The sequence below is a fragment of the Ostrea edulis genome, chromosome 3 (assembly GCF_947568905.1).
Source record: "Ostrea edulis chromosome 3, xbOstEdul1.1, whole genome shotgun sequence".
Lineage (NCBI taxonomy): Eukaryota > Metazoa > Mollusca > Bivalvia > Ostreida > Ostreidae > Ostrea > Ostrea edulis.
Genome location: NC_079166.1, coordinates 35,557,934 through 35,701,613, shown reverse-complemented (window position 1 = coordinate 35,701,613; position 143,680 = coordinate 35,557,934). Strand labels below are relative to the sequence as shown.

At 34.8% G+C, this 143,680-nt stretch overlaps 4 protein-coding genes and 1 long non-coding RNA gene across 7 annotated transcripts; 1 reads left to right on the top strand and 4 right to left on the bottom strand.

Moving 5' to 3' along the window:
* Positions 1 to 10,122: 10,122 nt before the first annotated feature.
* LOC130053540 (toll-like receptor 4) lies at positions 10,123 to 11,423 on the bottom strand (the record flags this gene model as incomplete). The annotated part of the gene is made up of 1 exon (XM_056160879.1): positions 10,123 to 11,423. A coding segment is annotated over one exon (1,158 nt), but the record flags the coding sequence as incomplete, so codon positions are not given.
* Positions 11,424 to 26,497: 15,074 nt separating this feature from the next.
* On the bottom strand, positions 26,498 to 28,765 carry LOC130053393 (uncharacterized). Its single transcript, XM_056160547.1, has 3 exons — positions 27,965 to 28,765; positions 27,498 to 27,679; positions 26,498 to 27,199 (listed from the first exon to the last, which is right to left on the bottom strand). The coding sequence occupies exons 1-3, from the start codon at positions 28,055 to 28,057 to the stop codon at positions 27,070 to 27,072; spliced, it is 405 nt and encodes a 134-aa protein (XP_056016522.1). The 5' UTR covers positions 28,058 to 28,765; the 3' UTR covers positions 26,498 to 27,069.
* Positions 28,766 to 36,467: 7,702 nt separating this feature from the next.
* LOC130053392 (uncharacterized) lies at positions 36,468 to 40,662 on the bottom strand. The gene is made up of 2 exons (XM_056160546.1): positions 39,813 to 40,662; positions 36,468 to 38,822 (listed from the first exon to the last, which is right to left on the bottom strand). The coding sequence occupies exon 2, from the start codon at positions 38,355 to 38,357 to the stop codon at positions 36,915 to 36,917; it is 1,443 nt and encodes a 480-aa protein (XP_056016521.1). The 5' UTR covers positions 38,358 to 38,822; positions 39,813 to 40,662; the 3' UTR covers positions 36,468 to 36,914.
* Positions 40,663 to 71,007: 30,345 nt separating this feature from the next.
* On the bottom strand, positions 71,008 to 138,850 carry LOC125675751 (uncharacterized). 3 transcript variants are annotated; one of them, XM_048913540.2, is made up of 15 exons: positions 138,807 to 138,850; positions 134,982 to 135,005; positions 134,251 to 134,274; positions 132,126 to 132,149; positions 125,907 to 126,119; positions 125,582 to 125,728; positions 125,468 to 125,497; positions 105,453 to 105,683; positions 95,874 to 96,035; positions 90,408 to 90,569; positions 86,657 to 86,845; positions 86,362 to 86,553; positions 86,064 to 86,261; positions 75,081 to 75,299; positions 71,008 to 73,422 (listed from the first exon to the last, which is right to left on the bottom strand). In XM_048913540.2, exons 1-15 carry the CDS (start codon positions 138,844 to 138,846, stop codon positions 73,232 to 73,234), a joined length of 2,046 nt encoding a protein of 681 aa, XP_048769497.1. In that variant the 5' UTR covers positions 138,847 to 138,850; the 3' UTR covers positions 71,008 to 73,231. The 3 variants fall into 3 exon arrangements, with proteins under 3 accessions (XP_048769497.1, XP_048769498.1, XP_048769499.1); XM_048913542.1 differs by lacking the exons at positions 71,008 to 73,422; positions 75,081 to 75,299 and adding an exon at positions 81,218 to 81,765; XM_048913541.2 differs by lacking the exons at positions 132,126 to 132,149; positions 138,807 to 138,850 and having other exon boundaries at positions 134,982 to 135,133.
* On the top strand, positions 112,106 to 116,481 carry LOC125675756 (uncharacterized). The gene is made up of 3 exons (XR_007370629.2): positions 112,106 to 112,242; positions 113,371 to 113,435; positions 113,885 to 116,481. It is a non-coding gene; the product is annotated as an uncharacterized LOC125675756 (long non-coding RNA).
* Positions 138,851 to 143,680: the final 4,830 nt, after the last annotated feature.

Below are 143,680 nucleotides of genomic sequence, written 5' to 3'. Positions count from 1 at the left end.
TCATATCATGTAGTTGCGAAACTCAATCCGGGTGTTCTTAAAATTCCACAATTCAGTATGGTCCATTACACTTTAAATATTACATCAGTGTCGATATCATGATTCATAATTATTAAGGTGATTCACTACACCCTGAAATAGTTTCTCAAATCAGTACGAATTGATTTAATCATAAAAGATATGATAAAATAAAATGTGTAGATATGATAAGGCAGAAAATATGCAAATTTGGATAAAAACATGTTTTTCAAAAAACATATTTCAACACATATGAACAAAAGGCTCTGGCGGATTTGAACTCGAGATGTGTGGTTCACCAGCCCAATGCTTTAACCACTGAGCTACCATGATAGGTTTTTACAAATCGATCGATGCAAATAATTCCACAAAACATTTAAATCGCCATCTTGTGACGTAGTGTCATGAAGAGTTTAAGCTTTAGTGTAGAGAGCTACCTTAAGGTATTCAATGCATAATGACCATATCTCATATCTAATAAATGAATAGTGGAATATTTGTAATCATGGTATCATTTTAAAGGGTTCATCAAATAAAAATAATCTACGATAGGAATTTTCAAAATGTTGTTTACTGCTTGATTTATTTCACCTAGAATTTAACATTGAAGTATATGGGAAAAGCATGTTTTATTACAATATTTTAAAAGCAAATTATATTTTCATACTTATCTCTTGGTAGAAAGTTACATACACTTTCTTTTTATGAAAATATGAAATAAAATAAATCATTGACCAAACATATTTTTTGAAACTTAGATTTTTCTTATTTTTACAAAGAGCATACACCTCTTCCAAAAAGTCTTAAGTGCAAAAAGGTCAGCCTCTAATCATTTATCAGTCATGTGAATTTCATATGCTTCACTTTCATCATTATTTAACAATAAACTTTTATGTTGATCTAAATCCTTCAAAATTGTCCATTATCCTTTCATTATACACGGAATACCTTAAGACAAGTGAAAATTATATCAAACACTTCAAATATAAGCGAGATTTGTGGGGACAAAGAGACGAAAAGTAAAAAAGTATTTTATCAAGAAACCGGAAGTAGTCGTTTTGACTACCGACGGGGTCAATATTCTTTTGACATTTTGAAAGAGACTTAATAAACTAGTATAAGTTTCAATTTAAAAGAAAAAGTTTGAAATTTACGATTATTTCAATCACTTCCGGTGACGACAGGAAGTAACGGTCGACATGCTCAACACCCTATTGCATGCTTACAAACAGAGATTGATCATCCCTGAATATTTGATGAACCTATCTTTTACCCTTTCCAAGAAAAATACTGGACAAAATCTCGTTTGAGAAACAGAAAATCGGCCAAATTTTCCTACCGGAAGTGAATTTTGGAAAAACAAAAATAACCACAGCAAAGTCATTTCATAAGAAATATTCCTGAAAATTTCAAGAAAATCTATCCAGCCATCTCTGAGAAATCACTCGAAGAAATCGGAAAATCGTCATTTTTTTCAAATACTTCCGGTATAGAGGGATTGACCTTCTACCGGTATAGTAGAATATGATTTATTTCCAAATTACGGCCCTCTCGGGCATACAGCATACATAATTGTTAACATTTCAATGTGCAAGGTTTATTTTAAAAAAATGATGATAAGAAGAAAAGAACAAAACAAGAGCAAACTAGTTCTAATTGTAACGGGGACCGTTACCCATGTTCCCCAAACCTCCCCGAATTAAAAAGTGATGTCCTTGTGAATCTATAGCAAAAAATCATTTTATTTTTGCCTTTAATTACACGTAGTACGTTCAATATAGTCATTTCAGTACCAAGAAATGAAAGAAAACGTTGCACGTGCATACACGCGCACGCATGTAGGATTCCGATTTTTTTATGTCGTTCAACAGGCATTTGTATCATATACCCACATTATGAATTTCATAACGTTTCCACCAAATAAAAGGAAGTTATAGCGATTTTAAAATCGTCCAATCATAATTCAGCACACGTGCACGCACGTGCTGAGCAGTAATTCTAACCACAGCAATTTGTAAGGATTACCAAGACACATCAAAACCCCTAATATCAATAGCATAATATTTTGATGAAAAACAAAAACGTTATCGTCCTTTAAAAATTGAACATTTGAAAAACGATGCACGTGCATGTGCGTGTCTGCTGGCATGTTTTGATACAATAATATATAAATACACATATTGTCTACGTATGATGTGAATATCATCTCATTCGCTACATAAATAAGACAGTTACAAACGTTTTAGTATTATACAATCAAAATAAAGCGTACGTGCATGCGCGTGCAAATTGTAATTTTGACCATGCAAATCAGTTAAGGGTCTCAATATCTACCTATGATATGAATATCAAGCCATTTCGATGAACAACAAAAAGTTAGACTGATTCGAAAGTTAGTGTACAAATTTTGTAATAGACGTGCACGCGCATGCGTGCGCGTGCGGACAAAAATAACTAATATTTCTCATATCTACAAATGATATACTATCATCCTATTAAGGTTTCATATCGATCCCTTTAATATTCTGATTTTCCATTATTGTACCAAAATTGCAGTGCACGTGCACGCCCGTTCATGCTCTAGCAGACAAAATGACTATCACTATGCACATCTAAAAACGCTATACTATCATCCTGGAAAGTGTCATATCGATCCTTTTTGTAGTTTCTGAGAACACTAAGGGACAAAAAAATACCTGAGAAAATGAATAATAATAATAACTAGATGCGATCTCCAATTTTAGATGTGATGAGATAAGAATTTGACTGAGATTTTCGTTCATAAATAATTATACAAATATATTGTCTTGACGTACAATTTAGCTTCGGTAATGTTTTACAAATATTGATCATTTAAGTGTTATAGATTAAAGACTCTTTGCCTCTCTCGGCCACTAAGTAAAGGGGTCAGCCTTTTTTCGAGAAAAAAGTTAATAATGTTATTTACTGCGATACAAATTCGAGACTGATCAGGTGAGTCATGTCGCCCGGAGGCCTATTCCTTTTTTTTTTATATCATTCTAGATATACCTCGCAAAACTGAACAAATTTCGTTCTACATGTCCTATTAAAATTTTCTTGAGAAAAAAGTTATTGATTGCGACATTTATCAGACTGTTAAGGCGAGTCATAAGACCCGTGGGCCTTTTTCTTGATATCGTTTGAAAAATCTTGCAAAACTGAGCAACTTTTGTTCTACATGTCTTATCAAAAGTTTTTCGAGAAAAAAGTTATTGATTGTGACACTAATCAAACTGTTCAGGCGAGCCATGAGGCCCGTTGGCCTTTTTCATGATGTTGTTCGAAAGATCTTGCAAAACTGAACAACTTTTATCCTAGATGTCTCATTAAAAGTTTCTTGACAAAAATGTTATAGCTTGCAACAATAACCCAACTGTTCAGGTGAGCCATGAGACCCGCAGGCCTATTTATTAACATCGTTAGTTAACGCTTGCGAAACTAAAGAACATTTGTTCTACATGTCTTATCAAAAGTTTCTCGAAAAAAAAGTTATTGATTGTGACACTAATCAAACTGTTCAGGCAAGCTATGAGGCCCGTTCGCCTTTTTCATGATATTGTTGGAAAGATCTTGCAAAACTGAACAACTTCTGTTCTAGATGTCTTATTAAAAGTTTCTTGACCAAAATGTTATAGATTGCAACAATAACCCAACTGTTCAGGTGAGCCATGAGACCTGCAGGCCTATTTATTAACATCGTTAGTTAACGCTTGCGAAACTGAACAACTTTTGTCTTGTAAAAAGTTTCTCGAGAAAAAAGTTATTAATGTTATTAATTGTGGTACAAATTCGACTGTTCAGGCAAGCCATGACGCCCTGAGGCCTATTTTTTATATCATTAGATAGATCTTGCAAAACTGAACAACTTTTATTCTACATGTCTTATCAAAAGTTTCGTGAGAAAAAAGTTAATCATTGTAACAGAAATTCAATGGTTCAGGCGAGCCATGAGGCTTATGGGCCCATTTTCATATGACACGAAAGATCTCAATAAATTGTACAACTTTTGTTATATATGTCTAAGCAAAATATTTACGAGTAAAAAGTTATGATTTAAAACGTGGAAAAAAATGGGACACCTTTTTAAACTCCATTTTCGACCCCTACCGAGCTTCCATACTAGGCACTTCCGGAAATTTTTAAAACCCATGTGCACAACTACAACATCTCGTCTAACATCACTGAAAATTTCAGCACTCTAGCTTTTATCGTTTTTGAGATTTTGGACGGACAAAATGGTCATCTGAAAATCGATAAAAGGGGGATAACTTCCAACTGGAAGTGAATTTTCAAAAATCCAAACAATGATATAAACTTCAGATGGCAATGCATCAACCCTAAAAATTTGAAGTAAATCGATCAAGCCATCTCTGAGAAATCCTCTGCACAAAATCGGTAAGGAAAAAAAAAAAGAATAAAAATAATAATAGCTAGATGCGATCTCGTTGCGAGCAACGAGTGGGTCTTCCGTCCAATTTTAGATGTGATGAGATAAGAATTTGACTGAGATTTTCGTTCATAAATAATGATACAAATATTTTGTCTAGACGTACAATTTAGCTTCGGTAATGTTTGCTTTGGGTTGGGAACGGAATGCTTTGGGCTGGGAACGGAACGCTGAACAGTTTGATGTGGGAACGGAACGGCACTTATCAGGAACGGAATGATTCAAATAATATAGGAGTACGCTTCAGGGTCTTTAAAAAGTCGTTGATGTATTTGAATATCGATTTAAAAACCACAGCAAGAGATTTTTTCTTCTCATGTAGAAGCTTTTGAATAAACTGCTTCGTGTGAATATAAAATCAAGTCAGCTAACAAGGAGCACACTTCCTACCCATGAGAATTCCAACAGACTGGTCGAAGACATGATCACGAAAAACTACGAAGATATTACCAATGAGGAACTCCAGCATATTCTTAATTTCAATTTCAGAGTACTTGTGCGCGGAATCAGAGTGGTGTTTAACAAAGTAATGTTTTGGATGACTGATCACAAAATATGCTTATTTCCGTTTTCCAAGTATTAATTTTTAGTAATGTTTTGGATGTCTGATCACTAGATAATTATACGGATAACTCCGTTTACCTGATCATGATATAGGGCTCACAGCGGATTTGACCGATCGACAGGGGATGCTTACTCCACCTAGGTTATCTGATTAAAATCAGCTCCTCGATCCGCTCCTTTATTTATTTTGATTTGTCGCTCCTCGAGTAGCGACAAATCAAAATAAATAAAGGAGCGGATCGAGGAGCTGATTTTAATCAGACTGTCCACCTAGGCACATTATTCCACCTCTGGTATATCCAGGGGTCCGTGTTTGCCCAACTCTTTGTTTTGTATTGCTTGTAGGAGTTATGAAAATTGATCACTGTTCGTTATCCTCACAATTCATATGAATATTTCTTTTTCCATTTCTATTGACGATATATGGTCATGTAAAGTGTTCAAAAGTCTTGTTTTGATCTTGTTAGTTTGAGAAAAGGTTTGCGATTTAAAAAGTACTTAAAAGTTTTTTTAGAATCCACATTACTTCTGGCATATGTTGTGATACAATACGTTTGAAGTTCTTCTTTACATATGTTACTATTTTCGAGAGGAGCAAAGATAGGGACTTGATAGAACATTTACTGGATCCAACTATGAATCTTTGTAGGTTTTGTGAAGTATAAGTAATTCATATTCATCCATTCCATTGACTCAGATATTGAATGTGTCTAAAACTGAAGAATGATTTTGAAGAATGTCATATTTTAAAATTTTGAAAGGGCAGTTGGAGTATAAATACAATTAGTGAATGCAATGCGTATTGAATTACTATCTCTGTATATCAGGGGCAAATTGCATGAAGGTTAGTTAACTTTAACTGACAGTTAACTCCAAGTTAATGCTATATAAATGTTCAATGTACTGTCAAGTTAACTGTCGGTTAAAGTTAGTAAACCTTCGTGCAACTGGGTCCTGTAGTTATAATGAATTCTTATAACGTTAGCTTTTTCCCTATGTATTCTTGTAACTTAGGACCACACTCTTAACTAATTTTGTCGATTTTATGATTGATAATTGTGTCATCGCTTTTCCCCAAACTTTCCACATGGAAAATAAAAGGATTTGGTGGTTAAATGGATATAAAGTTTGTATCAAAATTATGATAGACAAGAAAAACCAAAACAAAAATTTGTCTTGTCAAAATGTGACATATTATGAAATGCCCTACATATCAACGTGCTAGAACATTAAAAAGGAAACAATTCAAAACTCTGCCTGCTTCAGACACTTCTGTCATTAGTCCACTACCGGTTTGAAAAATCGAAGGGAAGTATAGGTTTCTTCTCCATCTATCTTTCTATCTGTCAGTCAGTCTGTTCCATTGGTTAATTTCCAGACTTCTTTCTGTTATTCTTGAGAGGTTTCATTTGAAACTTGCAGGGTAATGTCAGAGTGGCAAACTACAGATCAAGGTTGAATTTCATAACGTTTGATCGACAGGCGTGAGATTATATTTTGTATTGTTACATTTTTATATTCACCGTGATCTGGATCGTGTAAAAGTAGGACATCTGAATAGAGAAAAACAACGAAACTCGATCGCTGATTGTGCAAATAATCATGTCATTAATTTAACATTTGAAGCTCATTAATCGCAACTCTCGATTGTTGCAAGTTCCTAATGCACGTGACCCAGACAACAGTAGTTTAGGAAATGCATGGGTTTTCGATATTTGATTGGGTTGTCTTTAAATGAAACCGCTTTTTGAGAAATATCGTGTCTGAAAGATGTTCATCAACGCAACAATGCAAGTGGACGGCAGCCGTTTACGTCTCAACATCAGTGATATATTCTCGAAGAGACGTAAATCAAACAAGCGAAGAGACACAAAACAAACAAGCGAAGAGATGTAAAGCAAACAAGCGAAGAGACGTAAATCAAACAAGCGAAGAGACGTAAAACAAACAAGCGAAGAAACATAAAACAAACAAGCGAAGAGACACAAAACAAACAAGCGAAGAGATGTAAAGCAAACAAGCGAAGAGACGTATAACAAACAAGCAAAGAGATGTAAAACAAACAAGCGAAGAGACGTAAAACAAACAAGCGAAGAGACGTAAAACAAACAAGCGAAGAGACGTAAAACAAACAAGCAAAGAGACGTAAAACAAACAAGCAAAGAGACGTAAATCAAACAAGCGAAGGGATGTAAATTAAACAAGCGAAGACACGTAAATTAAACAAGCGAAGATACGTAAATCAAACAAGCGAAGAGATGTAAAACAAACAAGCGAAGAGACGTAAATCAAACAGGCAAAGAGACGTATAACAAACAAGCGAAGAGATGTAAAGCAAACAAGCGAAGAGACGGACAGTGTATAACAAACAAGCGAAGAGACGTAAAACAAACAAGCGAAGAGACGTAAAACAAACAAGCGAAGAGATGTAAAGCAAACAAGCGAAGAGACGGACAGTGTATAACAAACAAGCGAAGAGACGTAAAACAAACAAGCGAAGAGACGTAAAACAAACAAGTGAAGAGACGTAAAACAAACAAGCGAAGAGATGTAAAACAAACAAGCGAAGAGACGTAAATCAAACAAGCAAAGAGACACAAAACAAACAAGCGAAGAGACGTAAATCAAACAAGTGAAGAGACATAAAACAAACAAGCGAAGAGATGTAAAACAAACAAGCGAAGAGATGTAAATTAAACAAGCGAAGACACGTAAATTAAACAAGTGAAGAGACGTAAAACAAACAAGCAAAGAGACGTAAAACAAACAAGCGAAGAGACGTAAAACAAACAAGCGAAGAGACGTAAAACAAACAAGCGAAGAGACGTAAAACAAACAAGCGAAGAGACGTAAGTCAAACAAGCAAAGAGACGTAAAACAAACAAGCGAAGAGACATAAAACAAACAAGCAAAGAAACGTAAAACAAACAAGCAAAAGTATATAAGATGTGAAAATGACATATGCTATTCTGACGTAAAACAAACACATAAAAAACAAATTAATTAGAGTTTTCCTCCCTTCTGGAAGGCTGAATATCACAGTTTCTAAATGGAATATGGACCGCATACAATTTTTAGAAACTCTAATCAAACAGAAATCGTAACACTCATCATGTTTGTAATGCATTTCTGTCATATTTTTATTTTACATTCTACCACGATTTTTGCAAAGATCAAAGGAATGCCGCGGTCATTATTATACGATATACCTTCATACATATTATAAACTTATTATGAGAAAATTTATACACATCTCTCTTGCACTTCGAGTTTTGCTAATGCAACCATAAAGTCGATGATTGATAATTCCATTCAAATTGTAAAACAAATTCAGTATAACCCAATCGTCTGCATTCCGAGTGCGATACAGATGTAAACATGGCGATGCACAGACAAGTTTTTGTGGAACTGTATTCAAAGCAATTGATATGATCCGTTAACACCAAACAAAATACTTTGAACTACTTTTTCAAAATAGATTTAGGTTACCCATACCATTTCACCCTTTTCATCAGCAAAAAAGTAGGCTGTTTCGGAAACTGCCATGACGTCACAATGACCTCATTAGTAGCTATATAGAATAACGATCAGCTGTGTATTTCTGAGCCGTAGTAGAATAGAAATAAAGTTCATGTTTTCGTGTATGTTGCAGGATAACTCCATTGGTCTCGAAATAATTTTTGAAATATAAAAGCCTCAGCTTTTATATTTCAAAACAACATTTCTGGACCTCGGAGGCTATCCTGCAATAAACGCAATCTTCATTTCTTCAATACCAATCTGCATTATTGTTATGTTTAATTAAAAAATTCTTACATTTTTCAAATACAAAACGGGATATTTGCAAACGTTTTATACATGCACAAACAGCTCATAAAAAGATGATAATTTGAATTTGATATATATATGTTCTTAAATCATTAATCTCCTCTTGTCAGAATTTGTATAAGTTTCTCCCAGAAATCATCATATCCACAAGATTCTTCAGGATATTCAAGATAGCAGTTTTTCTTCACCAGATCCATAATTTTACTCGGATACCCACCGTTGTAAACTTCCGGTAGGAGAATCAGTATGACAAAATCCAGACGTCCACGGTCTTTGATCCCCTCCACTTTGGCCATATTCAATTCATAGTCACGCCACTTTGAATTTAAATACCTTTTAGAAACGATGCAAATTGCTCTTCTACTTTCATGAAGACCATTCATAATGCAGTCCGATTTTGATGTCCCAGGAAGATAATCTCTGTCTCTCACTAAAAGACGAATACTTGAGTTGGACTCCAGACGTGGCATCACTTCTTTTAAAACAAATGTCCGTTCGGTGCTTGCGTACGAAAGAAATGCGTCATAATCATATGTAATACTAGTGGAGGTATGGCTGTTCAAACGGTCTCGGAATCGAAGTTTCTGTTTTGATTTGTGAACAAGGTAGCGAATTTTCCATTTGTTTTTCACCAGCAGAACTCCAATAATTGAACTTGAAAAAACTGCCGAAAAGACAGAGACCACTATGTACCAAATCATGAAAGATCTGCAATCCCTCTCCATAGAGGACACAGACACATCTAAATTTTTAAATGAAAATTTTAATTTGTTTTCATAGCAAATGTAATTCCTGATATTTATGAAGTGATCTTTATTATTTTGCACCCACATCAAGAAGTCTTTATTTTCACAGGAGCATTCCAAATGGTTTCCAGATAAGTCAACACTTAGATTAGTTGTTTGGAATGTTGTCTTCATTTGGTTGCGAGAACCTTCTTCAATGGTTCGTAATCTATTTTCAGCTAAGTCTAAAAGTATCAATTTATTGAAATGATACATATTGACCGTCCATTTTGATATTTGATTATTACTTATGTTTAAATACATTAGTTTAGGAGCATTTCGAAAAATATTTGAAGGTAATGATGAAATCTTGCAGAAGGATAAATCCAAGTTTTCCAAACTAATTAGAGATTGAAATGTTTGTCCTTCAATATCCTTTTCGAGTGCTTTTCCAATTTCGTTAAAGGACAGATTTAACTTTCTCATTTTCTGTCCATCTCTGAGTATAGGTGGATTAAAATGTGCACAGAAATTGTTGGACATGTCCATTTCTATGAGAGTATTGTTTGGTGCATGAACTGGGCCTTTCCATGAAAAAATAAAATTGTTTTGGAAATAAAGATATTTCAAACTTGGGCCATGAATTGAAAATTCGGGAATGTCTAAGTACATCTTACTGTCACGAGCATGGATTTCTTCAAGTTGCCCAGGTAGTTAATCGTCCAATTCAACGTTTCAAATTTTATGAAGTTTTTCTCATCAAACCCAGGTGACTGGTATTTGGGACATGTGAATACCTTGTCATCCCTTGATTCAGATTTTTCTTTACATGTGTCAAATACCGAATATGGAAATAATGGTGAATGTTTCAGATAGCTGATGTTATAAACTTTAAGATTTCTTAGATATGACATTTCTAAAAGATAATTACCAATGGTCATTTTATTTTCAGCTACTGATAATTTCTGTAGCGTCTTAGGAAAATTGCGAAGCACACCTTCTTCAAAAATTTCCAACCGATTACTAGCCACAGATATTTCTGTAATATTTGTATCTTTAAGGTGAATAAGATGATGACATTTGATCTCTGATCCAACCCCCATCATACAGTTGATTCCATTTAACTGTAAAGTTTTTATCTGCGTTTTGTTTAAATCAATCGTGATGTTCGGCAAAGACGCAAAACCGAGTTGACGATTATAAGATATGTTTAAATACTGTAAATTAGGCAATACACTAAATGAACCTTCATCAATATCCCGGATACTGCAATTGGAAATATCTAACACCTTTAGATATGGAAGATTCTCAAACGTGTCGTATCGTACATATACAAGGTTACAAAATCCCGACATTCCTGATAAGTCCAATACTTTCAAATGCTGTAGAGCTGTAAATCTTTCTCCGAAAGTTACATTTTTGGGTCCATCAATTCTGAGAATCGAAAGAGAGCGAAGTTCTGCAAAAACATGCTCAGGTATTACATTTATCTTCATATCTTTATCATTCCATTTCATGTTTAATGTCTCCAAGGATGTTAAATGTTCAAACATTCCTTCATAATAGCTATCTATTTTTATAAAGTTCCCTTCTAGATTTAAGAAACGAAGTTCGGTTAGATTCCTGAATGGATATCCAGATAAATTTTGTATGTCATTCCAAGATATATCTAGATATGTGAAACGTTTTGGCAATCCATTTGATTGAATACTTTGAATTTGATTCTGACTAAGGTCTATCCAAATCACGTTTGTTTCGAATTTTGGAATTTCTTCTAAACGTCTTTTTCTCAATTCACTTCTATACCTTCTTCCAGTCGATTACACGCACATGTTGCATTATTGAAATGACATGGCTCCATATCACTAATTCCATCATATATCCGAGCTAATCCCAAACTAAGAAATATCAATGCTCGATACATAACTCCGTACTTCGTGGTTGTCTTCATTCTAATAAACATGGCCAAACGATAAGGAAGTTTTGAGTAAGAGTTTGTTTAAGTGGTTTAGTACTTGTAACACGATCTCTGTGTATAATTTCATCTCAACGTTTCTACTTTAAGCTGTAGTATTAATATTGTGTTGTAGTTACAGCAGTATCTGAATGTATGTATGCTGTAGTATTTTGTGTGCTGGGGGGTCTGTTACATTGTTAGAACATATCATTTCTCTGTATATTATTCACTGCTGAATGATACTGTTTTGTAACAGTCCCCGTTACATTAAGTTATAGTTAATATATCGTTTGGGGGTATATCTTATGCTATCTTATACATTATTGTTAATCATAATATCATCTTTCGGATCTGTTTATATTTTTGTCAATTCATAAAAAATCTTAAGGGAGATCTACATTGTATATAAAGAAAAAAAAAACCCACCCATTCATAAGTAGGATATACAGACATTTACGTAGAGTAAAGTATTGTTTTCAAATACTTTAAAGCTTTGGATTTGCAAAAGTTTAATTTGAGAAACTGTCGATGCATAACATAAATGTCTAAAACGCTAGGGGAAGGGGAATTCATGCAGAAAGTCTGACACAATTACGGACGAGGAGAAAGGTAAATTGTGGGAGAATGAGCTGTTAGATGTGACGAATCTCAGGAGTATGATGAACTCTATGCTTGTTTGGTGCTATATATTTTGGTCTCAATATATAATGATAATAATAATCTCATTATGATAATAATAATCTGAATATTTTGACATTCAATAAAAGACAGTTAAAGACAGCACAAGGAGTAAATCCTAAAATGTGGGCAAATTTGAAATGTCCAGAGCGCTATATACGATTTATGCCGAAGACAGGAAGTCCGCTGCTGTCTGCCAGCTGGATGACCCAGTTTGTCTACTAACTAATATACTTCAGCAATGTTAATCATTTTGCATTCTAAGGTTTCAAGCCTGTTCCAAGGATGTCAACATCAGTCTATTTTCCTTATTCATAAAATACTTACAGGCTATCTAAATATTACCCACTCAGAATAGATCGCCATGTTTTCGCTAGAGTATAAATCTTTTGACGATCCTACTGAGTAGAGAGTCCAATAAATGTATCTGCCACCTAAATTTCAAAACATGTAATTGAAATCTCAAAATGTTACAGATCAATTCATGGTGAAAAAGTAAAAACTTAGAATGCATACACACTCAAATATGATTTAGCATCTATGATTCACATCATTCATCAGGCATTGTATTTGTAAACATATATTGACATTTTTGTCTCATTTTAGCCTTTAATTGGAATGTTATGTGCATTTCAGTGCCAAAAAAAAAAAAAAAAAAAAAAAACCTGACAGAAAAGCAATGTACGTGTATATACGCACGTTTGTTTATCTCATACACCGGAAATCTGTAACACATATCTACAGTATAAATGCCAAAATGTTTACATCATATATAAGAAAGTATTATATTTTAAAAATTGTACAATCAGAATTTAGCACACGTATATGCCAATAATGTTGACATAGCAAATCGTAAAGCGTGCCAAGAAGCATATATAACACAAATTCCAAAAACTTTTGATGAAAAACAAAAACATCATGATCCTTCAAAGATTGGAAGTTCGAACGATTAAGCTCATTCTTGCGCCTGCGCGTTAGCATATTTCATTACATTCGTCTATAGATTTTGATATTATCTACCTAAGCTGTGAATATTAGTAATACAGTTACGGATGTTTTTGTATTACCCAATCAAAATCAAACACATGTGCATGAGCATACAGATTGGTATTTTGACTATGCCAATCGGTTAAGGGTTTCATTGTTTACCTCCGATATAAATATCAAAGGCTTTCATTGAAAAATAAAAAAAATAACAAAGTTAATATACAAAAACTTCAATTCACGTGCATACACACTTCGATAGTATGACGCATAACCTCTTTGATTATTATATGACAAGCATTAGCATCAGCTACTTACAATGCGAATTTCATGTTTGCATCATAAATACACGCAAGAAAGTTAGGGTGATTCTAAAATTGTCCAATCAGGATGCAGCACAGTTGCATGAACGTGTTGACCAGTATTTACTATAGTACATAGTCAGGAGTACCAAAATACACCTAAAGACTTCAACTTCAGTAAACTTCAAAGAAAACAAAAACATAACGATCCTTCAAAACTTGAACCTTTAAAGGACGATACACGTGCATGGGCATGCGTACATCTCAACTCATCCTAGTAGAAGAATGTGTTCATCAAGATTTGAGAACACATTTGGAAGATAAGAATGTGAGAACTCCTAAGGAAGCCGCATTTATTTAAGATACTAGTACTCTCTCTCTCTCTCTCTCTCTCTCTCTCTCTCTCTCTCTCTCTCTCTCTCTCTCTCTCTTCTATGGAGATTTATTTGTCTTAATCCCTTTATTCGTAAGAGACTTACGGATATTTTTGCGTTATCCGATAAAAATGAAGCACATGTACATGTGTTTGCAGATTTGTAATGTTGATCATACCAACCGGATAAGGGTCTCAAATCATACCTAGGATAGAAATCTTAAAGGATTACACTGAAAAAAGTTACGAAGTAAGTGTACTCAAAATCCAATACACGTTCATGCATTTTTAGAGAAAATGATATTTTTTTTACACATCTTAAATTAATATACGTGTACTATCATTCTAAAAATGCTTAATCTTGATTCATTTCGTTTTTTCTGGGAACCCTCCCGGACAAAAACGTACTGGAGATACATGTAAATACTAATAACTATAATTTCTAATTGTAACGGGTACTGTTACGGATGTTTCCCAATTATTCCCATGTAAGAAGTGGTGTCATTGTACGTCTGCACTATCAGTGCCCCTTGGTTGTCGTAAGAGGCGACTGAATCCTTCGGATGAGATCGCAAAACCGAGGTCCCGTCTAACAGCAGCACTGACCATAGGTGCCGGACAAATACCCAAATCTGCCATATGAATTTGAAAAACATTTCATTGAAATCTCAAAATTTTGTAGATCAATACCTGATGAAACAAGTTAAATATCACAATGCACACGCATTCTCTCGCATGCACATTTGACTTAACATTTATAGTTCATACCATTCATCAGGCATTCATATTGTAAACTCGGCCGATTCGATACACATGATCAGTTTTTAAATCGAGGCAGGCCACTAACAAACAAGTTGATGTTACAGGGGTTTCAACAGTCTCTGTGATCCGTAAAACAAGAATTGGATACACAGTAACATTAAATATAAATTATTTCGCAGATACTTAATAAATTTCTTTGAAAAATAAGAAACAATTCTATATGTATCTAGTATATCCATGGGTCCGTGTTTGCTCAACTCTCTATTTTGTATTCCTTGTATGAATTATAAGATTGATCACTGTTCGTTATCAACCAGAAACAGTCAAAGATTTTGGGATCTCCGCTCCGCTAACCCACAAAATGCGCAACCCACAGTGAAAATCACTGGCACCTCCACAGGACGAGTGCACTGGGTTAAAAAAACACACCATCGAATCCTGCCTCACAGCACGGGCGTAATCAACCACAGCCAACGCAGATACTACGACATGTTGAGGAACAGTGGGTAACTCCACTCCGGCGATCTCCCCACAACTCTGGGTTTCACTACCCAGGTCTGACTTTGAGCGATCCTACTCTAGTCTAGGTTTCATGATCCTCTTCTTATGGGTGAGCCAACAAGGCAACACGGTCTTCTCTTGGCAAGAGCAGAACAAACCTAGGACGGTCTAATCCTAGTTCATCGGACACAGTTCCCATTTTGTCCCTCACAGGAAAAGAAAACCTCCAACTGACTCTCTCTAGCTGACCCTCTATCTCACGTCTTAGCCTGTTGAGAGTTACCAGGTCAGCACTGCCAGACAGTCTGCCAAACAACTGGTCTGCAAGCGTCAACAAAAAACCAATGAACTCCCCTGGACTCCTGGGATCCCCTGCATTTCTCTCCAGATATGATATTACATGGGAGTTGCCCTTGTAAATAATTATTTTCAAGTGATGACCGCACACCCCTGAGTTCCCCGAGGACGATAACCCCATGTTGGTATCTGACTACTTTGTACCAACTGTCTGTGTCTCTTTCCCAGCTAGCTCCCCATCAGAATCCGTAAGACTGTTCAGTTTCATCGATATCATTTCAATGCCAGTCGCCTGTGGATGCCTGACTTCGTCCATCTCATCATTGAATATCTCATATTCCCCCTCCATCACGGAAATCTAAAAAAAAAAACCCATGGTTTGACCTGCAAGCAAAATTAACATAACCATACGAATCGTCCAAGATTTCTCGGGAACATTAATATTTTTAGGGTTACATCCCATCGTAGCTCAGTTAAGGCTATCCGAGAAAAATCACAGTGCTGTTATAAATGTACACTTCGCACCATATGACGTCACAATGAAAAAGTACGTCACAGCATACATGATCTGATAGTTGTATCGCGGGGAAAGTGTCATAATATTTTGTCGTTATTTACTACTGTTATCAAGTGATAAGCTGTATACGTGAAAATATATATTGTCAAATGAATATAAAAAAAATATACAGGGTGTCCCAAAACATACGTTACACTTTTAATCATTTATAACTTTATCAAACCAAAAGCAATTACAAAGATATTTTGTCAACATCTAGCGTATTAATATAAATTCTATTTGACAAAATTTCGGGAAATTTTGTTAAATAGTCAGTTAATTATGACGTCATAATGACGTCATCACATTTTCAAGATGGAACCTTCATGTGAACAGCTGGCAGAAATTGTCAAACTATGAGTGTAAATCTGCTACTTTAGTCATTAGAACCATGGGAAAACAACATACTGGAATGAAAGTGCTCAACAGAATGCTAATTTACAGACTTGTGAGGAAGTTTGAAGTTAAAGGCACCACAAATGACACAATACGCAATTCTGGTATTGGGATACCAAGGAGTGCCCGTACCAAAGAGAAGATTGATGCCATTGATAGTGTTATTACTGAAACTCCACAAAAATCAGTTAGACGGGTATTGCATGAACTGAATGACACCGTTAGCAAATCTAGTTGATCGCAGCTATAGCGGTAACGTCCGCTATCTAGGATGGAAGTTGAATGCACTCCACCCATTTTGTAAAGCTATTTACTAACGTCAGATTATATTTATTACCATTCTTTGTGTGAGGTAATGACCCAAGGAAATCAAGATGAACCTTTTCCATTGGATTGTCGCCCTGATAGCTTTTGAATCCAGCATGATTGGGCAAGGGATCGTTTTTGTTACGGCAACATACATCACAAGTGAGAACATGCTTTTTTATGCCCGCAACCATCCGCCACCAGTAAAAAAATCATTTGAGCATCTCCTAACTGCGTTGAATACCTTGGTATCCTGAGGATGGAATACCATGGCATAAGTACAAAATCTCACCTCTTTTAGAGCTAGGAATCAGGGGTCGCAGATGACCTTCCACTTCTGCCTAACGCCATATCACCCTCTTGCTATCCAATACAAAAGAATCCCGCTTGAGAACATAAGGCTTCTCTTCAGGACTACCAATTATCAAAGTATGCTCATTAGACAAAACTTTTGACTCAAGACCATTTCTTAGGTATGTCACTGCCTTATCAGACTGCTGTTGTCTAATCATGTCCTCTGCAATATTGCAAGGTAATGCAAATCCTTCTCCATCTTGGTTAAAACTATTCCCCTGTTCTTGCAAGCCTGACACAGTGATTTGGTATACATACTTTGTCCCTTCAGCCATTTCACACCAATAGATGTGTTATCTCGTCCTTTGTAGACCAACTACAAAAAGACCTGAATCGTAAGTACCCTGACTACTGTATTCTAATGTACCCGATTCCAACAATTTCTGAATTCTTCGACCCAGAGGTTCTGCCTTCCGAAAATCAGGACTTCACAAGGATTTTTTATTATCAAACAGTTGATTACATCATCAATCTCAGTATTGAAATAATGCCAGCGTTCATGAGACTATCTACAACCTTCACATGACAAATCCTTTAGCTGGAGTTTTGCTGAATAGCTTTGTGATTCATCAGCAATGTCTCTTGACAGCGTATCAGCATTAACATGCTTCTTTCCAGCACGATGATCCATCTGCATATAAGGTCTTCAAGCCAACGTGCAATTTAAGTTTATGACTCTCGCAAATTTTACAAGGGCATTGCACAAACCAAAGCTCATCCCTGTAAACTTGATAAGACCATATTTGATTTTGAACACGGTTTTATTTCTTCGTCAGGGTGGACTTAAATTTGCCAATATGCTGCATTTGCATCTAACTTTCAGAACCATTTGTTCCTTGTCAGAGTGTCCATACATTCCTCAATTAATAGCAATGGGTAACTATCCTTGATTTGACTTTATTTAATGCGCGATAGTCCACGGTTTCAGCGTTTTGTCTAAGTGACCTTCCTCCTCTCCTTGAAAAACTGCGGGAGTTCGTCGCATCCGCTGTTTTATAGGACGAGCATCACCTGTATCAATTCGGTATTCAATTTATAAGAAATTACCCAAATCAAATATTTCAGAAAATTCAGTGACAAACTCAACAGCCTCCTTGCGGATTTCAGGTGGAACATTTTGCTCTAAATTTCTCAAAAGAGGTCTCAAATGCTTGTAACTTTTACTTTCTGTTGTTACACGTCGCAGTGAAGACTCGCTTCTTTTAACTTCGTGAGGTGCCATAGCTTACCCTACAACATTTCCTGTTTTAGTCATATGTCTTCGGTCAGTCATATTCATGACACATAGCTTACCTACTTTTCCTGCGACATTGTATGTTTTAGAAGCTATTATGCCAGGGGAAAACATAGGCTGGTTCAACAATCAAATTTGGCATGTCAGTATCTAAGTTGCACATTATCACTTCGGCTTTATGCGGGAGGATTTGCATACGACGAGCAGACACAACAATGACTGTGGAAGGACATGCTGCACTAATCATCTCAATCACTTCTCATATCCCCTTAATTTGAAGAGTACCTCTGTTGCAGGAAATACGTACATCATGAGCCCCTAAGGAAAACAATCCCTAATAACATTTCATCCTGCGATGGACCTACGCAGATATGATGTACAAGATCACAACCCCAGATATTGATTTCAACCAACTGAGCGTTCATACCAGTTTCCTCATCAGCTATCTGATATTTGACTTGCTCACAACACGTGGTTTCGGTATCATAGAGTCAAAAACTTTTTTGCGAAACTATGGTGATATCCGCAGCAGTATCTACGGTAGCATGTAAGGTGAAGATAACGAACAGTGATCAATCTCATAACTCCTATAAGCAATACAAAATAGATAGTTGGGTAAACCCAGAGCCCTGGACACACCAGAGGTGGGATCAGGTGCCTAGGAGGAGTAAGCATCCCCTGTTGACCGGTCACACCCGCCGCGATCCCTATATCCTTATCAGGTAAACGGAGTTATCCGCAGTCAAAATCAGTGTACCAAGAACGGCTTAACAATCGGTATGAAACACGTCAGACAGCATTTGACCCAATGCGAGGTTGTATTGACGATCGAGATTGTTATAACGACCATGGAATTTGCGAAATGCTGACTTCAATAGAGACCGTTGAAACCCCTGTACCATCAACGTGTTTGTTAGTAGCTTACCTTGATTTAAAAACTGACTATACCCAGAACAAGCTCTTGCATATCGAATCAGTTGAGATATATAAACACCATATGCAGGTGGTAATGGAACATTGCTACATAAATATGGGAAGTTGACGATGGAGAAGCTGAAATCATCCCGTTTGTCATACAGTTGAGTTGTCAGTTTGCCGTTAATGTCTACTTTCAATAAAATATCTAAGTATGAAGCAGAAGTGGAGGACTCTGTGGTGTCCTTTATTTCACATGTTTCAGCAAACCGCCCCAGATCCTTCACCCTTAACACTGTTTAAACCGGAGGAATCATTGGAAATGTACTTAGTTTAGCACAGTTAGAAGGGTCATCAATAAAAGTAGCTTGATTTATCGGCTTTGCTGTCGGAACCGACTCTTGGGACTTAGCGTGACCATTTGTACATGGTCGATGAGAACCAGTGCGAACATGAGGCATTTTTGGACAATTTCGGTGTATGTGCCCCGTTTGCTTACAATATTTCGGGATAGAATCCCCATGTGACCTTTGATATTAGCTCGAGCTACCTGCTTATTCTTCATTTCCCCTATACTTTGAGTCCTTAGACCTGTCAGTTTGTTGCCCACTACCTCCATAATGTGAGGTAGGAGATCCTCATCTTAACTGCCTGATATCTTCTGAAGCTGACCTATCATTTGCAAATGATTTAACTACCCTTTGACGGCAAGCAATATAATGCTTGCTTAGCTGGAATGTCTTGATAATTTTATTGCCTCCTCTAATGTACTCGAAGGGCGGTCAATTAATTACTGACCTACTTCACTATCTCTACATTCTAATGCAAACCTCATGATTAATTGTTCCTGAAATATTTCTGGTGAGGTCCCTCCCCTGATGGCGTTCTGGACTGTGTCCATCACTCCCCCCCCCCCCGTGTTCTATAGGTTCCTCAGGTCTCTGGGTAATAGAATTAAATTCTTATTCGGAGTATGACCTCGTGGAAAGGTAGACTTGTTCCCCTGCGACGCAATATATGAAAGTATTTCAGGGCTGCCCCTTCCAGAGTCAAACCAAGGGCAACCAATCAGGTATCCATCGGGCTTGCCAAAAATCATGTGCTAACTGTCCACAACCCAGGGGATTCCCTGGCTACTGAAAATATGTGACTGGATGGGAGCAATATTGGCATTGGGTGCCTGACTTAACTCATTTTTATGAGTCAGATCCCTTAGCTGTGTAGTCGTATTTGTTTGGAGATTCCCTATATCAGTTTTTGAAGAGTCAACTGCGTGAGTCATTGCACCCTTCAAAGTGCTTACCTGTCCTGAAATCCCATTTCGGAGATCCCCTAAATCTGCACCTAACTCATCTACTATACCCTGTAGATTGCCAATTGCCTCCTCAAGTACCCTTTGTATCTTCTCAAGACCAGTCATTTTACACAAATCCTCATTTCTGCGCGACCTACCCCCATCCAGAGTGAACGACTGCTCGTATTGGGTGACATTATCCGGGGCACCCTCTCCATTGGAGAACTGAACAGCTTAATGTCAAAACGTACCCTACCAGTAGGAGAAACTCCCTCTCTGCCCTTATCCTTCAAGGTATTCCACAAGCCATCCCAACCATTTCCCTCTGAAAGGACATACAAGTACAGGCACGTTTCAGGACCCCCTACCAAAACCTGCTGCTTGCATATCATGAGACATTTTCTGGAATTCTCTGCCTTTTAAACTCAGACAATGTACTTATTAATCTAATTTTAAAGTGGACCTCAAAACGCATTTATTTAGATTAGCTTTTAATTTGTGATTATTTCTATATACTTAGTGCTCTTACATACAGCTCTTACAGTGCTGTTAACAAAAAGAAAAACCACCTGCTGTTTATTTCTTTAATATTAATCCTATGTCCTTTTTATGTATTTAATTATTCCTAAGGGTTGTTTTAAATTGTTTCATATGTTATTAGAGTAATCATATCATATCGCTATATATTAATAATAATATTTATGCATTTCAAATCTGACACTATGAATATTTTATTCACATGTAAGTGCACATCGATTTTATATTATCTTTTCTTTCACATTGGTAAAGCGCTTTAGAGAACTAATGTTGACAGGGCGCTATATAAATCTTTTAATTACAATTACAATTTTCACAAATTAACATGGACTTTGCATGAAAAAACAACGATGGATAACTATGATTTATTTCCGCATTCTTTTACGCAACACCACAAGGAAAATCAATTTTGATTATTATTATCACCCTCATTATTATCATTGAATGGCACCCACTACGCTGTCGCAGAAATTTCACACAAACCTTGATGCTCACAAGCTTCCTACTCCCAGCGTCAGTTACTGGTTTCCCCCGAAGAAAAGTGATGATATTACACTAGTAATTTACCAGTATTTATTGAAGCCTGCAAATGAAACGATTATCATGCAATGCGAAGTTTACCATTGCTACTTTTTGTCCGAAGTGGCATATCTATATAATCTTTCTCAGTTGATAAAGATATTTAAAAGCTACATTGAGAAACTTTACATGTGGGCAGAGGGCGGAGATCGGTGTTGATAGGGGAGGGATATCAATTTCGAAATATTTCTTTTTATTTTATCAAAATTGACTTTATAATGTGAAAAATGCAACGGATAACGACACAGAAGTTCATTAAGAATGATCAATGAGTGGCTGAAATTATTTGGTTTGTATTGATGTTACAAGGGTGTCAACAGTCTCGCTTAAAGTCAACATTTCGCAGATTCTATGGTCGTTACAATGATCTACGTGCATTTTGCGCATATAAACTATCGTTGGGTCAAATGCTGTTTGACATGTTTCATGCCCATTTTTAGTCCGTTCTTGGCACATTAATTTTGACTACGGATTACTCCGTTTACCTGATCAAGACATATAACTCTTGGCGGGTGTGACCTGTCGACAGGGAATACGATCTCCTCCTAGGCACCTCATGATACCTCTGGTGTGTCAAGGGGTCCGCGTTTGTCCAACTCTTTATTTTGTATTCCTTGTGGGATTTATGAGATTGATCACTGTTCGTTATCTTCATTTTTCATTGGATTGTAATGTGAAAATATATTTTGTATATAGGGAATATGACGATTTGTGAATGTGTTTTGAAAATCTTGTTATTCGCCTGGTCATGAACCACAAATCCCATGGAATAAAATTCAGTAAACGGAAAAATTAGTAGTGTTTACTGCACTCTGAACTTTCGCGTCATACCAGAATTGCCAAGGGCAAGTTTGAATGATTACAATAAACTTTGAAAAGGAAATTATACTTGTTAAAAGCTGGAGAATGTCCTAGAGATGTTCTCAAAAACCAGTATGAAAACACAAATGAATGCGTTGAAGTATTAGAAAACGAATCTACTTTTCTTGTTAATGGTAATGATTCAGTATTATCAATTAATATAGTCATGTATAATATCATGTAAGATGCATATTCCTTCCCATGATGTGACGAACAATATTGTTTTATTGAATACATACATATTCTAAAATAGATGTCTTTATGAAATATCGATCACTACTCCGAATTACAACAAAGTGGAGCTGTAATATTTGTTAAAGGTCACTAGGTCAAATATTTTGGTGTCACCGGAAATACCCTGCCACATGCAATGCAAATACCAAATATGAGAGGTCTACCACTGATAGTGTAAAAGGTATGATCAAGGTTTGAATTTTTGGAAAATATCCAAAACCTAAATCAAGGCCACAAACTCAATGAAATTGTATCGTTGGAAAGGTCTTCTCACAAGAAATGTACATGATAAATATAAAAACAGCACCTCTTACAATTTGAAAGGTAAGATTTTTTTATTTGAATTTTCTTTACGTAGGTCAAAGATCAATGTTAAGGTCACCAAATCAAGGATTGTGGTGTTAATGAAAAGGTATTGCCACAAGAAATATACATACCAAATATGAAAGGTTTACCTTTTATGGTGTAAAAGATTTCACCAAGGGTACAGTTTTTTTTAGCCACAGACAGACAAACGGACAGGTAAGAAGACTAGATGCCACATAATCTTCGATTCTAGGGCATAGAATACACAAACTCTGTTGAAAAGGATGTATCTGTGCGACATTTTTGGAATTAGGTGAGTGCACTAACTACAAACCCAAGAACTATATACATGCAGCTCCATACTGAATATTGAATGATTCTAACGTGCAGTTGTCAAGAAATGTTTCAAACGAACGGACGAACAGAAGAACTCACGAACCTCAAAACTGTTTGCTCTTAACTTTGGACTTAAAACCATTAAACATTAAGTACATATACATATTGACCAAACATATATTGCAACCCAATAACAGTCATGCTACATTTTGTTGTCAGGAAATATAATAGATGAAGTTACGCTTTTCATATTTTTTAAACATCATTTGGTTTTTCTCCTTTTGAATACTACAAAAATACATTCAAATATAATTCAAACTCAGTCTTATAGCTATTGTTACTTTAATGGCACTGCGGTTGTTTCAATCATCAACTAAAGTCATATGGATTACGTGGATGGTAGTTGTGCACTTTGCCTCCATTTAGAATTTGACTCCCTGTCTCAATTGGTCCCCACTCAAATTCTCCTTGATTTCTTTAGAACTATTTTTATAGGATCTAGAAAATCAAGGTGAATTATTTAAGATATACATATTGTAATCTTACATCGTACCTCAACCTAATTCGCATATGTACAAATATACGTAACACTACTGAACTGTGCATTGTTTTTTTATTTTATTACAAACATGGTACACTGTAAATACTCATATATGTACTTTACTTACTTCACAATATACATACGTGTACATATGTACGACAATTGACAATGCTTCCTTTTACATTGCTACAAATACTCGATATTTTAATTGTATACTCATAACTGTTTTACACAGACTATAGTACTATATTCTTAAATACTATACACGGTACTTACAAAATTAACAATATGCAAATCTGAACCAATTTTACACAACAAAGTCAACAATAAACTGTAGGTGAAAAGGTTTGGAAGTTTGGAAGTCTTATAGATGAATTGAAATGAAAGTAATATCAGTTATGAAGTAACAAGTAATGTTGAGAACTGCCAGTTACGTGACGTCTGTTACCCGTGCCTGCTACGCACAAACTGGCCAAAGCAAACACCGCAGACCAGTTCGAATATAGGTAACTAAATATGGGTGAAAGGTGGGGATTATAAGACTCTCTGACGGGTAGCCATGAAATATAAGGTAATTCCATCCGCGGGTTGCAACCAAGCAGTGAAACCGGATACTTATTGCTGTTATGCAACCCCGAGGGTGGAATTACCTTAATATTTAAGGGCTTCACATAACAGAGTATTTCTCTATCATTTTTCTAATTATTTTTCGTTTCTTGTGCCCAGAGACGCCATATTGAGAATTTTCAAAATGATTAAATCTTCGTTATACATTGCAAATGACACCAGAATCGGATTCTATGACTATAGGTTTGGCAACTAGGTTGCTGACAGAAAATTAACCGATTAATGATTGAGTGAATAGTATTTAATTTATTCCTCTTTGAATAAAAGCTACGATATTTTTAAACGTGCTTTCATGCCTGCACACACACGGAAGAGTACTTGTAATTGTGCTGATTTTTATCACATATTCTTAACACTTTCTCTACCGGCAGATTTTAGAGGTATTTAAAGACTAAATGACAATATTTTTACATCGATTTAAATCTGCATGTATCACGATTTGAGGTAGACATATGACATATAATTTTGTTAGGAATTGGACAGGGAACAATTTCTTATAAAGTTTGTCAAGGTATCCCATGACCCCAAAGAGGTCCACGGGGTCAAAGGTCAGATAAGTGCACATTTTTGCAATATTTTTTCTCTGAAATATATATATTACGACCCCTCTTACTAGATTAGAGTCAAAAATAGGAAATTCTAAATGTATGAGATGATGTGCCTTTTAAAATACTACAAAAACATCATAATCAAAGTAATCAATTTTATTGACAAACAAATATTTTTGGTTGCTAAGAAACAACACTTGTATTACAATTTTGACCATAATTTGCCTTTCTGCATCCATTCGACACAATTTAAACATAATTACATTGCATGATGATTAGTAAATGTCACATTATTTTAAACATATAATCTTGAAATAGATCTTCATCATTTTAAAAGATTTGTTTAACAAAAAATATGATGAAAAGAATTAAGGTCAAAGGTCTTAAAATGGAAATTGCGTATTTTATATACAAATCCATCATTTTATAATAATATGACGTTTTGCCATTATGTTCCACTAAATAGAATACATATTGCAACATTAAAACAAAGATCTTTATTGTTAATCTAAAATAAATATTTTTTTTTGTATTTAAATATATTTGGTTGGTATGCAACAACACCTTGTCAAATGTTATCAAAAAGTATTCCCGTTTTTCCTCTCCAAGTTCAACATATACGAATGTTCAAGTACTTACTTTCAATCACTGGATTTAAATGTACTTGCATCATATTTAACAAAAATGTTCTTATATCCAACCTCTTGAAACCTATTTCTAGACATAATTCTTGATACTGGGTTGTTCCGATAGGGGCTTGCGTTGACCAATATATGTCTATCGACTGGAACTTCACAGCAGACATGTATAACATAATGCACAAAAATCTGGGGGGGGGGGTATTTCTTAATACTTAGCCCTAAATACTAATGTATTGTCAGAGCTTTTGAATAGCCAATTGGCTCTGTAAATGTTTTATATAATCAAAGCCCTCTGAAAATCACTAGTATACATTTTAAAATTACTTATGTAATTTTATCTGTGGTAATATTAGTACATATTTAATAGATGTGTTAGATGTGCAACCAGATTAATTTTGGTAAAGGTGATCTTTTTATTATGCACTTTATTACTCGTTTTAACCCTTTGTCTACCGGCACATTTTAAAGGTTTTTAAAGACTAAATGACAATATTTTTACATCGAATAAAATCTGCATGTATCACGATTTGGGATAAGCATATGACATATAATTGTGTTAGGAATTGGACAGGGAATAATTTCTTATAAAGTTTGTCAAGGTATCCCATGACCTCAAAGAGGTCTACGGGGTCAAAGGTCATATAAGTGCACATTTTAGCAATCGTTTTCTCTGAAATATATATATTACGACCCCTCTCACTGGATTAGAGTCAAAAATAGGAAATTCTAAATGTATGAGCTGATGTGCCTTTGAAAATACTACAAAAGCATCTCAATCAAATAAATCAATTTTATTGACAAACAAATATTTTTGGTTGCTAAGTAACAACACTCAGAGTACAATTTTGACCATAATTTGCCTTTCTACATACATTCGACACAATTTAAACATAATTGCATTGAATGATGATTAGTAAATGTCACATTATTTTAAAAATATAATCTTTAAATAAATCTTAATCATTTTAAAAGGTTTTTAACAAAAAATATGATGAAAAGAATTAAGGTCAAAGATCATAAAATGGAAACTTTGTACTTTATAGACACTGTACATATCCATCATTTTTTTTTATAATATGACGTTTTGCCATTATGTTCCACTAAATAGAATAAATATTGCAATATTAAAACAAAGATCTTTATTGTTAATCTAAAATAATTAAATTTTTTGCATTCAAATATATTTGGTTGCTAAGCAACAACACCTTATCAAATGTTATCAAAAAGTACTACCCGTTTTTCCTCTGCAAGTTCAACGTATACGAATGTTCCAAGTACTTACTTTCAATCACTAGATTTAAATGTACTTGCATCATATTTAACAAAAATGGTCTTATATTCAACCTCTTAAAACTTATTTCTAGACATCATTCTTGATACACTGTACTTAGTTGTTCCGATAGCGGCATGCATTGAACAATATCTGTCTATCGACTGGAACTTCACAGCAAACATGTATAAGATAATGCACAAAAATCTGGAAAAAAAAGAATGTCTTAATACTTAGCCCTAAATACTAATGTATTGTCAGAGCTTTTGAATGCTTAATTGGCTCTGTAAATGTTTTCAATAGTCAAGGCCCTTTGAAAATTACTAGTATGCATTTAATTACTTATGAAATTTTATCAGAGGTAATTGTAGTACACATCTAATAAATGTGTTAGACGCACAGCAAGATTATTTTTGGTAAAGATAATCTTTTTATTATGCATTTTATTATTCGTTTTAAACTGGAAATCACTGTCACAATATCGGTACTTTAAAACTAGTAATACCTGTACAATTCCTCTTCAGTGGGAGGATGCGAATTTCCTTGGGAAGCATACTGACAATAGTTCCCTCGAGATATGACCATCTCAGCATAATGGTCGGTGGCAATACAGATGGAGAAAACCAAATCTTCTGTCAAAAACAGCTTCATAAAATCTGCAGTTCTCTGAATAATCGGGTCCCATATCTGAAAGGAAATTGCAAATAAAATCAGTATTGGCCACCTTACGTTATTTGTCAGCATTTAGAAAACTTGTCATACCTTATAATTAGAAACAGAATAATGGTTTTCCGTTTTTTTTTTGTCTCTTTTTGTATGTATGTGATACCTAGCAATGCAGTAAAAACGCATTTCAGTGTATCATGACGCCATGATTCTATTTGTAAATGTATTATCTGGATTTATTTATTATTATTTATTGTTAACCAAATGTATACAGATTTAATCCTATATTCAACTTCAAAGTCATACCAACTGAATGTCAGGTTGACACTCTGAATGAAATGCCATAGTTCTTGGATCAGGTGTCTCTGTGTCCTTCACATCAGCATCCTTCCAATGCATGTCTGCATTTGCCAGCAGACTGTCACTAGCGGACGATACCTGGGAACTTCTCACTAAATATTGGGATGTCAATACCCTTTTTAAAGATGAAAAGAAATTACAATTAAGAATTGTTGGTTCATGTTTTCAAGCAAAATATAAGTTTCATGGTAGCAAGGGACAGTTTCGCACTTAAGTACAGCTCAAATTTATTTAAAGATAGAGATGTCCTGTATTTGAAGTGACATTTGGTAGGGGATTGCGTACGTACATGTGTTAGAAATGAATGGAATATTTTATTATACATTGCGAGTGTAGTAGAGTGCGTAATGAAAAAAAAAAAAAGATATGCATGATGTAGGTGTCAGCATTATGCCTAGCATATACATTTGGGGGGATACTGAAGAAATTCAGGTTAAAACCTATAGGGTCCAGCGAAAATACTACAACTCTGAGGGAAAGTATGTGACCCCAGATACAAAAGTAGAATTGAATTGGTTCTTCATGTTACACAGTGTCTAAATTCCCTTGCATGGTACTCTGATGGGGGTGTGGATTTAGTCGAAATTAGAGAAAATCTAGGCAAGATGATAGCTCATATCATACCAGTACCAGCATGTATGGAATACATGTAATTTATGGTCATAAGCTACTCAGTGTATATAAAATACATGCATTTGGATAAAAGAGAAATCTATATATGATTTTTCATTAGCCTGTCATAATCAGACTTTGATTTATGTTACGTACATGTAACCTCCCCCCCTCCATTTCGGCCCAAACACACATTTCGTTTATATTTCTGTTACAACATGAAGAAAATAATTCAAATTATGATAATAAATTTTATCATTACAATGACGTAATATGTGATTTCCTAGCAGATTGTGTTTTCTTTTCATAGAAAGATCATTTTTAATAAACATGGAAAAATCCTGGAAAATAGCCCTCTAACCAGCGGCCATGAATGCCCAGTCTGATTAAAACCACCCCCATCCCCCTATCCACCCCCTTCTTACACTCGAGCGTCAGGTAAGGAGATAATTCTGGAAAAGGGGGGTGTTAATCAGATGGATTAATGCCGGACCAGGACAGATTAAATGATGTCAGCTCTTAATAAACAACTAGATGTTATTCACTTGGTTTAGATATCATAAAATATAAATATTTTCTTTCATGAAACGACAAATTATGGCATCAAATCGCGTTGATTAATCGTAAATTTTTCATAACATAACAAAACTGCAAATTTTATTTTCTAGTCGGCCTATGTGGCTACATCAACTTACATGTACATGTTTATACTGAATGCATGATCGTTTGGGTCATCCTGCAACAGGAGATCCATGGCATCTTCTGATATCAGGTCGTTTTAAAGATGTAAAATACAAGCCTTCGCTGTGACAGTGAAGCTGTGTTGTTTTCGTTGAAACCGAAACACGTGTGTTCCCCGTGCACACTAAATCCCCGCAGGGCCCGCGATCCCGATCACGGAAAAATAAAAGTATAGGCCTAGAGGCTATATGCGAACTTCTTTTTAGTTTTATTTGTTTGGCAGGGGAAAATTATTACTATTCCGAACAAATATAACGTTTATATCTGAATTTGAAGTATTTTATCTATCTATCTTTTTTTTTTTTTAATTTACTCTGCCGATGTAACATTCTCAATAGGTGTTTTATGAAGTTACATGTAGGTTGTGTAACTGTTATATATCAATATTGGTTTTATGATTTTTTTTTAAAAAAAAGCAGAGAATACCTGGCTGATTATTCCATACTTATCTGTATATTGTTTTAGTGTATCAAAATGTACTGAATTTACTATTTACGGGACAATACAAATTTTATAGTTTTCGTGCGACGCGCGTCGATCGCTTTTATAGCGACGACGTTTTGTCGCTAATTTTAAAGAAAACCGCGCAGCATGTCCCAATTTCATTTTATCGTAATATAAAAACTACCGAGAATTATAACACAAATAAGGGCCCATCAAAAAGGAAATTTCCTCTACTTTTACAGGCTGTATTTACTTTCCCTATTTCCATATATAAATATAGGTAAAACGCCGATATGTTTAAACATTGAGAAATAAAATCGTAAGAAAACGTACATGTGCAAAAAATTGCTATTTTCTTATAACTTTGCCAGGCATTAACAATAATTTGTATATATTCTGAAAGCAGGGAATATATGCTTTTCAAAAATATAAAAAATATTGAATTCATAAGGAAAATAAAAAATATCATATCGAGGGGGAAAATGACCTTGTGAAAAAGCGTTGCGTCATATTTAGACGAAGCCATCCTTCACTTTAAATGCATTTTTTAATCTAATGGCTTTACTTACTTTATTGATTTTTACATAGTAAAAAAATAGAGAAAATTTCCAAAAATATGATATATAGATCATATATCTTATGACCGTAGTTTCAAAGATTTCGAGGCACTCGTTTTGCGTTGCCCTGTTTTTACGCGCCACCGGTCAAATTGACCGGTACGGTAGAGAAGGGGTTAAACTGGAAATCACTGTCACAATATCGGTTTTTTAAAACTAGTATCCTTTTCAGTGACAGGCTGCGAACTTCCTTGGGAAGCATGATAATCCTTCCCTCTAGATATGACCATCTCAGCATAATGGTTGATGGCAACACAGATGGAGAAAACCAAATCTTCTGTCAAAAACAGCTTCATAAAATCTGCAGTTGTCTGAATAATCGGGTCCCATATCTAAAATGGAATTGCAAATAAAATCAGTATTGACCACCATACCTTATTTGTTAGCATTTAGAAAACTTGTCATACCTTATAATTAGAAACAGAATAATGATTTCCCGTGTTTGTCTCTTTTTGTATGTATGTGATACCTAGTAATGCAGTGAAAAACAGTAAAATGGTACACGCATATCAGTGTATCATAATACCATGATTCCATTTGTGAATGTATTATCTGGATTTATTAGAATGTTAACCAAATTTATAACAATATTCAACCCTATATTCAACCTCAAAGAGTCATACCAACTGAATGACAGGTTGTCACTCCGAACGGAATGCCATATTTTTTGGATCAGGTGCCCCTGTGTCCTCCACATCAGCATCCTTCCAATGCATGTCTGGATTTGCCAGTAGACTGTCACTAGCGGATGATACCTGGGAACTTCCCACTAAATCTTGGAATGTCAATACGCTTTTTAAAGATGAAAAGAAATTACAATTAAGAATTGTTGGCTTATGTTTTAAAGCACAATATAAGTTTCATGGTAGCAAGGGACAGTTTCGCACTTTAACACAGTTCAAATGTATTTAAAGATAGAGATGTCCTGTATTTGAAGTGACATTTGGCAAGGGATTGCATACATGTGTTAGAAATGAATGGAATATTTTATTATACATTACGAGTGTAACAAAGTGCGTAACGAAAAAAAATATGCATCATGTAGGTGTCAGCATTATGCCTAGCATATATATGGGGGCAAATACTGGAGAAATTCAGGTTAAAACCTACAGGGTCCAGCAAAAATACTACAACTCTGAGGGAAAGTGAATGACCCCAGATATAAAAGTAGAATTGAATTGGTTCTTCATGGTACACAGTGTCTAAATCCCCTTGCATGTTACTCTGATGGGGTGTGGATTCAGTCGAAATTAGAGAAAATCTAGGCAAGAATGGGAAACATACCCATCAGCTCATAATATACCAGTATCAGTATGTATGGATCACATGTAATTTATGGTCATAAGCTACTAAGAGTATATAAAATACATGCATTTGGATAAAAGAGAAATTAATATGATTTTTCATTAGCCTGTCATAATCAGACTTTGATTGATGTTACACCCCCCCCCCCCCTTTGGCCCAAACACAGATTTTGTTTTTATTTGTTATAATATGAAGAAAATAATTCAAATTATGATAATAAATTCTATCATTACAATAATGTAATATGTGTTTTCCTAACAGATTGTGATTTATTTTCATAGAAAAATAATTTTTGTTATAAAGATGGAAAAATCTTGGAAAATAGCCTTCTTACACGCGACAATGAATGCCCAGTCTGATTATTAAAACCACCCTATCCCCCTTCTCATTGTACACTAAATCCACCCCCTTCTTACACTCGCGCGTCAGGTAAGGAGAACATTCTGGGGAAAAAAAAGGGGGGGGGGTGATAATCAGACTGATTAATGCCGGGATATGAATGGAGAAATTGGAATTTATTGAAAGTGTTGAAAACGGTAGAATAGAGCCTCACAAATGTTAAGTTGCAGGTTGTAAATTTATATATTGACTAAGAAACATAGAATATCATTTTATTTACGTAAAGAAAGTCAGGAAATGATTAGAATGAGCGCAAATGTTGCGGGGGTGAATCACTCCCGCATTTGCACCATTACGGAGATCCTAAGGAGTTGTAACCCTCTCCCTAAAAAAAAAAAAAAAAAATCAGAGAGGGCTACATTATTGCAGCTAGAAACACGTGTGTTCCCAGTGCACATTTTCAGAAAACCCCGCGGGGCCCGCGATCCGGATCACGAAAAAATAAAAGTATATAGGCTATATGCGAAATTCTTTTCTGTTTTCTTTGTTTGGCAGGGAAAAAAATTACTATTACTATTCTGAACAACTATAACGTTTATATCTGAATTTGAAGTATTTTATTAATCTTTTTCTAAAATTTACTTTGCCGATGTAACATTCTCAATAGGTGTTTGTAGGTTGTGTATCTGTTATATACCAATTATGGTTTTATGCTTTTTGAAAACAAGCAGAGAATACCTGGTTGATTATTTCATACATATATGTATATTGCTGTAGTGTATAAAAAGGTACTGAATTTACTAATAGATGACAATACAAATAGTTTTCACCACTTTATTGTGCGACGCGCGTCGATTGCTTTCAGCGACGACGTTTTTAAAGAAAACCGCGCAGCATGTCCTAATTCTATTTTATCGTAATATAAAAAAACTACATAGAATTATAACACGAATAAGGGCCCATCAAAAAGGAAATTTCCTCTACTTTTACAGGCTTATTTACTTTTCACTATTTCTATATATAAGTATAGGTAAAACGCCGATCTGTTTAAATATTGAGAAATAAAATCGTAAGAAAACGTACATGTGCAAAAAATTGCTACTTTCTTATAACTTTGCAAGCCATTAAATTTTTTTTTATATCTTCTGAAAGCAGGGGATATATGCTTTTCAAAAATATAAAAAATATTGAATTCATAAGGAAAATAAAAAAAATCATATCGAGGGGGAAAATGACCTTGCGACAAAGCATTGCGTCATATTTAGACAAACCCATCCTTCGTTTTAAATGTTTTTGTTAATCTAATGACTTTACTTACTTAATTGATTTTTACATAGTTACAAAATAAAGAAAATTTCCAAAAATATGATATATAGATCATATATCTTATGGCCGTAGTTTCAAAGATTTAGAGGCACTCATTTTGCGTAGTTCTGTTTTTACGCGCCATTGACCAATACGGTAAAGAAAGGGTTAAAAAAATTTAGTTAGATAACTCTAACTATAGTATATAGAAAACTGACAGGTGATAACAATGAGACTGTAGGCTTAAAATTTAGGTTCAATCAATATGGGGAAAGTCTTCTAGTGCAGCGCGAAGTCCGAGTCCCAGTTAGGCCTGATCAAATGCGTGCGTTTCCCTTATGCATAGCTCTGATCCTTCGACGTATATGGCTCCAGTCTTTGGCCCTCTGTATTCCTTTCTTACAAGTTTATTGTTTTTTTTTCGGATTTCAAAAATTTCGGCTTGAGTATCACTGAAGAGACATTATTTGTCGAAATGCGCATCTGGTGCATCAAAATTGGTACCTTATAAGTTTTACATTACGACCCCTGGGTCGAGGCCTCTGCTGGTGGACTGTTAGTCCCCGAGGGCCTCTACAGCCCAGTAACTAAGTACTTCGTTACTAGCTTGAAAATACGGATGCATATTTAATTGCTGTGATAAAATTTAGAAATTCATTTCAAAAATAAGGATTATCTCCCCCATGCATAGCTCTGACCCTTCGACGTACATGTATTTGGCTTCAGTCTTTGGCACTCTGTTTTTCCTTGTAGCTCTTACAAGTTTATTGTTTTTTTTTCGGATTTCCAAATTTTCGGATTGGGCATCACTGAAGAGACATTTGTCGAAATGCGCATATGGTGCATCACAATTTGTACCGAATAAGTTTTACATTAGATACACAGTTACATGTATTTAACGACGAGTGTGTAAACATATTCCAAGTGTTTTTTTTGTTAGTGGACATAGACATGGGTTTTACTTTCGTTTCCAAACCTAAACGGGCTCAAGTCTCGCATAGGCCTATATTGGAGACATTTATTACATCGGAGACACATGTGGACGTTGGATGAGGGGATGCGGAGATACTAGTAGAGCTTTCGAAATGCCATTAGATGAATAAGTATTAAGTTCATTTCATGTGGGTGGGAACTGAATGAATCACACGATTTTCTCGTTTAGAAGAAAGTCCATCAGTAAATTAAGGTGACTAGCTGTTTTCATCAATGTGTTCTTAATTTCATCAGCCTGTGCGGAGTCATTTGCGTTTAAATGGCGAAATCCCAATGATATTGGATATTATAATGTCAACGCCCACCTCATAAGTCTTGAGGCGAGAAGCTTTGAATTGTTGAGATAAATTAAGGGTTAATGGTCTGTTTCTAAGACAAACTCGCGCGAATACAATAACTTGTGAAACTTCTGTATCGACCTAAACATTGACAAACATTCCCTTTTCATTGTTGAATAATTTTCTTCAGTACCGTTTCATTTTCTTCTCATATACGCGATGAGCCGTTTCTGCCCGCTTTCCCCCTGTAAAAGGACTGCTCCAAGGCCTCTGTCTGAAGCGTCCGTTTGAGGAATGGTAACTTGATACATATATATAATTTTAAAATCGGCAAGGACATTAAGGTTCTCTCCAGATGTTCGAACACTATATTTCTTGTGATTTTGTCCATTGTAACTTATTTCAAGCCAACTTCCCTGTCAGATCTGTAAGTGGTAAGAATATGAGAATAATTCGGAATGAATTTCCTGTACAAGTGCACCAAGCCAAGAAATGATCGCTGCTGTTGCTTTGTAATAGCGCGACTGGCTTTCTGGACGACTTTAACTTTATCTGAATGAGGTTGTATCATTTATCCTCCAATAATATAACCTAATATCAAAATACTATTTCAACATGTTAATGTGACAAACTCGTTTTTCGTTACTCCGGCCAAGTTTCTTAATTACATAGTTCACATCACTAAGCTTGCTTTCAATTTCATATACTATGGGATTAAGTACAACTCTGGCATCAGCTAAATCGTTGCCTAGCAGCAGGAAGAGTAAGTCGAACACCTACGATAACTGGTTCAGTAATGAAATCTGATTTTGGATAAATTCTATGTAAAGGAACAAAAGTGATGCCTGACTCAACACCCTGTAATAAAACTGACCCACGAGTAGAAGTCTGCTCAGACAAAGGCAAACATTCTTTAAAAGCAAAGTCTACAGCACCAGTATTTCTTAAAATTTGAACAGGCTTATTTTTACTAGAGCCATTGAGTAAAAGAAATCCTTGTGACAAAAAGGGCGTACAATCCTTCATATAATTAACAGAACTGGACTTTGAACCCCGAACATCAGCATTTCTAAATGCTGTTCAAGCATGCGACTGCGGTTTGTCATTTTCTTTTCTTCTCTTAAGCTTAAAGCATTCACTAATCATATGCCATTTTTTCTTACAATAAGTACAAGTAGTAAGCGATTCCACACCAGAGGAACCTTCATAACGTCCTGACCTTGAACGGACGTAGATCTACTTTGAGACAGTGACTGGGGACTAGAAACACTCCTTCTATCTGAGTGTAAACTTTTTGATGAATTATTAGCTTGCGATTTTGTTACAAAATTCTTATGAGAGAGAGAGAGAGAGAGAGAGAGAGAGAGAGAGAGAGAGAGAGAGAGAGAGAGTCTTAAATTAATACGGCTTCCTTATTAGTTCTCACATTTTTATTTTCCAAATGTGTTCTCAAATCTGGATTAACACATTCTTCTACTAGGATGAATTGACGAAAGTTCTTGAAATGTTCATTTATTCTATTAGATCTCAACCATTGACCAAATGAATTTTTTTCTCTTGCAAATTCAAAGTATGTTGGATTGTAAAATTTTCTGTATTTTCTTAATCTTTGCACGTGTCGGGTTCTAATTCATAAGCTTTTTATGATGGCGACATTGACCTTTTCATAATAAACTCTCAGCTATGACCAACGCCGAGTAAACATTGGCTGATTTCCAATCAACACACCTTGTAACAAAGTGGACCACACCTGCTGTGGCCATTTCAAATTTTCTGCAACTTTTAAAATTGATGAATATAAAAAAATGATGAAAAAATATGTCAATAACAAATTACTCTACTACCTGTACTAAGTGATACTAAGTATCTGTTATCAATGTCAGACACCGCTTTAATGCCGAACTGAATCCCCACATCAGAATTTAAACTGTCACAATTCCGCTGTTCATTCAACGTTAAGTCCAAAATTCCTATATAGATCGTATTCAATACTTTCGAAAGCTTGTGCTCAATACCACAAATTTAAAGTGTATTAAATACAAAAGGGTTTTTCGTTCTCTCGTTTGTAGAACTTACAGTTACGACAAAACAAGTGTTACGTCATCTTTATATTGAAGTCACAAACATTGTTAGAGATAGGACGTTTTGAATCCCATCTAGATCACATGTGTCAATGAAAGACAAATATACACAACGGCACATTATGCAAAATGATCGGTAATTTTTGGGGATATTTTGTCAATTTAGAATTTTCATTTCTACTTATGGTAATGGCACCGACAGTGAACTGAAAATGCTAAAAACTCCCTCGCCAATCGCACCTCCAAAAGCATTACCAATCATACTTCCGAGAAGACCCCCAACTGCAGCCCCGACTACAGGAACTGGAATCAAAACTTGTCCCAAAGTAGCTCCATATAATCCGACAGGAACTCCAACTACAGAGGAAGAAAGTTCCCTTGCAGTACTTCTCTGTTTCTGTTCTTTAGTCATGTTCTCATCATTAGCTATATCGTAAACTTTCTTTGAAAGAGCAAAACCTTCGAATACAAATGAAGTCACAACAGCACCTTTTGTTACACCTGATGCTAATCTACTAGCATTTTCAGTTGTATTTTCTGCGGCTTTTACTACTGATTTAGTCATGTTGGATTGAACAACAGATTTGGTTGCCTCCCTGGAAAGTGATTTTGACGCTGTCTTAGTAACGGATTTAGTTACTTCATTCGAAACTGATTTTGACACAGTCTTAGTAACAGATTTAGTTACTTCATTGGAAACTGATTTTGACACTGTCGTAGCAACAGATTTAGCTGCTTCATTGGAAACAGATTTTGACACTGTCTTAGCAACGGATTTGGGTGCCTCATTTGAAACTGATTTTGACACTGTCTTAGCAACAGATTTAGTTACTTCATTCGACACTGATTTTGACACTGTCGTAGCAACAGATTTGGCTGCTTCATTGGAAACTGATTTTGACACTGTCTTAGCAACGGATTTGGCTGCCTCATTTGAAACTGATTTTGACACTGTCTTAGCAACAGATTTAGTTACTTCATTCGACACTGATTTTGACACTGTCGTAGCAACAGATTTAGTTACTTCATTGGAAACTGATTTTGACACTGTCGTAGCAACATATTTAGTTACTTCATTCGACACTGATTTTGACATTGTCTTAGCAACATATTTGGCTGCTTCATTCGAGACTGATTTTGACACTGTCTTAGCAACATATTTGGCTGCTTCATTTGAAACTGATTTCGACACTGTCGTAGCAACAGATTTGGCTGCTTCATTGGAAACTGATGTCGACACTGTCGTAGCAACATATTTGGCTGCTTCATTGGAAACTGATTTTGACACTGTCGTAGCAACAGATTTAGTTACTTCATTCGACACTGATTTTGACACTGTCGTAGCAACAGATTTGGCTCCTTCCTTCGAAACTGATTTCGACACTGTCGTAGCAACACCTTTAGTTACTTCATTTGAAACTGATTTTGTCGCATAGCATTTGACTGAATCATTTGCTGAATTGCCAAGTGCGTTGCAGGTTGTCAGAATGTCGGATAAATTGTTTGGCTTTGGAAGCGAACGGGAGCCTGTGTTTAGAACGTTTGATACAACAGATGATGTGACGTGTCTTGTTGGCCTTGCAATTCCATCACTCAATACCGCATCGGCAGCTCCTGCAAACATGCGTTTACCAAGACCACAATCCTGAAATTCTAGAGAAGTATTGTCTCCTGAGAAAATCCAGTAAACATATCACTCACAATTGTTAGAACTTATCGAATATTTTGTTTCACCCAACCTTGATTCTGCTCTTTCGACTGTACGTTGTATTTCATCTGGTGTCTTTGGATAGTCACTGCGTGCAACAATAATTACAACATGCCCTTTTTCAAAATCGAAAATACTTTTTACTTCTTGGTTTAAGGCATAGGAATCAAAATCTAACCTATCACATGTAATTTGTGCTGGAGTGTGGCCCATTAAATATTCTTCCCGACGATATTTATAATGAAAGATGTCGCATCCGTATTGATCTGCACAACCAATAAACGCATGGTGATGGTAGTCCAATGCTTTTCTGTATATTTTGATATGACTACAAGGTTTGATATTTCGCTTAAATTCCCAAATTGTTCTCACTTCCATTGTCTGAAATAAAAGTAATTACGAATTAAACTATCTATACTAAGACAGCGATAATATGCCATAGCACTTCGGTATGTATGTACAAAGAAAAAACGATTTTCTTATTAAGGAAATTGATTTCCTGTACGGTTTTACTGATTCAATCTATTTTAATTTTTTTTTTGCAAGTATCTCTTCCAATGTTTACAGTGTGTCAATGTTTTCTCATTCTTAAACTTTTATTTTATATTTCGATAATGGCACTGTGTCTCAACATAAACGCACATGCACATTCATATATACACGTAAATGCAAGCGTAGGGGACCTTATCTTTGAATATTACTATCAAATCATACAAAACATTTCGAAAATAAGCCACATCACTTTCAATATTTTTCATGAACACATAAGAATTTTCAAGTAAATCTATAATTTAACATTATAAGCTGCCACAAAAGACTGACTTCCTTCATTACAACTTCTCTTTCTTCTTGTTTATTATTGAAGTACTGAAATTGTTTTCCAATTTATTTAAACCATTAACCATATCAAATATATTGTACCTTCAATTAGTGTAGTGACTATTATTTTCTATCAACCAATGCATTGCCTCTGCATATTTGCTGCTTTGTACCTGAAACAGAGATCCATTAGATTATTCAAACTTCACTTCTCCAATAGGATACTGTTCAATGGTCTCTAAAAATTATTCAATTATGTTTTTAGCATGAAGAGGACTATTCGAAACTTATGTTTTTTGTGCATATCTCACAGGAAGTACAATTATTGTCATAAATTCATTTATTTCAAAAAGTAGTTTCTTTTAAAGAAGAGCCAATATCAGCTTTGGGAAGATTTGTCAATTTTTTTCTCCCTCCAGACTGATGCTAGATACTTTAAGTTATTTTAATGAATTTAGACGTGCTACAAAAACCATTGCATACATTTAAACCAATGAAAGGTGAAGATAACGAACAGTGATTAATCTCACAACTCCTATAGGCAATACTTACCAATACATCTAGCCTGCATTTGAATTGATTTGAAAGTCTGATAATTTCCAAAGTGTATTTTTAAAACCAAAGTTTAAAATCCCGTCGCTAAAATTAAATGGAAACTCCCTATACCTAGAAATAAGTACAAACTCCCAAGCACTCGACCATTGGACACACAGGCAATTAAATTCCTTGTGTTTGAATTTACTATTGTTCTTTAACAATATATTCGAACCCAAGATATATAATTGCCTGTGGCTGGACATCATATCTTTCCTTTTCATTTCCCCCCTTACACTCAATGAAATGTGTATTGTCAAAAAATATTCCGTTTGGGTTAAGATTTATGCATCTATGGTTGAACACGTACGCTGAGAAAAAAGAACCTTTCTGTTTACAATGACATGTTGATTTGCAATCACAAGAACTGTAATTGGCGCTGCCAAGTTAAGCATTTATTATTATCGAAAGGATTTGGTGATGTATGGTTTAACCACTATGTTAATAATGAAATTTTATTTCTAGAATGTCTCACACAGCGTTTAACTGACAACTTCATGCAGTCACGAGATGAAGTTTTGATAATTCACCCAAATGTATTCTGTATAGACACCTTATTGATAATGTTACCATTCAATTTTACTTGACAAAATCTATTCCGGAAAATCTTATTAATCTTTTAGCAAAATTTAGATTGTCTGCTCACCAGCTTAGAATTGAACAAGGTAGATATAATGGCACAGCAAGACAAGATCGATTGTGTGAATTTTGTAATTTGAACGAAGTTGAGGACGAATATCATTTTATTTTAATATGTCCTTTGTACAAAAACCTCAGATCTGCATATATAAAAAAAAAACTATTATTGGTCGCATGTTTCTATGTTTAAACTGGTACAATTGATGTCAATTCATAATAGAAAACAAATCTGTAATCTGGGTAAATTTTTAAAAGGTGCTTTACTCTTAGAATCTAGCCAAACTATCGTCTAATGTATATGCTGGTTTTTGTTGGTTTATTTTTTTATGTAAACTTGTCTTATAACTCTCTTCATGTATGTCCATCCTCTAATATTCACTCCACTTTTCATACTGTATACATCTTTTTTGTTTATATTTTGTAATTGAATATGTATTATGCTGATGAGCCGTAAGGCTTAAAGCCAATAAACAATACAATACAATTTACATTTGTGCTACAATTTTATTCATGTTCGAAATTTAACCAGATAAAGAAAAGTAAAAAAGGAAAACAAAAGAAACACATACCACCATGTCGCATTCAATTTAAAACGTGAGAAATACTTAGTAACTGATTTATTGACACAAAAATGATTCAAAAGCTGAGTTAATAATGAATGTATCACAAACACGAATGTCAATCATAATTATCAAAAGTTCAAGGTCACCTAAGTTCAAAGTCTAGTGTGCCTTCCACGAGCACCAGTAACTACCTGTCAACGCCTTTCCGTAGTTTGAAATTGTAGTTTTGTAGGGAATCGCATTCCAGTTTGAACTCACATGTATCATAACAATTGTAATTAATATTAATACTTTGACAATACCATTTCTTTTTTAAACTTCTGTTTACTTTATTAAAATGGCAAGATAGAAATTCTAACCCATTCTTAGCATCTAGTGCAGTCCTTGTCAATAAAAACAAGACGAAGAGTTTTTCCACAGTGGCTTCCTCAAGATAAAGTAGTACATCGATCTGAAGGAGGAATAGACGCTCAAAGTTTTACACAAATGACAAACCGTAGCAAAATATAACCAAGGACTTCAAAATCTGAAAGATTTACCCCATGAATGCATTCAAATTCAAACAGTAAACACGGAATGAGACTCGAACATGCCATCCAGAGATCGAAAGCTGATGTCGCAACTGTAAAGTGTTAGTAAGTATAAGTTAATATTCATGACATGAGCAGAGGATAAATAAAAAAAAAATATGTAGTGTTTTACCGGTATGTACGATAAAATTGTCACCAAGGGCGGACTAAATTATTTACTTTATGTAATTCTGAGGTTTATACATCAAAATACAAATGTTCATAAACATCACTTACCAATACATCTAGCCTGCATTTGAATTGATTTCAAAGTCTGAGAATTTCCAATGTGTATTTTTAAAACCAAAGTTTAAAATCCCGTCGCTAAAATTAAATGAAAACTCCCTATACCTAGAAATAAGTAGAAACTCCCAAGCACTCGACCACTGGACACACAGGCAATTAAATTCCTTGTGTTTGAATTTACTATTGTTCTTTAATGATATATTCGAACCCAAGATATATAATTGCCTGTGGCTGGACATCATATTTTCCTTTTAATTTCCCCCTTTACACTCAATAAAATGTGTATTGTCAAAAAATATTCTTTTTGGCTTTAGATTTATGGATCGGTGGTTGAACACGTATGCTGAGAAAAAAGTACCTTTCTTCTAACAATTTACATTTGTGCTACAATCTTATTCATGCTCGAAATTTAAGCAGAGGTTAGAGTTCGAAGCTTTAATGTACTGATAAAAACTAAAAATAAAAAAGGAAAACTAAAGAATCGCACACACAGTTTCTTCTTCAATTTAAAACATGGGAACTAGTTAATAACTAATCTATTGACAAAAATATTGAAAAGTTGAGTTTATAATCAATGTATCACAAGCACGGATGTTAATTAAAACCATCAATAGTTCAAGGTCATCTAAGTTCAAAATGTTGTGTTCCTTCCACGAGAACCAGTAACTACCTGTTAACGCTTGTCTGTGGTTTGAAATTATAGTTTTGAAGTGAATGGCATTCCACTTTGAAATTACATGTATCATAGCAACTATAATGGATATCAATACTTTAACAAGACCAATTTCTTTTTAAACGTCCAGTTACGTTACTAGAATTGTAGAATTAAATTAATGAAATTCTAACCTATTTTTAGCCTCTAGTGCGGTCCTTGTCAATGTGGCTAAAAGTAAGCCAAAATGCTTTTGAACAATGACTTCGTCAACAAAAAGTAGTGCATTGATCTGAAGGAGGAATAGATGCTGAGAATTTTACACAAATGAAAATGTTGCAAACTACAACCAATTATTTCAAAATATGTAAGGTCAAAATTTGTAAGGTGGACCCGAAAGATTGCATTTAAGTTCAAAAATTAAACACGGCGAGATTTGAAATTGTCACTCAGAGATCAAAAGCTGGCGTAACTGACTGAGCTACATGTGTATACAGTTGAATATAGATGGGGACAGATAAGTAGAAGTTACTCTTTTTTTTCGAAAGGATGTACGTCACATTATAAAATTTAGAAATTCATTTCAAAATTAAGGATTATCTCCCTCATGCATAGCTCTTATCCTTAGACGAATTTGACTCCACTTTTTTGGCACGCTGTTTTTGGCTATAATAGCTCTAAAACTTCATTGTTATTTCGGATTTCAAACATGTCGGTTGAGCATCACTGAAGAGACATTATTTGTCGAAATGCGCATCTGGTGCATCCAAATTGGTACCGTATATGTTTTACATGATAGAGATGTCCTGTGAAAAGATGATAACGAACGGTGATCAATTTCATATAACTCCTATAAGGAATACAAAATTAAGATATGGTCAAACAGGGATTCCTATATATATATATATCAGAGGTTGGACAGGGTGCCTAGGGGGAGTAAGCATCCACTGTCCTCTGGTCACACGCCGTGATCCTTATATGTTAATAAGGAAAACGATGTAATGCTATTCCTTTTCTAAATTACTATAAATATTAACAAAAGGGAAGGAAAATAGATAATGATTCGATTTCTTTTCAAAATATATATTTTGTTAATGAATTGTATGTTGTAAAAACAATATAAATGAATTAGGAAGCAGAATTCCTGTTCATTATAGACTATCTACGGAAATTTAACATGCAAAAATATACCAGAATGGCCTCTAATAAGGTTTTTGTTTTTGTCAATTCATATGATGTTCTAATATTTGTCTTAAAATTTACCATAAGTGTTTAAAGATCATCAATTCATGTTAAAAGATATCTCATTTCTGCACCTGATACTCATTATATTTGTTTTAATGCATGCCATCGGGAAGTGGATTGAAATTCACTGCAAAAACTAAAAATTAAATCGAATGTTTTCAACGTCGTCCGCGCTGTACCTTTGTGACATTAAGTTTTGTTGTAACTGTAAAACATGACAGTCACGAACTCCGTTGGTTTTATACATGCACGAATCTAGGATTTTTCTCGTAATTTCAGTTGCATCTTTATAGTTCTGCATTGTTTTGGGATTCGGTATGTCGAACAATTCAGTGCATGAATGTTCATACGAGATATGAAGAGTTATTTGCCCGAGAAAATACTATTGCCCACGGGGAATATAAATTTTCTTGGGTGATTAAATCGTCTCTCCCCCCCCCCCCTCACGATCAAGCACTAAATGTATACAATCCTATGGTCCGCTCACGTTGGGAGCGGATCTAGTATTTAATTTCAATTAGACTGAAGAGGAATGATAAACTCTAGAATGCATTGAAGATTGCTACATTGTAGCAATGTAACAAATAAGTGAGAAATGATTTTTAAAGTGTTAGTGAGCATAAGATATATCGAAAATGTAGTTTTATATGTGCGATTAAATTGTCAGAATGAGCGGACTGAATTCTATATTTCAAACACAGTTTCCTAGGGATTATCTATATTGGTTTATATATGAAATACAAATGTTCATAAAACTCACTCACCGCTCTATCTATCCTGCATTTGAATTATTTTGAAATTCTGAGAATTTCCAATGTGTATTTTTAACACAAAAGTTAAAAAATCCCATAGCTAAATTGGACAAAAACTCCCCGTGGCTGAAAATAGATACAAGTCCCCAGACGCTTGCACTGGTAATTATATTGCTTGGGTTTGAATTTGCTATTACTCTTTAACAGTATAATCGAACTCAAGGAATATAATTGCCTGTGGCTGGACATAATACTTTTTGTTTTCATTCCCCCCGTTACACTCAATAAAATGTGTAGTTTCGAAAAATATTCCGTATGGTTGTATATTTAGACATTGATAGTCAAACATGTACGCTGATAAAAAGAGCAACTTTAATATATTTACATTTATGCTACAATTTCATTCATGCTCGAAATTTAAGCATGTTAGAATTTAACACATGACTATACTGATCAATGATTTAAAAAAATTCATACTACAATAGCGCATTCATTTTAAGACATGATAAATACTTAATGACTGATTCATTGATAGCACAATCAATGATTTAAAAGCTGTGTTTATAATCAATGTATCACAACCATAATCTTAATTAATGTAATTAGCCGTTCAAGGCCACCAAAGTTCAATATTTAGTGTGCCTCCCATGGGCACGACTACCTGACTAAACCTTCCAATTGACACATCAAGTCTCTAAAGCCTTTTCAGGGATGTTGCTTGTATCAGTTGTTGCAAGTCCAGTCAGAGGCTGCGATTGTTTCCGGTGGATGCGTCTGTCCAGTTCGTCACATGCATGTTCAATAGGGTTTAAATAAGTACCCTGTATACGAACCAGTGGTTTCCTGCCTGCATAGGATATTGCTGCTCATATCATAACACTACCCCTCCAAGCCAGTTAGTCTTCTGGGTGCTGCTGTTGTAAATCTTCTTTTGAGTTTGACATAAGTATTCCATCATCAAAATAAAGGATAATCATTATTTTTAAAAATAAATTTAACTCATTTTCCATTTCTTCAGAAATAAGCAGAACCCCTTCAACATTAATATCAATAAGGTAATTTTCAGAGTCATTCAGAATCAAGGCAAAAAGAATGAAGATAAATTTTCCCTTGTGTCACACCTATTTTACATGTAAAACAAATTGAAACTTCATTATTTAAAACAATTCTAAATTTTCATTCATATGTTGATATGCAGAAGTGGGTAACTCTGTGGAATCTTTTATTCTGTGTTCACTGGGATATCCAGTGTATAATTATATACCACAGTGTCGTTCACTTCTGCTTCATACTTAGATATCTTATTGAAAACGGCAAACTAACAAATCAACTTTATGACAAAAGGGATAATTTCAGCTTCTCCATCTTCAACCTCTCATATTTAAGTAGCAATATTCCATAATCACCTGCATATGGTGTTAATATATCTTTCAACTGATTCGATACGCAAGAGCTTGTTCTGCGTATGGTAAGTTTTTGATTTGAGTCAGGCTACCGACATACAAGTTGATGGTGCAGGGGTCTCAACAGTCTCGTTTAGAGTTAGCATTTTGCATATTCTATGGTCGTTATAACGATCAAGTTTGCCAGTACAACCTATCATTGGGTGAAATGCTGCCTGACATGTTTCATACTGATTGTTAGGCCGTTCTTAGCACACTGATTTTGACTACGGATATCTCCGTTTACTTAATCAAGATATAGGGCTCACGGCGGATGTGACCGGTTGACAGAGGATGCTTGCTCCTCCTAGGCACCTGATCTCACCTCTGGTGTTTTCAGGGGTCCGTGTTTACCCAACGCTCTATGCTGTATTGCTTATAGGAGTTATAGGATTGATAACTGGTCGTTATCTTCACCTTTCTCTAATATTAACGATACAACCACCATTTGATTTATTATTCATGATTTCCCAGTACTCTATAGAGGTAAAGCTACGTAAGTTTTGTATTTTCTTCACGAAGTTTTTCCCGATATTTCTTAATACTGAAATCTAATGCCTTCTTATATCTTTCACAATACTCAATTCTTCTTTAAAAATCCCCGACTTCTATCTTTTGTATAGCTTTTTGGCCTTTCTATATTTTTTCTTTCATTTAGACAACTTTTCTCAAATCAATCTTTGTTATTTACATTTTTGTTACTATTTACACCAGTTTTGACTGTTTTGACACACAAAACCTTGTTGGCAGACTCCAAGATAATGTCTGCCGTATCATCAAACATTTTATCAACAGTATCTTTACATACATTTGAGTGCTGAATATATTCAAGATTTCTCAGCATATCATTAATAGCATCAATATTTATGCTTCGTACAAATTCATGTGATTTTTCGTGCGACCAAGTTTTAATTTTATCTACATAGTTCTTTCTCTCGTGAGGTAAAATACCAGATTGTAGTACTGCTTTTCGTCCACATTTACAACTTAAAGGTAAATAAATATCTGAATAGAAACTACAAAATCCTCTTACCTGAAAAAAATCGTCACATGTTTTAACATTTCATCAGAACGGATACAATACTCTACAACACTTGTTGCTAAATCATCATTTTCTAGTTCCCCATTCAATATGAATATACTATTTAATTTCAAAAAATAAAAATAAAAAGATAGTTCTTATAATTTTTGTTGTCAAATGATTTCCGTTTTCGACTGATATCAATTTCATCTCATCTAATTCATTTATGTCCGTAAGATAATCTATATCGATATCAACTAAATGGATTTCATAATCTAAAATCAAATCATTTACTTCAAAATAATCATCTTCGTCGGCAACCTTGGGTTTAAACCGCAAATGAAACAAATATTATCATGAGATAATTTAATTTCTAAAACTTCTCTCTTGATTTCATCGAAGGCTTCCGAGCCATCCTCTTGGGTATATATAAAACTCCAAAAACATTTCAAAATGCAATTGTCAATTTTAAGCTACTGCACATATTTACAGTCTGTAATTATAAATGTTATGCAGTTAGAAAAAAATCCACCTGATATATGATTTGCAAACTATGTTTGTGTTTAGCGATAAAAGTATAATTTGGTGAGCTAAATTCATTTACAGTGTCTGTTTTGTCTCGTTAAAGAGGTTCGCACCTGAGATTTGGAGTTTTGTCAATTTTTGGGAATCGCAATTTTGATTTCTACATTGAAGGAAAACTAGGATATTAAAATAAGTGGGATCGCAATACTTATTATTGAGCTACGGTGTTTTAGATATGACCTTTTTGCACTTAAGATTGATTCAAGATTTATTCAATTAAACTTGATTTGTCTGTGTCATAAACAACACAAATCAATGATTACATAAAATAGATACATAATCAAGTCTTCTAACAATACAGATAAAAAAAAATAATACAAGTAATGGAAATAAATTTTGACATTTTCCCACTTAATATGCAAAGAAATTCATGATATCAATTTTGAGAGTTTAAAAAAATGTATTGGGAGTAATGTCACTTTGTAAAATTTCACATCATTTTCAAGTTCTCGTCTTAAAATTTCGAATGGAACTTGAAAAAGTGAGGGTTAGATATCAAATTTTTAAACTATTGGCGAAAATACCGAATTTTTATACAAAATTTGGAATACATTAATTTAAACTTTTTAAGAATCGATGTTCTGTTTGGAAAAATATGTCAACCAAATTTGATAAATTACAACATTTGAACTAAACTAATCCAAGTCTCAACTACTTGTATTATAAATCGTAAAACTGAAATTCACGTATAGGAGTATAAAAATAGAAAATATATTGGGTGAAACAGAAACTGTAATATCATGCAGATTTAGAACTTTTTGATTAATTAATCCTCCCGCCACAAATTAGTCCCTGCCAAACCCTTTAAAAATTTGAATTGACAATTTTTCAATTTGATAAGATTTAGTAATAAATGTGTAATATGTTTGCACCAATTGGATACGTATTGAACTACGAAATATTTAGTTGTAACATCCTGTGCAGTTCTGCTAAATACATTATAAATATCTCTGCGACCAAACTCATGTACTGTCTACCTGCATGCATGTGCTCATCCATAAATTCTGCTTCAATAATGCTTAGCAAATTTGTTTTAGCTTTTGAGATATATAAAAAAAATACTTCTGACCCCTCCCAGCACCTTATTTCCATTTTTAATGGAAGATCAGTCTCAGGCTATTTTAACAAGGGTCAAATTAAATTGTTAAAAAAAGCCATATTTGTCTAATTGAATCGATACCTCGCGTCTGGTAAACACGTCCCTACATCTGTAATTAGGTACACGTGTAGCAACATGCAGCTCACCTATGTAATGATGTGTCTGTTAAAGAGCACGTGCCTATCAAGACATTGTATTGCCAATTTGCGCTTCGTATATACATGAGTAGAGTTTAAAATCATAAACAAATCTGCAGCATGAAAGGTGAATACAACGAACAGTGATCAATCTCATAACTCCTATAAGCAATACAAAATAAAGAGTTGGGAAAATACGGATCCCTAGACACACCAGAGGTGGGATCAGGTGCCTAGGAGGAGTAACCATCCCCTGTTGACCGGTCACATCCACCGTGAGACCTACATCTTGATCAAGTAAACGGAGTTATCCGTAGTAAAAATCGGTGTGTCAAGAACGTCTAACAATCAATATGAAACACGTCAGACAACATTTGGCCCAATGATGGGTTGTATTGGCAAATTAGATCGTTATAACAACCATAGAATTTGCGAAATGCTGATTTTAAACGAGACAGTTGAAACGCCTGCACCAACAACTCGTATGTCAGTAGTCTGCTCGATTTAAAAATTGACCATACGCAGAACAAGCTCTTGTGTATCGAATCATCAAATCGTCCTTATCTATACGTTATCAATAGATTGAACACCATACCATAGGGAACTGCTGCACACATCAGAGGTATTCGACCGTAGTATCGGCTTGTTTAAAACCAAAAGATAGCAAAAGTGAGACGTAGTCTAGAATATTTGCAAAAATGCGAATTCTGTTTTCATACTGTCAACTGAAGTAAAATATGTATAGCAAGTTTTAACACGGTAAGTTATATTATTGTATAAAATGTCACTAATATGTACAGTCTACTATTAGTTCTTGTTACGTTTATCTTTATTGTTTGGAAAATTTCAAACTTTGGGTAGAAGCAAGACAATTGATATTTTATCAATTATTACAATTCAAATATGTACATGCAGATAACCATAATTGGGATGTCACTTGGAGTTCTGTTCCTTTATTAGCGGATCTAAAGACGTGTGCACAACCAGATCATAGTGGTAGGAACCAAAGTGGCTGCACTGTACTTTTATCAATAAAAATGATAGCCATTTCCTCATAAATGTGCACGATGTGCGTATGATTCTTGGTATAAATATAGTGCAAGTGTTCTAACACCTGGGAATTTTGACATCAATGAAAGTAAAATGTAAATATAATATAAATTTCCGTTTGAAAATACATGAGGGCATGAACAGCAACCCTTCATGCTTTTCATGACGGGCTAACGCGCTTCATGGAGTATGCTGGAGTAAATTTAAAGCGTCGCAGTTAATGCCCTCGTGTGTTTTCAAAAATGAAATTTATTTCGTAGGTATATCACATAAGCAAGTAACAACATTTTATTGAGTTTCAAATTTCCTCATTATTTTACAGAATATAGATAATTAAAACATGTTAGAAAAGGTTTCTTAATTGCAATTATGAAATATACGTGTAAGTGTGAAGAAGATTGAATGTAAAGACCTCGGACGTAGAAGAGGCAATCCGATTAAGACCATCTTTTTTCTTTAAGATATGACCTTATAAACGGAGGTGCCGTGTCGCGACAGGCGTTTGGACGTGAAAGACATCTCATTTGTACGGTACTGAGCGCTAATTTGTGGTACTTTACTCACAGTTAGCGACGTCTCAATATGAATGAAATATTATCGACGGAATGTAAAACAAATGAACAAAAAGTTAATTATATATAAAAACAAACAAGGAAATCAATTGGGTTTTGTCCGCTTTTGGAAGACTAAACATAAGAGTTTGTCTATAAAATATGAACTTCTTACGATTTTTTTCAAAATCGCCTTCCCGCGGAAATTCGGGTTAGAATAGGTCCTCAGTACCCCTTGCTTGTCGTAAGAGGCGACTAAGTGAGACGGTCCTTCGGATAAGATCGCAAAAACCGAGGTCCCGTGTCACAGTACGTGCGGCACGATAAAGAACCCTCCCTGCTCAAAAGGCCACAAGCGCCGAGCATAAGCCTAAATTTTGCAACCCTCCACCGGCAATGGTGACGTCTCCATGTGAATGAAAACTTCTAGAGTGGGACGTTAAACAATATACAAAACCCCAATCAAACAGAAATAGTCATACATGTACTTTATATTCTTCAGGATTTTAAAACAATGGTTTTTTGCACTGGACAATACATGCATGCCTAATATGATCCGTCACAACAATGTGGTAATACTAATCAAGTTTATAAGACAGTATTATTCTTTTCATCTTTCAAATATAAATACGGTATATCTGCATCTATATACGTGTACATGTAACCCATAAATTGATGATAATTTGAAAGTAATATAATATGTAGTAATGACATGTTCTTAAATCACTAATCTCCCCTTGTTTTGATTTATGTATATTTCTCCATATGCACAAGATTCTTTGGGATATTGAAGATAGCAAACTAGGTTCAATATGTTTTACATATACACTGTTTTACATGTATATTATGCTTTATATGTACACTATCTTACAGTATGTTTCAGAAGCATGGTACATGTATATATGTTTCACATATACGTTATGCTTTACATGTACATATCTTTTCATATATGTTTCACTCCATTTTTACTATTTCTTACACTTTATACAGAAAGTAAATATCTCTCTAAAGATCATATAATATAAACGATACAGTTATCAAACAATACAAAAAATGTAATATAACATGCGTTCTAGTTATTGTCGATGAAAGCCTGAACTTTCTCTACAGCCAGATAATTGATACGACAATCGTAACACTCGCCATCCTCGGACAAGATGTTGGTAAAATCAATAAATTTGTCGCTCGGATTACTCTTCAGCATTGGTCCTGGTGATATTCCTTCTCGGCAGTTCTGGATCACAACAAGCATGTTTTTAGAGCCCGAAATATAATTTTAATGATATATCATGGAACATTGTATAAAATGTAGTATCATCTACGAGCTCATCTACGGTCATTGTTATTTACCTGGAATTTACCTGATCCAGAGATCAGGTTGTTATGTATACTTTTGATATACAGTGTCTCGGGACCGTCTGCGAGGTTTATGTGGCCATAGAGTTTGCTACATGTAACAACTGACACACAGTCTACACCTTTCTATCTCTCTTACTATCATTCATTGGCTCAATGAATAATTTCTTTCTATAAATATAAAGCTATCATGAATTATTGATAGAAATTTTAAAAATTAATATGAAAATTATTGTTTCACGTGTAAATTGAACATTGATTGTGTAATTCATAATACATCTATATAGAGGAGAGAAAATACAATCATAAAAAAATTACATTGTTCAGGAACGTTTTGAAAAAAAATTGAATTATAAAAAAATAGCAGTTATGGAACGGTTAATGCTTTCAAACCTCTGGTATACTGGACTTCTTCAAGATCTAAAGAATGCCGGTAATTATTGGCAGTTATTATTCATTGATTAAGATACAGGTAAAATTTGGGGGTGTTAACTTAAAATTGGGTCTTTAACATCATATTTGAAAATATATACAGCTGACAAAGCTTGTAAGAACATTTCTTTGTTTGCAAGGCGTGTGTTCTAAATGAATTTGTCTTTCATTCCACATTTGGATATCGAACTTTTTCTCCAAATTTCCTTTTAAATGAGACAAATAAATATGAGTTAGCGTTACCTATACTAGATTCAAAAACTTCACAAACTGGATACTTTGCTGGATCTAGAAATTGTACTACCAAGCCCCTGTATTTGCTCCTCACAGATATATTGACTGCTTTGACGAAAAAACCTTCAACGCATTGTACCACAACATATGCAAAGATTGGTGTAAATAAATAGAAATCTAAGAGATTTTCAAATGACATTTAGGAGATTGGAAAACAGGAAACCTTTCCCAAATTAACAACATCAAGACGTATCACTTTTCAACATTTAAAACCACCATTGCTCACGTTATGTTAGAGATAATACTTTTTGAAATCAGAGAATCTGCTATTTCAATAAAAATAGAACCCGGAAACATTTAAATCTTGTGATCTGTCATTCGAAAATTTCTTTATTAAACACACTCTGAATATAAGCAAAAATAACCCGAATTGACAAAAAGATACCGGAGTGACAATGAAATACGGAGAGAACGAACGGTGGTGGGTCTCATAACTCCTCTAAAGAATACAAAATAAAGAGCTGGGCATATACGTACCCCTGGATATACAAGAAGTTGGACTCGGTGCCTAGGAGGAGTAAGCATCCCCTGCCGACCGGTCACACCCGCCGTGATGAACAAGTGACACGAATATATTCGAACCCAAGATATATAATTGCCTGTGGCTGGGGATAATATTTTTCCTTTTCATTTCCCCTCTTACACTCAATAAAATCTGTATTGTCGAAAAATATTCCGTTTGGGTTAATATTTATGCATCGGTGGCTGAACACGTACGTTGAGAACCAAGTACCTTTCTGTTTACAATTTACATTTGTGCTACAATGTACGAAATTTAACCAGATAAAGAAAAGTAAAAATGGAAAACAAAAGAAACGCATGCCACCATGTCGCATTCAATTTAAAACGTGAGAAATACTTAATAACTGATTTATTGACACAAAAATGATTCAAAAGCTGAGTTAATAATGAATGTATCACAAACACAAATGTCAATCATAATCATCAATAGTTCAAGGTCACCTAAGTTCAAAATCGAGTGTGCCTTCCACGAACACCAGTAACTACCTGTCAACGCCTTTCCGTAGTTTGAAATTGTAGTTTTGAAGTGAATGGCATTCCAGTTTGAACTCACATGTATCATAACAATTATAATCAATATTAATACTTTTACAAGACCATTTCCTTTTTAAACTTCTGTTTACCTTGCTAAAATAGCAAGATAGAAATTCTAATCCATTCTTAGCATCTAGTGCAGTCTTTGTCGAATAAAAACCAAAGAGTTTTTCCACAGTGGTTTCGTCAAGATAAAGTAGTGCATCGATCTGAAGAAGGAATAGACGCTCAAAGTTTTACACAAATGACAAACCGTAGCAAAATATAACAAAGGACTTCAAAATCTGAAAGGTTTACCCCATGAATTCATTCAAATTCAAACAGTAAACACGGAATGATACCCGAACATGCCATCCAGAGATCAAAAGCTGATGTCGTAACTGTAAACTGTTAGTAGGTATAAGTTACTATACATGACATCAGCAGAAGATAAATAAAATAATCTAGTGTTATACCGGTATGTACGATAGAATTGCCACCAAGGGCGGACTAAATTATTTACTTTATATAATTCTGAGGTTTATACATCAAAATGCAAATGTTCATAAACATCACTTACCAATACATCTAGCCTGCATTTGAATTGATTTGAAAGTCTGAGAATTTCCAATGTGTATTTTTGAAACCAAAGCTTAAAAGTCCCGCAGCTAAAAATGAATGAAAATTCATTGTACCTAACAATAGGTGCAAACTTCAAAGCCCTCAATCATTGGACGCACAGGTAATTACATTGCTTGTATTGCCCTTCAAGAGTATACATGTACTCGAAACCAAGCGATATGATTGAATGTGGCTGGGCATTATATTTTCCTTTTAATTTCCCCCCTTTACACTGAATAAAATGTGTATTGTCAAAAATGTTCCGTTTGGTTTTAAATTTATGCATCGGTGGTTGAACACGAATGCTGAGAAAAAAAAAGTACCTATCTTCTAACAATTTACATTTGTGCTACAATCTTATTCATGCTCGAAATTTAAGCAGACGTTAGAGTTTGACGCTTTAATGTACTGATAAAAACTAAAAAGAAAAAAGAAAACTAAAGAAACGCATACACAGATTCTTCTTCAATTTAAAACATGGGAAATACTTAATAACTAATTTATTGACAAAAAATATTTAAAGGCTGGGTTTATAATCAATGTATCACAAACACGAATTTTAATTAAAATCATCAATAGTTCAAGGTCATCTAAGTTCAAAATCTTGTGTTCCCTCCACGAGAACTAGTAACTACTACCTATTAAAGTTTGTCCGTGGTTTGAAATTATAGTTTTGAAGTGAATGACATTCCACTTTGAAATTACATGCATCATAACAACTATAATGGATATCAATACTTTGACAAGACCAATTTCTTTTTAAACTTCCAGTTACGTTACTAGAATCCTAGAATTAAAGAACAAGGTACGGTTTGGACATACATAAGCCCTGATATATTCGAAAACTTAAACGTGCAGGTGGAAGGATTTCATTTGTTTGAATTATTATTATGTCACACCTAAAGACCAAAAGATATGATATATTTAGTGCACGTGCGCGCATACGCGATATGTAGTGTTTAAAACCATCACAGGGAGTTTTTACGTCTACTAATCACAAAACACAGAAAACTTTGATGCCTACCCAGCCGTCGACCGCGGTAAAATTTTCACATATTTTTTGTATCTAAATGAATAAATTCCGCAAATTTCGTCCCGGTCAAGAGCTGAGGACAAGTTGAATTTTTTAAAAATCTTTTGTTTCAATTTTTCCGGAATTCTCCATTTCTTTGTTTTTTCACGGTATAAGATCACTTGTAAGATTATTAAACTTTGTTGTGTTATACTTTGTGAGAAATTATATAGGTGATAACTGAAACGACGCTTCATACGAAATTCACTGGTATGACCTTAACTACTTTTAATGCCACCATTTTTTTTTCGAATGAAGGCAACACTAATAAATACCAATGCATCATGACTTTTTTTAAATGTCACAATATATAAATAGGGAGAGAAGAAGAACTGTAAAATATTGTTATGTTTCCACGAATAATTGTAATGTGCACTTTTTTTCATTGCACGATCTCCCTGAGTATCAGACGTTTCAAAATATCGCTTGACTAAACAACTGTTTGGGAAAATCCTCGTATATGTAGGTCAAAACTAACGTCAAAGTGGCGACGTCGTCAATTTCATATAGGGTTTTCCGTTGAATGTATTACAGTTTCTAATGAAAGTAAAATATAATAATTGCCATATTTTAAAATGACACATCGAATTTTCTTAACAGGGCAGATTTTGGCCAAAACCGTACCTTGTTCTTAATGGAATTCTAATCCATTTTTAGACTCTAGTGTAGTCCTTGTCAATTCGGCTAAAAGTACGCCAAAGTACGCTTTTCAACAATGACTTCGTCAACATAAAATAGAGGATTGATCTGAAGAGGAATAAATGCTGAGAATTTTACACCAATGGAAATGTTGCATAGTATAACCAAAGATTTCAAAATTTGTAAGGTTTACCCGAAATAATGCATTGAAGTTCAAACAGTAAACACAGTGACATTTGAACTTGCCACCCATATATTAAAAGCTGACGTAACTGACTGAGCTACATGTGTATACAGTTGAATATAGATGAGGATAGATAAGTAGAGGTTAATATTCTTTTTCAAAAAGAAGTAAGTCACATTAAGGGAAGACCGCAAAAACTGAGGTCGCGTGTCACAGCAGGTGTGGCACGATAAAGACCCCTCCCTGCTCAATGACCATAAGCGCCGAGCATAGGCCTAAATTTTGCACTCCTTCACCGGCAGTGGTGACGTCTCCATATGAGTGAAATATTCTCGAGAGGGACGTTAAACAATATTCAATCAATCAATCCACCTATAAAAACTGGGCGCCACCAGATAACTGAACATTTTTTGAGTGTGGCGAAAAACATCAATCAATCAATCAATCTCAACTGATTCGATACGCAAAAGCTTGTTCTGCGTATGGTCATATTATAAATTGAGACATGCTACCGAAAAACAAGGTGATAGTTCATGGGTTTCAACAGTCTGGTTTAGAGTAAGTATTTTGCAAATTATATTGTCGCTACAACGATCTAGTTTGCCAATACAGCCTATCATTGGGTCAAATGTTGTCTGACGTATTTCATACTGATCGTTACAGACCCTGAAGCGTACTACTACACCACTTGCACGGAACGATACGAAACGATTCTTCCACGGAACGATACGAAACGATTCTTGCACGGAACGGTGAACGGTTTGCACGAAACGCTAAACGATCTGCACGGAACGGTGAACAGTTTGCACGAAACGTTTCACACGAAACGCTGACCACTTTGTAGGCGTGGCTTCCACGCTTTGTGAACGGTCTGCACAAAACAGTAGGCATGGCCTGCACGCTTTGATTTTTCGGTATTATTTGGTTCAAATAGCTTCAATATATTGACAGTATTCTAGATATTAAAAAAGGTTAATTGAAAAAGAAATGACAATGATTCATTTTAAAATGCTCATGTACGACCCGGAAAATGTCATTTTTAACTTATGAACACGTTGGAATGAAAAGAAATAAATATATATATTTTTTTTATTTCGGAAATAAAAGACAAATATGAAAAAATCGTACCGTCACGGATTATTTATCAATAAAATTTCATTGAAACTGAATATGAAATGGTCGCGTCTGTTTCGCTATTTTTGAACACATTCATTCAGAGTGTCGTTGAAATACATTTGCGATTTGTATTGTCCAGGCCTCTGTGTACGTGTATGAAAACAGATAAAGTGATTTCAAAAACCTTCTCGTCAGGAAAGATTGAAACATATTTGGACCAAAAGAGGGTTGTGGAGAGTCTGCACGAAACAATCGGCATGACCTGCACGCTTTGACCCCCCCCCCCGCATAATTTGTTTTATCCAGGGGTTAGTTTAAACAAGGAATAGTTAAATGACTTATGAACACGTTGGAATAAAAGGAAATGAATATCTTTTAACTTCGGAAATAAAGGGAAAAGATGCATGAATGATGTCGTCATGGAATATTGATTATTCAACTTTATTTATTCATTACTCTTTTAAATTCATTGAAAAAGCCGCATCTGTTGTGCTGTTTTTGTACATTCAATCTGAGTGCCGTTAAAACACGTATGCAATTAGTATATTCCAGGCATCTTCTCATAGACAGATAAATGATTAAAACAACTTATCGTCAGGTAAAACTGGAACATATTCTCGGGCGGGGGGGGGGGTGTATCTAGACATCGTATTAGCCAGTCAATAAGAACCTGTCACCTTGGATAAGAAGGGAAAATACAAAACAAAAAGAAAGAATCAAAATATGATTGAAATAGATTGAGAAACAAATCAAGCATATAAATGAATAGATAAAACAAATAATGACTAACTTCAGTAATGATCAACAGATATGCGAGCAGATCTAACATTCAATTTTAATTAGATTGTTGCATTTGTCTGTTAAGTCGGAGGAAATAAAGAATATCTCATCTTATCTTATCTTATGTTAATTTCAAATACCCGGATTAGCTGACTTCTATTGTGGTATAAAAAAGCACCTTGGAATTTCCGTGGAATATACAAGTTATACACAGGTCGGTCTTTGCATTATGCAGACAGTTCTGATCAACAATGTTGAATATACATGTATTTTATCTAAAACGAGAAACTTGATCATAGAAATGTAACAAGATTTGTACAACATGTATATATTATTCATATATACATGTTGTACAAAAAAAAAAATACTGGGGACAGATATCTACATGTTTCTACACTTGCTAGAAACTACCAAGGGTGATAAAATGGTATCGGATTTTTCTCTGCCCGGTGGTTTTATAATAAACTGGGGTTTTCTCTCTCGATTATTTGCAGATTTTCCCCGTTGAAAGCCCGTCTTAGAGACATTTTGAAATAATTGCTCAAATTCCCAACAATTTTTACCTGTCCTACATGACTTGCAGGTGTGTACATTTCTAAGGGCGTGATTTGAACGATCTGCACGTTTCTATGGGCGTAGCTTGATCATGCACGGACCGATTCTTGCACGAAACGATTTGCACGGAACGGTGAACGGTCTGCACGAAACACTGAACGGTCTGCACGGAACGGGAACAGTTTACACAAAACGCTGAACGGTCTGTATGGAACGGTGAACGGTTTGCACGGAACGACATGAAACGCTTTGGAGGTGTACTAGCACGATTCGGGGTCTGTAAGCCGTTCCTGGTACATTGATTTTGACTACAGATAACTCCGTTGACCTAATGAAAATATTAGGCTCACGGCAGGTGTGACAGGTCGACAAGATATGCTTACTCCTCCCAGGCACCTGATCCCACCTTTGGTGTGTCCAGGGGTCAGTGTTTACCCAACTCTCTATTTTGTATTGCTTATAGAAGTTATGAGATTGATCACTGTTCGTTATCTTCAACTTTCTCTAATACTAATATTACAACCATCATTCATTAGTTATCATTATATGGCTTCCCAGTACTATATAGGTTTAGAGCTACGTAATCTTTATATTTTCTGCACTTGGTTGTTCCGATGTTTCTTAATGCTAAAGTCTAATGCCTTCTTATATCTTCTTTCAGAATACACAATTCTTCTTTCAAAATTATCGACTTATATCTTTTGTATAGCTTTTTTGGCCTTTCTATATATTTTCCCCCTTATTTAGACAACTTTTCGCTAACCAATCATTTTGTTTTTACATTTTTGTTACATTTACACCAGTTTTGACACCCAAAATCTTTTTGGCATACTCAATCTGCCGTATCACCAAATGATTTATCTACAGTATCTTTACATACATTTGAGCTCTGAATATTTTCGATATTTCTCAACATATCATTAATAGCATCAATTTCTATATTTCGTACTTTATGAGAGTTTTTGTGCGACGAAGTTTTAATTTTATCTACATAGTGTTTACTCTCGTAAGGTAAAATACAAAATTGTATTACTGTTTTTGGTCCAATTTCAGACCTTAAATGTAAATGAATATCTGAATAAAAACTACAAAACTATTGTACCTGAAAAATCTTCACATGTTTTAACATTTCAGCAGAATGGATACAATAATCTATAATGCTTGATCTAACTGTTGTTGGATCACTCTTTTCTAGTCCCCCATTGGATATGAATACACTATTTGATTTCCAAAAAATCAATAGATAGTTCCCGTAATTATTTTTTGTCAAATGTTTTCCGTTTTCGAATGATATCAACATTCTTCTCATCTAATCTATGTATGCCCGTAAGATAATCTATATCGATATCAACTAAATGGAATTCATAATCTGAAAAAAAAAAGCCCGTTTACTTCAAAATAATCATCTTCGTCAGCAACCCTAGATTTAAACCTCAAATGAATCAAATATCATCATGCGATACTTTAATTTCTAAACCTTCTATTGTCCAGTGAACCTTCAGGGGTATATATATAATTCCAAAAACATTTCAAACTGCTATTGTCAATTTTAAGACACTGCACACATTTACAGTTGTAATCGTAGGTGTTATGCAGTTAGAAAGGTAATCTTTAAAATAAAAAATAATATCATGTGATCTATGCTTTGCAATACTATGTCTGTGTTTATCAATAGAAGTATAATTTGGTGAGTTAATTTCATGTACAGTGTCTGTTTTTGTCTCGTAAAAGAGGTTCGCACCTGCGATTTGGAGTAAAGTCAATTTTGAAAAGTGTATTTTTGATTTCTACATCGAAGGAGAATTTGGAAATTAAAAAGAAAAAGTGTGATCGCAATCCTTATTATTGAGCTACAGTGTTCTAAACATGACTTTTTTGCACTTAGGATTGATTCAATTAAACTTTATTTGTCTGTGTCAGAAGCAACAGAAATCAATCATTACATAAAATAGATGCATAATCATGTCTTTTAACAATACAGATAAAAAGTTTAAGGTAATTCCCCAGACCACGTCAAATAACGTTAGAAACGTTATTCACGAGTCACAAACGTTATCACAAATTCAACGAATCCGATGGCATTTTGGTGAATTTTGTAGACCGTATTAGGACTGATTGTTTGAAAGCAAACAACAAAAAACAACAATATACGAATCGCAATAATACAAACAAGCCGATTTTATACAAGACAACGCTCGGGAGAGAAAATGCTTATAGTTATATACATCGCGAAGTCGTAAACTCTCCATACACATTGCGTTATGACACACAGTCGTTCAGTAATTCCCGTTAGATTTCTTCCAACATTACAGATTATGATGTTAAATCCTGTTGCCAACTTTCAATGTATCTATTGTAGGCCATTTGTTTTGTGTGATTTCTGATCATTAATGATAGGTAGAAACATCGAATCTCCTATTCAACAAAATACAAATTTTTGTGTGCTACATGTACTGACAGTCACATATTTTTGTTATGTTTTCCCTATAATTTATTTAAACCTGAAAGAATACGATCGATGTTGTGATGATCTAAATAAAATATATGCATAATCTAAAGTTCTACTGACATTGTAACCCCTCCCCCTTGCAAATTTTTTATATTCATTTACACGACAGAAATCGCTTTTGAGGCCCTCCGAATCCACAATAAATGTGAATATACATGTACATGTACAATGTATGTGCATATCTCTGTAGTGTCTAATGATTTCAGGGTGTTCAATTTAGATCATACACTGACATTTTAAAAGAATGTACTAATAGTAAGTCAATTTTTGAGATGTCACAACATTTTCAAGGTCTTGTTTTAAAATTTAGAATGGAACATAAAAAGTGAGGGTTAGAGATCAAATGTTTGAATTATTGGCGAAAATACAGAATTTCTATACAACTTTCCAATAAATTAATTTAAACTTTCTTATCAATCGATGTTCTGTTTGGAAAAAAAATATGTCAACCAAATTTCATAAATTACAACATTTGAACTAATTCTAAGTTTTAACTACTTGTATGATAAATTATAGAACTGAAATACGCGTATAGGAGTATAAAAATAGAAGATATATTAGATGGAATTTGAATTGACAGACTTGTTCAACTGGATTGGGTTCAGTAATCAATGTGTGATATGTTTGCACCAATTGAATCAGTATTGAACCACAAGATGTTTAGTTGTAACATCCTTCGCAGTTGTACTCAGAATCTCTGGAACGAACTTAGAATATCACAATTTTTAACAAAGTCAATAAATTCTGGATATCCTAAGCGTCGTTTTAAACCACAAATATTAATGGAGAGAAACTTAATTCGATCACAAAGTGTGTCATCATTATATTAAATGAGAGATATTTGAAACGGATTCGCTTCGGTCGTCAATATCATGGGTGCGTAAATTTACAGTCAGTTTGGTAATATCACCGCCGAAGTTATCTTAGTATCTTTTATGGCACCGTCCAGTCGCAGTCGCTTGCATCTGATCAGTCCTTCTTGTAGGTGGGAACTCGAGTGCATTTGAGAACAACGGAATACCCGAAACTGGTTCATCGTGTGTCAGTGTGAAGAGTTCATCGTTAATGTAAAATTTGTCGTAAACAAGTATTGCCTTCTTGTTCTGTTGTTTACCGGCCCTGAAGTAGAGACATAACTGCTTTCTTTCATGAACAATTGGGGGTGGGGTGGGGTTGGGGGTGGGGGTGTGGTGGTATTAGTGTTAACTTACACTAAATATGTGTTCTCCACATCCTTAAGGAGGGCCTACAGCGCATCCTTTTACCAAATGTATGTGCGTGATGAAAGTCAGTGGGTCATTCTACTTTCATTATGTTTGCAAGGAAATGTCACGCTCCTGGCTTGCAGTTCCTCTTGTTTCTTCTTTAATGACGATATTTCTGCTATTAAGTTTTCCACATTTTCCTTGATTATTCTATTTTCTTTTTTCACGTTTTGGACTGAGATACTGAAGTCCTTGAATTTTTCTAAATTTCCTCAAATATTTTGTTTATTTGTTTCATTCCGTGTTCGATCTCGTTTTCTTTCTTGATCATATCGACTTCAACATTTCCTGAAGATTTTTCTAATTTACTGAAACGCTTGCCCATGTTGTCAAGTTTTTCTAATTTCTTGATCACAAGATCCAAATATTTTGCCAATTTGTCTATTTTTGTATCACAGTCAATTTAAATGCAAGTACCGACAGGTTGTGCTATTGCAGTGACCGAAGGCTTGTAACCGTGAATTGGAGATCCAAGTTACGAAAAGCAATGTATTAGTAGTAAATTTGTTGTTGCATACTGAATTTGACTATTGCATATTAGTGTGAGCAGGTTGTGGTGTTAAAAATAAAGAATATGCGTTATACCCCTGATCAATTACCTCCAGTGTATAGTTCACTCCCTGAGAAAATGTCACTGCTTGAATAAACACTTTATTTCGATTCTCTGTATCACTATTGTAGACGTTTTTCTTCATTTAGACTTACGTTGTTTGCCCTTTTTGGGACACATCTGCTCACGACTACACTTAAATGCAATTAAACATCCCTTTTCTATAATTCCCTGTGCTTAATGGAGTTTTACGAAGTGGCTTACTTTTACAATCAACGGCTGACTTTTACAATTTAAAGGGATGAACTCCAATTCCAGAAATTGAATCGAAATATATACAGACTGCTTCAGTAAAAACACCAAACCGATTATTATGTTTATTAATAGAGTATTGTAAACTTTTTAACTACTCTTTTTCTTTCTACATTTGTTCAACACTTTTGCGGTACACTACTCGTTTTAATTAACTGCGAATGACGAGCCGAGAAATGCATAAAGGGACCCAGAAAATTGCCATAAAAAGAAAGAGTGGTTTTATGTTTTAATGTGTATCATAAATGTAAGCAGGCGAACTTAACCCCTTCTCTACCGTATCGGTCAATTTGACCGGTGGCGCGTAAAAACAGGGCAACGCAAAAGGAGTGCCTCTAAATCTTTGAAACTACGGTCATAAGATATATGATCTATATATCATATTTTTGGAAATTTTCTCTATTTTTTGACTATGTAAAAATCAATAAAGTAAGTAAAGCCATTAGATTAAAAAAAGCATTTAAAGTGAAGGATGGCTTCGTCTAAATATGACGCAACGCTTTTTCACAAGGTCATTTTCCCCCTCGATATGATATTTTTTATTTTCCTTATGAATTCAATATTTTTTATATTTTTGAAAAGCATATATTCCCTGCTTTCAGAAGATATAAAAATTATTTTTAATGCCTGGCAAAGTTATAAGAAAATAGCAATTTTTGCACATGTACGTTTTCTTACGATTTTATTTCTCAATGTTTAAACATATCGGCGTTTTACCTATATTTATATATGGAAATAGGGAAAAGTAAATACAGCCTGTAAAAGTAGAGGAAATTTACTTTTTGATGGACCCTTATTCGTGTTATAATTCTCGGTAGTTTTTATATTACGATAAAATGAAATTGGGACATGCTGCGCGGTTTTCTTTAAAATTAGCGACAAAATGTCGTCGCTATAAAAGCGATCGACGCGCGTCGCACGAAAACTATAAAAAATTTATTGTCCTCTTTTAGTAAATTCAGTACATTTTAATACACTAAAACAATATACAGATAAGTATGAAATAATCAGCCAGGTATTCTCTGCTTTTTTTAAAGAAAAAAGCATAAAACCAATATTGGTATATAACAGTTACACAACCTACATGTTACTTCATAAAACATCTATTGAGAATGTTACATCGGCAGAGTAAATAAAAAAAAAATAGATAAAATACTTCAAATTCAGATATAAACGTTATATTTGTTCGGAATAGTAATAATTTTCCCCTGCCAAACAAATAAAACTAAAAAGAAGTTCGCATATAGCCTCTAGGCCTATACTTTTATTTTTCCGTGATCGGGATCGCGGGCCCCGCGGGGTTTTCTGAAAGTGTGCACGGGGAACACACGTGTTTCGGTTTCAACGAAAACAACACAGCTTCACTGTCACAGCGAAGGCTTGTATTTTACATCTTTAAAACGACCTGATGTCAGAAGATGCCATAAATCTCCTGTTGCAGGATGACCCAAACGATCATGCATTCAGTATAAACATGTACATGTAAGTTGATGTAGCCACATAGGCCGACTAGAAAAAAAAAATTTGCAGTTTTGTTATGTTATGAAAAATGTACGATTAATCAACGCGATTTGATGCCATAATTTGTCGTTTCATGAAAGAAAATATTTATATTTTATGATATCTAAACCAAGTGAATAACATCTACATGTAATTGTTTATTAAGAGCTGACATCATTTAATCTGTCCTGGTCCGGCATTAATCCGTCTGATTAACACCCCCCCCCTTTTCCAGAATTCTCTCCTTACCTGACGCTCGAGTGTAAGAAGGGGGTGGATAGGGGGATGGGGGTGGTTTTAATCAGACTGGGCATTCATGGCCGCTGGTTAGAGGGCTATTTTCCAGGATTTTTCCATGTTGATTAAAAATTATCTTTCTATGAAAAGAAAACACAATCTGCTAGGAAAACACATATTACGTCATTGTAATGATAAAATTTATTATCATAATTTGAATTATTTTCTTCATATTGTAACAGAAATATAAACGAAATGTGTGTTTGGGCCGAAATGGAGGGGGGGGGGGGGTTACATGTACGTAACATCAATCAAAGTCTGATTATGACAGGCTAATGAAAAATCATATATAGATTTCTCTTTTATCCAAATGCATGTATTTTATATACACTGAGTAGCTTATGACCATAAATTACATGTATTCCATACATGTTGGTACTGGTATGCTATGAGCTATCATCTTGCCTAGATTTTCTCTAATTTCGACTAAATCCACACCCCCATCAGAGTACCATGCAAGGGGATTTAGACACTGTGTACCATGAAGAACCAATTCAATTCTACTTTTGTATCTGGGGTCACATACTTTCCCTAAGAGTTGCAGTATTTTCGCTGGACCCTGTAGGTTTTAACCTGAATTTCTTCAGTATCCCCCCCCACCCAATGTATATGCTAGGCATAATGCTGACACCTACATCATGCATATCTTTTTTTTTCATTACGCACTCTGCTACACTGGCAATGAATAATAAAATATTCCATTCATTTCTAACAGATGTATGTACGCAATCCCCTACCAAATGTCACTTCAAATACAGGACATCTCTATCTTTAAATAAATTTGAGCTGTACTTAAGTGCAAAACGGTCCCTTGCTACCATGAAACTTATATTTTGCTTTAAAACATGAACCAACAATTCTTAATTGTAATTTTTTTTCATCTTTAAAAAGGGTATTGACATGGGAAGTTCCCAGGTATCATCCGTTAGTGACAGTCTGCTGGCAAATCCAGACATGCGATGGAAGGATTCTGATGTGAAGGACACAGAGACACCTGATCCAAGAACTATGTTTTTGACAGAAGATTTGGTTTTCTCCATCTGTATTGCCATCAACCATTATGCTGAGATGGTCATATCTCGAGGGAAGGATTGTCATTATGCTTCCCAAGGAAATTCGCATCCTCTCACTGTAGAGGAATTGTACAGGTATTACTAGTTTTAAAGTACCGATATTGTGATAGTGATTTCCAGTTTAAAACGAATAATAAAATGCATAATAAAAAGATTATCTTTACCAAAATTGCTCTTGCTGTGCCTCTAACACATTTATTAGATGTGTACTACAATTACCTCTGATAAAATTTCATAAGTAATTAAATGCATACTAGTAATTTTCAGAGGGCCTTGACTATTGAAAACATTTACAGAGCCAATTGAGCCTTGAAAAGCTTTGACAATACATTAGTATTTAGGGCTAAATATTAAGAAATTCTTTTTTTTTCCAGATTTTTGTGCATTATCTTATACATGTTTGCTGTGAAGTTCCAGTCGATAGACAGATATTGGTCAATGCATGCCGCTATCGGAACAACCAAGTACAGTGTATCAAGAATTATGTCTAGAAATAAGTGTTAAGGTCATGCCAATTTATGATCTAGTTCGTCGGATTCACCGCTTCTATTTGTAACAAATCCAAATTATAATATTATCAAAAAATAATATCCGCTCGCGTGTTCAAAAATATCCGTAAATATTTTTTTTTAGGTTTTACAACAAGCGCACAAATAACCTTGATGTATATGCTGAGAAATGACAGAAGCGCGGCTCTCGAGAAATTTCCTAACAGTGTAATACGGTTAAGTTATTCATGATGTCTATCTTAATATGTACGATACTTCATAACACTGGATTGGAAGTTGTTCGTTATGCTGGAATCGAACTGGAAGCCGATGAAACTTTTGAAGCGCTATTCGATGCCACTATTTAGAGAACATTGACAGTGTATGATTGATTGTTTGATTAGCCTATATATTGACTGAAGTCTCTCTTGAGAATATTTCACTCACATGAAGACGTTACCATTGCCAGTGAAGGGCTGCAAAATTTAGGCCTATGCTCAGCGCTTATGGCACTGAGGGATCTTGATCATGCCACACCTGCTGTGACAAGGATCTCAGTTTTTGCAGTCCTATCTGAAGGACCGCCCCATTTATTCGCCTCTTACAACAAGCAAGGGGTACTGATCGATGACTATTTTAAACCGGACCGACAGTTAACGACAAATTCACAAAAGGTTTGGTGATGTCCTATCAAAATTCAAGAAAATGCTCAAAGCGATGCAATGGATATTTCATTTGCAATGAATGTCAAAACTGGATGTGTCCCTAGCAATATGCATATCTCTGAATCGAAAGTTTGTAGAAATGAAACTTAAATAAAATTCTTGAAAAAGACCTTATCAGTTAATGTTGCAAAGTACATGTATTAGGTATAAAGAAAATAAGTCTTTGAAACCTGAAATACTTCTTATTTATTGTAAACTATATCAACAAAGTTGAAAAATATTAAGTTTATGTGGTAAACAAATGATATCTGATGATTTCAGATCGTTATTTTTGGCCGCCCGCTTTTTAAAATCACACTTAATTCAATTAAAAATATTTGTATTTCTTGTATTCGCTCGCCTCATAATTTTTATCTCCAAAATTAAAAATAATATTTGTAAAATAATTTCGCCCTCTCGCCTCACTTTTTTTGTTTGAAAATTCGAAGAACTATTTTACAAATTGGTGTGGCCTAAGAGGTTGAATATAAAAACATTTTTGTTAAATATGATGCAAGTACATTTAAATCTAGTGATTGAAAGTAAGTACTTGAACATTCGTATAAGTTGAACTTGCAGAGGAAAAACGGGTAGTACTTATTGATAACATTTGATAAGGTGATGTTGCTTAGCAACCAAATATATTTGAATGTAACAAATGAAATTATTTTAGATTAACAATAAAGTTCTTTGTTTTAATATTGCAATATTTATTCTATTTAGTGGAACATAATGGCAAAACGTCATATTATTAAAAATTGATGGATATGTACAATGTATATAAAGTACAAAGTTTCCATTTTATGACCTTTGACCTTAATTCTTTTCATCATATTTTTTGTTAAAAACCTTTTAAAATGATTAAGATTTATTTAAAGATTATATTTTTAAAATAATGTGACATTTACTAAGCATCATTCAATGCAATTATGTTTAAATTGTGTCGAATGTATGTAGAAAGGCAAATTATGGTCAAAATTGTACTCCGAGTGTTGTTACTTAGTAACCAAAAATATTTGTTTGTCAATAAAATTGATTTATTTGATTGTGATGCTTTTGTAGTATTTTCAAAGGCACATCAGCTCATACATTTAGAATTTCCTATTTTTGACTCTAATCCAGTGAGAGGGGTCGTAATATATATATTTCAGAGAAAAAAATTGCAAAAATGTGCACTTATATGACCTTTGACCCCGTAGATCTCTTTGAGGTCATGGGATACCTTGACAAACTTTATAAGAAATTATTTCCTGTCCAATTCCTAACAAAATTATATGTCATATGCCTATCCCAAATCGTGATACATGCAGATTTTATTCGATGTAAAAATATTGTCATTTAGTCTTTAAAAACCTCTAAAATGTGCCGGTAGAGAAAGGGTTAAGTTATTCTGAAATTTCTAAATAATGTGCCATCAGCCCTCAAAGCTTAAACTTTCTCTATATATCACATCTTAGGATTCTGGCTCCCCCAGGAACAAAGCAATCCCCACCCACCCACCCACCCACCCACCCAGACCTTTGAATGGCAGCTCTATACTAGACCAAAAGGTGATGGGGTTGGGTTTTTGAAATATATTTTTTCATAGCCCATCCCTCTCATTTTCCATATATATATATATATATATATATATATATATATATATATATATATATATATATTACGTCCTTGTTTCCATCTCCTTCGTGTTGAATCTCTAGGTCTAAATGTGAAGACATCCAATACGTGATGTGTAATTGTATACATGTATATCAATTAATATACACAGTAGAATCAACAATGTTTGTGATTAATCAATGACTCATGAAAATTGACTCCCATGAAAATCGATTATTCCCTAGTATACTTATATATTCTATGCATTATCAATATAAGCATTTGACATGTGCTTGTCCTTTAGAAATGCCGTACCCCGTAAATAACCGGATTATAATAGGTCCTCAATACCCCTTGCTTTTCGTAAGAGGCGACTAAATGGACGATCCTTCTGATAAGACTGGAAAAACCGAGGCCCCATGTGACAAAAGGTATGGCATGATAAAGATCCATCCCTGCTTAAAGGCCGTATGAGCCGAGCATGGGCCTACATATTGCAGCCCTTCACCGGCAATAATGACGTCTCCATTTGATTGATTTGTTGCTTTTACGTTCCTTCCTAGATTTTTCACTTATATTGAAAGGTCACCATCTGTAGGTGAAGTACCACAAATGTAGACCCGACCTATATTTAGCGCTCAGCGCCTTAGTAGTGCCACGGCATGGGAACTCCGTTTTTAAGGTCATACCTGAACAACCCGTGGTTCTCACTTCTAACTACCGAGCGTTTGGCGAAGTAGGAATCACTACCTATTTTGACGTCTTACGTTTGCCATATGATCGAAATATTCTCGAGAGTGACGTTAAACAATATTAAATCCATCAATATTAGGTTTGACAGGGCCATGGCACGAGCGGGGCTTGAATTCACAACCTCCCGGTTACAAAGCGAACATTCTACTACTGAGCTACTTGTACCACGATCCCATATGAGTGGGACGTTAAACAATATATACAACAAATGAATGAGGTAAAGTTTTGAATCTTGCAAATATCACTCCCAATTGTTTCATATTTAAAGTTGGCCCATTTAAATTGTAAAAGCCAGCCGTTGATTGTAAAAATAAGCGTCTTCGTAAAACTTCAATACTGGAATACATGTAAAAATTTCTCCGCAACCAAACACATATACTCTCCACACGCACGCATACGCTTATCCGTCAATTCTACTTCAATAACGCTCAGCCAATTTATATAGAAAATACTTCTGACCCCCCTCAGCCCTTTATTTCATTTTTCAATGGAAGATCAGATTCAGAAAATTTTAACAAGGGTCAAATTAAATTGTAAAGAGAACATGAACCATATTTGTCAAATTGAAACGATACCTTGTGTCTTGTAAACACTTCCCTACATCTGGAATTAGGTACACGTGTAGCTTCATGCAGCTGATCTATGTGCTGACGTGTCTGTTAAACAGCACGTGCCTATCAAGACATTATATTGCCAATATTTGCACATCGTATCTGCATGAGCGTAATTTAAAAAAAAAATAAATATACAATATGAAAGATGAAGATAACGTACAGTGATCAATCTGATAACTCCTATAAGCAATACACATTTTTGATTTGGGCACACATAGACCCCTGGATATACCAAGGGTGGGATCAGGTGCTTAGAAGGAGTAAGGATCCCCTGTCGACCAGTCACACCGGCCGTGAACCCTATATCTTGATCAGGTAAACGGAGGTATCCGTAGTCAAAATCAGTGTACCAAGAACGGTCTAACAATCGGTATGAAAAACATCAAACAGCATTTAACCCAATGATAGGTTGTATTGGCAAACTAGATTGTTATAACGACCATATAATTGGCAAAATGCCGACTTTAAACGAGACTGTTGTTGAAACCCCTGTACCATCAACTTGTTTATCAATAGCCTGCCTCTTTTTAAAAAACTGGTCATATGCAGAGCAGGCTTTTGCGTATCGAATCATCCAATCGTCTTTATATATATGTTGTTAATAGATTGAACATCATACTGAAGGGAACTGGTACACATATCAGAGGTATTCGACCATAGTATCGGCTTGCTTAAAACCAAAAGATAGCAAAAGTGAGAAGTAATCTAGATTATTTGCAAACATGCGGATTCTTTTTTTTATACTGTCAACTGAAGTAAAATATGTATAGCAAGTTTTAAGATGATAAGTTATTTTCATGTATAAAATGTCACTAATATGTACAATCTACAATTAGTTCTTGATACGTTTATTTTTATTGTTTGGGGAATTTCAAGCTCTGGGTAGAAGCAAGACAATTGATGTTTTATCAATTATGACAATTCAAATATGTACATGCAGATAACAATAATTGGGGTGTCACTCGGAGTTTTGTTCATTTATCAGCGGATCAAAATGAGTGTGTACGACCTATCTGGTCGTACATCAAAGTGATAGGAACCAAATTGGCTGAACTGTACTTTTATCATTTCCATTGTGTTTGCCTATCTTTATCAATAAAAATGATAGCCATACCCTCATTTATGTGCTCGATGTGCGTATGATTCTTGGTATAAATATAGTGCAACTATTATAACACCGAGGAAGTTCGACATCAATGAAAGTAAGATCTGAATAAAAAATAAATTTCAGTTTGAAAATACCCGAGGACATGAACAGCAACGCTGCACGCTAGCATGGTTTTCATGACGCGCTAACGCGCTTCATGAAGTATGCTGGAGTAAATTTAAGGCGTTGCAGTTCATGCCTTCATGTATTTTCAAAAATGAAATTTATTTCGTAAGTATACCATATACGCAAGTCAGAACATTTAATTGAGTTTCAAATTTCCTCATCATTTTACAGAGTGAAAGGTGAAGATAACGAACAGTGATCAATCTCATAACTCCTATAGGCAATACAAAATCGATAGTTGGGCAAACACAAACCCCTGCATACACCAGATGTGGGATTAGGTGACTAGGAGGAGTTAGCATCCCCTGTCGACCGGTCACACCCGCCGTGAGCCCTATATCCTGATCAGGTAAACGGAGTTATCCGTAGTCAAAATCAGTGTGCCAAGAACGGCCTAACAATCGGTATGAAACATGTCAGACAGCATTTAACCCAATGATAGGTTGTATTTACGAACTAGATCGTTATAACGACCATAGCATTTACGAAATACTGACTTCAATCCAGACTGTTGAAACCCCTGTACCATCAACTTGTTTGTCAGTAACTTGCCTCGATTTAAAAACTGACTATACGCAGAAAAATCTCTTGCGTATGGAATAAGTTGACCGATATAAACACCATATGCAGGTGATAATGGAATATTGCTACATAAATATGGGAAGTTGACGACGGAGAAGCTGACATCATCCCATTTATCATACAGTTGAGTTGTCAGTTTGTCATTAATGCAGTAATAATATAGATAATTAAAACATGTTGGAAAATGTTTACTTAATTGCAATTATGAAATATACGTGTAGGTGTGAAAAAGATTGAATGTAAAAACCTCGGACGTTGAAGAGGCAATCCGACTCAAACCATATTTTTCTTCTTTCAGATATGACCTTATAAAGGGAGGTACCGTGTCGCAACAGGCGTTTGGACATTAAAGACATCTCACTTGTACGACAACGAGCGCCAATTTGTGGTACTTTACTCATAGCTAGCGACGTCTCAATATGAGTGAAATATTCTCGAAGGAATGTAAAACAAATAAACAAAAAGCTAATTATATAAATTACATACGTTAAAGGGATATAAAGCAATTAAACAAGCAAACCAATTGGGGTTTTCCGCTTTTGGAAGACTAAACATAACAATTTGTCTATACATGTAGTAATATTTTTCTAAACCCTAATCAAACAGAAATAGTCACACGTTACATTCGTCGGGAGTTTAACACAATGGTGTTTTTGGCACTGGACAATATGTCTATTTTTATCCGTCAGAACAATATGGTAATACTAATCAAGTACATAGGACAAAACCATTTCTTTACATCTTTCAAATACAAATACCGTATATCTGCAAATGCTTTATATGTGTACATGTAGCCCATAAACTGATGATAATTTGAAACTAACATAATTAATAACAATAATGTGTTCTTAAATCAATCACTATTCTCCCCTCGTTATGATTTGTGTAAGTTTCTCTATACCCACAAGATTCTTTGAGATATTGAGGATAACATACTAGGTTCACTATTATTTACATATACACTGTTTTGCATGTATAGTATGTTTTATATGTACACTATCCTTTTCACATATACTATCTTTTATATGCACAACATGTTTCAAAAGGATGCTATGCATATTTCACATATCCGCTATATTTTACATACATGTGCACTATCTTTTCATATGTTTTCACTATATTCTTACTATTTCTTACACTTCATACAGAAAGTAAATATCTCTACAAAGAATATATAATGTATACAATGAATTGTTATCAAACATATCAAAAATACAACAGGCGTTCTAGTTATTGTCGATGAAAGCCTGAATTTTCTCTGCAGCCAGAGAATTGGTACGGCAATCGTAACACTCGCCATCCTCGGACAGGATGTTGGTAAAATCTATGAAGTTTTCACTTGAATTATACTTCAACATTGGCCCTGGTGATATTCCTTCTCGACAGTTCTGGATCACAACAAGCATGTTCTTACAGTCTGAAATATAATATTCAAAATATGGTGGTACATTGTGTGAGTATCAGCTTGCATATATATTTGTGAATGCATGTAACATTGATCTAGAAATTGCTGTTTCTAGTGCAAAGGAAATTTGTTTAGACATATTTTTCGTTTGAATAAGTACCAATATCATCAATGATAAAGGATTATATAGCTTGCAGTAATAAACAATCTACTATTTATCAGAAGGCGATAAAATGCTCGTTGTGTAGGGATGTCGCAACGGCAAGATTTCGATAACCACATCCAGAAATGTCTATTTTCTATGCCATTTCCTACTTTGTGATCCGCATTTCTAACTGTATGTCTCTATGATATTTGTTTTAAACAGTTATGAAATGTTCTTCAAATTTGAAAGTACACTATACTTTACCATATATTTCAATCTAGGATAACATACGGTAGTGTAGTTCCTATAGAGTTTAACAAAATGATAATAATAATGATAACAATAATAATAAACTACGAATGACTGATAGGAAAGGTTTCTATACTGCGTCTAATGACAATGTGAAGTCATATTTTAGAATCAAATCATATCAATGTTATAACTATATGTCTATATGAATATATAGGATCGATACGTAAACAGTCGAAAATGCATCGTTTTAAATATTGTCAAATCTAATATTCTTTATATGGATATATGATATGGAGGTCGATAAGTCGACTTGCAAAATTAATTAAATTTCATCCATTCTTGTGGATTTAATATTCTAATATCTTCTTCAGGACGTAAACAGATCGGGTAGTTGGAGTGTATATCAATTTCAGCAATGTCAAAGTTACAAACCTGCAGAAGTAGAGGGCGACAAGCATAGATAAATATCATAATCAAAAGACATTTATATTAGAAAGTTTGTATCTATACACCAGCTAAACTGATAACACTAACACTTGTACACCGGATATAGGAAACACTAACTACTTTAAACTACATTTACCGGCTAGAAAGACAGCTAGCTGTAAACCTTCGCACTGTAGCTGAACTTTTGCACACCGCGTAGACAACCAACCTTAACTTGTGTAATGATGGGCAGCTCTAACCAGTGCACTATCCAAATACTAAACACTTTAAATTTTGAATACACCACCTCAACTGACAAGTCTAACTGTTATATATCGGAAACACTGAAAACTTTAATTATTGTCCAACGCCTAGACAGCCATTGATAACCTTTCTTGTAACAATGTTCACGAGTCCGGATATAATAAAAAATGATGTTTTACTATATGACTGAATAAATAAAATCACCGAAACAGGCTACTAAAGCCCATCAAACATGCCCTTTTCTATCAACTTTTATAGCTAGATACAAGACCTGGGCGAAAATGATGGAGGTGTGAAATTTCATTTGACGACCAAAAAATAAAAATAAAATACCAAATCGTACCAATATTGATTTGATGTTAGAAAATCAAATGTTATATTCACTCAAAAGTATGTGGAGGCGAACATGATATATATATATATATATATATATATATATATATATATATATATATATATATAGTTGAATATCAGTAAGTCACTAAAATCGAAATTATTCAATTATATGAAAAGATATTTGATGTTTTTTAAAATATTATTTGTAACATCCACACTAGATTTCATACAAATATAGATAATTTACCCTGTTGTGTAATTCGAACGACGGCAGCAATGTCAACCTGAGGACGAGAAAGTGTGAAACATACTACAATACAGAGAGATCCTTCTTTGCAATCTTCCTCATTACTCCAAATTGGTTCAATCCTTGTAATGTATTTCTCCATGAAGTTCGAGAATGCTTTCTTTGAAAGGTTTGCAAGGTATTTGATGTGAATTGGTTTCGGATGTTGAAAAGGCACAGCTTGAATAATAATAATTGTAATATCCATTATTTATTCAGGATTGCACAGTTAGCTATACAAACTAATTTACATTGTGGTCCTCTCTATAACATACACACATATCGAGAACATATATCACAAAGCATGGGGATATCACAATTTATGTACATACATATAAGACCTACATAAAAAGAGACAATTAGCACACGAGCATTATTGAGGATCAAAATAATGTTTGAGATTTAAAAGATGTGATAGTTGTGCACTTTCTAATAAAATCTGGTAATGGGTTCTATATAATTGCTGCTGAAATGATAAAAGGTCTTCTAAAATATTCTGTTTTGGCTCTTGTCACATCAATAAAATTATTTGAGCTATGACTTGTATTTCTTGTCTTTACCTCATTCACAAATCTAAAAACAATCAAATACTATGGGGTCATATGTTGCAAAACTTAAACACAAGAATAATTTTCGATACATAAAGTAGTCAAACAAAGGCACCCACGTCAAATTTGATAGCATACAAGAAGTTGACACTGAACGAGGTACTTTGATGTGTGAAATGATCCTTCCTGCTCTCTTTCGTAATTTAAAAAGCCTATCAATACTTGTCTTGTTCTTTGCATCCTGCCATACTGTACAACAATAATTAAGGTAAGGTTTGCGACATTTTGACATGTAGCAAACAAAGTCATGTTGCATATCAGTATGTTCAATAGGAATTTATCTTTTAAAAAATTACTTTTTAAAAAATATGCCCGTGTGTTCTTTGACCAGATGGGCTTAATTTTTGAAGTTTTACATTTTCGGGATCCTTATAGAAAAGGGAATATTAGTGGTAAAAAAACTACACGAGGCAAACATATGGGGGTAAAGGCTGGTAAATTTTTTAAAAAGAGTATTATCTATCAGATTATATAAATTGGTAAAGAAATATTATCTTAAAACACAAAAATAGCACTTTTCATATCTGTAATAAAATTTGAATTGGTTGCCATGGCAATAAGAAATGCATATTGAGCAGCTTTACAAGGTCTACGTCAGACAAAATCACTTTAAACACAATATTTGGACCATAAACATTTTAAAAATCATATAAAATTACTACTAATCGGGCTTTGTTTCCATAGTAACAGATTAGAAAGAATTATTTCATTTATGCGACTTGTCACTTTGGTTTTATAATAGTTCAACTTTTGAAGAGTGCATTGAGCATCTGCATGAACAGATTGCAAAATCAGTCCTTACATGATATTTGTATTCCTTTGCCAAGCATTGTAGCACTGCATCTATTAGAAATTAAGATGTTGGATTTTTTTTTCTAAATTCAATACAATGCAATATCTAAATCTTCAATTTCCCGGCAGGTTTTCCACGATCCCGCTTTGTCATATAGTCCGTGTTTTATTAGCCCAAACCTGTCTTACATACTACATCTTTATAATAAATTCCCTTTTCTTGTTCTGTAGCTTGATGTTTGTTTACATACATGTGGTTGAGTTGAACAGACGACTATCACCTTCGCGATGGTATAAAGCCCTGTTAGTGGTGGGTCTCGAAGTGGGATTAACGTAAAGTTAGTAAAATGACACTTAACAAATATGTTTTGACGTCGATAAGATCCATGCCGTTAAGCAGATGTTCGTTAGACAAAATTAAGAATATTCTAAGATATATTAGAGAAGACCCCCTCTTTTACTCTTACGTGATCATATCGGTCACAAGTTCATGCGATAAATCGCTCGATCGGCGCAATTAGATGTCATAGCATTGAAATATGAAGTACATGTAATTAGAGAGGTAAAGCATAGTAAGGTTTATTTTAGAAATATGCTCGGGAATGTCGTTAAAATTCATAGCTTCGTTAATGTCGAACCTTGTCAAATTTTAGGATGCTATTCAAAACCAATGATCGATAATAACAGCATCAAACTAAATCCTACTCTTCCTTGCAACTTGAGATTCGCAGAGAGTACATGTGATCATCTCATTGTTTCACAAAAAATATCAGCAACGGGTACCGATCATCATCTTTTACCTGAACCATGCCGGTGTTTACAAACAAGTGACTTTCTCCATATACTCCAAATGCTGATGCCCATTAGGGTTGATTTCAAGGTCACAACATGAAAAGGAAATTACCGTAGCGCATACTATATACATAAAAATGTAGACTTTTATCATATCAAAGAAAATAATTTATATATGATCATTTGAGAAACATTTTAATTATTTTGTCATGGAGATTTACACATATGTGGCTTGACACTTGATAGCGATAGTAAACAAGTAAATATTATGACATCTCCCACGACACAACTATGTCGTGACTCATCTTTTTTTGTGACGTCATAAAGTCGGAAATGCACTGAGACATATCAAGAGCTATCCGTCTGTTGTTTCAAACCTTACCTTAAAATGAAGAAAATAATGGTATTGTAAATTTTGAGCAGTGCTTCCTTTGACACAAAAGTACAAAATCTCCCTAGAACACCTAGTTTTTGACTAAGTCTGTTCATAAGGCATCTGTGTAATGAGACCATGAAAGACATTCATCGATGTAAACACCTAAAAGTTTGGCATATTTAACATTTTCAAAAAAAAAAAAAAAAATCACCAACAACGTTTTTTACATTTCGATAATTTATGTGACGTTCCTATCAAAATGCATTGTCTTTTCATTAAATACATTGTCAATTTGCTCTTATCCATGTAAAACTTATACGGTACCAATTTTGATGCACCAGATGCGCATTTCGACAAATAATATCTCTTCAGTGATCCTCAACCGAAATGTTTGAAATCGGAAATAACAATGAAGTTTTAGAGCTATTATAGCCAAAAACAGCGTGCCAAAAAAAGAAAAAATGGAGTCAAATTCGTCTAAGGATAAGAGCTATGCACGAGGGAGATAATCCTTAATTTTGAATTGAATTTCTAAATTTTATCACGGCAATTAAATATACATCCGTATTCATTCCATAGAATTTAAAAGATCATCCTTTGATTTTCTCTCAATCACATCTAAATATTTAGCAGAAACATGTGCATATATATTGACTGTGGAGTGCTTGAAACATGTTGGGTAGTCATTTACAAAAAGAATACATATAAGAGGACCCAATATAGAACCCTGAGAGACTCCGATGGTAACATCTATTTTCCTTTGAGATGCTCCATTTTCATTTGACACATTGCAATATTTCATATACGCTGAGCTAAATGTGAAAAAGAAGCTAAATATGAAAAAGAACTTGATACATTGTAAGAATGGATTAAAAATATAAGATCAATATTAAAATCTCGCATAAGACGTCCTAAAACAAAAGTACCTACCGTCTATCCTTCTGTGTTTAGTAAAACAGAAGTGATAAAAGAATTAGATAGGTTACATGAGAAATATGTTTTGGTTCCCGCTGACAAAGCTTGTAACAACACTAGCTTTGTTCGTATGGCTGATCATCATTACAACTTATTTTAAACGAAACTTGGCATTAACGTCACTTTTGGTGATCGTACTTATACTCCAATTGCCCTTTCATTAGATGAAATCCTTCAAAACCATGCTTCAGTTTTAGGCACATTTGGTATCCCAATCGGTGGGTCGAATGAATATGAGTTATCGAACCTATACTGGATTCCTAAAGTACATAACACCCTAATAAACGAAGATACATCGCTTGATCCAGGAACTGATCTACCAAGCCTCTATCTTTGCTCCTCTCGAAAACATTGACAGTTGTGAAGGAGAAACTTCAAACTTACTGTGCGACTACATATGCCAGAAGTGGTGTAAGTAAGGGATACAAGACTCCGATGGTCTATTATGTCAGATATGGGACTGGCACGAGCCGCGTAGCATTGTTCTATCTAAAAACAAATGCATTTAAATGCACATACACACACACACACACACAACCCCCCCCCCCCAAAAAAAAACAACTCACGTACAAATATACATTGGTATAGACAAATATATTTACACCTTTCGTTTCTGATTTGTTTTTAATATTTAATATATTAGGAATTCATAAACTTTAATGACACACGAGGTCAAATCTTGTCTTTAATTCACAAAAAAAGTTAGCTCATCATTTCAATTGTCATAATACGGTACTCCTCAAAAAGGGTTTTGTTCTTCATGGAAAGCGATTCGAATGCTTCTATTGTCTGAAGACTGTACTCAACAAAACTGGTTTTCTTTTTTGGGTGAATGAGGGTACGTAAAGGGTGTTCGGAAAGAATCTTTTAGATAAACAAAACATTGATTTCCCCCGTTCCTTTCTGGAAACCCTAATAATATGATACTGACACGTAGGTCTATAACTGGTATAAAACAGAAGCCGCAGTCCTCCTTTAGCATTCAGTCCGGGTGCCTTGAAGAAATGGATTCAGATGATTGAAAAGTACATGAGTTTGCGGTAAGATTATTCATTATTTCTACAAATTCTCCTAAATATATTAACAATATTTTTCTCAGTGTTTATTTTGTTTAATTTTTGTTGGATACAAATTTCTTTTCAATCATTTGTAGCCCCAGTAGTGGAACATGCAATGCATTATATCTCAGACCAAAAATCGCTCCTCTGGGGAATGTATGGTACGACGAGGTCCCAGTCGGGGTACATCAACTGCAACAGATTGTGGCCAAAATGTGTAGAGAGGCAGGATTAGATTTTTTTTTTTTTTTTTTTTTTTTTTTTTTTTTTTTTACAAATCACTCTCTTCGGGCTACTGCCGCCACACGCCCATATGCTGCGAGTGTTGACGAGCAACTTATAGCGGAAAAAAACTGGTCATAGGTCATCTGCGATTCGCAACTACAAACGCACCTCCGAGGAACAATTACACGAGTGTAAGTGATTTGATTCAAAAACCGTCCAGTGTCCCCGCCGGAGCCGAAGAAAGTGAAGCTCAATGAAGGTGTTTCCTTTGGATCGAGAAAAGAAACATCACTGCCGGGGATGTAACAGTGAATTTGCGACTTTAATGTGCATGTATTTAAATGAATGATTGTGACATGGATTTATAACTGTGGTGCCTAAACGATTTCATATACAGTAAAATCGGATTATACACGAAACACTCATTTCGTATAATTTGCTGGAATATTTCACTCCTTGAATATTGTATTTGATAAATAATAAATATGTTTTCTCGCACAACGAAGAATGGTCTTTATTCCTGGTTTTTACTGTCAGTCCAATATTTCTCATATTTCTCATAATATTGGCCTGCTCTTAATAATACTGGACTATGTTCAGTACCGTATGAAAAATAAAGTACTGTCAAGACAAAGAACTGACGTCACAACAATGTTTTAGATTACATTCTAAAAAATTCTAAAGCACTTTTAGTTAACCTGAAATAGCAAAACTATTCTCAGACCAACAGCATTAAAACCATGACTTTTCAACACTTTACACGACCATTCCTAACGATAAAATGGAAACTTGACTTTTTAACATCATAGACAGTTGCTTCTTCAACAATAATGGAAAACGGAATTTCACATCTAGTGATCAGTGGCCCAAAAAGTTGCTCTGTTAAACACCACTCTGACTCCACGCAGAAGTATTCTGAAATTTATATAAAAATATGCTAGAGTTCCTCATTTACAATATATCTTCGTGGTCTTTGATGATCAGGTCTTCCAACAGTCTGTTGGAATTCCCATGGGAATGAATGTGGTCTTGTGATAGCTGACCTGTTTTTATATTCATATGAAGCAGAATGTATTCAGAAACTTCTACGGGAGAAAAAATCTCTTGTTGTGGCATTCAATTCGACACTTAGATATATAGATGACTTTTCATTTATTAACAACAATAACTTTCATTCATATGTCTATTCGATCTTTCCCTGCCATCTCGAAATAAAAGACACCACAGAGTCGTTCACTCTGCTTCATACTTGATATTTTATTGAAAGTAGACATTAACAGCAAACTAATAACTTAACTTTATGACAAACGGGATAATTTCAGCTTCTCCATCGTCAACTTCCTATATTTATGTAGCAATATTGTATTGGCACCTGCATATGTTGTTTATATCTCTCAACTGATTCCATACACAAACGTTTGATCTACGTATGGTCAGTTCTTAACTGGAGGGAAGCTACTGACAAACAAGTTAATGATACAGGAGTTGCAATAGTCTCATTTAAATTCAGCATTTTGCAAATTATATGCTCGTTGTAATGATCTAGTTTGCCAATACAATCTTCCATTGGATCCAATGCTGTCTGATATGTTTCATACTGTTTGGTCGTTCTTGACACACTGATTTTGACTACGAATAACGCCGTTTAGCTGATCAAGATAATAGGGGTCACGGCGGGTATGACCGGTGAACAGTGGATGCTTACTCCTCCTAAGCACCTAACCCCACATCTAGTGTGTCCAAGGGTCCGTATTTGCCCGACTATCTATTGTATATTACTAATAGGATTTATGCGATTGGTCACTGTTCGATATCTTCACCTGTCACAGATAAGAAAAAAAAATAAATGTCTGTGCATCAATATATCATGGTTAACTGTGTCAAATGCTTTGCTTGATTTGATTAAAAATACACTTGTAAGTTTCCCTTTATCTATGTTTTCCAACATTTGTCAATGATATTAAGTAAAGGAGTTTCGCAAGAATGTTTGGTCTGAAACCTGACTTATGATCTGTTAAAAGATTATTTGCATTTAAATACTCGTAAAAAGTGTTAAAAGCATGTCTTTCGGTAATTTTGCTTCTGATAGATAAAACAGATACCGGTATATAATTATTAACATGTAAATTATCCCCAGATTTGAAAAGCGGGGTAACACTAGCTTTTTTCCGTTCATTTACAACGTCATCCTCCCGTATAGAGAAATTCCCGATGAAACAGAATATGTCAGCTACAACATCAATACTCACTTTCAGTAATTTTACAGAGATTTCATCCACTCCTGTAGCTTTTGAACTTGACATGCCTTTAATCTTTTTTTTTTGAAAAATTTTATAGATATATTTAGAATTGTACATGAACCTTTTAGCAAGAGTTGTTTGATTTTCGGGAGTGAATGATAAAGCTTTGTCGCCAATTTATGATCTATATCATAAAAAAAAAATCATTGAAGGCATTTAAAATTTTATAGGCCTCTGAAACAACTTCGCCATCAATTTCTAGATAGGATGCTGTTGAGCCTGCAGATTTGGAGGGTCAAAATTGCTTTAATTATTTCCACATATCCTTAGGTCTGTCACTGTATTGATTTATCACATTGTCAGCAAATTCCCTTTAAGCATCACCGATTATTTTTACAACGCGGTTCCTTGCTAATGGAAATAAGACTCCGTCCGATTCGTGGCGGGATCTTTAACGGATTTTTAGATAGAACGTTGTCGTTTATTCATTTTTGGAATAGACTCGGATACGGCGCTCTTTGACTGGAATATTTTGTCAACTATTTGCATTAAAAGCTTCTTAAATGTTGACCACATTTAATTTACATTGTGGCATGATTCAGTGCTGTTCCATTCAATATCACGTACATCCCTGAGAAAATAATTTTCGTCTAATTTCTTCTGATCCCTGTAATTCACAAATATAAAATCAGTTTGTGTGTCACACTTAGAGTTTTCTTTCAGACTACATATACCAGGTGATGATCACTTAGATCTATTGGCACTACACCAGATGACGAACTGTAAAAATCGTGCATGTTTACGTAGATGTAATTAAAGAGCGTGTTGGAATATTTTGTAACTTTTGAATTGAGTGGTCGATACACATCCCAATACTTATCGTCGGAGAGTTCATTAATCTAATATCCACAGTAAGCATTTTAAACATTTCACACCCATTTCTCTTTAATATTCATATACATTTCGATCCCTCCTCCATGTCTATTGCGCTTTCTGCGTACAATGTGGTACCTGTTTACTTGTAATTCAGAATCTGTGATATTTGAATCTAGTTTAATTTCAGAGTTTGCCAGAACATAAAAAATCGCATTTTGTTTTTTGTTGTTGTAAAATTCTGATTTGGTCCAGTTTATTCATTAAACCACAGAGATTCACATGGGCAAATTTTGTACCTTTAGGATATTAAGAGAATATCATTTTACTAATGTTTGGGAATTGTAGACGTTTTCAGCTATGCCTTGATACACGAATCACAAATCCATTCAATATTTGCTATTAAATGTCATATCCAATGTGTTATTATTCGCATAGCCTATACATGCATATGTAACAGAAGGTACAGGTCACATAGTCGGGGCCTCCGTGGCCTAGTGGTTAGAGATTGCGCTCACAATCACTCGGCCTCTCATCTCTGTCGGCGCGGATTCGAATCCCGCTCGCGCTGATAAGTGAAAGTTTCCCAGTTTACTTTCGGAAAGTCAGTAGTCTCTATTCAGGTACATTGTATCTGAGTTCTCTCTTCCACCAATAAAAACTGGGCGCCACCAGATAACTGAAAAATTGTTATCCCATAGCAACGACGTGTTGGTGTTAACACAGGCCATTGGAAACCATCTTCATAAATAAAATCGCAATCCAATTATGTACAATAAGAATGGTTCTAAAGTTTTCAACTTTACTCTCCAATTTTCCTTTCGCACATTATCATCTAAATTCATTGATAAAGCGATATGACAAACGGGATGGTTTCGGTTTCTCCATCGTCAACTTCCCATATTTATGTAGCAATATTCCATTATCACCTGCAGATGGTGTTTATATATCTCAACTGATTCGACAGGTCATAGTCATTTTTTGAATCGAGGCAACCTACTGGTAAACGAGTTGATGGTAAAGGGGTTTCAACAGCCTCTATTGTAAGTCAACATTTCGCAAATCCTGTGGTCGTTATAACGATCTAGTTCGTCAATACAATATATCATTGGGTCGAATGCTGTCTGACGTGTTTCATACCGATTGTTAAGCCGTTCTTGACTCACTGATTTTGACTACGAATAACTCCGTTTACCTGATCAAGATATAGTGCTCACGCGGGTGTGACCGGTCGAGAGGGAATGCTTACTTCTTCTAAGCACCTAATCCCACCTCTGGTGTATCCAGGGGTCCGAGTTTGCCCAACTATCTATATTGTATTGCTTATAGGAGTTATGTAATTGATCGCTGTTCGTTATCTTAATCTGTCATGATACACCTAAACATCGAGATTAAAATTCAAGAGCCTGAGAAAAGTTCCATTCGAGTTTTTTTAAAATCATTTGTTGAAAATGTAATTTTTCATCAACTATTTTTTAAATAACATTTGCTAAATATCTAAATTCGCTTATTATCATGGTAACTTGCATGAATTCATTTAAACCTAGTTTTTTATGTACAATATCTAAATATTGTTTATAAAAATGTTTGTGCGAAGTTTTATTCAATAAGTTTAGCTTTAACGATAAGTGAGAACAATATTGCATTGAAAATAAGGTTCTAAGCAAAGTATATTTTCAGGACAAATGACGGGATCTTGATTCTGTCATACAGTTTCTTATAGGTGCAAACAAAAGTTTCCATAGAACAGAAAAAAAATTCTTATTGGTAGATATTTGTGAGTTTTACTTTTTAAAGTGTAATTTATTGGATTCAATCCTCAATCATTTTATGGCTTAATGAAGATTAAAGATTAAAAATGTTGAATCATGCTGAATATTAGAAGAGATGGTATGCAACAAAGTAACTCTCCAAGGTCAAGAGGTCAAACATTTGGTAATTTTGTCACAAAAAATTTACCTATGAATATGACAGCCCTATCACTCAACATACAAACGATATTAGCAAGGTTGAATGTTTGAAATGTGGGTCAAGTTCCAAGGTAGAAAATCATTGTATCAATTATAAGGTCTTGTCATAAGAAATCTGCCTATAATGTGAAAGTTCTACCAAATATAGTCCTGGAGATATTGCTAGATGAACTTTTCGTAAAAGTAGGTCAAACAGTAATGTCAAGGCCATAAGGGCAAAACCATTGGTACCAATTGAATGATTTTGTCATAATAAATGTATATATGAAATATGAGTCATAGTACTCACCATTCAAAAGTTACAAGAACATGTAAAGTTTTGTACAGATAGCCAGACAAAAACAACATGCACCTATTTTTCGATGCTGTGGCATAACAATAGATCGATGAGAATTTAACAGGTTATTGAATCGCGGTCATCAGGCCGTAAATGTAGTATTTATATGAAGAAAGTTATTGCTTCCAAAGGCCTATTAGAGGAACATTGAGGTTGTCTTAAGATTCCGTTTTCCTCTTAGCTATTCGAACTTGATCTTGTCTAGTTTGGAATCCCTATTTCTTATAATATAGCCTATGCAGGCACCTGATGGCAACTCTGAAGCAAAGACCATAAACTGAAAATAGACGTAAGTCTGAATTTGAAATCCAGCTAACTTTTGAAATAATTTTCATAAACAAATAAAATTTTTAGTAGATATTTGCATCTGAATTTTGTTTTATAAACCTGCAGTTTTTTTTATAAACATCTTTGCTACATAAATCTTAAGACATATGTAATCAAAATTTGACTTAAATCTGCTCTCGAATTATGGTATTTCCGGGACTCTGTGTTTGCGCTGCCCTTAACTTTGTATTCTTTATAGGAATTGCGAGATTGATCACCGTTTGTTATTTTCACCTTTTCATCTAAAAAAATGTATGCCAATTTTCATTATGAATAATATATAACTTAGCATAGAAGAATTCAGGAGAAGATAAGGCTACAAATGGATGTACAGTACACACAAAAATGTTTCTTTGTACAGTTACACATACCTGCGACATTTCCAATCGATTCCATAATTCTTCGGAGTTCGTGTTTTGCGCAATCATTCATATACAAGCTATCGTCAATTTCAGAAATCCTCAAACATAGATGAATGGTTTTGTCATCGTCCTTGCCTATATCCCTGATCTTTGCCTCTATAGGTAAAGTTTGACAGCCATGCACATTTAAGAGCATGGATCCATAGTCTGAAATGGTGTTTTTGAATTGTAAGAAATACAATCTATCTACCGTAATTAGACAAATCCACGTAATTTATCAACGTTATATTGAAATCATTAGGATTACCCTTTGAATCGTCCTTTAGTTTTAAAAACTTATCTTCGTCGAATGTATCACAAACGAATACCCAAGGATGTGTTGGAGTGTTCCCGCCTTGAAGAAAATTGACGTTTACACGTTCCATTTGCGCAGTAAGGTAACTCTCGAGACATGCTCTAGTTGAATCATCTTGTATTTGCAGAATGACATCAATCTCACCTAAGTAAAAAAACATGAACCAGATTAAAACTCCGTACATATGATCTCTAAATTCTGTTAAACCACATACCGTTTAATTCTTCATATATCTATTGAACCATACCTGATGGATTTTCGTCCAGGAACTTCTTTATGCCTTTTCGAGCTTGATTATTGATGACAAGAGTAGAATCAATCCCATCATCCTTGGAGATAATGTGTACTTCTCTACCCACATTTTGCTTTCCACAAACTTTAATAGCGTAACTGTTCATTTCTTCAACATGGTGGACAACAAACTGAATAGATTCTTCTGAAAATCAATTTCTGATAAAACAGTATGTCGCATTTTATAAACTCAATTGATTTCATGTACATCAAATAGTAATCAAAGTGGTTTGTTTCATAAAACAGTAGTACTATTACTGTAATATTTTTACTGCGTAATACTTAATAAAGGTCAGTTTTATTTCATTACTGTAAACTAGTTTTTGTACCTATATTGAATTTTAAAAAAACCCACCACAGTCTTTCATTTCTGCTTCATATTTGGATAGTTTATTGAACATAGATATCAACGGTAACGTGACAACAAGTCAACGTTATGACAGACCAGATAAATTCAGCTTCTCCATCATCAACCCAAAGTTATGTAGCAGTATTCTATTATGACGTGTAAATGTTTTTGTATGTCTCTCAACTGATTCGATACGTGAGGACATGTTCTGCGTACTATCAATATTTAAATTGAGACAGATGGATGTTACAGAGTTTGAACAGTCTCGTTTAAAGTAAGAATTTCACAAAGTTTATGGTCGTTATAAAGATGTTTGTTTCAAGTACAACCTGTTAAAGGTCAAATGGTGTCTGACGTAATTCATACGATATAAGTTAGGCCGTTTTTGTTTTATCTACATGTACTGATTTTTACTACGGATTACTTCGTTTACCTGATCAAGATACAGCTTACTCGGTTTACCTGAACAAGATAGAGGACTCACCGTGGGTGAAACTGGTCGATAGAGGATGCTTACTTCTCCTAGGTACCTGATCCAACGACTGGTTTGTCCAGAGGTCCGTGTTTTCCCAACTCTTAGTTTTGTGGTCCTTATTTCGAGAATGATCACTGTTCGTTGTCTTCACTTTTCCCATAGAAATTTCGAAATCCATTGCAAAAGTTTCAAAGAGAATGAAATATAACTTCGAATCTTCAACATTTTAATGTGTTCTTATACCTTGGTATTGATCTTATCATTATGGTCATATTTGAGTTATAAGGATTCATAATATTAATTTCATTGTAACACTCAAGGACCATTAGAGATATCATATGGAATTAAATTTCAAAGACAAACAGGCGGGTAAACATGCTTAAATAAACGTTCTTCGATTTTCACTAAAAGTGGACAATAATAAAACATTTTGTTAATTGTATGTATTTGTCATTCAAAAATACGCACTAAGTTTAAAGTACCGATTTAAAGCTCTATTTTAAAAGCGGGAGGGGAATCGTTATTATAGGACAATGTTGCTAAATGACATCTTTTCTGTTTGGGGTTAATATACTATATATCCATCTTTCCAGGGGAAAAAGCTACTATGGGGAAATCTACCCAACATTATCAATGTATGCATGGTTAGGGGGTACGTTAATTCAGGTTATGGAAATCTTTAATTGGATAAAATACGCGAAACAGTGTGACGTCATAATTCAAATAAGCATACCACTAAGTATATATTAAATTCCGATTTTATGTTTATGTAAGTTTTATTAATGGATATTATTTATGCATAAAATAAACCATGCACCTACTAAGATCCAAAGAAATACGAATTATCACACTGACTGTCCGGTAATTTGTGTCTGATTAATATGAAAGTAAACTGATGGCGTCATAATCGAGTGACGTTGACACATTTAAAGAAATTGTTAAAGTGTGCCATGAAAATGTCGACAAAATTTGAAATATATGACATGGGATATATGGAATATATATGTGAAACACTGAGAATTTATTGATATTATGAAGATACGTTGATTTCATTCATTTACAATTTTGTTTAACGGACGAAATATTTACTATAGAAGATCGATCCGATTTTCCTCTGTCACAAACTGAAAAAGAAAAACTGCGAAAGAAACACACTACGACTCATACTTTTAAAAATGTTTGGTACACTGTGTGAAAGGTCATAAACCAATGTATTCGCCAGTTATTGATAGAATAGACTGTTAGGAAAACTTCCAAAGAAATCTGCATAGCATCAGTGTAAAATGTAAAACATAGGCTAGATGATGTGTTTAAATATCATGTCTTTCTGAAAGTAGTAGGATTCTATCAGCAATTTTGATAAACTGTGGGTGTTTTACAGTCATTATCCCAGTTACACCAATGTTTAAATACTGGAATAGCGTGTTACTTTTCCATTTTTTATTACGGTACATTCGTGGTCTATTTATAACAGTCATACAATGACGTCATACAGAAGTGCATGTTCGTCACGTTATGATACAATATGTTTTTATGTAAACAACCAAAATAGTTTTTTTTAAAAGTTAGTAGGTCCCACCCTCTGTATAGGACAGATTTTATGCAGTTTGTGTGAATAAAAGAAGTATGAACTGCCTTAACATACCTGCATTTGCTCTCTGATTCCGAAATTGAGTATATCTTAATTAGACATACATAAAAAGAAAGAAAGAAAAAAAAATCAAAAATCAAATGAACATAGGTTAATATTTTTCTTAAAAGAAAGGTGGATATAGCAAACAGTCGTCAATCTCATCAATCCCATAAAGAAAATGAAATAGATAGTTGAGGAAACATGGATCTCTGGACACGTCAGAGGCGGGATCTGATGCCTAGGAGTAAGCATCATACCCACCGTGAGTCCTATATTCTGATCAGGTAAACGGAGTTATCGTAGTCAATATCAGTGTGCCAAGATCGGTATGAAACAGGTCAGACAGCATTGGATCCAATGGTATTGGCAAATCAGATCGTTATAACGAGCATATAATTTGCGTAATGCTGACTTTAATTGAGACTCTTCAAACCTCTGAACCATCAACTTGTTTGTCAGTAACTTGTCTCGATTTGAATAAGTTGAGAGATATAAACACCATATGCAGGTGATGATGGGATATTGCTAAAAAATATGGGAAGTTGACGATGGAGAAGCTGAAATCATCTCATTTGTAATAAAGTAGAGTTCTTAGTTTGTCGTTAATATCTACTTTCAATAAAATATATAAGTATGAAGCAAAAGTGAACGATTCTGTAGTGTCTTTTATTTCGAGCTTGCAGGGATATATCGAATCGACATATGAATGGAAGTTATTATTGTTAATAGATAAAGCGTCGTCGATAGATCTAAATGTCGAATTGAAGGCCACAGCAAGGCATTTTTGTTCTTCTCAGGTTGAAGTTTCTGCATAAAATCTACTTCATATGAATATTAAAAACAGGTCAGCTAACAAAGGAGCAAAATTCGTGTCCATAGGAATTCCAACAGTCTGTTTCTGGTCATTAAAGACCACCACTTATTTTAAATGATTATCATAGGTTTCATAATTAATCTTGTAACTTGTGATTATTTTAAAATGAATTTTATACTTACATTCAAAAATAGTCAGCTTTGTATAATATATCTTGTTACATTTATACTGCTTTGTTGCTTTAGGCATTGCAAAACAATAAACGACGGAATAACAATGATAAATATTTGCAATTCGAAATTCCTTGTGAACCTCGTAGAAATCTTCACATGGGTTAACAAGTAGGTTTACACAGTTTGTGAAAACTAAAGAAGATGTAAAAATGCATATGTTAATAAAATATTTCTTGAATGACGTAAAATATATAAGATATTACCAATGTTGAAAAGATATTGATAGACCTCGGCCTCTGTTCTCGACTGTTTTTGCATTGAAGGTGACGAAAAGGATGATGACCCTGGAAAATGTGTCTCGATAAACTTTAGCAAAGATTGTTCCACCATCTTTAATTTGTCAGGTCTGTTCACAGTGCTGTCAACTGAAATGTAAAACTTATACGGTGCCAATTTTGATGAACCAGATGCGCAGTTTGACAAATGATATGTCTTCAGTAATGCTCAAGCCGAAACATTGGAAATTCGAAATGCAATAAACTTGCCAATGACTGGAGTCACATTCGTGTAAGGATCAGAACTATGCATGAGGGAGATAATCCTTTATTTTGAAATGAATCTCTAAATTTTATCACAGCAATTAAATATACATCCGTATTTTGAAGCTAGTATCGTAGTACTTAGCTACTGCACTGTAGAGACCCCCAGGGATTAACAGTTTACCAGCAGAGATCTCGAACTGGGGGTCGTAATGTAAAACTTATACGGTACCAATTTTGATGCACCAGATGCTCATTTGACAAATAATGTCTCTTCAGTGATGCTGAAGCCGAAATATTGGAAATCCGAAATAACAATAAACTTGTAAGAACTAAAAAGAAAAAAAGGAGAGTGTACGTCAAATTCATCTAGTGAAACTTTCTTTTTTCCTCCTTCAGTTGTCGTCCTATCTGTGACGGACTATGACTCGTTTTTCTGATCTGATTAGAATAAACGTTATTCTTCATAATGACATAATTGAAAATATTGAACAACCGCACCATAGATAATAGTAATGTATTATGGTAAGATAGATATCGATGGTGACAATTATCTTAGCATTGTTTAGTTTAGACATCTCCTTCACGTTTTGATATTGAATATAGATTTTCGTTATCTTCGCCTTTCATGGCAATCTAATATATCAACTTTATGACAAACGGGATGATTTCATGTTCTCCAACTCCAACTTTCCAATTTATGTTACTATATTCCATTATTACCTTATATGATGTATATGTATATGTTGCTAAGGTCCCACTCACATGTTGTATTGACAAATCAGAACATTATAACGACCATTTAATTTGCGAAATGCTGACTTTAACGAGACTGTTAAACCGTTGTAACATCAATTTATTTGCAAATAACTTGCCTCAATTTACAAACTGGCCCTGCGCAGAATAAGCTTTTGTGTATCAAATCAGATGAGAGATATCAACACCATATGCAGGTGATAAAGGAATATTGCTCCATCAATACTGGAAGTTGACAATGGAGAAGCTGAAATCATCACGTTTCGTAAAGTTGAGTTTTAGTTTGCCGTTAACATCTATGTTCAATAAAATGTCTAAGTATGAAATAGATGGGGAAGACTCTTTGGTGTCTTTTATATCGACATATTAATAAAAAAAAGTTGTGAATAGATAAAACGCCATCGATATATCAATTTAAATATTGACAAGACCACAACAAGGTTTATTTTCTTCTCGTAAAGAAGCTTGTGAATAAATATTTCTCGAAAGAATATAAAAACAGGTCAGCTGATCAAGTTAGTCTTTTGAAAGGGAAGCTAGAGTATCAGTTAGATTATCAAATATAGAATTAATGTCAAGTTCGTTTAAAATACAGTTGTAATATTGAACCTTACAAAGACAATATTGCTACAAACTGCCAGCCAGAACTAAACCCTATTTCCTGTGTATCCTTTCTCATTCTTTTGTCATTTCTGGTTAGCTAAACACAGAAAGATTGATGGTACATACCTTTGTAGTGATGTATCTCATATACAACTGTATGATGTTAACATTCCCCCCTTATATGTTCTATCTATTCTGACCTCAACTTCTTGTTTTTATATTTAACCATTGTATAAATATATGTTCTCTAGACAAAGCTAGAGAACATGTCGGTTTTTACTTTGTTTATTTTCATTTTTTTCAGCACTTCATTTTTGGTCCGAAAGCATTTTCGGGAACCATAAAAATATTGAGATAAAAATTTCGCAGAGTGATTGTGATTGTTATATGGATGCCCAGAATGTTTGTGATTTTGTCTGAACATGCATTTATGCGCATGCACGTATTTTGATATTTAGGTACTTTTACTTTGGAGTGGGTCTTTTTTGTTTTTCAATAAAATCGATTCTATTTTAGATATATTTTGATATCTTTTAATGGCGTGACAAAAATCCTTACCATGTACTAGCATGCACATGTATTACATTTTGATTCGATAATACTAAATCGTTTATAACTTTCGAAGGAATAAAGGGAATGAGATGCTATTCTTCGCATATATACTAGCGGAAAAAAGAAACTGTGCATTATAAAATTTAGCAGAATTTTTCTTTATTTATTGTTTATATTTATAAAATGTAAACAATCGATAAAGGTGATATTTTTTTAACAATATCGGATAGTTCCCGACTCAGATGCACGGACTTTTTCATGGTTAGTGAACACATGTTCTTTATTGAACTGTTCGTAGGGACTAGTTTTACTGGCCAATACTGTTTGGAGTAAGAAGTGTAAAAGGTTTGTTTGGACAATATTCGTTAAGGAAAGCACTTTAGTTTTGACACAATTTACCCTTCTGTCATGCCACGAATAAGTGAAAACCAATGTACTCGTGCTGTTGGGATGCTTGAAGCTGAAATCGCACAAAATATCGTAGCAAGACACTTTGGAGTTCATCGGAACACCAACCAGTCATTATGGAAACGTTTCCAACACTCTGGTAATACTCGGGATCGATCACGCTCTGGGTGTCCTCGTGTGACGTCGCGTCGATAGGACAACCACATTAGACTTTTGTACCTGAGAAATCGTTTCCAGACAACACGTTTGACTGCTCGTAGCAACCCTGGACTTCGACCAATCAGTCCAAAAAATGTGCATAATCATCTGCGCGAGCACAGCATCAGACCAAGACGTCCAGTGGTGCACCCAATACTGCTTCAACGTCATCGTATCGCTAGACTAGCGTGGTGCAGACGACATCTGCGATTCAGAATACAGGAGTGGGCCAATGACTCCAGATTCCATTTGGATAGCAGTGACGGTCGTTGTAGAGTGTATCGTCGCGTTGGGGAGCGGTACCAGGACGCGTGTGTTGTGCATCGTCGACAATTTGGTGGAGGTAGCGTTATGGTGTGGGGTGGAATAACAGCACGTGGAAGGACCCATCTACAAATTGTCAATGGAAATCACACCGGCGTACGCTATCGAGACGAAATTATTCAGCACCATGTGATACCCTTCATACAGAGACAGAAAAATCACATCTCTGCTGCAAGACAACACAAGGCCATATATTGCACGTGTAGTCAGGGACATTTTTGTTCAACAGAATATCAATGTCTTGCCTTGGCCAGCTGTTTTCCCCGATTTATCGCCGATCGAGCACGTCTGGGATGAAATGGAACGACGTCTACGCCGTTTAGCAGATCAGCCAATGACATTGGCTGATTTAGGCCAGGCTTTAAGCAGCATCTGGAACAACATCCCTCAAGCATTTCTGAACAATTGACCAATGACTCTGTTGTCAAGCATGCGTGAATGCAAATGGTGATCACACGCGTTATTGTTAATTCAAATTCGAATAACAGTGTCTTTCGAGTGTGCTGAAATTGACGTTATTCGACGTTAACATTGATGGATTATGAAATGTTGTAACGAATACATTTGTTAACAGTATTACAAAAGATAAAATTTGTTCATTGTTATTTTTTTATCATTTTTTTTTCCATATATTAAATAATGCACAGTTTCTTTTTCCCGCTAGTATATGTATGATATGAGTATCTGTATATTCCAAATCAAAATGTAAACGCGCAAGTGCATGTACATGCATCGTCTTTTTAATAGGCTATTATTTTATGGATCAAAACTTTTCTGCTTTCATAAAAAAATGTTTCGAAATTTGTGTTGGATATGCTTGCACGTCTGCTAATTACTGATTTGTCCACTTCAAATTCACCATGACTTTCTTATGGATGATGGAAAAATGATTTATTATATATTATACGCTTTTGTAGCTGATATGCAAGGTGAAGATAACGAACAGTGATCAATCTCATAACTCCTATCAGCAATACAAAATAGATAGTGTGGCAAACACGGACCCCTGGACACACCAGAGGTGGGATCAGGTGCCTAGGAGGAGTAAGCATCCCCTATTGATCGGTCACACCCGCCGTGATCCCTATATTTTGATCAAGTAAACGGAGTTATCCGCAGTCAAAATCAGTGTGCTAAGAACCCTTTAACAATTGGTATGAAACACGTATATAATATAATTGCATTGTCAATAAAAGTGCATAGTTACACTTATGTGCGCGTACATGCACTTGCATCGGTTTTTTGTCAATTTCTGGGTACTAAGATAGTCATAACCTTTTAAACAACAGGCTAAAAGAAAACAACACCGTAAACAACACTGACAATGGGCACTTAATGAATGGTTTAAGAAATTGCCAAATCAAATCCGCATAGCTTTAAATTTTTATGCATAGTAATTTTTGCATATGAAATCAAGTACTGATTAATAACACGTGTAATTTTAAATGAAATGCTTTGGTATTGAAGTTTGAGGTATATTTTCAGACTTTAAAGTGATCAGCATGGTGTTTATCACTGAAAAGCTCGCGTGAACGCATGTACTAAATGTTGATTGAATAATGCTTAAAAACTTTTAAAAATAATGAACAAACTTCAAAGTATATTGTATTAGTATCTAAAATTATATGATTAGAATTCCTGAAACAAATGTGCATGCGTGTTTACAGTGTATGCACGTGCATTATTTTTTTATTTTGATATTTTTGAACTCACGGCTACTTTGTTCTTCTTTGAAATAACAGGTATTAGAAATTTGCTTTGTACAATATGTAAGTAATATCAGGACTATTATCTGATTGCCGTTTAATTTGATGATGATACTATGTATATGATTTTCTCGTTTTTAACGAATTAGTTTGGAATTTGTACTGGACATTCATAATAATGCTTTTGACATAAAGATAGTAATTTTTACTCACAAGCATGTTGGTTGGATTGAGTGTGATGGGAAATTGTCTGATCTTGTATAATTATCTTACCGATGAAGGAAATAAGATGAAATTCATATTGTTTGTAATATGATGTATGCGCCGATAAAAGGTTTTAGTTGAAATGGGACATAGCGGGGGAGGGGGATCCGTGAGGTTCCCTATTACTCATTACAAAAATCCACTAGTTATATTTGTGATACAACTTTATGCTATTAGTATATGTTTGATGTACAATTGAAATATCACCTGTGCATCACAGTGCTTATATCCTGAAATAAAACACACTTAAACATAAAATGTTACTCAGTGACAAAGCATTGATGAATGTACAAGTAAATAGTAACATACATGTACTACTTCATATCAGACCATAGCAACTTTTCTTACACCAATTTGATAATATGATAAATAAGGATACCTTTCGAAATTAAATCCATGACCTCTTTCCTTATTCTCTCAAAGTCTGCACGAAAATCCACGTTCATCATGAACTTTATCTTGCAGCCAGAGTAGGAAGTTTGAAAAGCAGATTCTATCTTGCCATTTTCCATTTCATTTTGTTTGGTCGTAAAAACAATTCCTTTCAATAAGAATGAAAATAACATCAATACAAATAGAAATGATAATAATAACGATCGTGGCAAGCAAAGCTAGGGTCGAGACGAGGACGTTCCAGATTGCACACTTGAGTCCCGTGATTGTTTCTTCATCAGCTGATAAATGATCGGGACTACCCAAAGTAGATTGATATCCACGAAATTGCGTGCATGGAAATTGCAAGAAAAATAATAATGAAGTAAACTAGATACAAGCTCGTTGTGAGACAACGAGAAGTTTTTCCGTTTGATTCGGAAAGGTGCGATAATGCAATACGGACGATAATTCTGATCCTAAATTAACAACCACACTTTGTTCTGTAATGCTTGAAAAAATCCGTAGTTTTAGCGAGAGAAACGACCAAAGTTTCCTACACAAGATCCGTTTAAAATCCTCATTACGTAACGGATCGCAATGTTAGTGACATCAGTAATCCCTTATTATAAATTACATATCTAAAGCAGTAAGTTGGCTAAAATCATTAGCAGCAGATTGCATGCTAGAACAAACAATTTTGCTTTAATAATGCTTCAGAAATTCATGATACGTTTTGAAATATCAAGGACATTTTTACTCCTCCTGGTCCTTTATTTGAAGGGTTGATCCCAAACATTTGATGTCTTCGTATGTATATTATCCTTATTGACAAATTTCGTTCTAAATCGTTTAGCAAAATCCTATTTTACAGCTTCGAGATCATTTGGACCAGCACCGTAATTCTGTTTTTAGAATAACATAAGAAAATATTTCCCCAATGCTCTACAAAATATGTTCCCTTTAAAGGGGCATGGACACGGTTGAGCTAAACAATTATTTTTCAATTCTTACTGTTTACAATGCTTAACTAATGAAGTTATAATGGTCAACCAAAAAATATGAATATCCGTTTTTGAGTTACGAGTGAGATACAGCACTCACAATTCTTTTTTATGCAAACATGGCTAGTACCATATTTTTGTTTTGATAGAAAATAGAATCTTTGAAACAAATTGTTTGTCTGAAACACTAGAAACTGTTTAATTGTGTTCTGAATCAATTCGTAAATTGAAAAATAATTGTAGGTATGCTCTCAAACAATATTCTCTTGTTTAGTTTGCTGAAAATATCGTCAGATATTGGAAATCTTATAAGTTATACCGATAGGTGTCACTTGTTCCTTAATTGTATTGCCGTCAATTACAACCTGTATTGCTTTAAGTTCTTGAGATGATAAAAAAACCAAACCCTCCTGACCCCTTAACCGAAGGACTGACCCCTAAATCATGTTGAATAGGTTTCCTTATTATTTACAATTTTTATTCTACAATGTTTAACAAATGTTTTCAGTTAAAGAGGTTCGCACCTGAGATTTGGAGCAATGTCAATTTTTTGGGAAGTATTTTTTTGATTTCTACATTAAAAGAGAATTAGGAAATTAAAAAGAAAAACTGGGGTCGCAACGCTTGTTATTGAGCTACAGTGTTCTAAACATGACCTTTTTGCACTTAGAATTTATTCAATTAAACGTTATTTGTCTGTTGGTGTTAACACACCATAAGCAACACAAATCAACCATCACATAAAATAGATTCATAATCATGTCTTCTAACATTACAGATAAAAACAAATTTAATTCTAGTAATAGAAATACATGATGACCTTTTGCACTTGTTATATGAAAAACTTCATGATATCAACATTGAGAGTTTAAAAAGACATATTAGGAGTAAATTTTACATGATTTTCAAGATCTGGTCTTACAATGTAGAACGGATTTTAAAAAAAAGGTGGGGGTTGCAGATCAAATTCTTGAATCATTGGTGAAAATACTGATTATTGATGCAAAATTTCGAGTAAATTAATGAAAACGTTTTGAAGAATCGGTGTTTTGTTTGGAAAAAATATATCAACCAAGTTAATTAAGTACAGCATTTGAACTAGTTCCAGGTCACAGCTGCCTTTCTTATAAACTATAAAACTGAAATACACGTATAGGAGTATAAAAATAGACGATATATTGGATGAAACAGAAACTGTAACATCATGCAGATTTAGAACTTTTTGATTAATGAATCCTTCAGCCAAAAAATATAGTCCCATGCCAAACCCTTCCGAAATTTGAAATGACCCGAAATTGGCAAGTGCATAGAATTCAGCAAGGGATGTGTAATATGTTTGCACCAATGGGATCAGTATTGAGTCAGTAAATAAAAGGTGAAGATAACGAACAGTGATAAATTTCATAACTCCTACAAGCAATACAAAATAGATAGTTGGGCAAACACGGACCCCTGGACACACCAGAGGTGCGATCAGGTGCCTAGGAGGTGTAAACATCCCTTGTCGACCGGTCACACCCGCCGTGAGCCCTATATCCTGATCAGGTAAACGGAGGTATCCACAGTCAAAATCAGTGTGCCAAGAACGGCGTAAATACTTAGTTTCAGCATCCTGCGCAGTTGTGCTCCAGAGTTCAAGAGCTAACTTCCTTAATATAGGATCTTCAGTTTTAGGCACCATCCCTTGAATTCACGGAAAGGGAATATCATACAAAATTTGAAGATGACGTGTTAATTAAAGTTACATGCTGACTAATTTATGTTATATAAATCTTTACAACATATTTTTCGTATAAACGCGAGAAAATATCAAAGTTTCGTTCATCATTTCCCTAAGCAGTCCCTTTACATGTAATCTACATGCATGATCATTTTGCACTTTCAGAACACAAAACAAACAACTTTGCTTCAAGACCATTTAAAAATATTTTTGGTTTTCAATATATTTAGAAATTACCTTGCTTTTTCTCAGCCCCTTAATTTAAGGGCTGGTCCCTAAAACGCGATAAATATGTTATGATTTCTTAAAAGTAAGTCAAACTCCAAGTTCAGACACAAGATCAACGCACTTGATATAAAATAAAAGGTGTTACCATAAAAAATTGATACACAAGGTATGAAAGACCTACCTTAAACAGTTCAGAAGAGATTGAATAGATTAATAATTGTTTTTATAAAAAGTAGGTTGAACTTCGAGGTCAAGGTAACAAGAACATACACAATTGTATCACATGAAAGGTCTTGCCGTGAATAATACATATACAAAATATGAAAGCCCTTACATAGTTCAAGGGCTATTCTAAAAATATGTTTGCTAGAAGCATATAAAACTTTGCTTCCCTAACGTGGATTCACCGTACCGTACCTCCTGGGACCATAAATTAAACAAACTTGAATCTACACAGATAGGAAGCTGTCATGTAAATTTTCACTTCTCTGAGCCAGTAGTTCCCGAGAAAGACACGCTTAGAAAATGACCTAATACATCTGAATGTAAAACTTTAATCCCTTATCGTGCCCTCATCCTACCCCGGGGACCATGATTTGCACACTACTCTATATCAGACATTTTTCAGATAAATTTCCACTTTTCTAGATTGTTAAGTTGTTCTTGGCACACTGATGTGGACTACGGATAACTCCGCCTGATCAGGATATAGGGCTCACGGCAGGTGTGACCGATCGACAGGGGATACTTACTCCTCCTAAGAATCTGATGCCACCTCTGGCGTATCCAGGGGTTCGTGTTTGCCCCACTATCTATTTTGTATTGTTTGTGGGAGTTATGAGATTGATCACTGTTCGTTATTTTCACCTCTCATACATTAGTATTTAAAACTTTGATTCCCTATAGTGCCCCAACAAACGCCTGGCGTTCATGATTTTAACAAACTTGAATTTACATTATGTCAGGAAAGTGGCATGTAATTTTCAACTTTTATGGGCTAATGGTTCTTGAGAAGACTTTTAAATGACCCCAACCAATTTTTCCGTTTTCATGATTATTTTGCATTTGAAGGAGACGTGACCTTTTATTTGAGGAAACTTTATTATCCTTCATCCCAGAATGAATTGTACAACGTGTGATTGAAATTGGCTCATTCGTTCCGGAGACGATGAAAATGTGAAAAAAAAATTACGGACAGACGGACTTTTGAACAAAAGTTGATCAGAAATTAAAGCTTACTTGAGCTTTCAGCTCAGTTGAGTTAAAATTAAGAATAACAATAAGTTCTTCACAATGTTGATATTGATGATGATGAATTACACGTAGAATTCTTACTTTTGCTGTCGTCAATATATCAAAGAAATATATTGCAAATGAGTCTTAAGCTGTTTCTGAGTTCAAAGGATTCTATCACGTGATCCCCCACCAATACGGCGAAGAAGGATTTGATTTTAAATTGGTATATATATATGTCTTAATTGTAGCATATCATATGAAGATCAATGTGTTACGATTGGAACATCCGGTTGAAAGTGTTTTCTTGAACTAATGAATTCTCATATGCACCGAGCTGTTATGCAAAAGAGCTTATAAAGACGAGTCCACATTTATTTGCACTTATACATTTGAATTCCATCTTTGTTTCAAATTCTGGTGATTGTTGATAGTTATAGAGGTCAAGCTTTACTGTGTATAGTATACATATTTTAATAACTCAATGACTGAAAACGTTGAATCATCAAAGCGTCCAATCATCGATTAACCAAATAGTTAGACAACGAACACTGTGTAGTAAACCCGCACTTACAACAATGAACCTGCATATTGTTTACATACATCACTATATAGACATACTGTACATATACGTCCCATTTTGCGTCTGTGCAGATAATCAAGATTATTTGATACATATCAAATAGCCCACAATTAATTAAGATTGGCTAATACAGTTCATACCGTTTACGAAATAAACCTGGTTCGAACTATCTTGCCTCTTACAATTCCGCCTAACGGGGAACGAGTTAACTTTTCTTTCTGCTCAAACCTTAGATTCAACACATTGTGAAAAATGATTTTCTTAATGACAGTTCATTGCCATCGAGCTAATTTATTAACATTGTGCAACCGTATACGCAACCAAACAATCCTTTACCAGTGCAGCAACAGGATGAAGCCAAAAAAAAAAAAAAAATAAAATAAAATAAAGGGACAGATAGAAGCAATACCGATCGATTGGGTTTTGATTTGTTTTGTCCATGGTGAAGATAACGAACTGTGACCTATCTAATTCCTATAAGCAATACAATAAAACATCTCTTCCAACAATGGAATCGTCACCACTGTCGGCGATGGGTTGCTAAACTTTGGCCTGAGTTAGGCGATTTTTCGGCCACTTAGCGGGGAGCCTCAGCCTCAGCGATTTTTATCGTGCCACCTGTGACTCGGACCCGCGGTTTAATTTGACGACCTGTTACAACTGCGATGGGTGCTGTGGACCTTTCTATCCTGGATCCCCACGGAACTTGAGTCCGAGACTAGGAGGGCAAGGCAGTGAAGCACGGCAACGTTATGGTCACCCCCCCTCTTTTAAATGCAGGAGGTACCCATTCAGCCGGTGATGGAGGTTTAATCCCGGGCGAACGCTACTCGCCTTTCTCAAGGTCAACCTGAATAGAATCGTCACCACTGTCGGCGATGGGTTCCAAATTTTGGCCTGTGCTCGGCCGCTTTACGGGGAGTGATTTTTATCGTGCCACCACACACGGACCTTTCTAACCGGGATCTCCACGGGACTGGAGCTCGAGACAAGGACGGCATACCAGCCAGGTAGTGAAGCACGACAACGCTGATCCTCCCCCTCCCCTGAAGGCAGGTCCCCTGAAGGCAGGAGGTACCTATTCAGCCGGCGATAGTCGTCTAATCTCTGACGAAGGCTATCACCCCTTCTCAAGGTCAACATGGTGAATCGCTGCATTTATTTGATATTCCTTAATATTCACTTAGCTCAAATTCTACCGGCTGTCGTAAAGCACTCGCACAACATAGTCCATAGGGCGATACTATACTCAGTTTCTGTATGTATCTTCTGGCAGCCGCCATATGTAAATTCATATCCTGGTCATGTCCTACACCACCTAATATACCTTACATTGCCAGTGCTCTATTATTATGTATCCCAATGGCAAACCTATGGTACAGTTTTGATTGTATCTATTTGGCTAAATTGCCATTCATGATTCAAGGTACTTGGTTAATGTAGGTTTCATGACCTTTCATAGGCATGGCTAGCGAGTCGGTCAAGCAAAGGGCACCAGATAGTCAGATCATGCTGCAAATTCCAAGGCTTGCTTACTCTTAATTCGTCCCATTCTGTAATCAGTTCATTATGTCGCGTTACTTGTATTTATTCAATTGCATATTATTCACAGATGAACCTGGATAACGTTCAGGTATACCTGATTGTGTCATGTCGGCACTGCATAGACAAGGGGCTCGGACCTCAACCTACCACGAGGTTCAATTTACAATGTGGCCAACCACTACATTATCTCGCTAGGTTTACTTGCTAGGCATTATTGGGCCCAAGTTTCAGGGTAGGCATTGCTATTCACGGTCACAGGGGTTCACGGGTTTTTACTACGCACGATCACAATTTTAGGTACCAAGGACCTCACCGGTCAATTTATGCAGAGTTATTAACTTCATAGTACTTATCTATTATTAACATCCCTATGCAATTACGTGGTATTCTTGCTATTTCAGCAATTTGCCTCATTTTATTTCATGTAGTTTACAGATGATTCCGACAACGTACGTGACGTGGAGCGCTATATGCTATTTCGTACACACTTTTCAGGTTTGTGCTAGAACCAGCATCACTGCGTATGAGTCGCAGTATATTCTCACCTTGTCGTTCTTTTGATATTCAGCCATTTCCATAGCACAGAGACCCTAGTTCCATATCATTAGTTGCATTTAATTGCAGTTTTTGTTTCCGATAATTGTCCACAATCTCAATTTAAGTTCGGATTTGCAGATTGTTGATCGGTTCGTTGTTGTTTATTCTCAATGTCAAGCCTAACCGAAAGTTATTGTTTGGTTAACTTTAAGTCAATCGCACTCCATTCCATTTTCATGTAAATAATTGACTGGCTTTGTCTGATGTATTCGGCGTTGAATTTCCATAATTCATTCAATAGGCATTTATTGGAGTTTGTATGGTTCCAGCAGTCGAGATACCACGTCAGGAAATGTCATGTTTTGTTATCCAACTTTTTCCGAGGAGGAGTGGCTTTGAGGGTAGAGGTTTAGGGGTGTTAATGGGCTGGGTAATTTTCGCATTTTGGCTCGAGTAATCGGTCTTAATTTTAATTCTTAGCTGAGTTTGTGTTAATTCTCACTGGTTCTGGAACATTTGGATTAGTTTGACGAATTTATGAGGAATTTTCGGTCGAAAAAGTTTGATCCATTACAGTTTATTGTTTTATCTTGGGAATCGTCGAAAATGGTATTTAGCAATGTGCCATTCTGCTATCATTACCTTAGTTTTTACCGAAGTATTTGGGACTTGTAGTTAGATCTTTTTTGACGGAATTCAGACTTCAAAAGTATTCTAGAATTTTCTGCTGAAACTCTTCAGAATCAATCGGAATCCTTTAGAGGTATACCCGTTTCAGTTATGGGACGTAATTTTCCTCCAGTAGGACTGGTAGATGGTTTGCTAAATTGGTGTTTGGAAATTTTGTCCAATTTTTGCTTTCCATCATAGGAGTTATTCAGAGCTGACAAGTCTTATAGTCCGCCTGAACTGCGACCACTTTGTTGTTAATCTTAAGTCGCCTTTGAGATCACACATTTTGAAATGGTCATTTCAGAATTCAGTCTAATTTTGGTCAGGAATCCTGAAGTTTTAGCTATTCCCTTGAACAATCTAGGAAATTCAAATAATTTACAACTTTCATAATCACTATCAAAATGTGTCAATTTGGTGATACCAGTTACCTCTTGGTTAAGTCATCATTGCTTGAGAGTATGCAAGGGGGTTCGAAGGGGGTAGCATAGAGATAAACGTTCTCCCATTGTGCCTCCAGGGGGCCTGGGTGACGGACGAGAGTGCACGCCGCCCACCCTGCAGAATTGAGATGACCTTGATGTTATTTGTTACTTTCGAGGTTACACTTTTTGCAATGATCAACTTCAGAATTCAATCTAATTACTGGTCGGAAATCCTGAAAGTTTTAAATATTCCCACGAAAATTACATAATGCAGGTAATCTTCAAGTTGAGAGCGATTACCGAAATGTGTCAATTTGGTGATAACTTGGTCTTAGTAACCATTGCTTGAGAGTGCACAGGGGGTTCGGAGAGGGGAGTGTAGAGATAAATGCTCTCCCCTCGTGCCTGCGGGCCCTGGGCGACGACGAGGGTGCACGTCGTCCACCACACTGTTTAAGTGCCTCCAATATCAAGTATGCATGAAGAAAAAAGGAAACAAACATACAAATATCAATTTTTGTTGGGGACATTGTTCCAATGTCTGTGGCGGACTGGGGAGTGCGTTGGGGTAGTTGATCACTAATTCTGCGCCAAAACCGGCTCTCCTCCCACCTACTACTAAAACAGGGGGCAGATATTTCACGTGTACCCTCCAGACGACCATTGAACTAGGTCAAGGGTCAGTGGATATTCATAGAAAATACTAATGTCTTGCATAAGTTGCTAAAGTTTAATTCGTGGGGCTCTCAGCTAGTTCATAGCTGGGTCCACATCCACCTCCTACCAAGGGAGGGGATGCTACAGGCTGGTGCATGTTACGACAACTGTAGGAGGGTCTACAAGCTTGCTCCGCACTTGCTAATTAAACCAGGTAGCACGCAGGAGACCGGTGAGATGCGCAGAAATATCTACCTCCCTTAGAACGTGGGGACTCGTTCAGGTTCGGGCACCTATGTCCACATAGGGCCCCCTGTGTTGCCCCTACTTTGGTAGTCAAACTGGCACACTGGCCGCCTTCCCAGTTCCCCACAAAAAAGTTTGCATGCGACCCTTTCCACCATATATGTAAATTTCCATCCTGGTTCTGATCCAATTAATAAATATTAAACTTGTATCACTCTTGTCATTGCAGCTGCTAAGCAGCCAATGAGGGATTACAGGGTAGCCAGTTAAGTTTCGACACACCTACTGATCTATTCAGATATTAGGTTAAGGTCACTATTCAATTCGGGTAGTAGGTCAGATGTCTTGCGGCTGGTTGTGCTGTATATTAAGTTTATTTTAGCACAATGGCTTCTCTGGGTAAATTTAACATACCCTAGGTCAGGTCATGGCCATAAAGTCAATTCTTTTATTGATTACTTGCATGCACACTTTGCCGTTCCATCGACCACAAATCGCCGTTATACTTGTTGCTCCATTGAGCACATATCACCGTTACAAATTTTCTACTTTTGTACTTTTTTATTATTGTTTTGTTTTGCCTATCATTGGGGTGGCCACTGCCGCCTCTATCGCCATTTTGCTTACGCCCATGTATACGCAAGAACTGTAGTGCTTTGAAAAATTGCATGGAACAAAGTCTTACCTTGTGTACTGGGTGGACTTAAGACTCAGGAATAGACACATATATACATACCAGACAACTTTTCCTCTCGAACGAAAAGTTTCGGTAGTGATGAAGAAATGTTCTCACATTCAGCTCCGCAAATAGCAATCCAGGGATATTTGATGTCTTCTGTCTTCTCAACATTTCGATGGCTAATATATACATCTTCAAAGTATTTTTTTGTTTCATCCAATACCATTGTAATATTGCTTTTACATTCCTGCGCATCTTTTCCCAAACAAATCACATCCAAGTATGTCACTGTAAGAATAAATTATGTAATATATATATATATATATATATATATATATATATATATATAAATTGATGATCAGATGGAGTTTAATCACATAACATTTATTTCTCTACAGGCTGTTTCGTAAGGGATGGCTTCCCCTCGATCGTCGGGAGAAAAATGACATCTAACGAAAAACATCCGCATGGCTGAGTATATGTTACACAGAAACATACTGGATAGTTGCTAAGCGTGATTACACACAGGATTGAGTATATAGAAATTTATGGGAATGACGGCAAGTGCTGACAAGTTCTGAACGCTTATTCAATGAAGATTTTCCGGGATGACATATTATAAAGAATTTCTCTAGAATATAAAGGTTGCACTTTTTTGAAATGTTTGAGTATGATGATGTTTTTCTTAAAAATTCCCACTTGATTTTGTAGTCAATATTTTTGTCTTTCAATGTCCATATGAATTTGCTGAGCTCGGTGGTATTTTTTTAAAATCATGGACCCCGGGGTCGGATGGGGCCACAGTAGGAGATCAAAGTTTTACATACAAATATATAGGGAACAGCTTTAAAAATCTTCTCAAGAACCACTGAGCCAGAAAAGCTGATATTTATATGAAAGCTTTCTGATATAGTGCAGATTCAAGTTTGTTAAAATGAATGTCCCCGGGGGTCGGATGATGCCACAATAGGGGATCAAAGTTTTATATAGAGAAAATCTTTAAAAATCGACTTCTCAAGAACCTCTGAGCCAGAAAAGCTGATGTTTACATGAAAGCTTTCTGACATAATGCAAATTCAAGTTTGTTAAAATCATGGCCCCCGGGGGTCGGATAGGGCCACAAGGGGGATCAAAGTTTTACATACAAATATATAGGGAAAATCTTTAAAAATGTTCCTCTCAAGAACCACTGAGCCAGAAAAGCTGAGATTTATACGAAAGCTTCCTGATATAATGCAGATTCAAGTTTGTTAAAATCATGCCCCCCCCCCCCCCCCCCTGGAGGGGGGTATGGTTATGCCACAACGGGGGTCAAAGTTTTGTTGAACCAGAAAAGCTGATGTTTACATGAAAGCTTTCTGACATAATGCAAATTCGAGAGAGAGAGAGAGAGAGAGAGAGAGAGAGAGAGAGAGAGAGAGAGAGAGAGAGAGAGAGTATTTATTTTTTAAAAATGCGAAAACTTTAACTTTCGTTCTACAAAAATTATCCTGTATTGACCTCGGGTAGTAATTTTGTAGATTTCAAGCTATGGTTGACCATTTAAAACTTAAGTTTTCTATCCTTATCTTCCAATATCCGAGGAAAAAGGACTTTACACTTACAGGCGATATATCAATTTTCAATATTTACCAAAAAGTATAATAGAAAAATCATTTTTTTTAAAAAAGAAGGATGGTAATTAAGGACCATAAGATACAGCTAATGTTGGGAGGTCCTTTATGGCAATTGAGTCGATTAAAATTTGACGGAAATGCCTGCATTCGAGGCACTATTTTAACTCCGACCCATTTTTGTTGACTGTTTCGATCTGATTTATGGATTTGAAAATTCTAATATTTACCATATTTATCATTTCCTTGTTTACTTTCTTTACATTTACCGATTATCGTTTTTCATCAAAGTCCAACTCAGCTAATCCTGCATGTATACATAACGATATGGATTGCTGTTCTGATGATAAAGGGGGATGGGTGAGTGTGGTGGTGATGGTGGTAAAGTTTCATTGTGCACTGTATATTTCGTTGGTAGATCCTCTAACAAATATATCACACCTATATCATCAGGCTATGGGTATAGTACACAATTTTTTGAATTACAAATCGAAATAAAGAAATCCTTTATACAAATTTTTTCCCAACATACATGTACAATGGCAGCCCCCCCCCCCCCCCCCCCCCCGCGAATAGTAAACTTAACGACCTGGTCAATTTTAATTATGTTCTATGACCTTGCTATGTATATTTTTCCATAGTTAAGGTATGCTTGGAGCCATACAGCAATATGTGATTTTTTTTTTAAATACTCAAGCCGGTTAGTATATATGTATATATATATATATATATAGGTAAAAAATAAAAATGAAACACGAAGACGTTTAGTAAAGCTTTAGCGCTTTCATTTCAAATCTTCAGAAAAATCAAACAAATCTAGACGTCTAGACGTCGTGTTTCATTTTTATTTTTCACCTATGCTTTTACCGCTCATTTCGAAAAGTAACTATTATCTATCTATCTATATATATATATATATGCTAGCTGCAGTTTAGGTTAACTGATTAGATATGAATGTCACTGGTTAATGTATGTGACCTTGAGATTGTAGGACGAGGCCATTTACAAGTCTCAACAGAATTTAGCATGTCATTAGAGAGTAATTCCAGATGGCAACTATTCTTGACTTAGATTACTTCATTAATTAAAACGATTTTCGAAAATGTAGGTGGACATGAAAAATTGTGTTCTTGGTCAGGTCACTAGCAAACAAAGTTCTTTAACTGATTTTATTTTTTAATAGAAATATAACAATTTAATATTATTTTTTTCTATATGAAAGACCTTGCCTGATTGTGTTGCGCCTCTGAAAAAGGTTAGCTAAAAATCTATTGTTTTATTTGAATTGTTGACTGTATACAATGCAAGGTATGTTAGTTGCCATGGCAACCATTTTTGCTGAGGTATTTAAATGTCTTACTTTAACAAAATTTTATATAACCTCTTTTTATTTACCTCAAATAAAAAAAAAAAAATATGCATCTTATTATCTTAATTGTATTTATTATGGATTTTAAAGATGTATATTTCACTGTTTTTTCAAGGACTCTGTCCTTGTTACCACGAGAACAAAGTAATCAACAACTTTGCATTATTTGAGTTTGAGTGACTCAAACAAGCAATTTCATCAATAACACTACATACTATTTAAGCATTCTTCAATATTTGTTGCACTTTCCAAAAAAATTATCCATGATTACTGACAGTGTATCTCAATTGTTTAAAATATATATGAACAGATGTAAAATTAGGGGTGTGAATGACTCAAAGTCACAAACTCAACAGAATACTTAAATCATTTTGACATAAGCTGCAATAAAATATATGCACATTGTTCAGGGGGATCTCCATCGTTTTAAAGATATTTGAGCAACTATATAATGAGGGGATAGAGATAACTCGGGAAAGGGGGTGTGTGTGTGAAATTAAATACTGAATTTAACCCTTGCCAAACAAAATACTAAAGGCATAATGAAATAGGTAGAAAAATATGCATCGTTTAGGTGAAAATCTCAACCATCTAAAGATATTTGAAGAATTATAGAATGAGAGTTCGGAAGTGACCCCTAGTCACTCATCAAAGAAAATAAGTAGTGCTTTACATAAGCAGCAAATATCTATATGGTTTAGGAGTGGGTATAGTATATTGTCTATATTTGAACAATTATGGAATGAGGGGTAAATATATTGTGACAATACAACAATTCATCAATAGTTAGTGTTCTTTGTACCTTCCCAAAACTTCACTTAAAAGGAGTCGAAATGGGTCTAGGAATCGTGACTATTTCGCCTGACATTAAGATGATTTACATGCGTAATATATCTCAATTCAATTCCCATAACAAGACAAAATAACAAAGCAGCTCAGTTAAGGCTGTCCGAGAAAAATCACAGTGCTGTTATAAATGTACCTCTGTGCACTTCGCTCCATATGACATCACAATGAAGAAGTATGTCACAATGTAGAGGTTCTGTTAGTTGTAGGTTAACGCAGGGCGGCGACCACGAGTTACCTGCCCCTATACAATGAGTTAATTGCCCCTGTATTTCATCTGTTAAGTTGTACTTAAAATAGGCTAACTCTTGCGCAAAAAAAGATAGAAAATATCAAATATGGGAAAGCGGGACGATAGACCAAACATATCTACGAAGAGACCGTTGGTGCCGGAAATATCTCTGTCTTTAGTAGTGTCCGCGAGGTATATTAATTTATAAAACATGAGATATTAGTACCATATTGCCCGGGAATCAAACGATTTTTGCAAGATCGGTAAGTATATTCAATATAGGCTAAACAAGCACAAGGCCAGGGCACGTGGTAAGTCATTCCGCAGCGTAGGAATGACCAAAACTAGCCTACTACGGTACCATTTACAGAAATTACCAAAAAATTGACAAAAATTACCGAGAAAGGAGCTAAAATGACCTCAGTAATACATGACATCTACTATCATATTCACATTAAAAATTTTGGTCCCTCCTTTGACAACTTCAATAATTTTTTAATTTCGGTCATATCTGTGGTATTTTCTGTGAACGTTTGTAATTTCGGACATTATATGTAACAATCCTACTCATTCCACAATGAAGGCCAGTGGGCCAAATTTTTAATTTGATACACGTATAAACTTAACACGGCGCAAGTTATGTCACGGAATGCAGTATAGGGGAGGAGAAAATATTTGGTTGGACCAGGAGTCGAACCTAGGATCCCTGCATTACTAGTCAGGTGCTCTAACCACTGAGCTATCCAGGTCGATATCCACGGTCCGTGTAGCCCTAACTACTAAATTCCTCCCTTTAATTTGTCTTTGCCGTCGAAGACACGCAACCCAGATTCATTTCACCCCTGTCAGGACAAGAGTAGTCACGGCACCAACTGGTAAAATCTTGCACATAGGTCCCTAGGTTCAATTCCCGATCCAGCCACAAATTTTCTCCGTGTATGTCTATCTGAGACTGAGTTGGAAAATTACGGTATCTTCATAGTGACAAACTAATGAAAATATTGATCAAATTCGACTGGTCAAGGACTGTTAATATAAATAAATTTGAAACATTGGTCATTGTAATGATTGGTTTCATGTTATACTAAGCTTGTGTTTCAAGACAAGGCTGTCTTTGTTGGTGATGATACTGATGTATATATTTAGAAACAAGTAATGCTTTGATTTTGATTACAGGTGTGGTCTTTAAAAAAAATTAATGCATGGCAAGGTTGATAGTGAGACTAATAAATTCTTTCAGCAGAATTCAGCTAGACACAAAAAAAAAAAAGACAATCACTACAGCCTTCCAAGAAGATGGACTGCCTCACAATAGTTTCCTTGAGGACTGTCTTGAAATTAAGGTATGCATTTTGTACACCATGAAAATCAGCTTATAGTTTAGCTGTTTCCAGGGGTACCAACATTTTTGACCCTGTGACCTTGACTTGGAGTTTGGCCTACTTTTTGAAAACTAACCTTGCTAATAACGTTTGAACAATAAGTGATAGAGCTTTGATATTTCACATGAGTGTTCCTTGTGACAAGACCTTTCCGTTGGTATTAAACCTTTTGACCTAGACATTTAACTTTTAATTTTTTTTTTACATTGGTCATAACTTCTAAATGGTAAATATTAGAGCTTTCGTATTGTACATGATGATTTCTTTTGACAAGATCTTTCTACTGGTACCAAGATATTTGCCCTTGTGACCTTGACCATCTTTGGAATTGGCCATTATCGGGGGCATTTGTGTTTCACAAACACATCTTGTTTTCAAATAAGCCTGAAAACTGTCAAATGTCATACAGATTATTGCTCAGGAAAAGATGTGCGCATTTGTCGAGCAAAATAAAAATGATATATATTGTGTATTAATTTAAGATGAAAAACATACTTGAATATGAATTTGCTCGACTCATGCACTGTATGTTTTCTGATAAGAAAACCACCTGAATTTGTGGATATTTTCATTGAAAATGGCATTTTTGCAATTTTATGCCAACTTCTAGCTCACGTCATATGACACAAATCATTTTGCTGATCAAACTGAGCAGATTTTGTGTTTGCTAATCCATTCCTTATTTGAATGCCAGGGTTTGAGCTCCAAGTGAAATCATCCATATTTTGGGCCAAATGACTTTAGAAACTGTACCTACTTCTTTCATAAGTATATTTTCCAAAATGATGCTTTAGAAAATTAACTCATCTGACTGACTAAAACAAATGTCAGTCAGTCAGCCAGACTTTTAACCAGTCACAGAGTGACTGGCATACATTAATTTCGAGCCCTGTATATATTGCCAGACAAGTAGTCCAATCAGATTATAAACTTTAACTGAAAAATTTACAAGCCCATTCATAAATTAGAGACCGGTGGCAGTGCAGTGTTTCTCACCAATGCTACAATCCCTAAAATTATGCTATGTCAGTAATTCCCAAATGTCACAGGCATCAAACTTTCAATATACATAAATGAAAATTGTAAAACTTAAATTCTGTTGGCAAAGTTCAGCAAGAGAGGCATACATTTTGTTTCAAATCCCCTTATATAATTACATGTATTCATTTAGAATGTTTTCTTAGTTTCCAGGATTAAGCCAGCCAGTAGATGAGACTATTATATCAAAAATACATTTACTTGTACACGAGGGCACACAAAGCGTTGATTAAACAAAAAGACATTTCCGTCTGTTTGTAAAGGATACTATTTCACCAGGGAACACCATCTCAGAATTTAACAGATGCTTTTACCCCGCCAATAAGGATGTAAGAAATCACATTTACAGGGCACCGAGATTTTGCCAGTAAGTTCTAAAAAAAAAAATTCTCAGGCTCAAATGTGCTTTTCTGATCAAAATTTGTTAGTTGTCTGTCGTCGGCATAAACTTTTCACATTTTCATCTTCTTCTCCAGAACCACTGAGCCAATTTCAACCAAAACTTGGCACAAAGGGGAGATAATCACAAAATTAGGGTGGGGTCATTTAAAAATCTTCTCAAGAACCACTGGGCCAGAGGATCTGAAATTATCATTAAAGATTCCTGACCTAGTGCAGATTCAAGTTTGTAGCTCACCTGAGCTGAAAGCTCAAATGAGCTTTTCTGATCATTTTTTTCCGTCGTCTGTCTGCCTGTCTGTCTGTCTGTCCGTCTGTCTGTTAAACTTTTCACATTTTCGACTTCTTCTCCAGAACCACTGGGCCAATTTCAACCAAACATGGCCAAAAGCATCCTTGGGTGAAGGGCTTTCAAGTTTGTTCAAATGAAGGGCCATGTCCCTTTCAAAGGGGAGATAATCATAAAAATGCAAAAATAGGGTGGGGTCATTTAAAAATCTTCTTCTCAAGAACCACTGGGCCAGAAGAGCTGAAATTTACCTGAAAGCTTCCTGACGTAGTGCAGATTCAAGTTTGTTCAAATTATGGCCCCTGGGGGGTAGGATGGGGCCACAAGTGGGGGCGGGGGGTCAAAGTTTTACATACAAATATAGGAGAAAGCTTTAAAAATCTTCTTCTCAAGAACCATTGGGCCAAAGAAATTGACATTTAAATGAAAGCTTTCTGACATAGTGTAGATTCAAGTGTGCAAAGGGTAGTTTGGGTCATAATAGGGACTAAGGTTTTACATAGAAATATATATGGAAAGTCTTCAGATATGGGCCAAAGTGACTCAGGTGAGCGATGTGGCCCATGGGCCTCTTGTTACAAATCATGACCCCTGGGGGTAGGATGGGGTCACAATAGAGACCAAAGTTTTACATGCGAATATATAGGGAAAATCTTTAGAACTAGACCAGGGTGACTCAGGTGAGCGATGTGGCCCATGGGCCTCTTTGTTAACCTATATCTTTTATTTGTGTGAAAATATTCAAACATTAAGAACAGACATATATATATATATATAAATCTTTTTTTCTTTCATTTTTTCATCCAGGGTAGTTTAGAACTGTGTGCATTGGTTTTGGAAGAATTTGGGCTGTTTAGGCTAAAATCCATTATGTAAGTTCATCTTTGTGGTGCACAAATTCCATATGGTCATTTCAAATAGTCAACATTGCTTCTATTTTCAATCTGAAATTCTACATGTATTTTGTTTGAGAGATGAAAACAATCCTCGAAACATTATCACCGTTATCTTTAATTTTCCATACTTGTGTCAAAGAGTTGAACTTTCTTTACCAGTAATTTTATATTGACTTCGCATTGTGTGATATATAAAGTTTTTATGATTTTATTTTCTGTCTAAGATATTCAATATTTAAAGGAAAAAGATAATGGTAGGAGATGGTAGGATAAATTCTAATTATTCAGAGAAACTTGATAAATACTGTGTTTGAGCTTATATACTCGATAACACAATAGAAGAATGCAATTTACTAGTTAAACTTTGATAGGATACTAAATTTAGGATGAGCCAATAAGATTATGTCTTGTTTTTCATGTTACAGGATTGGACAGAATATGAACACACACATCCAATACTTCAAAGATATTATGTTTGTGGAGGCAGAGATTTTGATTGCATCCACTGTTTAGAATACATCCTTAAGGGAAGCAGACTGCCGCCTTTACCCAATGATATAATGATTAATCATAACTATATCTGTTTTGTACCAAATAGAAAGAGCATTGATTCAGGTCATTTTCAAATCCACTGGCATACATTGTACTATACATGCAACCTTTTCAAACTTTACATTTAAGATTTTATAAAGGAAATATCTTAATGTTTCACATGTTTACCTTTCACTGTGCTATGTAATTCATTATACCTGCCATTATGCTAGTCTTCCTGAACATAATTTGTTTTCTGCAATTTCATTGGCCAAGGGGCTTAATCCTGGGTTATCAGATTGAGCATTTATATTTAGTATCCCATTGATTTTGTCAGCCCTATATAAGGAGCTGACTCAGATTTACTCACTCTGCTAGGTTAAAGAACTCTAAGGTTTGTACTTTTCACATGAATTTCGTGTTCGCCTCTTATCTTTTACATAGAGTAGGAAATGAACAAAACATTGAGTTGGGGAACTATTTAGATTTTACATTATAATATGTAAATACCTTAGCAGAGTCAATTTACTTGGTTCAGGGTAGTATGAGATATTACTTTTTCAGAGTTTAAGTGTTTAGGCTATCTCAATGTTTCTATAGTTAGACTTGTCCTATGTTACTTTTAGATGTATGGAAGCCTTTTAGTGTTATAACACTATATTTATGCCCCCATTCAAAGAAGAGGGGCATATTGGTTTGCACCTGTTGGTCGGTCGGTAGACCACATGTTGTCCGCTTAATATCTTAAGAACCATTCACTTGATCGTAATATATTTCATATGTGGGTTGGTTATGAAAAGAAGAGGACCCCAATTGTTTTTCAGGTCGAAATGTCAAGGGTCAATCTACTCTGGACATAGGAAGACACTGCCTGCTCAATATCTTGAGAACCCTTTGCTTGACAGACATCAAACTTGGTACACTGGTACATCTCAAGGAGTAGATTTGAGGTCACATGGTCAAAAGTCAAGGGGTAAACTGGACATAGTAATATATTGTCTCTTATGTTTTAAAAATTATTTGCTTGATTGACACCAAACCTGGTACAGCATAAGGAGTAGATGACCCCTATTGATTTTTAGGTCACTTGGTCAATCCACTCCTGACATAGGAAGATATTGTTTGCTCAATATTTCGAATTGATGATACTACTATCAATCAAATTATGCATGTGTATAACCCTTTTCAATTTTGCACCATGGGGGCTTATATGTTTTACAAACACCTCATGTTTTATAGTTTGTGAAAGCTTGTTAGGGTCATAACTTTAGATTTTCTTATTATGGTACTTGCCCGTCAGAGACTGGACATATTATGGTATGGTGTTGTCTGTCCGGACCTTGTAAGATGGGATACAGACTGAACCGTAAGCTCCAGAATCTTACAACTTGGTACATTTGATCACCATAAAAGGAAGATGCTTATTGTTTTTTAAGGTCAAGGTTGTAGGTTCACTTAATAGGTAAACCTTGTTCGAGAAAATTACAGATTCTTGAACTGAGTATTTTGAGGAAACATTACATAGAAAGTACATGATTTGTCAAATTTCTCCCAATATTCAACTGAGAACCTTATTCTGCAGAGTATTTGTATGGGTATGAAAAATGTGTATGTGGCTATGATTTTGATTTTTGTTTAATTTTTTGTTGTTGAAAATTACAGGTTTAACCGAGTCAGTTTTTGAGGAAATATACATGTATTAAATAAATGACGGTTTGACCTTTTAACTCCTCTCACAGTTTTGAAGCTAGGGTCTTTGTAAATAACTTCTTTGGTGTTTTAGAATATTTACAGATTGTTGATCATGGTCAATTTTTGGGAAATATTTTCCGCAGAGCTCTAGTTGTCTATCTACCGGCCTCCTGTCACTTTTAAGTTTAGGAGCTTTTATTCATGGAAAGAAAGTATGTGACAGCCTGATGATTGCTGATACTATTTAAAGCCTTTTTATACGCCTGTCTTAAGACGGGACGTATTATGGTATGGCGTTCATGTCCGCCCGTCTGTTAGCTTTTTCGTGTCCGACCCGTAACTTAAATACTACAAGGCCTAGAATCAAACTTTGTCTGTAGATACATCTTGGGTAGAAGGTGTGTCGCACATTAAAACCAGGTCACTGTGACTTTTCATTAAGAATATATGGCAAAAACTTGTCCGACTCATAACTTGAAAACTATTAGACCTAGAATCACCAAAATTGGTCAACTAATGCATCTTAGGTAGAAGGTGTGTCGCATCCTACTTTAAGGTCACTGACATTTAATTAAGGTGATATAAAAAAAATGTTTTAATGGGTACAATCTATACTTTTAACAATATGTGACGGGCGTATCATGTGCCGTGGCGGTGCACTTTATTCTAGAAATGGCATCAGAAAAACACCCTATGTAACCTTTTCTGCTTGTACTCATTTATTTTTATTGGAAAACTTATTACTTGTTATCAGCTACTCTAAAACAATATTGACTTGTGCTATAATAAATTTGTAAACTTTACACAAGTCTTTTCATTTCAAACAAGGTGTTGAACAAGTTGTTGAACATCATCTGGGATGGGATTCACAACCAAACAGGTACAACATGGAAACAGTGTGTTCCATGATTTCTGTAGTGTAACAAGTCCAGCTGATCCCAAGTACACTGTACTATTGACAACGATTGTTTTTGATAAGCACAATAGAAGTTCTACTTTGGGAGAAGCTATAATTATTTTAGTCCTAGCATACACTGCTTCCTGTTAGAGTTAGACTATAACTTGGTACCTCTTTGAGATAAAATGCTTTATCATCAAATCATAAAGCATCTTCCCTCTAACAGATACCAGATTATAAAGCACCCTCCCTCTAACAGGTACCAACTTATAAGGCACTCTTCCTCTAACAGGTACCAGATTATAAAGTACCCTCCCTCTAACAGGTACCAACTTACAAAGCACACTTCCTCCAACATGTACCAGATTATAAAATATTCTCCATTTATAATCTGGTACCTGTTAGAGGGAGGTTCCCTTATAATCTGGTACCTGTTAGAGGGAGAGTGCTTTATAATCTGGTACCTGTTAGAGGGAGGTTGCCTTATAAGTTGGTACCTGTTAGAGGGAGAGTGCTTTATTAGTTGGTACCTGTTAGAGGGAGGTTGCCTTATAAATTGGTACCTGTTAGAGGGAGAGTGCTTTATTAGTTGGTACCTGTTAGAGGGAGGTTGCCTTATAAATTGGTATCTGTTAGAGGAAGAGTGCTTTATTAGTTGGTACCTGTTAGAGGGAGAGTGCTTTATAATCTGGTACCTGTTAGAGGGAGAGTGCTTTATAAGTTGGTACCTGTTACAGGGAGGTTGCCTTATAAGTTGGTACCTGTTAGAGGGAGAGTGCTTTATTATGTGGTACCTGTTAGAGGGAGAGTACTTTATAATCTGGTACCTGTTAGAGGGAGAGTGCTTTATAAGTTGGTACCTGTTACAGGGAGGTTGCCTTATAAGTTGGTACCTGTTAGAGGGAGAGTGCTTTATTATTTGGTACCTGTTAGAGGGAGAGTGCTTTATAAGTTGGTACCTGTTAGAGGGAGAGTGCTTTATAAGTTGGTACCTGTTACAGGGAGGTTGCCTTATAAGTTGGTACCTGTTAAAGGGAGAGTGCTTTATAATCTGGTACCTGTTAGAGGGAGAGTGCTTTATAAGTTGGTACCTGTTAGAGGGAGAGTGCTTTATAAGTTGGTAACTGTTACAGGGAGGTTGCCTTATAAATTGGTACCTGTTAGAGGGAGAGTGCTTTATAATCTGGTACCTGTTAGAAGGAGAGTGCTTTATAATCTGGTACCTGTTAGAGGGAGAGTGCTTTATAATCTGGTACCTGTTAGAGGGAGGTTTCCTTATAAGTTGGTACCTGTTAGAGGGAGAGTGCTTTATTAGTTGGTACCTGTTAGAGGGAGGTTGCCTTATAAATTGGTACCTGTTAGAGGGAGAGTGCTTTATTAGTTGGTACCTGTTAGAGGGAGAGTGCTTTATAATCTGGTACCTGTTAGAGGGAGAGTGCTTTATAAGTTGGTACCTGTTACAGGGAGGTTGCCTTATAAGTTGGTACCTGTTAGAGGGAGAGTGCTTTATTATTTGGTACCTGTTAGAGGGAGAGTGCTTTATAATCTGGTACCTGTTAGAGGGAGGTTGCCTTATAAGTTGGTACCTGTTAGAGGGAGAGTGCTTTATTAGTTGGTACCTGTTAGAGGGAGGTTGCCTTATAAATTGGTACCTGTTAGAGGGAGAGTGCTTTGTTAGTTGGTACCTGTTAGAGGGAGAGTGCTTTATAATCTGGTACCTGTTAGAGGGAGAGTGCTTTATAAGTTGGTACCTGTTACAGGGAGGTTGCCTTATAAATTGGTACCTGTTAAAGGGAGAGTGCTTTATTATTTGGTACCTGTTAGAGGGAGAGTGCTTTATAATCTGGTACCAGTTAGAGAGAGTGCTTTATAATCTGGTACCTGTTAGAGGGAAGGTGCTTTAAGTTGGTACCCATAGTATGTTACAACATAGACCATAGCATATCTTGCGCATCTGACAAAATAACGTTATAAACTACTATCATCAGTTAACTGAAAATTAGAAAGTTCAATACATTGATAAAATTGAAGTTCTGTACAGTTTTAGTTTCAATTAAAATAACTAGTACGAATAAATAACACTACTGCTATTATAGACAATGAAGTACAGAAGACATCAGGAATTAATTGAAAAGTGGAGTATATAATATGTATCGGTACTGCATGTCTGAAAGTGCACAAGATTTAAAAACAAAATCGATTGCTTTTAGATAGTCAATATCATAGGCGTAGCTTTGGTTAAAATATTACCGAGGCAGGGGGTCTGGGGGCCCCCCAGAAGCTATCGACATTTTAACAACGTAAAAGGTTTTTTTTTTTTTTTTTTTTTTTTTTTTTTTAACCGAGGCAGCTGCCTCGGTTGCCTCAATGGAAGCTACGCCACTGAATATTGACATTTATGGTCATAAACTGGTGATTATACAATGTTTGTGACTTCCATCTCTTTCTTCTGGGAAAGTTGGAAAAACGTCATTATATTTTGCTGCTATTTTCTTGTGTATAAAGATCTACGTGACGCAGATTCTTGTGCATAGAAAATCGTCTTACTTAATGAGGACTCGTTCTTAAACCTCGGGTTGTCTTTTACAAAAAATATCATTTTACATGTATTCATTTCATTTACGAAATGACACTACGCCGTTCTTAATGACAGTTATGATGTTCTAATAAATATTTCACAATTTCCTACAAATTTGAAATAATCACCATTGCATTTCTGAAATCAAAGTCGCCGCCCTGAATTTTTACCGCCCATATGATATGTACAGGCTAGACAATCAAGACAACTGCATTTGTCCAAATTCCGTGGTCTTTGTTTAAAGAACAGGGATATCAGTTTTCAAACAACAAATATGTAAAAGTCTTGATATCCTCTATGGGAAATTAACATTTCAAGTTGATTTAAAGTGTACACATTGTTAATTGTAATTAAGCGTATTTCATATCAATGTGCTGTCACAACATTCCGTGAAATTATGAATACTACGACGTTCTAATGGTGTATCAAGATTTTAAAATATTCTGCCCGAAATTTGTACATCAATGATTTAGAAATATCAGTCTAATACTTTGGGGAGGGTGTGATGCTAATACATCCATTATAACACACGGTACCTAATATGCATTAAAAAAAATTATATGTTTATGCATAGAATTACCATTTTTCTCAATTCACTGCAACAGTGTATCATTCTTGTTAACAATGTAGATTATTAATATTTGTCAGGGTTTTTTGATACTTGCTTGTGTAATATATGTCTCTTGATTTAGACGCGGGTTGTGTCGAAAATCTGAGTTTTAAATAATCAACAGTGTTGTGCTTCTCATTTTTAGAACCGATTGATTTGAATATGATTGAAAGTATTCATGTTTCCTACGTAATTGATAACAAATATACATGTGTTTGCCAACCACAATGGAGCTCCAACAGGACCTATTTTACCTAATATTGGTCTATCAAGAAATAAGTATAAAAGAATTGACACACGACGATTGTTCGTACGAATCATTGTGAATTATAAATTGGCACGAGGGATAAATCGTACCTACATAAGATGAGATAACTCGTGGTCGTCACCCTGTAAGCGGTACCAGATAGCCTCGACCTTAGTTGTATCGCGGAAAATGTGTCAATATTTTGTCGTTATTTACATTACTACTGTTATCAAGTAATAATATGTATACGTGAAAACATGTCTTGTCACATGATTATATATTATTCCTTTATGACATCAAATCATTCTCCATTTCTTAATATAACGTGTGCACGAAGGTGATATTCATATTACATTGTGGCCTTGAAATCGTCCCTCATCTGAATGACATGCGTTTAAAAATTCCTTTATTTACTCAAATAATCTCATTCTACAGACACAGTGGCAACGTTCAGGTGAATCTGCTTTAAAAAAAAACATGATTTTTTCTGAAATATATTCTATATATGTATATACCAACGGAAAAAGAAACTGTACATTATTTAATATATGAAAAAATAATAAAACATAACAATGAGCAAATTGTTTTGTAATACTCTTAACACATGAATTTATTACAATATTTCATAATCCAGTAATGTTAACGTCAATTTCAGCACACTCAAAAGACACTGATATTCGAACTTGAATTAACAAAGTTAATAACGCGTGTGGCCACCATTTGCATTCATGCATGCTTGACAACGGAAGTATTCAGAAATGCTTTAGGAATGTTGTTCCAGATGTTAGTTAAAGCCTGGCCTAAAACCGGCAATATCACCGGCTGATTTGGTAAATGGCGTGCTCGATCGGCAATAAATCGGGGGGGGGGGGGGGGGGAGCTGGCCAAGACAAGACATTGACATCATACTGAACAAAAAGTCCCTGACTACACTGGCCTTGCGTTGTCTTGCTGCAGAGTGGTGTGATTTTTCTGTCTCTGTATGAAGGGTATCACATGGCGCTGAATAATTTCGTCTCGATAGCGTACGCCGGTGAGATTTCCATTGACAATTTGTAGAGGGGTCCTTCCATGTGCTGTTATTCGACCCAACACCATAACGCTACCTCCACCGAATTGTCGACATTGCACAACACAAGCGTCCTGGTACCGCTCCCCAACGCGAGGATACACTGTACAACGGCCGTCACTGCTATTCAAATGAAATCTGGATTCACCAGTGGACAGAATATTTGCCCAATCCTGTATTCTGAATCGCAGATGTCGTCAGCACCTCGCTAGTCTAGCTATATGAAGACGATTACTCACAGCTCTTGGACTGATTGGTCGAACTCCAGGAATGCTACGATCAATCAAATTTGCTCTCTGGAAACGATTTTTCAGGTGCACAAGCCTAATGTGGTTGTCCTGTTAACGCGAGGTCACACGAGGACGCCCAGAACCTTGTCGATCCCGAGTGTTACCAGATTGTTTTAAACGTCTCCATAATAACTGAATGGTGTTCCGATGAACTCCAAAGTGTCTTGGTGTGTCCAGGGGTCCGTGTTTGCCCAATTATCTATTTTGTATTGCTTATAGGAGTTATGAGATTGATCACTGTTCGTTATCTTTACCTTGCAACGATATTTTGTGCCATTCGAGCTTGAAGCATCCCAACAGCACGATTACGTTGGTTTTAGCTGAGTTGTGGCATTACAGAAGGGTACATTTTGTCAAAACTAAAGTGCTTTCCTTAACGAATAGTGTCCAAACAAACCTTTTACACTTCTTACTCCAAACATTATTGGCCGGTAAAACTCGTATAATACTAAAGTGCTTTCCTTAACGAATAGTATCCAAACATACCTTTTACACTTCTTACTCCAAACAGTACTGGCCAGTAAAACTGAGTCGGGTACTATCCGATATTGTTAAAAAAAAACACATCACTTTTATCGATTGTTTAGATTTCATAAATATAAACAATAAATATAGAAAAATTGTTTTAAATTTCATAATGCAGTTTCCTTTTCCCGCTAGTATATTTATGCGTTTTAAAAGTGCAGGAAACAAGTTTTGTCTTGTATATTAACGGTATGATATGTATAGAAATGTTGACAAAGCCGGTAATTCGTTGATGACTTTTGATATGTTGCTAGATTATAGCATGTTTAGTTTGAGCATGCCTTTGTTCCTAACACTTTCCATGTAAAGGGTTTTTATTTCTTTCTGATTATATTGATAAATATTCAGCTGGTTACACGCTTGAACCTGAACGTTTGTTAATAAGTAGGGCCTGTTGCTGTTTTCCAAAAATAAAGTGTTACGTGACATTCAATTGACGTCACGGGAAATTACCATGAGGGGGATTTACGGTAGATCAGTCATAGTCAACATATGGGTAGTATCGTTTCGGTGTTTAAACGTAACAAGTGAAATGATACCTATGAGTTTGTGGTGTGATTTCACCCCATAATTATAGTGCAGGTTACTATGGAAGCCGTTAACCTAGTTGCGAAAATGATTGTCTTTGTCTTGACTAACCTTGACTTCAGTTGAGCAGGAAGATCAAGGCAATTCCTTCTTCTCGATTACAAACATCGAAAACAAAACTATCTACACTTGTGACAGGTTTGGAGTGCGATTTTCCTTTCCCGAAAGCTGTCATTTCACGCTCTAGAATTTTCAATATCAATTCATTTAAATAGCTTTGTACTGAATCAATATTTTCCGTTGTTTTGACTTTTGACAACATATTGAGGAAGTTTAATGATATCGGCCGACAATTTACTACATTCTTTTAAAAAAAAAAAAAAAACAACAACGTTCTTTTCAAAACCCTTTTTATACACAAATTTATCATACGAAATACAAACATGTAAAGAACCCATGAACCGCATGCTCATTTATAGCATTTTATGTTCAATTTCATGTACATGTACCCGTATGTTATGTACATTATGGAAAATAATATTGGGGCCTCTGCACTAGGTTCCTAGGTATGCAATAAAAAGAAAATTGAGAGAGAAACACTTATGTCCGGGCATTATTGTCTTACGACAGGATCTATTTTTCTTAAATCTTATAGAATTACAGAACTGTCTATACAGAGACCATTAAAAGAATTCCGTGTTTCACAGGAATTTTAGTTTCAAAATACGGATTAAAGATTTTCCTCCGTAAAATTGCGCTTCCCCGTCATGCTCCTAATTTTATCAGTTTTAATAAATACATGCTACAGACATAATATAGATTCACATTAACGTCTCAGAAATACCAATACCTACAGGAATTGCCTTACATATAGGACACATATTGACAATATAGAACATCATTTCTGTATATTGCAGATATTCTCGTGCATTTAGCTTCAGGGATTGATTTCTTTAGCCAACCAAAAATTCCCTTCCTCTCCCCTATCCCATATATATACATGTACATAAGCAGGAGGCATTGAAAGATATTGCAGATTTTTAATATTTGTTTATTTGACGATTTATTATTCATTTTTCTATTACTTTTTGAAATCTGGGGTAACAATGAGTCTAAATAAAATCAGTTCAGTGAAAGAATATTGTTATGAAAGTTTGTTTTATTGAATTCACACATTGTTCATTTCAGTCTTCTAAAAAATATCTAATTTTTGGAGAATAATATAATATCTGATTCTTTATCAGCCTCAAATCAATTTATGTTTCTTGCCATATGTGAATTATTACGTACAAAACCAAACAACATTTATATACGATAGTTTCCCAAAACGTGGTACAATACAATGCTAAAACTTTTCAATATACATACGCATCAAATCCAAAATATGAGAAAACTATACTTATTTTTATATTTTTTTCAATTTGAAATGATTAATAAGATACCTGTAGATACATGTAAAGATATTGTGTAGATCGAGCATTGACCTCACTAAAACAAAGCGGGAGATGACGGAAAGCACATGAGATCACCGGAATATTAGAACGGCACTATTGCTGAAATGGCACAACAAATGTGCGGTGGGAATATCACCAGAATCGAAGATGGGAAGCTAAAGAACGTTTTGGATGAGGATGATCATATATTTTTATTTGTGTGCTATATCATTATAAAAAAGAATATTATCCTATTTTTACAACAACAACAAAAAACCAACAAAAAAGCAGAAAAGCTTTTACATGACCACCCCCCCCAAAAAAAACCCAACTAATTCTTTCTAACAAATAAATTCTAGATTATGAGGTATGCCAAGATGTATGCCATTTGAGATATTTAAAATAACTAAGTTCTTTGATTTGTTTTCACTTTATATTTAGGTAAAATATTTAGATAAGCTTGAGATGAAATCCCACTCAAATTGAACTTTTATCACAAGCTATCTACAAGGCATTAAGTTTAAAAAAGGTATATGTGCCGTATTAAATTTTTTTTCGATGTTAAAAACCAGACAAAATTTCGACAAATTTGATAGGGTATTAAAGGAGCACTGGTGTATTCAATGTAAGGAGAAAACAATAGTTTTTCGAATGCATGTTTATGATAGAATGACGTTTATGGCGGATATGCACAATCGTGCGTTTTTTTGTTTTTTTTTACTAGAAACGTCATGAAATATGAGAATTTTGTTTACAGTATGTGGTCATACTGAATAATGATTTGATGTTTAACATATTTTTTTTTCAAACTCTTTCCATTTCACAAACTGGTTCTCCCTATTCTGTTTCCATCTGACTCTCTTTTATTGCTGAATGTGTCCAGCCAACAGTCATGCTATGTAATTGTTGAATTTCCAAATTCCGTGTGCAACATTACGTTATCATGAATATTACAAAATGCATAAAATTTTAAGTCATAATGTAAAACTTATACGGTACCAATTTTGATGCACCAGATACCCATTCGACAAATACTGTCTCTTCAGTGATGCTCAAACCGAAATTTGGGAAAATCGAAATAGCAATAAACTTGTAAGAACTAAAAGGAAAACTAGAGTGTCAAAACCTGGAGCCAAATTCGTCCAAGGATAAGAGTTATGCATGAGGGAGATAATCCTTAATGTTGAAAAGAATTTTGAAATGTTATCGCAGCAATTAAATATACATCCGTATTTTCAAGCTAGTGACGAAGTATTTAGCTACTGGGCTGTGGAGACCCTCGGGGACCAGCAGTCCACCAGCAGAGGTCTCGACCCAGGGGTCATAACGTAAAACGTATACGGTTCCAATTTTGATGCACCAGCATGAGGGAGATAATCCTTAATTTTGAAATGAATTTCTATATTTTATCGCAGTAATTAAATATACATACGTATTTTCAAGCTAGTAACGAAGTACTTAGCTACTGGGCTGTAGAGACCCTATAGCTTCATATGACAAACATATTTTTATTCCTACGATAGTATCTAAAGATTACGGCACATGTAGCTTTAACAGGAATATCAAGATACGTATATATTTAAAATACTATTTCTAAAAGTCATTACCGTATTTGTTTCCGTCTAATCTGTGCCAGTCTGAAAAATAAACGGAAATACTTTTCATGAATTTTGTGGTAAGTGTCATATTGTCTTCATTCCTTGACATAAAAACCACAGTACCTTTTGAAATAAAACCGGCGAATGATTTCTTTATTCTGCAAGCATTGTTGAACTCAGAGTCCACACATGTAATATACTTTATTCGTGGGTCAGGATAATATGGTGTGTAGTCATAGACTTCTCGTTGCACAATCAAAATGACCATTCCTGCAATACGTAGTGTTTGATACATGCAGTAATAAACAATTACGTATTTCTTCAATCGTTAAACTAACATTTAAATCTAAATTATAGGGTATAGACATTATTTTTGTAAATAAATAATTCTCTTTTTTAGTATTGCACAACATGGAATCATTTAATATGAATTAAAGATCTTTCATACCAGGCTCGTCTGTGTACGGTATGCCTTTTGATATTGCTTCATTGACGTTAATTTCCATATCATGAGAAATGGCATTACAAATCAAAAGCCAAGGATGCGAGATGTACCCTTCTTTCACTAGGTGTAGCTCGACTTCTGTTGCACATATTTCTTTTATCTTTTCTTCCCAATTGATTTCCTTTTCCGTCAAATCAATCAAATGCAACTCTGCAACTATGATGATATACACAGATATATACATTGTAACTGTATATAACACATCAATTGAAACATTAGTAAATTACATGAGTATCATAACAAACACACATCAATTTCAGTGCTGCTGATAGATAATGTATAGAGGGGGGGTCTTCCCTTTAAAATTTTAATTTTTAAAAATGAAAACACATGAAGATGGATCTCATTGTAGGTAAAGAAAACGAACATTTGTCAATCTCATAACTGCTATAAGGAATACAAAATAGAGAGTTGGGCAAACATGGATCCCTAGATGTACCAGAGGTGGAATCATGTGTCTTTAAAGAGGTATTTACTGTCGATCGGTCACATCTGTCATGAACTCTATATATTGATCATGTAAACAGAGTTATTTGTAGTCAAAATCAGTGCACCAAGAATTGCCTAACAATTGATATGAAATACGTCAGACAGCAGTCATCTCATAAATCCACGAAGAATGCAAACTTAAGAGCAACGTACATCAGGGTGGAATCAGATGTCTATGAGGAGAAAGTATCCGCTATTGGTAAACATTCAAGAGCAATCCATAATTAATTGAAAATCCCCATATCAATCATTAAAAAAAACATTTTAGGTCATGGTCACTCAGGTGACCTATTGCTATTTGTTTTTTTTTATCCTGTCGTGCGTAACCTTGTTTTAGTTTATATACTTCTTCTTTAGAACAACTGCACCAATTTCAACCAAATTTGTCACAATACAGTCAAGGTAGAATGGGGACAAGTTCGTTTAAATGAAGGAAAATGACTCTTTCAAAGGAAAAGGCAAAATTTGGATGGGCCATTTAGAATGATTCTTTTCAAAAACCTCTGCTTTGCAAAGATTAGAATTCACATGAAAGTTTCACTGATCAAATTGTAAAAATAACAAACAGTGATCGATTTCATTATTCGCCTAAGGAACACAAAATAAAGAGTCGGAGGAGCAAGCATCCCTTGGCAGCAGGTCACACCCGCTGCAACTCCAATGCCTTGATCAGGTAAACGGAGTAATCCATAGTCAAAATCAGTGTGTAAAAAACGACCCAACAATCGGTATGAAGGGTAAATGAAACACATCAGACAGCATATGGTCCAATAATAGGCTCTTTGGTATTAATCCACAATTTGTTATAATGACAATACAATATGCGAAATGCTGACTTTAAACTAGGTTTTTCAAATTCTTGCAACATCAATTTCTTTGTCAGTAGTCAAATCAGTTGCGAAATATAAACACCCTATGCACGTGATAATGGAATATTACTACATAGATATGGGAAGTTGATGGTAGAGACGCTGAATTAATTCCATTTGTCATAAAGTTGAGTTGTTAGTTTCCTGTTTGATAAAATAAAAATCAATAAAGTAATAGGTGTAGCTCTATTTCTTGCGTACATATTTCAGTTATATTTTCTTCCCAATTGATTTCCTTTTCCGTCAACGCCACTCTGATTCCACTCTGATTCCACGCACAAGTACTCTGTAGTTGAAATAAAAAATATGCTAGAGTTCCCCATTGACAATATCTTCGTGGTCTTTGGTGATCAGGTCTTCCAAAGAATGTTGGAAATCGCATGGACACGAATTGTGCTCGTGTTAGCTGATCTGTTTCTAAATTCATATGAAGCAGAATTTATTCAAAAACTTTTATGCGAGAAGAAGTCTCTTCAATTCGACATTTAGATAAATCGACGACGTTTTGTCTATTAACAATGATAACTTTCATTCATATGGTGATTCGATATATCCCTGTGAGCTCAAAATAAAAGACACCACAGAGTCGTCCACTTCTGTTTCATCCTTAGATATTTTATTGAAAGTAGACAGTAACGAAAAACTGACAACTCAACTGTATTCAGCTTCTCCATCGTCAACTTCCCATATTTATGCAGCAATATTCCATTATCACCTGCAGATGGTGTTTATATATCTCAACTGATTTGATACGCAAGAGCTTGTTCTGTGTATAGTCAGTTTTTAAATCGAGGCAAGCTATTGACAAACAAGTTAATGGTACAGTGATTTCAACAGTCTCGATTGAACTCGACGATTCGCAAATTCTATGGTCGTTATGACGGTCTAGTTCGTCAATAAAACCTACCATTGCGTCATATGCTGTCTGATATGTTTCATACCGATTGTTAGGCCGTTCTTAGCACACTGATTTTGGATACGGATAACTCCGTTTACCTGATCATGATATGGAGCTCACGGCGAGTGTGACCAGTCGACAGGATATATACATAGATATATACATTGTAACTGTAAACAACACATATATTGAAACATTAGGAAATTCCATGAGTAGCACAACAAAGACACACTATGTTCAGGGTTGCGTAGAGATAATGCATAGAAATGATCTTCCAATTAAACTTAAAATGATTAGATTTAAGCACATGAAGATTAATCTCATTGTAGGTAAAGGTAACAAACAGTACTCAATCTCATAACTCTCATAAGCAACACATAATAGGATCCGTAGTAAAACCAGAGATAGAATCAGATGCCTAGCAGGAGTCACACCCGACGTGAGCTCTATATTTTGATCATGTAAACGGAGCAATTCATAGTCAAACTCAGTGTGCCAGGGATGGCCTAACAATTGGTATGACACATGTCAGACAGCACTTAACTCGTAAATCCATGCAGAATACAAACTTAATAGTAACGTATATCAGGTTGGAATCAGATGTCAATGAGGAGAAAATATCCCCCTTTGATCAGTCACATCAGTAATTCATAGTTGAAAGGGGTAATCTTTAGATCTCAATAAGGTAATCAGAGTAATCCGTACTTATAATAAATGTGTGAAGAATGGACTAACAATATGTATGAACCACGTTGGGCAGCATTGAACTTGATGCCAGGTTTTATTAAAAACTGTTTGGGTCTTGAGTCATTCAGAAGACCTATTGCTATCCGTTTTTGTCCGCCTACGACAAAACTTTTTACTTTTTTAAACTTCTCCTCTAGAATCACTGAAGCAATTTCAACCAAGCCGTCACAAAGCATTCAATGGAGAAAGTGATTCAGATTTTCTCAAACGAAGGACAATGCCCATTTCAAAGAAAATGCAAAAATGATGTAGGCTCAACAACGACTGGGCCTCAAAGAATAAAATTTACATAAAAGGTTTTCTGAGGAAAAGGTGAAATAACAAACAATTATCAATCTAATAAATCATATGAGGAATACACAATTAAAATTTGGGCAGACACTGGCCCCCGGAAATACCAGGGGTGGGATCAGGTGCGTTGTATGAGTAAGCATCGACTGTCGACTATTCACACCTGCTGCTATCCCTATATCTTGATCAGATAATTGGAGTAATCCGTAATGAAAATCAGTGAGCAAAGATCGATCTAGCAGTTGGTATAAAGTACTTCAGGCAACATTTGATGCAATTTTTTTTTATCAGATGTAACGACAATTAAATCGTTATGATGACCATGAAATCAACTTGTTTGTCAGTAGAACGATTTGAGTTAAAACTGATCATACACAGAACAATGTGTTTGGTATCGAATCAGTTGAGAGATATCAACAAATTATGCAGGGGATGATAGAATATTGCTAGATAAATATGGTAAGTTGGTAAGTTGACGATGTAGAAACTTTATGTTTAACATAATTTGAGTTGTTAGTTTTGTATTAATATGTATTTTCAATGAAATATCTAAATACAAAACCAATATGGAGGACACTCACATGGAGATGTCACCAAGACAGGTGATGGGTTTCAAATTTAGGCCTTTATCCGGCGCTTACGATCATTGAACAGTGAGGGTTTATTAGCTTGTTACACCTACTAAGACCCGGGTGTCCGTTTTTAAGGTCATCTCTAAATTCACACCTGATACCTGGCGTTTGGCGAAGGAATGTCGCCATCTGTTTTAACGACTTAGGTCTATGCAGTAGTCTAGGATGAGTAAGCATGTCCTCTCCACCGGTCACACTGACACATTTACACCCCTACAGCAATTAAGCATATATTGCAAGAGGACAGTGCTTAGCAGTGTTATCAGAATAAGCAGCAGTCTGATGCTTGACTCTACACGTGCTCTGTAGCAGACGATATTTTGAACAGGGAGACTGGCATGATTTATCAAAATAAACTAAAGTTTTACAGCATTTTCTACCACTCTGCTCGATCTGTGAGACACTGAAAGGATATGTTTTTACTTTAACAAAACTTCACCCTAGGAACTACAAAATGAATTCATCATTGTTTTATCCAAGTCTTTTAAAACATATAGTTTTTTTATAATATACACAAATATTGGTATAAATGATATACTGATACTTATTAATTTCCTCTCAGTTCCTTTCAATTATGAGAATAATTTGGGGGGGGGGGGGGGATTGTAACTGTGCAATGGAGGACATGTGCATTGAAGGGTTATTAAGAAACACTTTGTCCATTATGATATTTGAGACCTACTAATTGTGATTGTCTCTTTTGACATTGTAAAGTTCACACGTAAGAGTCCAGATTGAGAGTAATTTTAAAGTGATGGTTGATCAATTACGCATTTGTCATCATTGGTGAGAGACAATGGAACTGGCCTAGGAGATTGATGCTTAATCAGACAAACAGCATGCTTGACATTATTCGAGAAAAGGTACCAGCAATCCTGCAAAACTCTGAAAGAGCGATCAGACTGAACAGTCCTAATGAGTTATTCTCATAAAGTTAACCAATTTTTTAAAGGAATATGATTATATATAATTAAAAAATAAAATCTGGATGTACCAATGATATATGAGTAAGTATTTTTTTCCACGCTATACATTGATTTGATTACATGTTTCCTTTGGTGCAATCCCTCTTATCTAGAACTAAACAAGCATGCTCGTGCAATATGTGAGTCAACATCCGGTGTAAACAATAACAAAAGATAATCACACCCACAAACTGCCAATCACTAGTTTGAAATACAAATTTAGCCCTGCTTCACGTTTTTGAGCTCAAAATTAAAACTTCATGAAAATGTATATCTAAAGTAGATATGACCGACATATGCAGGGTTATGAGGGGAACAAGCATACCCATTTTGAAATTTCAGAACAACAGCTTAATCTTTATTTTTGCAAAATAAGTGCTGCAATCTGAAAGTGATAAGAAAATTCATATATTCCACCATTTTCACCGATTGGCTGCTTTTATACCCAATTGCCGACCTTTGAGCTTATCTTATGTGTTTCTGTAATCTAGTTCTTCTGACCTTGCCGAACCTCTGAAGTTGACTAGTACGCTTAGTCTTGTTCATCAGCCATTATACTTAAAAGCTATTGGCTGATTATTGTGGCAATTACCCTTCTGACGTTGTTGCACTGTAAAACAAACTGAACATGTGGTGTCAGTTTCCGCGCAAAGACATATCTATTTTTCAATACTTGGTCTATTACTCTTCATTATCTACAGTTTGTTTCAAATAGTATGCACTTCCTATTCTAAAAGTTCATATTTGTTTACATTTTCGGTAGCAGACATAACGTTTACGTCCATTATTATTGGTAAACAGATTTTGACGCCAAAATAGTCGATGTATATAAGCATATATCATGAGACAAGAGAGGGAAAATAATCCCTGGTATAGGCAGTACAGACGTTTAGACTAAGTATAAGCCCCCATACTCTATATATTTCGGAAGGAAATATTAAGATATATAATTATTTTAAATAAGTCTTATAGATAATCATGTTTAAGGAATCATGGAAACTGACATTCAGATGTAGAGATAGAATATTTAAAAAATTATGATAAATTCACCGCACAGGTCTAAGTTTAACTCTATATTAAGATTTCGTTATTTTTATTTCCATTGTATAATGTGTTGTCATCAATTGACTTATATATGGTTGATAACATATTTCTGCTGATATACATATTGTGTTTTATTCTACGAAATTAAGAAAGGTTATTGGTTGAATATCGTAGAATTTACTCTTCCGAAAATATTGCAAAAGATTAAGAGAGATTTATGTCCTTACCTTTGACTGGTTCTGTCTCCGTGGCTACAAGTAAGGACATGCTTTTTTTTTTTACAGAACGAAGGTCAAATACTTCATACACAACCATATCAATAAAATATGCAATACATTAATAACACTATCAGTTTATCTGTTTTCATCTCTGTCTCAATTGTAAATAAGCACTGATTGATTATATTTGAGATGTGGGATATAGTAGATATAATGTTTCAGTGATTTCTGAGTTTTTCGTCATCAATTTCATCATCAGTATCGTGTTTGTGCCAAAATTTTCAAGAAACAATATTCCAGTGTTATCTTTATGAAGTGTTCCTATCACGTATGCATATATTTTTAGTCATTGTAATCTTCTTTATTTAGTCTTAGTGTTGCAAATATGCAGTAAACATGTTAATTGTCTATTTTGTTTTATTGCCTAGAATGAAATAACAATTACTCGTGTATTATATTAAGTTTTCCGTGATATGATGAAAAATCTTATCATAACTACGATAAAAAGACATAACATATAGAAAAAAATAATTTTTTTTTTAAAAACGTACGTCAATCTTCTCGTACAGAAGTACATCAATCAAAGAAGTAAAACAATTATGTACACTTTTTCTTTATTAGTTTTCTTCTCCGTGTTCATCGCAAAGTAGCACTACTTGCAGTTGATTTTCCGTGTGGAAATATATATATATATATATATATATATATATATATATATATATATATATTGTGATTTCCAAGTTTCTAGCTTTTAGTTTCAAGATCTGAAGACCATGTGAACAGTGTTTACCTCGTACGGTATTGTGTTAGTGCAAAGCTATTCAAGGAAACTATTGCAGTGTCATATAGATGGAATGTTTCCATCATGTGTTTATAAATGTTTATTCATTGTGGCAGTTATGTTTATCTTGTTCTAGTATGAAAAAATGCAGTAAATATGTTAGTTATCTATTTTGTTTTATTGGCTAGATAGTATCAATAATCCTTGTGCATTATATTAAATGTTTCATGGTGAGAAGAAATAATATGTGATGATAACTGAGATGAAATCACTCATTTATGCTACATTGTCGGCAAACCAGCCATCCCTACAATCCCACTGTTTTCATCAGTCCGGCAACCGATCGTTTTAAAATTGTGAATACAATGAATTGCGATCAATATAGCCCAACACTATGGCAGGCAAACGAAGCAATCTGTTGTCAAACCAGTGCACAAAACACGCTCAACAGTACCTGACCAAAAGACAGATTGTATTGGTAATTCATATCATATCAGCTTCTACATCGTCAACTATTTATGTAGCAATATACCATTATCACCTACACATGGTGTTTATATATCTCAACTAATTCGATATGCCAGAGCTTGTTCTGCGTATACTCAGTTTTTGATTCGAGGTAAGCTACTGACAAACAAGTTGATGGTACAGGAGTTTCAACACTTTCGATTGAAGTCAGCATTTCGCAAATTCTATGGTCGTTATAACGATCTAGCTAGCCAATACAAGCTATGATTGGGTCAAATGCTGTATGACATGTTTTATACCGATTGGTAAGTCGTTCTTGGCACACTGATTTTGACTGCGGATAACTCCGTTTACCTTTTCTGGATATAGGGCTCACGGCGGGTGTGACCGGACAACAGGGGATGCTTACTCCTCCTAGGCACCTGATCCCACCTCTGGTGTGTCCAGGGGTCCGTATTTGCCCAATTATATATTTTGTATTGCTAATTGGGGTTACGGGATCGATCACTGTTCGTTATCTTCACCTTGCATGATAACGACCAGAGATTTTGTGAAATACTAACTTCAAGGGAGATTGCTGTAAAACATTGGTTGAAAATACATGTATGCTGATAGATTTATTTATTTGAATTATGACGTCATACTGTTTGATGTATTTTTCCAAGCCAAGCTTTCTTCTGACCTTGCTTGACGTAACTGCAGATATTTAAGCCTATCCCTGGGGTTTCTTTAATCTAGTACTTCTAACCTTGCTTTAAGATCTGAAATTGACTAGTATGCTTAATCTTGGTATGAGTCATTATTCGTATAGGTTATTTGTTGAAAATTGTCGAATTTACTATTCCGAGGCTGTTGCAAAAGATTGAGAAAGGTTTATGCACTCACCTGCCAACGGTTCTGCCCCTGTTTCTAGAAGTGAGGAAATTGATTGTTTTTACAGAGTGTAGATAAACATTTCGTAAACAACCATATCAGTAAAATATACAATATATTTAAAGTACTATTCTTTAGGCTGTTTCCCTCTCTGTCTCCATTGTATAGAATCAGTGCTTGATTATATTCTAGTTGTGGAATATAGTAGATATAATATTTCAAAGATTTGTAATTTTCTCGTTATGAATTTCATCATCTGAAGTCAATGTGTACAGTGTCTACCAAGTAAAGTATCGTGTTTGTGCCAAATTTTCAAGAAACCAAATTGCAATGTTATCTTTATGAAGTGTTTCCATCACATATATATAGATTTTTATTGATTGTAACAATGCTTATTTAGTCCTAGTGTTAGTAACATGCAGTAAACATGTTGATTATCTATTCTGTTTTATTGCCTAAATTGAAATAATCCTTGTGCTTTATATTAAGTGTTTTGCGGTATGCAGAAAAAAATATCTGATGAGAACTAGGATGAAAGGAGATAGAATAATGAAAAATATATGATGAATTCACAACATCGATCTAATTTCGTTATTTTTTATCCAATGTATTATACGTTACCATCAATGGACTTAGATAATAGTTGATGACATATTTCTATTGATATACATGTTTTATGTCTAATGATAGTGGTGGATTAGTGTGTTTTATTTAAAGAAATTAAGAAAGGTTTATGTACTTACCTTTCAATGGTTCTGCATCTTTTTCTACAAATGAGAATTCTTTTTTTTTTTACAGAGAATAGGTGCAATCATCTCGTACATAAGTACATCGATCAAAGAAGCAATAAATTTACATCACGATTTTTTGTGTTTTTCCCTTATCTGTCTCCATTGCAAAGTAGCACTACTTGACTTTATTTTCCGTGTGGAATATAATATATACATTTATAATTGTTCTGTGATTTGGAAGTTTCAATATCTGAAGTCCATGTGAACAGTGTTTGTACGTTATCGTGTTAGTGTCAAACTATTCCAGAAAACTACTGCAGTGTCATATTGATGGAGTGTTTCCATCATGTATGGATAAATGTTTATTCATTGTGAAAATTTTTATTTACTCTTAGTGTTAAAACATTGCTGTAAACATGTTAGTTGTCTATTCTGTTTTATGGTGTAGATTGAAATAATAATCCTTTTGAATTATATTAAGTGTTCATTCTCAAAGTTCTGAACAAATTCCTTAGAACCTTAAGTGGAAAACAGTACATGAATATGAGTTTCAAGTTCCTCCTTTTCCATTGAACTTTTACAAGGCATGGTCTTAATTCAGTTTTGGAAAGTGCATTTTTAAACTATATGCACATGTTTCGTCTTTGGGATTGAATACACTATCTTTGAAATCGTTTACCTTGTTTTGCTATTGTTGAATTATAATTATAAAATGAACCAAGAAATATACAATAGAAAATTGGGCAAACACGGATCTCTTGATATAACAGAAGTGTCACCAGGTGGCGAGAATGTGCAAGCATTCCCCGTCGACCGGCATTACCACCCTTGAGCCCTACACCCGGACCAGGCAAACGAAACAATCTGTCGTCAAATCAGTGCACCGAGAATGACCCAACAATCGGCACGAAACACAGGTTTTGTTAGTAATTCATATCCTGATAACGCCTACAGATTCTGTAAAATACCAACTTAAAGCGATACCGCTGAAAAGAATTGTTGGTAATACGTGTATACTTAGGGCTCTTTTTAGTTAAATTATGACATCATATTGTTTCATGGATTTTTTAACCTGCCTTGACGTAACAGTATATGTTTAAGGAGGGTAGATCCTCGTGTGACTTATCAATATTAATCGTTAAAAGTGGAAAAACTGTATTAATTTCCACTCAATATAGTTTAATCTAACCAATAACCAACGAAAATGTGCATGCTGCCACCCTCTTAAAGATGTCAGACATACAAAAACAGAAGCATATATCAGCATAGAAAAATCGCACATTTTCGTTAAACAGAATGATGAAAATTAATAAAAACTTGTTGAAATGTCAAAATTCAAATGTCAACAGTTTAAGAAATCTGATAATTCATAGATATATAAATATTAATCGTGGATATTAGTGAAATCATTGTGTCATAGACATGCAGTTGAGGACATTTCAGCATAGGACTTATTGCCCTTGACAAAATTTTTAAAATTATAAATAATTGATTATCAATGGAAAATAAAAACTTTTTCAGTATCAAAAGCTCACCAAATTTTTTATTTCATTCAGTGAATACAATTCCTCTGAAAGATATATTTCAATTATGCTCAAAATTTAATAAAATAAAGATTCTGCAAAAACCTATGACATCACGTGAGGATCGATCAACCTCGAGTAACATTGACAAATTTACACCCTTACAGCAATTAATCATACATGGCAAGAGGGCAGTGCTTAGCAGTGTTATCAGAATAAGCAGCAGTCTGATGCTTGACTCTACACGTGCTCTGTAGCAGACGATATTTTGAACAGGGAGACTGGCATGATTTATCAAAATAAACTAAAGTTTTACAGCATTTTCCTACCACTCTGCTCGATCTGTGAGACACTGAAAGGATATGTTTTTACTTTCACAAAACTTCACCCTAGGAACTACAAAATGAATTCATCATTGTTTTATCCAAGTCTTTTAAAACATGTAGTTTTTGATAACATACACAAATATTGGTATATATGATATACTAATACTTATGATTTTCCTCTCGGTACCTTTCAATTATGAGAATAATTGGGGGTTGGGGGGTTGGGGGGGGGGGGTTAAATGTGCAATGGAGGACATGTCCATTGAAGGGTTATTAAGAAACACTTTGTCCATTATGATATTTGAGACCTACTATATGTGATTGTCTCTTTTGACATTGTAAAGTTTACACGCAAGAGTCCAGATTGAGAGTAATTTTAAAGTGATGGCTGATCAATTACGCATTTGTCATCATTGGTGAGAGGCAATGGGAGTTACACAACTGACCTAGGAAATTGATGCTTAATCAGACAAACAGCATGCTTGACATTATTCGCGAAAAGGTACCAGCAATCCTGCAAAACTCTGTAAGAGCGATCAGACTGAACAGTCCTAATGAGTTATTCTCATAAAGTTAACTAAATTTTTTGAATGGAATGTGATATATATAATTAAAAATTAAAATCTGGATGTACCAATGATATATGAGTAAGCATTTTTTTTCACGTTATACATTGATTTGATTACATGTTTCCTTTGGTGCAATCCCTCTTATCTAGAACTAGACAAGCATGCTCGTGCAATATGCGAGTCAACATCCGGTGTAAGCAATAACAAAAGATAATCACACCCACAAACTGCCAATCACTAGTTTGAAATACAAATCTAGCCCTGCTTCACGTTTTTGAGCTCAAAATTAAAACTTCATGAGAATTTATATTTAAAGTAAACTCTGAAGTTAACTAGTACGCTTAGTCTTGTTCATCAGCCATTATACTTAAAAGCTATTGACTGATTATTGTGGCAATTACCCTTCTGACGTTGTTGCACTGTAAAACAAACTGAACATGTGGTGTCAGTTTCCGCGCAAAGACATATCTATGTGAATTGTATGTTTTAATGTATTATACCTGAGACATCATATGATGTGTGTACGGGTGTGTATTTTATTATTATTTTTATACGGCCTGAAACTGATGTTATTCTTATCTATAAAGATAAACATGTGTTTTCATGTTTTATATGTACAATGAGGATAGGTACAGCTTTTAATGTTTTATTTATTTTCTATATATTATGTGTATAACATTCTCTTGCAAGGTATATATGTATTGTAAAGCACCTTTATGCGTACACAGTGTATGAAAAGGGTGCTATATAAATATGGTATTATTATTATTATTATTATATCTATTTTTCAATTCTTGGTCTATTGCTTTTCATTATCTACAGTTTGTTTCAAATAGTATGCACTTTCAATTCTAAAAGTTCATATTCGTTTACATTTTCGGTAGCAGACATAACGTTTACGTCCATTATTATTGGTAAACAGATTTTGACACCAAAATAGTCGATGTATATAAGCATATATCATGAGACAAGAGAGGGAAAATAATCCCTGGTATAGGCAGTACAGACGTTTAGACTTAGTAAAAGCCCTCGTACTCTATATATTTCGGAAGGAAATATTAAGATATATAATCATTTTAAATAAGTCTTATAGATAATCATGTTTAAGGAATTATGAAAGCTGAGATTCAGATGTAGAGATACAACAATGAAAAATTATGATAAATTCACCGCACTGGTCTGATTTTAACTCTATATTAAGATTTTGTTATTTTTATTTCCCCTCCATTATGCGTTGCCATCAATGGACTTAGATATGGTTGATGACATATTTCTGCTGATATACATATGTCATATTTAAAAATAGCGGTGGATTATTGTGTTTTATTCTACGAAATTAAGAAAGGTTATTGGTTGAATATCGTAGAATTTGCTCTTCCGAAACTATTGCAAGAGATTAGGAGAGATTTATGTCCTTACCTTTGACTGGTTCTGTCTCCGTGGCTACAAGTAAGGACATGATTTTTTTTTACAGAACGAAGGTCAAATACTTCATACACAACCATATCAATAAAATATGCAATACATTGATAACACTATCAGTTTATCTGTTTTCATCTCTGTCTCAATTGTAAATAAGCACTGATTGATTATATTTGAGATGTGGAATATAATAGATATAATGTTTCTGTGATTTCTAAGTTTCTCGTCATAAATTTCATCATCAGTATAGTATTCGTGCCAAAATTTTCAAGAAACCAAATTGCAGTGTTATCTTTATGAAGTGTTACTATCACGTATGCATATATCTTTATTCATTGTAACCTTGTTTATTTAGTCTTAGTGTTGCAAACATGCAGTAAACATGTTAATTGTCTATTTTGTTTTATTGTCTAGAATGAAATAATAATAAAATATTTTTTAAAGAACGTACGTTCAATCTTCTGGTACAAAAGTACATCAATCAAAGAAGTAAAACAATTATGTACACTTTTTTTTATTAGTTTTCTTCTCCGTGTTCACCGCAAAGTAGCACTACTTGCAGTTGATTTTCCGTGTGGAATGTAATATATATATAATTTTTTTGTGATTTCCAAGTTTCTATCTCTGAGTTTCAAGATCTGAAGTCCATGTGAACAGTGTTTACCTCATACGGTATTGTGTTAGTGCAAAGCTATTCAAGGAAACTATTGCAGTGTCATATAGATGGAATGTTTCCATCATGTGTTTATAAATGTTTATTCATTGTGGCAGTTATGTTTATATTGTCCTAGTATGAAAAAATGCAGTAAATATGTTAGTTATCTATTTTGTTTTATTGGCTAGATAGTATCAATAATCCTTGTGCATTATATTAAATGTTTCACGGTGAGAAGAAATAATATGTGATGATAACTGAGATGAAATCACTCATTTATGCTACATTGTCGGCAAACCAGCCATCCCTACAATCCCACTGTTTTTATCAGTCCGGCAACCGACCGTTTTAGAATCGGGAATACAATGAATTGCGATCAATATAGCCCAACACCATGGCAGGCAAACGAAGCAATTTGTTGTCAAACCAGTGCACAAAACACGCTCAACAGTACCTGACCAAATGACAGATTGTATTGGTAATTCATATCATATCAGCTTCTGCATCGTCAACTATTTATGTAGCAATATTCCATTATCACCTACATATGGTGTTTATATATTTCACTGATTCGATATGCCAGAACTTGTTCTGCGTAGAGTCAGTTTTTGAATTGAGGTAAGCTACTGACAAACAAATGGATAGTACAGGGGTTTCAACACTTTCGATTGAAGTCAGCATTTCGCAAATTCTATGGTCGTTATAACGATCTAGTTCGTCAATACAAGCGATCATTGGGTCAAATGCTGTATGACATGTTTCATACCGATTGTTAAGCCGTTCTTGGCACACTGATTTTGACTGCGGATAACTCCGTTTACCTTTTCTGGATATAGGGCTAATGACAGGTGTGACCGGACAACAGGGGATGCTTACTCCTCCTAGGCACCTGATCCCACCTCTGGTGTGTCCAGGGGTCCGTGTTTGCCCAACTATATATTTTGCTTTGCTTATAGGAGTTACGAGATTGATCACTGTTCCTTATATTCACCTTGCATGATAACGACCACAGATTCTGTGAAATACTAACTTCAAGCGAGACTGCTGTAAAACATTGTTGAAAATACATGTATGCTGAAAGATTTATTTATTTGAATTATGACGTTATACTGTTTGATGTATTTTTCCAAGCCAAGCTTTCTTCTGACCTTGCTTGACGTAACTGCAAATATTCAAGCCTATACCATGTGTTTCTATAATCTAGTTCTTCTAACCTTGCTTTAAGATCTGAAATTGACTAGTATGCTTAGTCTTGGTATGAGCTATTATTTGTATGTTATTTGTTTAAAATTGTCGAATTTACTATTCCGAGGCTGTTGCAAAAGATTGAGAAAGGTTTATGTACTCACCTGCCAACGATTCTGCCCCTGTTTCTAGAAGTGAGGAAATTGATTGTTTTTACAGAACGTAGGTAAAAATTTCGTAAACAACCATATCAATAAAATATACAATATATTTAAAGTATTATTCTTTAGCCTGTTTCCCTCTCTGTCTCCATTGTATAGAAGTAGTACCTGACTATATTCTAGTTGTGGAATATAGTAGATATAATGTTTCTGTGATTTCTAATTTTCTCGTTATGAATTTCATCATCTGAAGTCAATGTGTACAGTGTCTACCAAGTAAAGTATCGTGTTTGTGCCAAATTTTCAAGAAACCAAATTGCAATGTTATCTTTATGAAGTGTTTCCATCATATATATATATATATATATATTATTGTAACAATGCTTATTTAGTCCTAGTGTTAGTAACATGCAGTAAACATGTTGATTATCTATTCTGTTTTATTGCCTAAATTGAAATAATCCTTGTGCTTTAAATTAAGTGTTTTGTGGTATGCAGGAAAAATATCTGATGAGAACTATGATAAAAAGAGATAAAATAATGAAAAATATATGATGAATTTACAACATCGATCTAATTTCGTTATTTTTTATACAATTTATTATGCGTTACCATCAATGGGCTTAGATTATAGTTGATGACATATTTCTGTTGATATTCATGTTTTATGTCTAATGATAGTGGTGGATTAGTGTGTTTTATTTAAAGAAATTAAGAAAGGTTTATGTACTTACCTTTCAATGGTTCTGCATCTTTTTCTACAAATGAGAAAAATATTTCTTTTTACAGAGAATAGGTACAATCTTCTCGTACATAAGTACATCGATCAAAGAAGCAATAAATTTACATCACGATTTTTTGTGTTTTTTTCCCTTATCTGTCTCCATTGCAAAGTAGCACTACTTGACTTTATTTTCCGTGTGGAATATAATATATACATTTAAAATTGTTCTGTGATTTGGAAGTTTCTAACTCGTAGTTTCAATATCTGAAGTCCATGTGAACAGCGTTTGTACGTTATCGTGTTAGTGTCAAACTATTACAGAAAACTACTGCAGTGTCATATTGATGGAGTGTTTCCATCATGTATGAATAAATGTTTATTCATTGTGAAATTGTTTATTAACTCCTAGTGTTAAAACATTGCTGTAATCATGTTAGTTGTCTATTCTGTTTTATGGTGTAGATTGAAATAATAATCCTTTTGAATTATATTAAGTATCGTTCCACGTAAAAATCAGGCAAAATCGCATTTTCGTGATAAGTCCATGTTCACAAAATGAACCCAAACTTACCATACTAACTCACCGTAATATGTTTAGCAAATATACAAAGTAGTTTTGATTTATTTCGCCTTGTTCCAAAATTATGGACAGATAATTCTGAACATGGAGAATTCACGCTTAGTGCAAATCTCTACAAAACACTTCTTGTAATCCCTTTGAAATCTAAAAACAGCAAAGCAGGTATGAAAATATATTATAATTTAACATTAAACAAGTAAAAAATGCATGTTCTGAAATAAATATTTTTTATGAAAGTTTCAATATAACATTTTAAAACCTCTCTGAATGTTTCGATTTTAATGCAATTTCGGTTATCGTTCTTGAATTTAACCTCGATGATCGCTAGGGGTGCTGCGTTGTCAACACGCTAAGTGCGCGGAATATGACGGATCTAAAACTGAATGCCGTGTAGGACAATATTCCGACAGAGTGTGATGTACCCTCAAGCCTTATCTAAAGGAAACGAATATATTTACCTTCGGAGAGTGTCAGAAATACATTGATGCATATAGCGTCACTGAAGATGGACCGTGTGAGGAGCAGCCGACAACGAAGACTTATTTGACATGTCAACAAGTCGGCGCATTCTGGTAATTTCAAATGGTGTGATGTACATATTTAATAAGTCAAAATTCGCAATATTTATTATTACTAACATAAAAATCATAACGAATGTTGTATTATACAATGTAGCATTCTATGAGACGACTGTGTACAGATGACACCCACCCCCCTGTTTCAAAAAGTCATGATTTCAACAGTTACGCTATGGTATGTTTTAGCCCTAGGCTAATCGACGGCATGTTTCATTTGTAATGGTCTGCAATAATAGAAGACATCTACGTATCCTCCATACATACGCTTCCTGTCTCAGATAGAAATGTATATTATACCTAAATGAGGATCAGTAGGAGTAGGTATCATCTCAAAATGTGGTTTTATGTACTACATGTAGATTTCAGTCGAATTTGCATATAAAAATTTAAGACATGACATGACTTTCTGAGATGCAATGTTTAGTTTATTATGTAATCTACCGTTATTCATATCACAGATAGCGAAGTGGTTAGGTATCCGGATTAGCATACTGGAGATACCGGGATCAAATCTCAAATCTGATGGGATTTTTTTTTTCCAATTTATTTTATATACACATCATTTTCCCCCCTTCAAGGTGTTCTATATAAACACACACAATATTTTGAATATTATTTCATATGCACAAAATCATGTTTTAGTGGTCACCATCCAGCTCTTGGCAAATCAGAATTCATATTTTAAAAATATATGCATACTATATCTATGAGACATATCAAAGAAAATATTTAGGGTCTCTAGTTTTTAAAGAATTCCATTTTATTGTCAAACAATTCATAATGTTAATTATAAATATTCATATCAATCAATAAAACTAAGTTGAGAATTCTTGACATTTTTATTAAATATCTATTATATTAATTTTTTTTTTTTAAAAAGTCTGCCTCAATATTTGATATGGTCATGGGGACTGGTCAATGCATGGGTTCTTGAATGTATATTTCTAATAATAATATATAAATAAAACAAAAATTAAGTCATTTAGCT

Excerpts from the sequence above, each read along its gene's own strand:
- LOC130053393 (XM_056160547.1), bottom strand. The coding sequence starts at position 28,057 with ATGCATTGGAAGGATGCTGATGTGAAGGACACAGAGACACCTGATCCA. Across the intron at positions 27,680-27,964 it reads GTCAACCTGACATTCAGTTG|ATATGGGACCCGATTATTCA; the intron begins GTATGACTTTGA and ends ATTTCCTTTCAG. Across the intron at positions 27,200-27,497 it reads ACTGAAGAGGAATTGTACAG|ATTTTTGTGCATTATCTTAT; the intron begins GTATTACTAGTT and ends TTTTTTTTCCAG.
- LOC130053392 (XM_056160546.1), bottom strand. The coding sequence starts at position 38,357 with ATGTTTGCAGGAGCTGCCGATGCGGTATTGAGTGATGGAATTGCAAGG.
- LOC125675751 (XM_048913540.2), bottom strand. The coding sequence starts at position 138,846 with ATGTCCTTACTTGTAGCCACGGAGACAGAACCAGTCAAAG. Across the intron at positions 125,729-125,906 it reads ACCGTACACAGACGAGCCTG|GAATGGTCATTTTGATTGTG; the intron begins GTATGAAAGATC and ends TACGTATTGCAG. Across the intron at positions 125,498-125,581 it reads CGCCGGTTTTATTTCAAAAG|ACTGGCACAGATTAGACGGA; the intron begins GTACTGTGGTTT and ends TTTATTTTTCAG.